The 142,433-nt window shown below is 51.7% G+C and overlaps 2 protein-coding genes across 2 annotated transcripts; one reads left to right on the top strand and one right to left on the bottom strand.

Annotated features, from left to right (window-relative positions):
* Nucleotides 1-4,905: 4,905 nt before the first annotated feature.
* On the top strand, nt 4,906-9,798 carry PHYHIP (phytanoyl-CoA 2-hydroxylase interacting protein). The gene is made up of 4 exons (XM_065399779.1): nt 4,906-5,070; nt 7,136-7,310; nt 8,575-8,692; nt 9,264-9,798. The coding sequence occupies exons 1-4, from the start codon at nt 4,906-4,908 to the stop codon at nt 9,796-9,798; spliced, it is 993 nt and encodes a 330-aa protein (XP_065255851.1).
* Nucleotides 9,799-26,236: 16,438 nt separating this feature from the next.
* Nucleotides 26,237-112,665, bottom strand: BMP1 (bone morphogenetic protein 1). Its single transcript, XM_065397851.1, has 20 exons — nt 112,527-112,665; nt 76,595-76,708; nt 73,754-73,915; nt 71,601-71,718; nt 67,013-67,191; nt 66,683-66,788; nt 57,179-57,303; nt 51,116-51,231; nt 44,938-45,040; nt 43,058-43,174; nt 42,588-42,733; nt 40,191-40,386; nt 39,546-39,671; nt 39,186-39,346; nt 38,206-38,389; nt 29,586-29,711; nt 29,173-29,300; nt 28,453-28,666; nt 27,505-27,755; nt 26,237-26,371 (listed from the first exon to the last, which is right to left on the bottom strand). The coding sequence occupies exons 1-20, from the start codon at nt 112,663-112,665 to the stop codon at nt 26,237-26,239; spliced, it is 2,946 nt and encodes a 981-aa protein (XP_065253923.1).
* Between the last annotated feature and the right edge of the window lie 29,768 nt (nt 112,666-142,433).

Raw genomic sequence — 142,433 nt, 5'->3', positions numbered from 1 at the left:
GTGCTGAGCAGATGGGACCCATGCTGGAGCCGAGCAGGGCTGGAAGGGGGCCAATGAATTGCTCCCTGGAACCTTGCATCAGGCCCTCAGCCACAGTCACAAGACACAGCTCTGTTCATTAAACCAGCCAGCCTGCTGGCAGGTTGGACAGCAGCTGATTTAAAGGACAGTGTTAATGGCCTGGTCAGATCCCCAAGGATCGGTCTCTAAGCAAACAGCACAGCTGAGACCAGCAGCAGCCGCTGGCTATTTATCAGCAGGTGCTTCACACTGATTGGGCTCCCACCCATGTGGAGCTGTGGCTTTCAGAGCTTTCTGCCCATAGCAGGGTGGTTGGCAGGGGAATGCAGCCAATAGAGATTTGGGGTTGGGGATTATCTCCCACTCAGTCACTAACAGCACCATGTCCACAGTAGGCTCAGGATGCCTCTCCTGTCAGGGCCAGCTCCAGGCACCAGTGTAGCAAGCAGGTGCCTGGGGCGGCCAATGAAGAGGGGGGCGGCATGTCTGGCCGTTCGGCGGCGGGGCCGTCACTCCCTCTCGGAGTGAAGGACCTGCCGCCGAATTGCCGCCGTAGAATGAAGCGGCAGTAGAGCTGCCCCCGCTTGCGATCGTGACTTTTTTTTTTTTTTTTGCTGCTTGGGGCGGCAAAAACGCTAGAGCTGGCCCTGTCTCCTGTCACCTGATTGCTTCCACCCATGTGCACGATGGTTTGGTATTAGTGCAGGCACACACTGGGGCTGCTCACCAGGGCTATGCATACTGGCAGGTTATTATTGTAGGGTTGCTCACATGTGCGGTGTATGTTGGTTGGTTGTTATTGTAGATTTGCTCTTGGGCTGTGCACTCTGGTTGGTTGTTACTGTAGGGTTCTTCACAAGTGCTGTGCACACTTGGTTGTTATTGCAGGGTTGCTCATGAGATATGCGTACTGGTTGGTTGTCATTGTAGGGTTCTTCACAAGTGCTGTGCATACTGGTTGGTTGTTATTCTCAAGTTGCTTTGCACACTAGTTGGTTATTATTGTAGGGTTGCTCATATGTGCTAAAGCTGAGGCCTGGATTCATCTCCTCTCCCCCCGATATTAAAAAAGAGTTTGTGGCCGTTTGGTTTTGTTGCATGCAGTTATAAGCAAACAAAAGCGGCCCCACTCGGGTCCTTGTTAACTGTGGCACTGACCCTCTAAAATGTGCATCACCGAGGTAACAGCCTTTCCCCCCTCAGCTAGCGCCTGTTGCTGCGCAACAATAACTCCCGATGGTTGGCTATATTGAGTCATCGCAGGGTTAAATTCTGATGTGCTGAATTCTGAGAAATCGCAACACAACGCGAAGGTGTGGGCTGTTCATGTGGCAGCTATAAATAAAAGCACCTGCTTCCCAAACACAAAGGAACCATGACGGCAGGGGGGAAGAGAAGAAAGACAATTAGGAAAATCTGACACGAAACAAACTGTGATCCTGCTGCAGGAGCCTGTGCCCATGTGAGAGAGTAGGGGGTGGGAAGAGGGGAGAGATGGAGTGGGGGAAGAGAAAAGAGAGACATTTGCAAATCTGTCCTTCTAAAGGTCGTGTAGCATCCCTGGGAGAGTAGATGCTGGTCTTGCTAATGGAAGAAACACCAAGGGATCTTTAATGACCACAGCAGCTTAGTTAGAGCTTGATTTTACATCTCATTGGAAAGCAGCTTTTCAATACTGACTCCAAACATCCTATGCCGACTTGCCAGCACCACTTTTGTCCACTCAGCAGCTCTCCCATCCAAGCACTGACCAGGCCTCAACCTACTTAGCTGGGGAGGGCTCAGCCCCAGGCACTCAGAGCACAGGGAATTAGGCTTTTTAGCTGCTAGTGATTCACCCAGGGAAGCACAGGTGATCAGACCTGTTCTCTCCAGATAAAAGCCTCACCCTTTGAAACTGATTGCACAGTTGTTTCCAAAGAAGCCAGAGCAAAGTGAAGCGAATGTAAAACTCACCAGGGCCAACTCCGTGTGCCCAACCTGCTCAGCCAATAATACCTCTGTCCCCTTTCATCTGAGGAGCAAACTCAAAGCACTTTACAAATATCAGTGGGCAGAGTCTCCATGCCCCCATGAAACAGAGCAGTAGCAACTATTAACAACTGTTCAGATGGGGAAAGTGAGGCACAGAGCGGGATGGGGGAAGTGACTTGCCTAAGATCAAACAATAAATCAGTGGCAGGATAGAATCCAGAATCAAGCCCAGAGGCCTCAGTGCTGGCTGGGCCTTGGGTATAAAAGCAGCTTTCCCTGTAGCACAAAGAGCTGGTGCGGGAGAACATTTACATGTAATTATACGTTCCCCAACTCTAAGTCCTACATTGTTGTTTTTCTCCCGCCCCACATTAAGCAAACATAGTGCCATCCCTTTAAAGAGAAACACCCAGATTATAAAGGTGGCTTCTTGGCAGGGCTCCTTCCCCTCTGCCCAGGGAGCGCTGCAGCGGAAGAGCACCCATGCCTGCCTCTCCAAGTCACATCTCATCTCCCCCTTCCCCCCACCCCCCCCGTGCCAAGTGGATGGAAATGAAATCTCTCCTGATTTACACCTCTGTGTTTGAGCTTAGAGTCTCATGCCTAGCTCCTCCTTATGGAAAAAACTCCTCTTGGGCCTCATAATGCTATAAGGAACTGCAGCTTCAGCCCAGCCCTAGGCTCTCTTGCCTTTTGCTTCTTAAATAATCCCTATATCAAAGCTGCTGGCATCCGTGAAGGTCACAGACTTGGGTTCACTGCAAATGAAAGAGGCGTGGAAGAAATAATGTCGTGCAGCCACTCCAGACACCACACGTTGGCCCAGAGCTCAGCGTGCTGAGCAGATGTTGGCTGCTGGGCTTTTCTGAAAACCGGGCTCCCAGGATCACCATGGGAGCTGCTGGGTGCTGAGTGCATTTGGAAATCTGTTCTGTTTGCACTCATGCTGAATGCTGGGTGAAAGTCTGCCCATGTACCACTCAGGTTCCATGTACACCCCAAAGCTGCCTATTGGCTGCCATCAGAAGCTAGTAATACATAGCAGAACCCACTTTATTAGTGGGTCTCATGCAGGGCTTGTACCCAGAGTGAATCTGCCTATTTACCAATTCACCAGGTGCCCTTTTTACACATGGAGCACACACTTATGTTGTATGAACACACCCATTACATCCATGCCACATGTACCCATGGGTTCTGCCCACTGCACACATATGTAACACATGCAGATGTCATGTGAACCCATTACCTCTGCTCACACACCGTATATACTTTGTATGCGCATGTTACAAACATACCACCTACACAATCAAAACACACCTTACTGACAGTATCTGCACCCAGTTCACACCCATTCTTTGCAAATACATGCACCTTGCACACCCCGCATATGCTGTTCACTTTCCCTTGCCTGATCCATGCACAACACCCTGCATTCGTATGCAATAAACCCCCACTTCCACTGTAACTGCAGTATATGGCTATCTGCCATTCCACCCTGCCCTCTGTACAATGACGGCAATCAAGCTGCTTTAAGCACAGTGCAAAGCAGTGCCTGAAATGACAAAGGGGATGTTAAAACTGGGGGTTACCCAGACACCCCCCCGAACCCACCCCCCCTTGGCATTCTCACATTTTCTCTAGCTCCTGGCATGCACAATCCCCCTCCCCCTTCCCTGCCTGCAATTCCTCTCCTTTCAAAACAAAAAAACCCCTCAAATCCCTCCTCCTTTCGCGCCTGTTGGCCCAGAGCCCCTTCCCTCCCCAGCACCATCTGCTCCGAATCTGTCCCGTTCAAGGCTTGCGATATACTTGCTGGCACCAACACCTGCAAGGTGCCGGCTGCTCTGTCAAACCTCCGTGTGGGCTGACACCCGCTCTTCAGCTGGCGCCATGGATTCAGATGGAATTAATTAGGGCTCCTCTGATGAGAGGGGCACATACATGGGGAGAGGAAGCGAGAGAATGACAGAAGCTGGGGAATTGCTGCCTGAGTTACTGCTCTTTGGGAAGGGCTATTCTCTGTGCTATTATTTGTATTCCAGTAGCTCCAACCAAGATCGTGCTGGGCCCTGCACAGCCACAGGATCAGAGACAGTCCCTGCCCCAAAGAGCTCACACCTTAGATAGAGGAGGCCCGCCAAGGAAGTGTCAGTGGCCCCCTTTTACAGCGGGGGAATTGAAGCACAGAGCGGCGAGGGGTCAGTTTTTCAAGGGCTCACCACCCACAGCTGGGGCCAGATTTTTCCATAGCGCTCAACACAGCATGTGCTGGCCGTCTGGTGCCTATCAGGGGCACACACACAGCACAGTCCTTTTGGAAATCTGACAGTAAGTGACCTATGTAAAGCACCAAGGGAGTCCAGGAATGGAATCCAGGTCCCACCTGAGTCCTGGGCCAGTGCATTGACAACAAGGTCAGCCTTCCTCTATAACTGGGCTGTGCTCAGCCATTCCCAGCATGGCCTCCTAGCCATGTGAGCACCCATGCTTCCCGAGTCCCAGCTCCCCCCCGCTCCCCCTTCATTTAGGGCCAGCATTTTCACTCCCCTTTGGCAGAGCTGTGACCACAGAAGCTGCGTGTGTACCCAGATAGCTGTGTAAACATACACCTCCACAGAGTACTCTCTCTCCAGTGCTGGCAGAGGGGCTGCCTCAGAGCACCCCCAAATTCTCACATCGGGGACGAGAAGCTGCAATGGAGTCCCATGCTGGGGCAGGGGGTTCTGCCCTGGGGCCATGCTGTGGGCTGAAGGCTAAACCCACTCTGGTGAAGGGAAGTCTGTCCATTGACTCTAATGGGCTCCGGATCTGGTCGTGAGGCCAATTGGTTTTATGGCCTCTACCCCTCGGTTGCCCGTCACCATACTGATCCCCTCACTGTGCCGTAGGAGCCAGGCGGGTTGGACCATGGAGCTGCTCTCCACCCCCCGCAGCATCGAGATCAACAACATCACGTGCGACTCGTTCCGGATCTCCTGGGCCATGGACGGGGGAGACCTGGAGAGAGTCACCCACTACTTCATCGACCTCAACAAGAAGGAGAACAAGAACTCCAACAAATTCAAACACAGGGTGAGCAAGGGGCAGGGGGAAACGTGGGTAGCAACTGGATGCTCGTCGCCACCCTCAGCCAACAATTGTTCTCCCGAGTACTCAGCCCAGCGCTGAGTCACTCCCCGTGTAGCCATCGGCTGCCATCTCTTCCTCGCGGCACAGCTGCGTATCTACATCCCAGATGCCTCCAAACTGGGTCCCTTTGCTGGCAGCTCCAGTGAAGGACCCAAGGGGTGCATGTCCTATGGAGCATGGAAGGGGTCCCTTCAGGGTAGGGACTAGGTTCATGGGTGGGGACAGCATGGGGGGGCGCTGTGCCTGGTGCTGTGGGTAACTAGAAGAGTCAGGTTCAAAGCCCGGTCCCACTACTGTCAAAATCCTTCAGTGGGAGAAGGATTTGGATCTGAGCCCCTCAGACTCTCAGCCCACTAGTGTCACCAGCCCGAGATGCCTGAGCCAGGAAAAAGAGCCTCCTTTCCCCACCCAACTGTGCTGTGAAGTTAAGAGGTTTTGCCTGGGGAGATTTGATGCCAGGGGGCCAGAGCAGCAGTGAGCCCTGGGAGACTTGAGGCCTGCTCCCGTGAACCAGTGTGGGGATGGGTGAGGAGGCAGCTGTACCCCTCAAATCAGCATGGAGAGGAGTGCTAAACATACCCTCCAACACATAACCAGAGGAGACGTGGAGTGAATTACTCACTCTTCCTTCTCCCTCTGGAACAGAGTCACTAATTCAGGATCCTTTTAGCAGGATGGTTACCACGGTGATGCTATTTAATGTTAAACATTATTTTTTTCCCCCTCCCCAATAATAAGCTTCTTTTTCCCCCACGTCTCCTGACTCTTCAGCATTTGCCGTTGCCACAGAAACGGCACTGCGCTGCACTGATGCTTTTGTGGCCTACTGACACGGCGATTTATTCCTTAAAACAAAGGTTTTCAGGACACCTCAGAGCTTGTTTGGCTGTTTCCAGGGCTCTGAGAGATTTCTTTGCCCATCTTGCATGCAAGAGGAGTTGGGCACAACTCTTGCTGGGTGGGGTGGGATGTATATTGGCGCCTTAGTGGTGCAACACAGAAGGCACCATCTCAGACATTGCTCAAACAGAAAAAGAATTAGTGTTCCATAGGACTGAATGGATGTTAATGGATACTGCAGCATTCTGCAGTAACAAGTACTACAGTATTCCACAGTGATGAATGCCATGGCAATAATTACTACAGTGTTACGCAGAAATGAATGCCATGGCAATAATGACAACAATGTTCTGCAATATCAAGTACTGCAGTGTTCCACTGCAGTGAGTATCGTGTCAATAGATACTACATATTCTGCAGTAACAGGTACTACAACAGTAAATACCATGGTAATAAATTATTCTGCAATAACAAGTACCAGAGTATTCCACAGATATTAATACCATGCTAATGAATATTATAATACTCTGCAGTAACAGATATGACAGTATTCCACTTCAGTAGATACTATGGCACCAAATACTACAGTAACAGATATTAGTAACAGTACTACTCTGCAGTGTACTACAGTAATGAGTGCTATGGTGATGCTAGAAAGCAGTGGTATTCTATTATAGTGAATTTGGCAGCATTCTCGGTCAGTCTATGCTATATAAGAGCAACATATTAGTAGTGACAGTTGTTTTAGAGTAGTGGCCACTGTAGCAATATACCCAACAGTTTTCCACGCCAGTAGGTCATGCAGCTCCCTGTACAGCAGATTGTGGAGCCATGGTGGTTGTCATTGTAATAGACTAAGATTGTTTTTAAGAAGGGTTTTCCCAAGGTCTCCATGACCTGCCTCTCTGTTCATCATGGGCAGGCACAGGCTCCCTTACAGGCATGCATATCCAGTTCAGGGGAGCTGCTGGAGGGTCTTGCCAGATCAGCCTTGTGCAATGCTCTGAGGCTATGCCTGGATGGGTGCTGTACTTCCCAGGGTACCAGGGCCCGGGTGTCATGCTGCTCGTAGGGGGAGGCTTTGGCGGGGGGAATCACTAGCCACACTGCTTCGATCCCAAGCCTGGTTTATTTTTGCATGTGTGGCATGGCTCTTGCCCTTGAACAGGATGTGCCCACCAAGCTGGTCGCCAAGGCAGTCCCACTGCCCATGACTGTGAGGGGCCACTGGTTCCTGAGCCCCAGGACAGAGTACAGCGTGGCCGTGCAGACAGCGGTGAAGCAGAGTGATGGGGAGTACCTGGTGTCCGGCTGGAGTGAGACCGTGGAGTTCTGCACGGGGGGTGAGTGTGCCCTGATGAATCAGGAGCAATAGCTGGTAGCGGAACCTCAGCCACATGGTCCGTGCCCAGCTGGCACAGACTATGATGAGCCCCCGCGGCCCGTCCTCGGAAGGGAATCTCCAGCCTGCTGCACCACAGAGGGGAATTGGTTCTCAGAGTTGAGCTCACTGTGGAACCACATCCGATCTGCCCTGGGGGGGGGGGGAACCTCTGTCGTGTCATACTGCTTATGCAAGGTCTGGGGAGTTCACGCTGTTTGTGCGAGCCCTGGGGGGAGGGGGGAGGTTCATGCTGCTTGAATATTAAACGAGAACTGAGCTGCCCATGAGTTGCCCCCTGGGGCTCCAGCCTCTTTGTGCAGCCAGCGACTGCTCCCTAATGGGCCTGCTGCCAAGTCTGAGGGGGCTGGCACAGACCGGCTGCCACCAGCACAATGCCCACAAATAGATTTCCTTTCTCCTGCCTTAGCTGGGGTGGGGTCGGGGGGGGGGGATCGTTGCTCCCCTGCTTTGCTTTCAGACAGGTTGGAGCCCCCCCCAATTCCATAGTGACAAGTCGCAGAGGGAGGCTGTGTGTGTGCCCCTGTCCGTCCCCCCTCCCAAATTGGCCAGGGAGCTCTCTGTTCCCCAACAATCCCCGGTCCTCTGAGCCTTGGGGCAATGGTGCTGCTATCCAGGGGCGTCCTGTGCAGTCAAAGACCCCCTGCCCCTGCGGCAGGAGCCTATTTGCAGGCTGTAGGTGTTCTGGGGAAGGGCTGAGGAGAAAGGGGACAGAAGAGGGGGATGGATGCAGGGCAGCCCAAGAGGGGCGGGAGCGTCCTGTGCTCTGAGGCAGAACAGAGGCTGCGGGGGGGAGAGAGCTAGCAGAGCAACAGTGGAAGAGTGGGAGACTTAGGGTGTGGGAGCTAGTCACACCCTGAGGGGGAAGCAAAGGGAGGAGGGAGCTGGCTGCTGCCAGCTAGGGGAAAGGGTAGGAACCGGTTGTAAAGGCAGGGGAAGGAACAAACAAAGGGGTGGGGGGAGCTGGCTGCAGCCATAGGAGAGAGGCAGAAAGATGGGAATGGGGAGGGGGAGCTGTCTGGTTGCCACAGGTGCAAAGGGGGAGCCAGCTGGCTGTGGTGGGGAGGGGGAGCCAGCCTGAGCTGCTGGGGAGCCAGCTGTCTGGAGGGAGTGGGGAGGGGCCCAGCAGGTTGCAGAGGGGTGGGTAGGTGGGGAGCTGGCTGCACTGATGTAGGTAATGGCCAATGTCTCCCTCCCCCTTGCAGACTATGCTAAGGAGCACCTGGCCCAGCTGCAGGAGAAGGCTGAGCTCATTGCGGGCAGGATGCTCAGATTCTCGGTCTTCTATAGGAACCAGCACAAGGAATATTTCCAGCACGTCAGGTAACACCCCCTTACCCTCCCCCCCCCCCCCGCGGCTCCCCTAGCAGGGCCGGAACACACACCCAGCCTAGCAAATGCAGGGGGTCTGGGGGGAAGAAGCACCATCTCCAGGAGATGTTTTCCTTACCTAGAATGAGAGGGCACAAAGAACACAGAGCTGGGACTGCAAGGCTGGGCTCCCCTCTGACCCTGTCCTGTCCCAGACCTATCTGCACCTATCTTTACTCGAAAGTAAAACCAATTTCAAACACACTCCCCGAGTTGGGAATAGAACCCAGAAGTCCTGATGCCTAGTCCCCTGTTTTAACCCATAGACGAAACCCCACCCCTCTCTCAAAGCTGGGAATAGGACCCCGGAGTCCTGGCTCCAATCCCACTCCCTGCTCTAACCACTAGTCCACAAACACTAGCTTGTGGTATACCCACACCAGCAAATAGTATCCGAACCGGGATTTCAGTGGGGGCGTGCTGGGGTAACCCCGAGGAGCAGCTAGTCTCTAGTGCAGCCGATGGAGCACAAGAGCCATACCCCCTCCGCTGGGCTGACACTCTCTCTCCACCTGCCTCTCAGGATGCATTGTGGGAACATGATGAAGCCCTCCCTGAAGGACAACAGCGGGAGCCACGGCTCACCCACCAGCGGCATGCTGCATGGGATCTTCTTCAGCTGCAACACCGAATTCAACACAGGCCAGCCCCCCCAGGACTCGCCCTACGGCCGCTACCGCTTCCAGATCCCCGCCCAGCGCCTCTTCAGCCCCAACACCAACCTCTACTTTGCGGACTTCTACTGCATGTACACCGCCTACCACTACGTCGTCCTGGTGCTGGCCCCCAAGGGCTCCCCGGGAGACCACTTCTGCCGGGAGTGCCTGCCCCAGCTGGACATTTCCTGCAACAAGTTCCTGACCTGCTGCATGGAGGACGGCGAGCTGGTCTATCACCACGCCCAGGACATCATCCTGGAGGTCATATACACCGAGCCCGTCGACCTCAGCCTGGGCGTGCTGGGAGAGATCAGCGGCCACCAACTCATGAGCCTCTCCACCGCTGATGCCAAAAAAGACCCCAGCTGCAAGACGTGCAACATCAGCGTGGGGCGCTAGTGACTTGAGGGGGGAGCTGGAGGGGATGCGTGTGTGGGGAGGCATGCATGAGGCAGGACTGGACTAACCTGAGGCTCTCTGCAATGGACGTGGTCTGGGATGGGGGCAGGGGTAGAAACCGGGACCTGGATGGGAGTTGTGGCCGGAGTGAGTGTGGACTGTGGATTTCCAATCTCTCTGTGCATGCCTCGCTGTCCAATGTCAATATGGACTTGGCAGGATCCCGGCCCTAGTGAGAGAGGACCTCCGGTGCTGCTCAGATGGGATCTTGGCCTCCACTGACTCCTGCAGACAAACCCTGGTCAGTGTGAGAAGGGAAACACCTGAGCTCCTGAGCTGGCTGCTAATCTGATTCACGCCAAGGTGGAAAGACCCGCCCCCTTCCGCACTTGCCCCACTGGGAAGTGGGAGCTCCAGCCCCCTCAGAACCAAGCTGCCCATTCATTGCCATTTTCAAGTTGGAAAGAACAGGAGCTTTGGGTTAATTTGGAAATGTTGTCATCAGGGGAACCCGGAGCGCTTCCCTCTCTGATATGAGCTCCCCTTCTCCTAGGTCTGCCCCTTCAGCCCTCCCTTACCCTGTCAATTCAATGAGCCCCTCCCTTTCCGCTACTCCCCCCAACCCTGCCCTTTGCTAAGCGCTCAGTCAACTCCTACCTTGCCCAGGTGGGCTAGATCCTCACCTGCCACCTGATTCCCACCTGGGGAGCCCTGAAGGGTATGTCCCACTGCAGCTGGGAGCCAGCCTCCTAGCCCAGGGAGATAGATTTGCACTGGGGGCTTGTGAACCCAGCATGCACTTAATCACCTAGCCCAGGTGTGGGTCCTAGCTTAGATGGTCAGCTGTGAAACTAGAGCCTGCTGTTTTCTCCTGGTTGGGACTTTCAGCTATTGGAGGCTTGGCAGGCTCAGGAAAGAGCATGCAGGTACCTCACCCTCAGCTCCCTCCATCCGGGCTCTGTCTCAGCCCCAGGCTGTCCTGGAGCTTCTTGCTTCACAGCCTTTATTTACCTGGTTAAGCGCCGTGTGGGATGGGCGAGTGGCCCCATTGCAGGTCCTGACAGGCCCCGTGGCACTCCTGGGGTGTGTTGGAATTCCCGGGGGTGGCTGCAGCGTGAATGTACCTGCTCCCCTGTCTCAGGTGGAGCCTAGCCCTGCCCAGGAGGCCCCCTCCCGCCCCGGCTGGGCGGGGGAGGAATGCAGCCTCCCTGCTTGTGACTTCAGCCATGTCCTGGAGTGATCTGCCAGCTTCTGGGGTGAGGAACAATTTCAGCCTCTCTTCCTTTTGTCCCCCTTGCCCACTCCCACCTCCAAGCACAGCTCTCCCCTGGCCTCCCGCCACTGTGCACCATGGAACCAGGCTGATCGGAGCGCTGGGTCTCCTTGCTGCTACCATGTCCCTCGGGCATGATCTGCTTGCCATGCTACGGCCACTGACGTGTTGCCCCAAGAGGGGTCTTGAGGGCTGCATTTTTCTCCAGGCGATGGGCGAAGAGAGGCTTGGCTAGATCCCAAGGCATTCACAGCAGAGCCCCATTCTTGCTTCAACCTAACTTGTCCATCACTTGAGGCAGCCTGAGCCTAGCAGAACTTCCTCACGCTCCTGCCCCAGGCCCGCCCTGCTCCCCACACCAGCCACCTCCTCCCAAGGCTGGGCCTCTCTCCCTCCTCTTTATAAATAGTGCTGGGCTTTCTGTGCTATGTGAAAACTTTAGCTTTCCAGGGGAGTCTGCCGGCACCCAGTCTGCTCGAACATGTGGCGTGAGGCGCCCGTCAGCCTTCTAGCCATGCCTGCGAGCTGCCCTTGGCCCCGAGACAGGACAGGATGAGGGGGCATCTCCTAAGTTGGAAGAGAGATGCAGAGTCTGCCCTTTCACCACACCCCGCTGCAGATTGGGGCCAGGGCCTGGAGGACAGAGGCAACAGGGATGTTCTGTGTGGAGAGGTTTTTCGGCATCTGGAAATCAGATAAGACCCACAGAGGAGCTTGTGGGCATCCAAAGCAGCAGGTCCAATCAAATGAACTAAGGACTCTGGTACCAACAGCTGGAAGATGTTCGGCGTCCCAGAATTCTGATTGCCGTCCTCTTCACCAGCAGGGGGGTTGAACCCAGGAACCTTCAGCTTTAAAAGCCTGAGCTGCTACTGTGTGAGTTAAAGGAGCAAGTCCCCCTGCTAGCAGCAGAAGTAGTAGATTCACAAACAGATTTTATGTAGACCAGCCACTAGCAGCGGATAAAGATCCTATAGTTTCCTGGTGAGCAGTCATATTCTATACCCGGCATGTCCCCAGCTGCCCAGAGAAATAGAGCAGGGCGTTTATTATCAAGCAGTCACCCTTAAAAGAGGAGGGAAATGTCAAGCGCTGGCCATTGCTCCGGGAAGGGAGGCCCTGCTCTGGCGAGCACAGTAGTATTTTCGTTCTTAGTGGCATTTGGGGTGCTTGAGCATCCGGCTGTGCAGTGTTTGCTGTGTGCCGTCGCGGTGTTGTGCTGTTAGTGCTGCAGCCAGGAAGCGATAAGGACCTTGGCTTTTTTTACACTAGCTTTTGATTTCCCCTCATACTGCAAAATCCAGCCACGCCAACTGAAAACCCCCCACTCGTCCATTGGGACGTGGCTTGTGCAGAGGCTGCTGATGCCCACAGGCAGTGCATGGTTTCCTGGCTGGTCTCTGGCCTGTGTGCGGATACTGAAATGGAGGTCCCAAAGGCTGCTGCATTCTTGGAAGCTTCTCCAAGCAGTAACGTTGATAGATCACTCCAGCAACGGCCACAGGATTTACAGCACCATGTGACTTATGTTTCATTGCTCGTGGCAATGTGAGAATTGAGGTAATATACTGGAGATGGGTGCAGGCAGGGAGTGGTAGGTGTGACAGTCAGCCTTCCCCGGGGACAGGCGGAGGAGGGTGGTGGTGACTAAGGATGTGTCCACAGTGCGATGAAAGATCCACGGCACAGCTATGGCGGGCCTGGGTCAGCTGCCGCAGGCTCGTGGGGCTCAGGCGGTGGGGTTATAAAATTGCAATATAGACATTCAAGCTCCCCCAAGGTTATGAGGGGGGTGGGTCTCAGAGCCTGGGCTCCAGCCCGAGCCGGAACATCTCCACTGCAATTTTTAGCCCTGCAGCCCGAGCCCAAGTCAGCTGACCTGGGCTCTGAGACCCAATGCCATGGGTTTTTTACTGCAGTGTAGACATACCCGGAGAGTCTTCCCTGGAGACAGAAGGAGGAGGGGGTTGGTGACAATCGGCCTTTCCTAGAGACAGCTGGATGGGGGAGGTGGTGAGTGGGATTGACAGTTTCTCTAGAGACCGGAGGAGGAGGTGTGTGGCACAGCTGACTGTGAACTCATTGAATCAGTGGGCCCAATTCAGAGGTGTTGTGTAAGGGGGTTGTAAGTTGCCCATTGGCCAATGCGTGTGACAGTCGGGGAGTTGAGGCTGATGTAACGCACACTCTGGAGCAGGAGGTTGATTGAACTTAGACTGACGTAGGTGCCCCCATGAGACCAGGAGGGGAGAGTCAGAATCTGGCTGGGAGGGTGTCTACAAGGGGGGAGCGGATTTCTGCTTGGGAGCTTCTTGTTGTCCCTTTAAAGGTGACATAGGCTAGGTTTCCCTTTCCGCAGCATCAGGGTGGGAGCCAGAAGGGGCCGCGTCTGATCTGAGAGACTCCATCTCTCTTTGCCCTCTGCGCCCCACACGTGGCTGACAACCGCAGCATGGCGCTTGTGTGGCAGCGTCCGCACCATCCCTGGCCTGATGTGGTGCTTTTCCAGTCTCTGTGTATGATGCACGCTGTAAAGAAAACCCCTTACAAACCTGTGCTGTGCTGACAGTGTGTATCAATAAACTAACAACCTGTGTGCAGCCCAGCCTGCTGCTTGCATTGGCGTCTCGGGGCAGCTGGGTGTATGTGTGTGTGTGTGTGTGTGGGCGCACCAGGGAGGTGATCCAATTTCAAGGAGAGGGCTTTTATATACAGCTGTACGTGAGGCAGTGAGAAATTTGGGGGTATGGGGGCTGCAGTGGCTGGTCCATTGCTGAAGCTCTCCCAACTGAACAGAGCCTGAAATGTCTTCTAAGTTCAAAAGGAAGAAAAGCTTAAAAACTGATGAGGTTGCAATGATGAACGTAGAGTCCCCACCCCATCCCAGCAACCATGTCCTGTTAAGTAACTCTGCCACTTGACCTCCTGCCTGGCCTCAAGATACCCTCCAGCTCAGTAATCTCTGGGGTTATTGCTGTAGCATTCCCCCATGAAGGCCTCTCTGTACAGCTGGGGTGCTCCTGGGTGGCTAACATGGCTTCCCTGTTTCCTTTGGGGGTCTCTGTACTGAAGGTCTTCCTGAGCAGACTCGTGACAGGCTACCAAATTGGCTTCTCCCTCTCCTACCTGCTGGTGTCTCAAAACATGGGGATCAGTATAGGACTCTGAATGAACAGGCCCCCATAGAACACACCAACTAAGGAGGAATGGCTGCTACCCACCACAATTGCAATGGGATGGATGGATGGATGGAGACTTGAGGGGACATTCATGATCTTGTGAGCCAGATCAGAGCAACCTCCGTCTGACACTAACAGGGCCACGTTTGGGTGATTTTGCTCTGGCTTTGAGCCATGACATTATGGGGTCTTGACACAGCAGGAGTAGCCTGCAGGATGAACTAGGAATTTTACCCTACTTTAAAGAATTGCTACACTATTCCATAGTAATTGATACTGTAGTATACGCCATAGAAACAGACCCAGCAGCGCTGCTCAACAGTATTTAATACTACAGTACTAAAAAAACAGAACAATGGTCAACAGAAATGAATGCTACGCTATTCTACAGTAAACAATATTACAGAATTTCAAAGAGCATATCACTGCTCAGCAGTAATTAATACTACAGTAACAAAACACACAACAGTATCCTGCAGTAATGACCCCAAGCACAATAGGTTACAAAAGAGTTTCTACTAGGCTAAATCCTACAGTCCTTACTCAGTGCTTGACTTTGCCTGAGTAAGGACTGTGGAGTATAGCCCACCCTACTTGGCATTATCACTACAGAAGACTGCAGTATTTCTCCCTGTAAGGGTGGAGAGGATCTTGCAGCCCATGGGTCCATTCCCCTCCTCCCCATCTGCCCTGAGGTGACTCAAATGCTGCTCACAGACTGGCCGCTCACCTTGCAATCAGGTCTGCAGAGTTTGGCTAACGCTCTGTTTTTGGAACTGGGCACAAAGTCCCAGATCCCCAAAGGTATTTAGGCACCTTACTCCCATGGGAATTAGGTGCCTAAGTACCTTTGAGGATCTGTGCACAAAGTGCCTTCAAATCAGAGGAAAAGAATTTGTAATGAACACAAACAAAGCAGGAAGAGGTTTCGGATTCAGAACATAGAAGTCACTACTTCACAGCAGCCCAGAAGTCAGTCTAGTCTGGAATTCTGTCTCCTGCTGCATTGACTAGAACATGGGTGCATCTAGCCTGGTCTCCAACGGCACCTCTATCCGGTCTCGATCTACAGTGAGAGAGCCCAGTGCCCTCTCTCTTGGTCTCCATCTGCATTGAGATAGACCATCCAGCACAGAATCCTGCCTCCAGCTGTACTGGGACTCATTAATGGTCCATCTAGGCTGGTGTCCAGTCTGTTATCAGTAAGAAATGCCAAATGCTTCAGGGGTGGTAACAAAATAAATAAAAGCTTCACTCATCATGCAGAGCATTCCAAGCCGTGACAGTTTCAATGCCTGTGATTTCATAGATGTTACCAGTGAGACATTTTAAATTACTCATCTAAAATGCTGCAAAATTCATCTCCACAAGAGCAAGGCGCTTCAGAAGTTGCCTGGCAATTAATCCAGAATGAGCGAGGCTTGGCATGTCTGCATCACGCACCTGGCCAACTGTGTGGTACAATGCTAGGCAGGGGTGCAGGGTCTCCTCCTGACCCCTGACCAGTGGGCAGCCTGTGCAGGGGAGCATGAGGGTCGATGGCCCATGAAATTTTTATCCCAGCAAGTGTCACTGCAGATGTCATTCTTCTTTATGCCAGAATCTGTTGTTATTAAATTATATATGAAAAGATCCTATTCACACACAAGTTCCCTTTGCAAATTAGGCAAGCTACAGAGAGAGAGAGAGAGAGAGAGCAAGCACTGCTAAAAAAGATACTGACTAACTGGCAATTAGCATGCAATTACCCGTCATGCTTTGCACTATTATCCCACTCGTAATATTAGCATGAAGTACATAAAAAGAAAAGAAAACTTGCCACTTTGCCTGCATATCCCTTCCTCCTGGAGTAGGGGTAAGGACTGGCTGCCTTTTATACTAGGGATCTAGCTGTGACCCTCAGATCGGGCTTTTCTCCCAAAGGATATTCAGCTTTCTTATCTACAATTTGCATCATAAGAGACAAGCCTGGAGATTGTGCACAGAGTAAGTACAGCATGGGCAGAGGCAGGCAGTGCAAGCTTCTCCCTACACTCCTACCCACCACTAATAATATCATCTACCTCTTCTGTAGCATTTTTCATCAGTAGATCTCAAAGTGCTTTATAAAGGAGGTCAGTATAATTAACCCCATTTTACAGATGGGGAAACTGATGCACAAAGATGGGACAGTGGGAAAGCTAGGTAGCACCCTGGTCTCCCTACTCCCAATACCATGCTCTATCCACTAGACCACACTATCCACTTTCCTCTGAATGCCCCATTCAGTCCATGGCCTCTTTGCTGAAGCTACCAACCAAGGGGACTAATTCGTGCCAACTGATCATTGTTTTTGTGATGTTGATGCCTACCGAACTGGGCCAAGACCCAGCAAACTCATTTCACATGGGCCACCTGGCACCCCTCCGACAGAGATAGCTTTTGATCATTACTGTCCAAGGATGGAGTTGGATGGATGCTCATAAGAATGGCCCTACTGGGTCAGACCAAGGGTCCATCTAGCCAGTATCCTGTCTTCCGACAGTAGCCAGTGCCAGGTGCCCCAGAGGGAATAAACAGAACAGGTAATCATCAAGTGATCCATCCCCTGTTGTTCATTCCCAGCTTCTGGCAAACAGAGGCTAGGGACACCATTCCTGCCCATTCTGGCTAATAGCCATTGATGGACCTTCCTCCATGAATTTATCTAGTTCTTTTTTGAACCCTGTTATGGTCTTGGCCTTCACAACATCCTCTGGCAAGGAGTTCCACAGGTTGACTGTGCGTTGTGTGAAGAAATACTTCCTTTTATTTGTTTTAAACCTGCTGCCTATTAATTTCATGTGGTGACCCCCTAGTTCTTGTGTTATGAGAAGTAGTAAACAACACTTCCTTATCTACTTTCTCTACCCCAGTCATGATTTTATAGACCTCAATCATATCTCCCCTTAGCTGTCTCTTTTCCAAGCTGAAAAGTCCCAGTCTTATTAATCTCTTCTCATCCGGAAGCCGTTCCATACCCCTAATCATTTTTGTTGCCCTTTTCTGAACCTTTTCATCTAGTGGTGAAGCTCTGTAACCCACCAGCAAACCCAGGCATATCCAGTCCCACCGCTCCCTTTTCCTGTTTTCATAGCAGAATTGTGTGATTCTGTCCACCTAGACAACCTGGGACCTAGAGGGGAGGCGTGTAGGTTTTAAAGAAGGTCTCTCCAAGGAGCATGGGTGTGTGTGTACACACACACACACACACACACACACAGAGCAATGTCTGCAGCTGCCCTAAAACTGACACTGAAAATTGCAAATTACTTAAAACCATGATCTTTCCCCACCCTCTAAAGAAGAAAAAATATTATTGACCACCGCAGCACCCCTGCAATCAGAGCTCACTGCCACGCCTGCCCGGTAACAGGTGCCCTCGTTATTATGCTCCTTAGCAACAAATACCCTCACAATGCCCCTAGCAACGGGTGCCCTCTCTACTCCATCTCTTCAGCAGCCCCCACTCTCGACCACCCCCACCCCCATTCCCCACTGCTCGCTGCTGCCCCCCACCCCAGAACAGTACAGTGCAGTACACAGACACCACTTGACACTTAGAACAAACCAGCCTCTGAGAAACATTAGGATGGAGGCTATTCCAAGGCTGACAATCCCTCCGCCCCCTGCCCACACCCCCAGCTTAATCCCGTCACTAGCTAGTTTGGTCACAAGGGGGAGCCGCAAAGCTGTCTTGTTTCTGAAATGCAAAGGCACTAAACAAAGTCCAGGGGGAGCGTGGGTGCATAGGGGCATTAGCCTACCTCCCATCCGCTCCTCCCTAGGGGAGTGTGTCTCATTTTAGACTCACCTTTGTTTCCCACGTGGACCTGGGGATATCCCATATCTTAAGTGCTGAAAACGACTGCCAGCGGCCACCACCTGAATGCAGAATCCTGAATCCAGGCTCCCAGGAAACAAGATTTATGCCGAAGAACCGGTTATCTCTGCACCATTTCAATTACCTACCTCTGCTGTGTTCTCTTGGGTGTCAGCCTCACACTATGTCCTGCTCTTTGCCCCCAGCAAGATGACATCTGTGCTTAGGGACATTATACATGGTGCATTGGCAGCTGGGTTCACTCCCCCACCCCAACCCCTCTCCACTGCCTCTGAGACCAGATGTGAACCCCCAGACTGGAGCTGCCTGACAAACAGAAGGGAACTGGAGTGAATGTGTTGAATTACGCATCTCACTGCAAATCACTGCTTACTGGTTATAATCGTTTGTGATCCCCAGCGGAAAGGTGTGGTGAAACAAAACCATGCCAGGATTGTGCTGGATGCCAGGGCTCTGCAGAGCTTCACAATGATACCAGCAGAGAGAGAACTCAGCGCTAGCTACTGTAAAAGCACAGGCCACTGTCATTTGGTTCATGACTTTTGCCGCATTTCTACACAACATGAGACAGGGATGCATTCTCCTCCCACCGCTATTCTGTGTTGAGCGATCGATTGGATACTGGGACTTCCCGCTCCACAGGTCAGAATCAAGGGTGGTGAAGAAGTGTTCACTGATCGAGACTCTGCTGACGACACTGCCTTGCTGGTGGAGAAGTTCAAGTATTTCAGCCTCCCCCCTCCAAGGTCTCCAAGGCGCCGCTCCATTATGGAGTTGAGCTTCTCGTGGCAGAAGATCAAGGGCCAGAACCACAGAGTGGGACCAGCAGGGCCCCCGTTGCAGGCGGGGTCGAGTTCTGTGGAGAGATTGACGAGTTTATCTACCTAGGCTGCAAGCCGCATTCAAAGTCACAGTATTTCTCACTGCCTGCTGCATGATGTCCACGTCTCGCTTATGGATGCCAAAATATCTTTGTGCTGAGACAAAGTTCAGGATCTATCAAACCTGTGTACTACCTGCATTGTTATACTGTCCTACCTTCAGTGGCCATGGAGAACAATGGATCACTATCCTCTTCATAACAGCCCTTAACATATTTGAAGACTGCAGGGCTGGCTTTAGGGCGATTCGGCCGATTCCCCGGAATCGGGCCCCGTGCCCCTAAGAGGACCCTGCAACGTCCCGAAGGAGCTGCCGCCAAAGTCTCGCCACTGTCGTCGTCGTCAGCTCAATCGTTGCCGCTGTCTTCGGCGGCATTTTGGCAGAGGGTCCTTCCTCCGTGGCAGCGACTGAGCTGCCGCCAAAGACAGCAGCGGGACTTCGGCGGCAGCTCCTTCGAATCAGGCCCCGCGGTGCCTAAAGCCGGCCCTGGAGGACTGTTATCAGTTTTCTTTTCTCATGACTAAACATGCCCAGTTTTTTTAACCTTTCCTCATAGATCAGGTTTTCTAAATCTTTTATCATTTTTGTTGCTCTTCTCTGGACTCTCTCTAATTTATCCATGTTCCCTAAAGTGTGGTGCCCAGAACTGGACACAATACTGCACCTGAGTCCTCACCAGTGCTCAGCAGAGAGGGACAAGTATCTCCCATGTCTTATCTACAACACCCTGTTAATACAGCCCAGAATGATATTAGCCTCATTGACGATTCGTATTCAATTTGTGATCCACTATAACCCCCAGTTCCTTTTCATCGGTACTACCGCCTAGCCAGTTATTCCCCATTTGGTAGTTAGGCATTTGATTTTTCCTTCCCAGTGAAGTACTTTGTGCTTATTCTCATTGTATTTCATCTTGTTGATTTCAGACGAATTCTCTTTGCTTATTAAGTTCAAAAGCAGCCTTGCATGCTCTTCGGCCACGTTGCCAGGATGCACAAAAACACCCCAGCACACCATGCTCTCCACAACTCTCCATTGACCCTACCTGGTACCCTTTGCAGGGCCATCCCAGGGATTTGTGGATTTGCAGGATTGAGCCAGATCTGGGAACTTCACTACACAAGGCCTAGTGTGACACCATCAAGCGTAGTCACTCTGGCTGGTGCAGTGGTCCTCAGTAGACTATGCATGTTTGATGATGCTGATGCTACCCATCAAATCTCTATTAGTAGTTATCAATAGTATAACTCATGCCACACAGCTGAGCAGTTCAGATACCATCCAGTAGAGGGCAGTGGTGCACATACACATCGGCCAGCTTAGTTAGCGCAAAATTTCATTAGTCAGCAGAGATGTGCTTCAGGTCTGCTCTCCCCACTCAGTCTCTGCCTAAAAGTTGGCCCAATTAGCACAGGGCTGATCGATAGCTACTGAAAGGACCAGGTTAAAACTGGGACTGGCCTACAAATTATTGCAAATCAGGCTTCACAGGTGACCGGGTGTGCCCTTGATGTCGACCCTGAGATAAGCCCGGGGAGCTGAAAGAAGCTGCATTCTCCGAGTGACAGAACTGTGGCTGCTGAAATGTTAACGGCTGGCTGGGCAATGATACAAAGACAGTGTTAGGGCCAAAAGAGATTGAATCCAGATGCGAGCTGGGCAGATGCAAGGGAGTCAGGGAAAGGGAGAAATGAAGCCAACATTCCCCGCAGCTGGCGGCACCTAAATCAAAGTGCCATCCAGAGGTTCCGAGGAGCAGCAATTGCGTGCCGAGGTTTTCAAAAGCGACTCGTGCATCCAAGTGCCCCACTTGAGAGTGGAGCTGGTCGGGAATTTTCCAACCCAAGGTTTTTTTGGTCAGAAAATGTCAATTTGCTGGGGCTAGAACTGTTTGTGGGGGAGGGTCAGTTCTGATAACTCTCCCCCTTTGAGAAGGGCAAGTTCTGAAATTGTAGAACCATCCCGCTTTGACATTACTGAAACAAACACCTTCGTTTTCCGGTGCAAAGCAACTTTCTGTTCAGACATTTTAGTTAATTTATACTAAAAAAAAAAGCTTTAAAAAATAGAAAAAAAGGTTGAAATGGAAAGGAGATGTTTCAAAGTTATCGAAACAAAACATTTTTCAGATCATCAGGTCACAAACGTTTTTGGGAGTTTTGACTTTTCATCCCAATTCGGGATGGGAAAAAGGTTGGAACTCTCAAAAACGCTGCCAGGATGGAGAACTGTTGTTCCCCACCTAGCTCTTCTTGAGATACCTTAACGGGGGCTAATTTTTAGACAGTGTTTATTACCCACCCAGCTACCTACCCTCCCTCCCTCCCTCTGAAAACCAGGTCCCTATCAGGGGTCTCAAGTTGGGCCCCTAAAATCCAAGGGACTCTCCCAGGATGGGCTGGTCCTTTAAAGGGATTCTGGTTCAGCCCCCAGCCTGTGATTAATTAAGCTGCCTCCAGGCGATGGGGCTGTGGCCAGGGATCAGGTAATCACTTGATCATCCCCATCACCTGGGATGCAGCCTGTGAGGTGCTCAGCAGATGTCGGTGGTGAGGGCCGTATAAGGACCTGATTCAAAGCCTAGTGAAGTCACTGCAAAGACTCCTGTGGCCTTTAAATCAGGTCCTCAAAGCCTAGCTAGCTAGATTCTCCCGCGGCTCACAGCAGGCTACCTGCAAGTGCCCACATCCCACTGTGATGCAGATGGTCCCTGGTTCAGCACTCTAAGCATGCTCACGTTAGGGACCAATGAAACAATAGCAAACAGGAAAGGATCTGGCTGGGAGAGCTAGGACTTTATTATATTTTCCAAATACATTCCGAACGACAGCAGCCAGTTTTGGATCCTTTCCCACCACCCAGAGCTAGTGCATTCCTTGCTGATTTCTGCTGGGACCTCTCCTCCTGTTGGACGAGCCCCATGTTCACAAGAAATCTCCTCAGGAATAGGATCCTTCCTCTCCTCTGGGCTTTCAGCTACAGTCGTAGATGCAGCTGCAGACCACTGCCTGGTCCTGGATTCCCCGTGTCCGCAAGAAGAATCGGTTTGATAGCCATCTGTTGCTACCAGCTCGGTGGTGCAGATGGAAGGGACTTGGACAGCAACACCTTTGTTCCTCCGTTTCTTGCCTGTTTGCCTCTCCTCTCCTTTCACTGCCCGTTGTTCATCCTCCAGGTATATGTTAAATGGTACCTCCAGAAGGAGGTTTATGGGTATTTCTCTGCCTCTTCTCTGGCAGGGCTGCTTTGAAGGCACAAAAGGGACAGCTTTTCTCGCCCTTTGGTATCTCCCACCCCGGGCTCCTTTTCTCCTTTTTACCTTTTGCCTCCTTCTTCCCCTCCTTCCTTTAGAAAATTTTGCTTTTCTAGTAGGAGCCACGTAGCTTCTTCCCCTGCAGGGTCTGGAATAGGATGTGGAGGGGCTTACACCCTTCTTTCTGGACTTGGCCCTGGAATAAGATCTTGAACAGATGTGAAGAGAAGGCACATCAGAGTCACCCATATTCTTGGCTCCCCTCTTCCCCCTGGCATTAGATGTCAACGGAGCATCATAGCCACACATATCCTCCTCCGCTTTCCCCTTTGCTCTGCAGCAAGATGTCAAAGGTGCGTCAGAGTCCGCTAACTCCTGGCCTCGGCCCCTGGTCCTCACATAATACGTGCACTGGGCCTTATACACAGTCACGTTCTGTTTTTTGGGAGTTGGCTGAAGGTGGGTGACACGTTGGCGAGCTTTGGCGTGGTGTGGCCTGCGATAGCTCTGCACTATGAACTGGGCCATGGAGTAGGTGACTCCAATCTTCTTGGAAAGCTGCCGTGGGGTGTAGTGCATTTCCTTCCATTTTTCTTTCTGGAGTCTCATGCTGCTCCCTGTCCGCTCACCTGACCCATCTCCATACCACCTTCACTTAAGAGTATTGTGCCAGGCGCTGGGGTTTCTGTGACATCAGCAGCTGCCCGGGTGATGTCATAAGCATGTTTCATACCTAGGCTGTCATCAGAGACCTTCAAGAGGTGGATTTCAGTTTAATCACTTTCGGGACAAAGTTCAGTGACCGGTTTCATGGAATCCTTAAATTCAAGGGTTCTCCAGCTGGGGGCCATGACCTGGTGCTGGGGGGTCAGGGCCGGCTCCAGGGTTTTGGCCGCCCCAAGCAGCCAAACAAACAAAAAAGCCGCGATCGCGATCTGCGGTGGCAATTCGGCGGGAGGGCCTTCGCTCTGAGCAGGAGTGAGGGACCATCCTCTGAATTGCCGCCGAACAGCTGGACTTGCCGCCCCTCTCCGAAGTGGCCGCCCCAAGCACCTGCTTGGTAAGCTGGTGCCTGGAGCTGGCCCTGTGGGGGGTCATGCCCTCCCTGCCCTTCTCATGTTGTTAAATGAGAGGGGGGGTCCCAGCTAGGCCCTGGCTAGAGGAGTGCAGTTATGGAAAAGGTCGATGATAACAAATCTATCCACCCTATTTACTCTAGGATATCCAACATCACAGTATTTGGGCACCATTCTTTTTCTAGCACCACTGGGCTGAGGAAGGAGCAACAGGCTACAGCTGGCAAAAGAGAAACTTAAGCGTTTGGATGGAGGGGACACTCTGAATGAAGCAGTTTGCTTAGCAAGGTAATTACAGCACACATGCTGAAGCTGATGGAAAGAACAATGCAATTCCCAAGGTCCTGACTCAGGTTTTAGTCCATAGTTGCTCTTTCCTTAATCAAGCAAACTCTGGTTGGAGTTACTGGCAGTTTTGCTGAGTAAGTGCTGCCTAAAAACTGAGTGAGGGTCTGAGGATTTGGCCACGCAGGTCTCTGGTGGTGCTTAGTGCATCTAACCTTTATCCTTCCGAGGGAGATCAGATGAGACCCCGGGCTGTGTCTTTTGGAGCAGGCTGACATCCTGTGTCCTCTGCAAAGACATTAAGATCTTTTGGCACTTGGAGTCGGTGTTTCCGCTGTTGTCCCCCAATCTCCCACAGCCCTGTAGGCTAGCTGTCGACAGAGCTGCCACCCCACCCCAGGGGCAACTGTTTCCCAATGTTGCTAATACCCTGTATGGGGCTCACAAAGTGCCTTGGGAGCCTTCTGGAGGAAAAGCACTGAATTACTCTCAGACCCACAGGAGAGAAGCCATCCAAGCAGCTCATGTAGAGAGAGACACAAGACAGAATGGAAGAGGGACAGGCAGGCTTGGGCAAGGGGATGGAGGCAATATCAAACTTCAGCTTGTTTCTTGGATTATACAGAGGAGGAGTAGGGGGATGAGTTTGGGAGAGCTGAGGATAAATGTTTCCAGGGCGTGGTTTCCCTTCCCATGTGCCTCCCGCACACCCATGACAGAGCTGGTGACTGCTCTGCCCACAGGGACTCTGGAGACTGTTTGGGTTGAGAATGGAGGGTTTGATCCAAGTGTCTGCATTTTGCCCTTGACATGCATTTGACAAGGAGCTCTACAAATCTGTTCCAAGCCTCAGTTAAAGGCTCCTCAGCTTCAGAATGGCTGTTGCAATCAGAGCTGGCCTGGACTGCCCAATTCAGCCCTGGCTCTGAGCTTTCCTGACGCTCTGGAGTTTGGGTCTCTGGTTCAGAGAGACCCACTCACGGCTTCGCACTGCACGTGTGGCGCCTCCTGCAAAATGAGCCAGCGATTGAGCATTTCATATTAGCAAACCTGAGATGCAGCCAGGCCAGGGTTCAGACCCAGGACTCTGCTCCTTGCTGACTGTAAATGCCCGTGTTACCTTATAGGTTTCTCTTGTCTCTCTTAATTGCTCTGTAATATTTTCCTGCTATTTCCCTTACAACATGGGGCGAGGGGAAATGTTATTTGAATATAAAAATGTTTTAAAAGTACTTATTAAATATGATCAATAAAGCCCTTCCTGTCTCCCAAAGGCCCTGAATCAGCAAAGCACTCAAGTACTCGCTTAACTTTAAGCAACTGCTTAATTGTTTTGCTGACTCAAGCCTCAGATAGATAGGACCTTTTTTAGTCTTCTCATTTACCATATAGTGGACACTCTTCATTGAGTCCACTAGAATTCCTCCAGATTAACATGAGTGTGAAAGGAGAATCAGACCCATGGAAGATTAAGAGATACAGAAGGCTGCAGAAAAGGATCCACACAAGAGAGATCATAGCTGGAAACATCTGGAGAGCAGAACACTACCACAGGAGCCCCGAAAGAGACGGCAGAGCTGGAGAGCAGGCACGAGCATAGGATCCAAGAGATTAGGATTGCTCCCAAGAAGGATCCAGCACCACTGGAACCCAATGAGACAATGGCTTCTGCAAAGCAGGACCCCAGAAAGTGACAGCATCGCTGGAAACAACCACCAGATGGCAGAGGATGAAAGAGGATCCAAAAGCGAGTGAGCACAGATGGGAATACCTGGATAGCAGGCGCACACCAGCAAGGACTCCAGGCGGTTTTGTTTGCAACACTTTCCGTTTATTAGATGCAGACTTTCCAAGTGGGGCCGGAGGTAGCGCCTGGCTCCTTCCCGCAATTGCTTTCGGGGCTGTCTCTAGATCAACTGATGTGTCATGAAAGAAGACAACACTCCAACTGGAGATCAGACTTTTAAAAAGAACGAACGTACATTTGGGGAAAAGGACTCTGATACATTAGGTGTCTCTCAGAAGAGCATCACTAAAACAAAACCCCAAACAGACGAGAGTTAAAGAGGCCGATGGCCATCTCCTTACAAGATAGAGTTTTTATTACATCGTTACAACAGATAGCCAGCAGCTTCTGTGTGTTTGCTGGGCTCTTCACTCCTATGGGGTTTGTACATTCAGAGAGCTGAGCTGATACCTGCTTTGTCAAGTTTATAAAGGAAAACATCTGCCATACAGTTGGACTTTCCTGCATTAAGCGATACCTCCCGGAGGGTGGGGGGTTAGGGGAGTTGGGGGATACAATCGATTCATCAACGGTAGTTGCAAAGTGGTTAAGAAGAACATTTGCTGCTGGCTTGGGCGGTCCCCTGCTTCAAAGAACAAAAAGAGGCCCAGGAATGGATATTTAAAGAGATAAGACACCCCCCCCCCCTTCAATCTGGTCGGTGCCAGCAGCTGACTGTGCCTTAGCCTCTGTGTGACTGTGTCTTAGTGCTGAGGTTCACTGTGTGTTTCTCCATCCAGTCTGTCTGGTTCCCCCCACCTCCCCGCGCATGTATTTGTTCTATACAGAAAAGAACCGTCCCTCCAGCGTGGGGTGGCGAGGGCCCTGGTGGCCGTGGGGCCTCATTTCCTTGTGTGCAGAGTGTCCTGGAATTTGGTGCTGGTGTACCGCAGGTGGAAGCCCTTCTTGTTGATGGTGTCGTCCGAGTGGAACTTGATCATCACCGAATCGCCGGCGGAGGACACCTCTTCCGGGGGCTGGGGAGGGAGGCAACGGAGTGGAGAGAGCCAGTCAGGGCACACTGTTTCTCCCTCACAGACCCAGAGGGTGAGAGACTGCAGGGGCCAGAGAGTCAACAGGCTCTCTGGGATGGCTGGGCTCATCTTACCCTTCCTTATAAGTTGCTGCTGAGAGAGGTCAGCAGCAAACCATCAACAGCCCTGGAGCCAGGAGGGAGCAGGGCGAAGGCACCGGGGGGTGACAGCAAGGGCTGAATCCCAGGACAACTCCTGGGGTAGGGCAGCTTACACCCCACCTTGCTTGAGGCGGCGTCTGCTGGCACAGTTGAGCCTAGGCGGCCATTGGGCTAGCAGCATAAGGCTTATCTATGCACCCACCTGAACTGGGTTAGTTCAATGGGTGGACGCTGGGTGGACACTGATTTCGGTTTGGCTTACCTCTTTTTCCTAATGGACCCAAGTTAAACTGAAATATCCCTCCCTAGTCTCAACCACCTCTCCCCCAGCTCTGAAAGCTCAATCGCTTCCCCGCCAGGGGTTAGGTGTTTCCCCCTCTCCTCCAATGGGCTTGCCGTGCTTTGCATTATCGTTGGTTATTCCATTCTCTATAGGTTCTTACACTGTGCCCATCTCTGCAGTAGCTGAGTGCTAGAGCTGGGCCAGTTTTTTTTTTTCAGGGTCTAGTTTATTTGCCAAAAAAGGCATTTTTCAGTCCAGACTCCACCCCCTATCCGGGTTGGAAATCCAGATTGAATTCAGTGAATAGTTTTGTCTCAAAACAAATGAAAAAAAAAAAGTAGAAAAAGTCAAAAGGGTTCGTTTAGACATTTTCAAAACAAACCTTTTTGACTTTTTGTTTAGAAATTTAGCTAGATTTGCTTAAACTTAAAAAAAAAAAAAAAAAAAAAAAGTCTGGAGACCACCACAAACCATAATAAAATCCCTGGGAAAAAATTCATTTTGGGTCAAACAAAAACATTTGGTTTTTCCCCTGGATTTTTCCGTTCAGCCACCAAACCGAACAATCAGTTCTTGGCTCAGAGCGCCATGCGACACATGGTTTCGCTCCGGGATGTGGTGCAGCTCTCCCCTCCTTCTGGGGCCAAGCAGGGTAGGGGTGGGAAGGAAGTGAGCACAGCAAGGGAGCTTACCCCGGATCCGCAGTAGCGCCCCAGGCGTGGCGCTGTCCCGTCATAGCCGTCGAAGAGCTCCATGTAGTCGTACCCGCAGTCGGCCTCCTCCTCGATCTCGAAGGTCTGGAAGATGAGCTCCACCCCGTAGCCCTCCTCCGCTACAATCACCCACTCGCAGTCTGAGCCCCCAGGGTAGTTGTTGTCTCCGAACTGAGCGTGTGAGTACAGGTCCTTAGTTTTCACCTCAGCTCGCATCTGGCCCCCGCAGACTGGAAGTAAGAACACACACATGCGCATAGCAAGGAGGTGAAGAAGGGTGGGCACCTATTGCCAGAGAGGGTCATCTCCTTTCTTCTCTATTTCCTAATGTCTTACCTCTGGCAGCCCCGGGGGGCCTCTCTCTACCCTGGAGCTCAAACACCCACCCCATCTGTGTGTCATGGAAGGAGGGAGAGTGGAGCTCAGTTTCTGGCCCCATCCAGCCTTTGGCCTCTCTGCTTAGTCTGCCAACCTTGGGTGTTTTTTGCACAGGATCTGCTGAGCAGCCGTGAGATAGATGGCCAGAAGGGCCATGCAGAAGTGAATGGCTCCCTGTCCCATCACTGATCTCCTGAGCCATCCTGCCCCCAAAAATTGTGACTTCAAAAAGAAACATGGCAGCTGCTTTGCTTGCGCCTCTCAACGTTGCTTTACTATCAGCCGATGACCCCAATCTCTCTGTTCTTCTCCTCCCCTTGCCTCTCTCCACACATTTAACACCTTATACAAAATACTGAACCACGCCAAGCCTCGGAGTCTTTAAAGCACCACAGTTCCTAGGGAGACACAAGGGTGAAGTGGGATAATATTCCAGCCCCTCTCTTCTGGGACCAGAGCTTCACACCTGGCCTGACATCACCACGACTCTCCGAAGGGTTTAGGGACCTGCCACTGAACCAAACATCAAGTAAACAAAAACCCAGTTACCTGTTGAATAGGTGGCCTGGAAGCCCTTCTTCTGGACGGAGTTATCAGAGAAGAACTTGAGGAACATCTTGTTGCTGGTGGAGATGACGGGGTCCGGTTCCTTAGCCCCACAGAACCTGCCCAGGACTGGAGCCTTGGCATCTTTCCCATTGTAAATCTCCAGGTGGTCATAAGTGCATTCCTGATGACCCTCAATATCCAGCTCTGAGAAGGTCTGGGAGAGGGAAGGAGACGGAGGGAAACAATGACAGTAGGTGGTAAAGCACCGAAGTTCTATGGATCTCAAGTCACGACAGTGATGGGGGGCCATTCCAAGTCCCATACACAGCACATCTCTGGCTATGCTGTTAGGAGCCACATTAGTCTGGACGCAGCCGGCAGTTTCCCTGTGCAGAGGTCACCTTGTCTGCAATCTACTCCCATCCCATTTGACTGCTCTCAAAGCAACATTAACAAGAAATGTCCCCCGGGGATGTTACTGCATAATTGTCCCCTTCTTCCCATGTGTGTCATGGCTCCATTGTCCATTATAGAGGCTATACACCTCCCTGCACAGCATCTGGTACTGGACATAGCTGGAGAGAGGACAATGGACTAGACAGACCATTGGTCTGAAGCGGACTGGAAATTCCTAGATGTCGTATCTTTCACACAGGGACCGGTCGGTCACTATATCACATGTGTGTTTTTCTGCTGCTAGTCCCTTGCTCTATACATTACCAGTTTGACGCGGTGCCCAGGCGTGGTAGTTACTGCCCAGGTGCACTCTTTCTTGCTCGGGTACTTATCGGGCCAGTTAGGGCTGGTGATGGTACCAGTGATGGACGTCACCTTGTGATCACAGCCGGCTGCAGGAAGAGGATCCCAAAGAAGGAATCAGCCAGGGGGCTATCCCCCAAAGGATCATTTCTCCATCCTTCCTCCACCCCCAAAACTCACTCACCCAACACTCCCAAAGGGCCAGCTAAGCTGTTTATCCCCTCGCCAGCCCCTTGTTGCTGGGAAAAATGAAGAGATGGGGAAACCTGTGCACGGTCCAGAGGACACTGGCAGCAAACCCTTCAGAGACCTTGTGCACTGAGAAGCCCAGCAAGCCAACCGAACCTTCCCTGCCATCCTGGGGACACACGTACCTTCTTTGCAATCGTGGTTGTTGTCATGCAGCACAAAGCCGCTGCGGCACTGGCACTGGTAGCTGCCGAAGGTATTTAGGCAGTCGTGCTGGCACCCTCCATTATCCTTTGAACATTCATCTTTGTCTAAGGAGAAGAAAAGAAGCAGTCCTTGGTTTAGCAGGGCCTAGGTATTGTTCCCTGCTGGGTTACGGTGAATCACCAGCATTGCAATGGACGGCCCTTCTCAATGGGGTGAAATCTAGGGCAGCTGAGCCGTTCAGAAAGGGACAGACTCACCCCCAGTGCAGAAGGCTCACTCACAAGGTTCTGTGCATTGCAAAATCTCACTTAAATTCCATGACTGAATTGGTGTCCAGGGCCTCCCTATGACCCTTCTGCACTGGGGTGAACATCAGCTTAAGGGACCTCAATCCGTACCACCGCCTGTTCGAGTGGAAACATCTTCCATGGAGACAAATTGTGCCAACTAGTGCCTAAATCATACCTCACTCACTACTCCCAGACTCTGAGTGCTCTGCTACTGAAAGTCCCCGGACCTGGACTCGAAACGTTCAGCTATCAGTGGAAGGAAACTATCAGACAAGCAAGTTCTTATTTCCAGCAGCAACCAGATCTATGGGCCTGACCCTGGCTCTCACTTCCACCAGAGCGAATGCAGTGATTGAAGCACAAAACTAGTGCAAGCGAGAGGAGAACCAAGCTCCGTGTCTACAAATCTTGCCCTGTGCTAACTCCATATGGAAATCAATTCAATATATATGGGACACAACCATTACCTGCTTACTCTACAGACGGGTAGGTAGAAAAACAGACACAAGGACAACCAAAGATGCAAGAAAGACCAGGACATGGTGTCCTTCTTTACTTAGCAATAGGAAATGTCACAGACACAATAAAAATTGGAAATAAAGGTCAACTGGTCAATGACAAACCAGAGGAGTCTAAAAACAATGGTGAATAAAAAAAAATAAAAAGCCAACAACCAGTTCTGTCAAGCAAGGAATTTGGGGCCTGGGCCACTCTTTGAGCGAGGCTGCGAACTAGGACAGAACGGAAGGACATTGGTTCCCTGTTCCCTGGATCCTTTGGAGGGGCAGTGGTGTTCCTGAGGAACTGAACGAAGGATTGGCCGGGTTCCTTTAGGGCCTCGTATTCTTTTCTGCAGGCGGAACTTCAAGCCGGGTGGGCGAGCTTTCGGGGGCTGCGGCTGCTGCTTCGTTTCTGAAACGACAGAGAGGGAGAGAGAGAGAAAATGAAAACGAATCGGTGCTGTTGTGCCCGGAAGGAGAGTTGGACACCAAGGTAAGGGAGCCAAGTAAAGGGCTGGGGGGCAGTGGGACATGCAGAGAGCGGGGGCCATACTCAGTAGCACGGGTTACAGAGCCGAACAAAAGGGGAAGCACAGACACAGCGACTGCTGCCAAACTACAGGAGAGGCACAGCACAAGGGAAAGGCGTCAAGATCTACCGGAGCCCACTGAGTCACACCCCGCCCTTTCTCTTTGGCTCTTGAAAGCAAACTTTAGCTCCAGCATTAAGTGATGGATGGGCCAGTCGGGAGGAACTTTCTGGTGCAGCACCCCCTAAAGGCACTTGGGGGAGTGTTCCTTTCAGGGCAGAAGCATCTCCTCCTTTCCCATGTTATCCTACATTCGCTGGCCTAACACAGCTTTAGCTCTGCATAGAGGAGAATACAAGGAGGTAGAGGTGGGCTGGCAGACTCCAGAGAGGTTTGAGACAAGGGAGTATTGGGAGCAAATTGGTCCTTTCAAGCTATCAGTCAAATAAAGTCTTCACTAGCTGTCGCCTGCTAAAAGCCAATACAAATTCCACATTGTTCCTGTGGGGGACATGAGCATCGTGGGGGATAGCCCTCCAGATAGATAACTGAGAAGGCACAGGAACTGCCCACAGTTTGCAGAGTGTTAATTTGGAGGAGTTTTGGAAGACCATATTTGAGGGATCGTTGTTTGCACTTTGGGCACCTGGAACGGGACGGTGTGTGGAGATCCTCCCACCTGCCCACTTACCTCTGCTCCGCTGAACCCTGGCTGCAATTGTTATGGGAAGGACCTGCCCCTGCACATGGCAGAACTCCCTGAAAGGCGACGTTGTCTCCAGGCTTTGGAGCATGTGTAGGAAGGCTGGTTACTTAGGGCTCCCCATGGGCTTCCAGCCGGGAAGGTTTGATGATCTTTATGGGCAATTTCTTTGGCTGTAGGACAGGTCAAGAGGCAGCATGGTGACGCAGATAGTGTACTGGACTGGCAGCCAGGAGACCTGGGTTCTATTCACCAGCTCTGCCACTGACCTGTTTGTGTGACCTTGGGCAAGACACTTCCCCTCTCTCGGCCTCTTGTTTCCCCTCCCACCCTTTGTCAGCCTTGTCTAGGTGGTGAGCTCTTTGTGCAAGGACTGTTGCTCACTATGTATATGCACAGCACGGCCCTGATCTCGGTTGTGGTCTTGAGGCACCACTGGAATACAAATAAAAATAACAGGACAGTTAAGACTGGGCCTTTGGAGATTTCCACTTATGGCAGATCCTGACTCTGGGGGCAGACAACCAAGTATTAAGAATAGCAGTAAGTTGGCCCCAGCCCCTGGTCTTGCAGTGAGCTCTTGCGTGCACTGCATGTTCAGACTGTAAGCCCCCGGGGCTGTGGTTCCTTTAGCTCTGTACAGTGCCAAGTGCGCAGTCAGGGGGTTAAACACCAAGAGTGATTGGTCTGCGAGAAGCACCCATTTCTAGTCAACGAGGAATGCAGGAACACTTTGAAAGAGCCTCCTGAATGCAGCCTGTAAGCGGTGTCTCACCTGGAGCCTTGCGCACGGGAGACAACTGGCTTCCGGGGGGCTGTTCTTTTCCCCACAAGACAGCATGAATGCAGGAAAGGTTTGCTGGAGCAAAAGGCTGGTCTTATGGTTAAGCCATCGCACTGGGACTCGTGGGACCCAGGCTCTGTTCCCAGACTCCCCATGCGGCCTTGGGCCAGTCGCTTCACTTCTCTGCCTCAGTTCCTCATCTGTAGAACAGGGGCTTAACAGTCCTTCCTTCGCCTGTTTAAATGGTCAACTCCGCCGGGCAGGGCCAGTCCCTTACTCTGTGCACGTGCAGCGCCTAGCACAATAGGAGCCTGATCTCAGTTAGAGCCTTTAGGTGTGCTACTATGATACAAAGAATAGCAAAATTTGTGTGACCGTGCTGTCTTGTGGGGAAAAGAACACCCCCCAGGAAGGCAGGTGTCTCCCGTGCGCAAGGCTCCAGGTGAGACACCGCTTACAGGCTGCATTCAGGAGGCTCTTTTATTTAGACATGCATGCGGGGCTCTGTTTAGCACGATGCATGGTCCAGTTACTCTTACGAGCCTGGCTGCTGTTAAGAACAGGGGTGACGTGCCATTACAACCCCCATGTGCAACGGTATGTACCCCCTTGTTCTGACCGCCCACTGCTGCAATGGCCAGACCTGTTTCCTGGGGGCTTATAACCAGAAAGCTCAAAGTTCATGATGCGGCAGAGGAGGGGGCTTTGAAAGGCCTAACTGTACAGGCAGCAAACAGAGCAGGGGGGAGAAGCGTGTCAATCAAGACTAGGGGGCTACAAGGGGGACTGTGCGTAATAAACCCCCTTCTGGAGGGACACCTGGGATGGGGAGATAAAAGAAAGAATTTGCATAGGAAAAGAGCCCACTGGAAAGCTGTCTTTAGTAACTGTTTATTCTATCAGTTCGTTCATTGAAAATAAATAATCAGCAATAACGATATCGTCTGACATTTATCCCAAAGCACCTTACAAACTCTGGGCCCAATTCTGCTTTCCATCTGCATCCCACCGCAATCGAGCGATGCAGCATTGGGCCGTATACACCCGTTTGTAGCGACCCCCCCCCCCCGATTCACGAAAGCACACCATTGGCCAAAGCACGTGCTTAAGTCCCACTGACTTCCAATGTTAAGCATGTGCTTAGGTGCTTTCCTGGAGCAGGGCCACATGTAGCGGTGATGAAATGCAGCCACCACTGGGATGGAGGGCAACAACTAGGCAGATAACACTGCACAATAGTAATGAAGGGCCAGAAAGATACCTAAGCCCAAGAGGTAGTGAATCACACAAACATACAGCTGTGAAGCAATGCTCCTGTGTGGAAGGGACATTAGAAGGGGAGCTTACCTGAGCACTGACACTGGCAGCTCCAGTGGAAATGGTTCCTTAAGCGTGGTTAGATAAGCACCAAGACTCTGCAGCACCTGCTAAGGAATAGGACATTCCAGCCAATGTCTTCTGTTCGGGTGGTCAACAGCTGCTGTTCCACCACGGCTCTCTCTCTTGCTGATCTCGTTTACTTGTCTAACTTACGCACCCACATTAACCCATGCCGTTAGTTCTGGTCCCAGCAAGCACTTTCTCAGGTAGAATCCAGAGTGATCTGCCTCCTGCCAGCTGCCTCTGCTTATCCCCAGCTCCCAAAGTAGCGCAGGAGGTGAGGAACATGACTCAGTCACAAAGATGGGAGGGTTCCTTCCTGTGCAACCGGACAGTGGCGGCCAGGCTTTGCTTCCTGCCTGAATCTGGAGCATGAGTGGCCCAAGAACTCCAGAGAGGACCAAGGGTATAAGAATACATTTAGAGAGGAGACCAGCCAGCCAAACAAACATCTGGGAGCTGCTCGTGGTTGGCCCTGCCTGGTGTTGGACTGTAACAATAGAATATTCTGGGAGTAAATAGGGGTGATACACCAAATAGGGAATCCAGTTCTCTTTGTGTCCTCCAGCTTCATCTTGCTGTGACCTGAGTGAAGAGACAGAAGGGATATTTTTATGGCCTCATTAGCAGTGGGCACCTCTGGTAATCCACAGCCTGAGGACGTTCCAGCGAGTAGAGCCCATGGGACAAACTGGGGGCTCCCTGAGAAGTCACCTACGGTTCCCTAGTTGCCACAAAATGCGAACAAGGGTGTGTAGTGGCCATCGCAGTTATAAAGCCACGGATCTGAATTGTTCTGTGGGTGGGTAGGCGCGATTTGGGAAGTCTTTGGGGAATGCTGTGTTTCTACAACGGCAGATGGGGCAGGGGAGCAAACACAAGGCACATCAAAAGGCTGAGAAAGACCTAAATCGGCGCCTGGGATCCTGCAGCCCCTACCCACCCAAGTAGTGCCACTAAACGAACGGGTGAAATCCTGACCCTATTGAAGTCAATGATGAAATTCCCATTGACTTCAGCAGGGCCCCGATTTCACTCACCTAGGTGACTAAAGGATCCAGGAGCAGGCCATTAAGCTAGGAAGTGGAGGAGAATAAGACACTTACCCGGATGCCTCGGCAATCCTGCTGGATGATCAGCTGCTGAAGCTTATCTGAGGTCGTTCTTTGTTGGATGGTGGCAATTCCTGTCGGCTGGGCCAGGCCGGATTACCTTACTTGCCTTGTTTTCATTTAAAAAAATAAAGCAAAAATACCATACCCGCAGCCCGTCCATTGGCTCTTCATTCATTCCAGCCGCTGCAGAAGGCCTTGATTAACAAGCAGCGTGATGGTGCTATAGGAGCTGCAGAAGCCCTGTTGGATGGGTTCTTTGGAACGTCTCCTGTGGCAGCATGGGATGGGGCAGGGCGCTCATCAGGAGCTGTAGGAAATTCTCTGAGCTTTGAGGGCAAAACTGCTCAGGCAGATGGCTTGAAGGGGCCAGGACCTTGAGGAATCCATTGGGGATTCAAGGAGTTTGTCATCATTGCTCTACTTTCTTTGGCCCCGATTCAGGAATGCTCTTAGGCATATGCTTAAATCCATCCCTATTCAAGAAGTATGTGCTTCCCTTTAAACACGTCCTTCAGTCGCTTGGACTTCACTGGGACTTCAGCATGCGCTTAAAGATAACCATGTCCTAAACATGTATGAAATGTATCAAAGACGATTTGCAGCTGCAACGTAATGAAGGGACCTCAGGACAAATCCTGCCCAGACTTAAAACCTGTCCTAAACAAAAATGAATTGGGGTTCTTGAGCCAGCCCCTCAGCTGGTCTTCCATGGAGCTACGCTGATTTACATCAGCTGGAGAGCTCGCCCAGGAGTTGTATTTTTTTTTAAAGAAGCGGATAAAGGATTTCCAGAAGCTAACACTGCTTCCAAGGCATTGGTGTAGGAAAGAAGAGAAAGACACACACCACACAGGAAATAAGCAGGTAATGGTTTTCACTGGAACTGTCCCAACATTCCCTGTCTGCTTGAAAGGAAGGAGACCCAACCCAAGGAGCGTAGGCAGCTGAATGGCTACATGTATCAAAGATGATTCACCGCCACAGCATAATTAAGGGACCTCAGGACAAATCCTGCCTAGACTTAGACCCTGTGCAATGCCTTAGACTTAGACCCAGTGCAATCCCATTGCCGCATAAGGTACAAGCCAGGGATCCAAATGACCCTGCATAGCCAAGACAGTAGGACGGGTCAATATCTCACCGCTGTTACTAGTCGAGGAAAGTAGGGAGAGTTTTTAGTCCATTCTAGATCAGCACACATCCCAGCAAGAGGAGGAAGAGAGGGGACACCCTCAAGCAGAGAAGGAGCACCGATGCTTTGCCACGTTCCCAGCGCGGCCGTAGGAGGGACAACTGGCAAAGGCATTGAGCAGACAGTGCCATCGTCAAAGCAGAGCCAGGGATTGGGATGCACCGCAGGGACAGGCAAAGCGGAGGAGGCGATGCGAGGAGACACCCATAGCCAAGGCGAGAAGTGGCCCACTCGGATAGCTCAAATTCCTTGAAGCTGTTACGATACAATAATGCTAGAGAATGCAGTGCCCTGGGAAGGGAAGGCCAGCACCAAGGGCAGTCAGGGGCTAGGGCAGCTCATTGCTTTCCCAGGAGTCGTCCTGTTAAATGTAGCACAACTAATCAGATGGCAAGCTCTTTGGGGCAGGGCCTCTCTTTGTTCTGTGTTCGTACAGTGCCTAACACAAGAGGTCCATGACTGTGGCTCATAGGTGCTACTGCAATACACATCATTAATAATTCCATATACAAATGACAGCACTTAGATATCTGGGGCCTGATTTGCAGAGGTGCTGAGCACCGGCAGGCCCCATTAACTTCATCTGGCCCTGTGGGAGCTCAGCACCTTTTAAAGTCAGGCAGGCAATGACAACTGGTTCTGGAGCCGTACGCTGGTTCTGTCATTTGCTCTGGCAGTTTTGCACCTGTAATTGACTGCAGGGGCCAAAGGTTTAGAGGCTGACTTCAAGGTCTAGCCTTGCAAATGAAATAAAAAGCATGTGGGCGTGTCTATTCCGAGACCTAGCGCGTGGCAAGCTGGAGTTTCAAGCAGCAAGGTGCCAAAGTGCACTAGGAAAATTTTAGTGCGTGGTAGCAGGGTCCACCCAGCCCCTTAGTGTGCGGCAGGCTGTAGATTCACACCCCAGCTGGCCACGCACTCAGTCTTTGTGTAGACAAGCCCTGTTTGTGTCAATGCCACTAAAAGCTTCCCTAGCTGGGAGTGGACAATGCCTAGGCTTCCTGCGTTGGAGGAATACTCGTGGGGAGTTTGTTTGAAACCAATGAAGACCCATAGGCATGAGCTGGCATACGGCTGTGTTAGCTGGCACGTATCCCTTACTTAGAGCCTGTCATCCCCTGACTGCCATATGGACGTATCCTTAGCCACACGCAGCAGTCAGTGGGAGCTGAGGCCATGTTGCTGACAGCCGAATTTAGCCCAGTGTGTATAACTTACCCCGGTAACAGTGCAGCTTTACATCACTGCTGAACTCGGCGCAGAGGGATCCACTGGGGCTGCCCAGGCTCATCCCAGGGGGTGGCTGGCTGTATCTGACACACACACAAGGCCACATTCTGCTGCCCTCACTCACGGTGAGTCCTGCCTTTGTGCCATTGACTGCACTTGCACACCAGGTGTGAGCGAGGGTGGCAGAATGAGGACCAGAGTAAGCAGTGACGCCCACATCCTCGAAGATAGTCCAGCACCGGACTTGCAGTGTTTTAAACAGGAGTTCAGTGCCTGAATACCTGAGGATCTGGGCCTAAGTACACTGGGCCAGATTCCCACCTCCATGACGCTGGTGCAGACCTGCAGCCACTTCAGCATCTTCTGGATTTACCCCTGTAACGGGGCAGACTGCGAACCGTACACTGTACACACCCCGTAGCATACAGTGACCCACAGGAACTAACTCCAGAGGGACAGAGATTTTGCCTATTAAACGGAGAGTTTTGGAAACAGCCTTAGTTGGGGGTTGGTTTTTTTTTCAATTTCCTTAAACAGGGGCCTGGCTGGGATTTTGGTCCAAATCTTCAGCTGGTGTAAATCAGTGTAGCACCGATGCTGGTTTACACCGGCTGAGGATCTGGCCATTGCTCCTAGTTGGAATGAGCTGCAGAACCTCGAACATGTTTCCCCACTCCTTCCTGGCTCTCCGGTGCAGCTGCAGGTGGAGCAGGGGAAGCATCTGCATAGAACTTCCTGGAGGCAGCAGAGTGTCCTCCAGTGAAAGGGGCTGGGGACTGCACCCTCTAGGCATAGGTAAGCGGCTGGAGCTGGTTAGCGATAGGGTGGGGGTGGAGGGACAGAGGACACCCAGGCCGCAGGCTGGTGGGTCTACCTGAGAAGAAATGGGCTTTGAAGCCCTTCTTGGAGACGGTGTTGTCGGATTTGAACTCGATCCTCATGTTGTTGTACTGGGAAGTGATGACGTCGGGCTTCTCGGCACCGCAGAACTTGCCGTGCAGCTTGGAGTCGGCCGACAGCCCACTGCGCACCTCCACAAAGTCGTATTTGCACACCTGCTGGGGTGAGGGTGGAGGGGACAGACAGAGGAGCCGGGCTGAGATGGGGTGAGGAGAAGCAGCCAGCAGGAGCTGACCAGCGGCTCATCTGGACAAGGGCTTAGAGCACTGAGCTCAGGGCTTGTCTACAGTGGGCTTACCCGCCAGTGTAAATGTGCTGCAGCAGTGCAGAAAGTGACTAGCAACAGGGGGAGGCAGGTCACGATTTACAGCCGTGCACACATGCATACTGAAGCTTTGCACCAATGTATCGGCACTAGCTAGACAGTGGCGGGGAGCTGACGCTAGACAAATTCAGACTGGAAATAAGGGGTACGTTTTCAACAAAGAGAGTAACTAACCATTGAAACAATCTACCAAGGGTCGTGGTGGATTCTCCATCAATTGCAATTTTAAAATCCAGATTGGATGTTTCCCTAAAAGATCTGCTCTGGTTCAAACAGGAATTAATTTCAGAGAAGTTCTCTGATGATCACTGTGATCCCTTCTGGCCTTAGAGTCTATGAATCTAGTGCAACAACCAACCCGATGTAGAAAAGTCCCTCACTTCCTCTGAGAGCTACTACATTGGCTTTGACCCATGCACTTACCAGGACGTAGAAACACCATGAGAAATGAACATCTGACCTCCCTCTGCAGCCACGTTTCCCCCTACCCCCAGACCATGCATGCCGGGGCTTGCAACTTTGCAGGGATCTGCACCTGGAGTTGCAGCAAGCTGGTCTTTTGCAGGTGGCGGTGAGGAGTTTAGAAAGGAGGAGCTCCTCCCATAAGGAGATGGGGCCTTGGTACTCACGTCATTCCCCTCGGTCTCAAAGAATTCGAATTGCAGCGAGATGCGGTACTGGGAAGGCGCCACCAGATGCCAGACGCAGTCCTTGTTGGGCGGATATTCCTTGGGCCAGCCAGGGCTGGTGATGGAGCCGTTGAGTCTGGTGAGGAGGCCTCCGCAGGCGGCTGCAGGGTACAAAGCATGGGAGCATTGGCCAGGCTTCCCTCCTGCGTGACACTTTGACTGTTCTAGGCCAGGCACCGCTCAGAAGCAGATGGGTGTGCTGGAGCAGTGCAGGGCTAGGTGCAGGGGGGAAGAGCAGTTACAGCTCTGGGGTGGTCAGCAGGGTCAAGGGAAGGGTCACGGCCACCCGTAGATACTAACCCTCACACCGGCGCTTGTCCAAAGCTAGCTCGTAGCCAGGGTCACAGGCACACCGGTAGCTGCCCAGGGTGTTCACGCAGCGCTGCTCACACCCGCCATTGTTGGGCTGCGAGCACTCGTCTACCTCTGCGAGGGGACAAAAGCAGAGAAAGGGTTTGGTAGCGGGACACCTGGAACAGGCTGCCAGGGCCACGTCTCAGCGCTGGCCAGCAAGGGGGGCAGTGCCATTCTCAGAGCCCCCCATGGAGGACAGGAACCAAGCAGGGCTGGGGACTGCAGCCCCAATTGAGCACTCAGGAGAAAAACTGGGGAGCAGTGGCCTGAAAAGAGAGAGGCCTCTGAGCAAGCTAAGCTCCCGGCCAGTTGCTAGAGGGTTGGGCCATACCTTGGACTGGGCTGGCTTTTGGTCCCTCTGCTCCTGGAAGCCCAAAGATAAAGGTTGGGATTTTAAAGCCAAAGAGCTTCCCCCAGCTGACATGAGGGAACAGCTCAGCCTGCCCCTTTCCCGCTGGCAAGCAGAGTCCATCCACCCCGGCACGCTGTGCCAAGCCCACCCCATACACCAGGAGGCTCAGAAGAAAGGGTCCATTGCCACATGAGCTCCAGATGCTGCTGGCAGAGGAGAGACGAAGGAGGCTCCGGTACCTTTGAAGAAGTTGACGGCGAAGCCAGCCTTGTTGATGGAGCCGTCTGAGACAAACTTCATCCACAGCTTGTTGGAAGTGCTCTTGATGTCGTCGGGCTTGTCGTAGCCACAGTACCGGCCAATCAGGCTGCTCGACTCGGTGCTGCCGTCCCGGATCTCCAGGTAATCGTAGGCACAGCTGTCGTGCCGCTCGATCTGGGACGGGGGGAGCAGGCAAGACAGCAGTTCACCAGAGGGCTCCCAAGGATCCCTCAGCTGCTCAGGGGCCTGATCAGTCAGATGGCAACTTCACCTGCTGAGGTTAACTCCCAAATCCAGTAGCAATGGCCAAAACCATTGTGCTTTCACTTGGTAGCTCTAGCTCCTTTCAGCTAATGATCCCAAAGCAATTGAACAACAGCCCCAGCAGGCAGGGGCAATACCATAATTTTAAAATTTGGGAAGCTGAGGCACGGAAGGTACTTGCCCAAGGTCACCCAGCAGGTCAGTGGCAGAGAACGGAGTAGGACCTAGTTCAACTGATCCAAAGGAGAAACGTTACAGGTTCAGTTAAGGTGCGAGCAATTTCATACCCCAGTACACAAACTCGACATGCAACCAGGCCTGAGAGGTATAGACCAGGTGTATGAGTGGGGGTCATGGTACTGCAGCTACAAAATGGAAGTTGGGGATGCAGGGTTTGATTCTGCTTTCACTTGAACCACTTCTATACTGGTCTGATCCTAATGCCTTCAGCAGGGACGCCTGATTTACACCACCGAGAAAGCATAAGCAAGCCCACAAGGGGTAGGTAAAGTGCATTTACGGGCATGTCTGTGCTAAGCGTGGGAGGTGTCACTGCAGCACGTGTACCTGGGCTAGCTTTGATTGAGGTAGCTTGCTAAAAACAGTGGTGAAGGCAGGGCCGCACGGGCTAGCAGCCCAAATACAAGCCCTCCTTGGATCCCCGGTATGGACTCACCTGCGCTGTTAAGTCTCCACTGCTATTTTTAGCAAGTTACCTCAATCAAAGCTAGCGCGGGGATGGCACCCCCTGCTGCAATCAGACCTCTCCACTGCAGTGTACATAGACCCTGAAAAGGCAAATGACGCTTGCCTAGGCGGAGCTGTTCCAAGGTGCAGCTGAGGTGCAATTATACAACTCCCTGCCCCATTTGGCTCTGATCTCAAGCCCATGCTGGCTTCCTACCGCTATAGAGCTGAGCTGGGCAGAAATCCTCCAGTGGAACCGTTTGCTGTCGGAAAACATCGATTCAACGGAATCGACACGTTTCGCTATTTTGTCATCAATATTTTGGAAGAAAAATGATCTGCACGTTTTGTTTCGATAAGGGCAAAGCGCTACATTTTGATTAATATCATATCAAGAGTCAAAACGCTTCCTTCAACACCAAGCACTTCGACAAGATCGTTTCGATATTAGCACAAAACCATGTTTTTTGAAATTTAATTTCATGGGAATTTTTGGAAATTTTCACTTGTCAATGTGATTTCGGGCACAAGGAAATTTTGCAATTTCAGGATTTCCCAGGGGATGGATGTTCTGAGTTCTGATGGTCTCTGCAGCGAGCTTGCTGGTAGGTTTCTCATTGCTAAGGAATGCTGTTCTAATGAGAAGAGCCAGCGGGTGACTTCGGATGAGTGCCGATGACTCCGTTTTGTGGCTTTGCTTACGGAGTGGAGGCATATGGTGACTTCTGTGAGCCTGCCTGTTGTTGGGCAAGAGGAGGGGATGGTGAAAAGAGAGGAGTTTGCTGCAGCCCAATGGGAATTGCTGTTAACATGAGTGAGGTGTGATCTAGGGCTCAGATTCTCAGTGCTGCCAAAGGGATTTAGAAGGGGTTTAAACAGAGGATAGGGAATCAAGCATTCTGCGTTATAATCCCAACACTGACCTGCTGAGTGACCTCGGCCAAGTCACTTCCCCTCTCTGTGTCTCAGCTCTACCGTGGGTAAGATAGCAATACCTAACTCTTATATGGGGCTTTTCCGTCAGGAAGCTTAAAGGATCATTACACCCACATGGGGAAACTGAGGACTGGAGAGGGAAAGTGACTTGCCCAAGGTCACCCAGTATGTCACAGCAGAGCCAGAAATAGAACGTTTAAGCCTAGCCCAATGCCCTATCCACTGGGCAATGCTGCCCCCTTGCCCAGCAGCTGCAAGGATTCACCAATTAATGCTTCGGAGGCGCTTTGGAATCTTCAGGCTACCGAAGTGTTGGGTGAAATCCCAAGAGGTGTTGGGCTCCTGCCAGCCTCAACAGGGCCAGAGAGAGTCCCAGAGGCTCAGCATGTCTCAGGATCTGGGCCACGGCAAGCGTCAAGGTTCCATGCCCTGTGCCCATTGCCCTGCACGCACTCACAGTGCAGGCTGGACACTCGTGCTGCCCATACCTCGAACGACTGGAAGGTGAGCCCCACATGGAAGCCCTCGGAGATCGTGATCTTCCAGGTGCACACTTTGTTGGGCCGATATTCATCCGGGTAGTTCGGAGACTGGATGTGGCCGTTATCCTTCTTCATTTCTCCCCCGCAGATGGCTGCAAGAGAAGGTAATGCCAGCCCGGCTGTAAGCAGCGGCCCAGCCAGTGCACAGCAGGGTGATGCTTGCCTGGGGGAGCGGTGGTGTTGCTGCCAGGCTGGCCCTAGCATTCGGGGGCAGCCCCCGGGGAGAAAGTTATCTGGAGGGCCTGGTACCACCCAGCCCATTCCCAGGAGAAGGCTTAGCACCGACAATCCTAATCAGCCCTCCCCAAAGAAAAGTAACCCTTGAGATACTGCGTGGAATCTCTCCCCCCTGGAATCACCTCCCTCCCCGCACCAACACGAACGACTCAGCCAGTCCCAGGGGCAGAGCCCGGTACCTTCATAGACGGCGAAGAACCCTTTGCCAACCCAGTTGCTGCTGCTGCGGAACTCAATCCAGAGGCGGCTGTCGGTGGAGATGATGGGCTCGGGGAGCTTATTCCCGCAGAACCTACCTGGAGAAGGACACGTGCTTTATTGGGTATCTCTCGATGGCATTTACTGCCAGCAGCTCACGCCCTCTGCTCCCTGCATTGCAGTTGTGGAGCAAAGCATTTGGCAAGGCAACATCGCTTCCCGACAATACCTGATTGACACTGGAATGTGGCCAGTTTGGGATGGGAAAATGGCCATTCTATGGCAATCTCACAAACTTCTGATGTTTCCAGGGGTTGTGTGTGTGAGTGTGTGTGTGTGTGTGTGTGAGAGAGAGAGAGAGAGAGAGAGAAGTGGCCCAGAATGTGAGGATGTGGAATTTTGGGGAACATTTATGTCATCATTGTCATAGAGATCAAGTTCTAGGGCTAGAGCAAGTTACCAGGAAGGTCCTCCCCTTTTGCCCCTGGGTAAGGAATTCTGCAGGCCCCTACGCTGGTTGGTTGAAAATGGCTCGTACAGCCGTAAGTCTGAATCAGCCATTTTTAAAAGGCAACGTGGGCTAGTGGTTGAGCCGGGGACTAGCAATCAAGTAACTCCTGGGTTCTGTTCCCAGCATTGACTCACTGTGTGACCCTCGGTGAGTCTTCAAGGGCCAGATTTTTCAAAAGAGTTTCGCTGAGGGAGGGCTGAGATCTTTGGAAAATCTGGCCCATCATGTCTCTCTGTGCCTCTGTTTCCCAGAATGGGGTGACTGACTCGCCTGCCTGCCAGATGGGCCATGCGGATTAGGTTAATCTGCTAATGGTCACATGCAGCGCTCACGCATGCAGAGGTCATTCCACTGAGGTTGACGGAGTTGCACTAGCTTAATTTGCAAAGCACTTGGAAGATGTGGGTGAACATGGGGGAGTGAATCGCCGTCATTGGATGTTTATAAGAACAGGCTAGACAAACACCTGTCTGGGGTGATCTAGGTAGACTTAAACCTGCCTCGGCACTAGGGGATGGACTAGTTACTGTTTCTCAACCTTTTTGATACCAGGGACCAGTTTGCTGCCTTCCTAAACTATGTCAGGGAGATCTCAGGGACTGACGCCAGTCCCCAGACCAGTCGTTTATGAAACACTGGACTAGATGATTCCTTGATGTTTAATAGGCAGCAGGTTTAAAACCAACAAAATGAAGTATTTCGTTACACAACACACAGTCAACCTATGGAACTTCTTGCCAGAGGATGTTATGAAGGCCAAGACTATAACAGGGTTCAAAAAAGAACTAGATAAGTTCATGGAGGATAGGTCCATCAATGGCTATTATTCAGGATGGGCAGGGATGGTGTCCCTAATCTCTGTTTGCCAGAAGCTGGGAATGAGTGACAGGGGATGGATCACTTGATGTTTAGCTGTTCTGTTCATTCCCTCTGGGGCACCTGGTATTGGCCCTGTCGGAAGACAGGATACTGGGCTAGATGGACTTTTGGTCTGGCTCAGTGTGGCCGTTCTTATGTCTCTTCCAGCGTTATATCCCTATGATTCTGTGGGTGAGTTTCTGATCTCACACTCATGTCAATTGGGATTAACCCCATTTAAACCAATGGGGTGAGTGAGAGGAAAACCAGGCCCAAGACACTGGTTATTCTGCCTACTCTGGCTGACGGCATGTGGATCGGTCAGCATCGCTGCGGAAATTTCCTTGCCACAAGCAAATAAAGCAGAGAAGGCAGGGAGGGAGAGCATCATTGGAGCTGGGAGTTAATGGTGGAGGAAGGGGTAATTAGAGGGGCTGACTTCCAGCAGCACAGCATAGCTTGGCCCGCCCGCCCAAGATTCCTGTTGGTTACCTCGCTGTGTGGCCTTTCTCCAGAACCCGTCTCTCACCTCCACGTAATCATACCAGCACAGCCGGCTTCGGTACAGATCCAGGGACGTGAAGTTCAGGATGATCTGAGAGGGAAAACAAGCAGAGATTGAACTCCCCCCATGGAGGGACCCTATGGTAACACACACTGGCCAAGTGAGTGCCTCTTCCCCCTCTGATGGCTAGTCCATGACATGGTGGAACGGTAGTCATGACTGGCGTACAGGTATGGAAGGGTATGTGCTGTTTAGGAATGACTGGAAGAAAGGTAAAGGTGGGGGTGTGGCATTGTATGTGAATAATGAACTAAAATGTAAAGAAATAATAAGTGATGGAATGGATAAGACAGAGACTGTCTGGGCAATGATTACACTGGGTAAAAGAACTACTAGAGCCTCCCCTGAGATACTGCTTGGGGTGTGTTATAGACCGCCGGGATCTAGCCTGGATGCGGACAAAGAACTATTTAATGTTTTTAAGGAAGTAAAAACTAATAAGAGCTGTGTGATCATGGGGGACTTTAACTTCCCGGACATAGATTGGGGAACAAATGCTAGTAACAATAATAGGGCTCAGATGTTCCTAGACGTGCTAGCAGATGAATTCCTTCAGCAAGTAGTAGCTGAACCGACGAGGGGGGATGCCATTTTAGATTTGGTGCTGGTGAGTAGTGAGGACCTAGTTGAGGAAATGATAGTAGGGGACAACCTTGGCTCGAGTGACCATGAGCTGATTCGGTTTAAACTAAATGGAAGGATTAACAGAAATAAAACTGTGACTAAGGTTTACGATTTCAAAAAGGCCAACTTTAATAAATTAAGGCAACTACTTAGGGAAATGGATTGGGCTAACATACTTAGAGAGCTAAAGGCAGATGAGGCCTGGGATTATTTCAAGCTGAAGTTGCACGAGCTGTCCGAGGCCTGGATCCCGAGAAAGGGGAAACGGTTAGTGGGCAGGAGAATTAGACCTAGCTGGATGAGCGGGCGTCTCAAAGGGGCGATTAAGAAAAAACAGAAAGCGTACAAAGAATGGAAGAGGGGGCAGATCGGCAAGGAAACCTACCTTATTGAGGTCAGAGCATGTAGGGATGCGGTGAGAAAGGCCAAAAGCCGTGTAGAGTTGGACCTCGCGAGGGGAATTAAATCCAATAGTAAGAGGTTTTATAGCCATATAAATAGGAAGAAAACAAAGAAAGAGGAAGTGGGACCGCTGAAGCATGTAAATGGAGTGGAGATTAAGGATAATCTAGGCATGGCACAATATCTAAATGAATATTTTGCGTCGGTGTTTAATAAGGCTAATGAAGGGCTTAGGAATAGAGGGAGCGGGACACAGGGGAATAAAGGAGGGGCAATTGACATTACAGTATCAGAGGTGGAAGCCAAACTTGACCAGCTAAATGGGACTAAATCGGGCGGACCGGATGATCTCCATCCTAGAATATTGAAGGAGCTGGCGCGAGAAATTGCAAGCCCCTTGGCGATAATTTTTAATAAATCTGTAAACTCGGGGGTGGTACCGATGGACTGGAAAATAGCTAATGTGGTTCCTATTTTTAAGAAGGGGAAAAAAAGTGACCCGGGTAACTACAGACCTGTTAGTTTAACTTCTGTAGTATGCAAGGTCTTGGAAAAAATTTTGAAGGAAAAAGTAGTTAAGGACCTTGAGGTGAATGGCAATTGGGACAAATTACAACATGGGTTTACGAAAGGCAGATCGTGCCAAACCAACTTGATCTCCTTCTTTGAGAAAGTAACAGACCTTCTAGATAAAGGAAATGCGGTGGATCTAATTTACCTAGATTTTAGTAAAGCGTTTGATACTGTGCCGCACGAGGAATTATTGGTTAAATTGGAAAAGATGGGGATCGATATGAAATTCCAGAGGTGGATAAAAAACTGGTTAAAGGGGAGACTGCAGCGGGTAGTACTGAAAGGTGAACTGTCGGGTTGGACGGAGGTCACCAGTGGGGCTCCTCAAGGTTCGGTTTTGGGTCCGATTTTATTTAATCTATTCGTTACTGACCTCGGAACCGAATGTAGGAGTGGGCTGATAAAGTTTGCGGATGACACAAAATTGGGAGGTATTGCCAATTCGGAGAAGGATCGGGATATTCTGCAGAGAGACTTGGATGACCTTGTAAATTGGAGTAAAAATAATAGGATGAGATTTAATAGTGAGAAGTGTAAGGTGATGCATTTAGGGATGACTAATAAGAATTTTAGTTATAAGTTAGGGACACATAGGTTGGAAGTGACGGAGGAGGAGAAGGACCTCGGAGTCCTGGTTGATCGCAGGATGACTATGAGTCGGCAATGTGACGTGGCTGTGAAAAAAGCTAATGCGATTTTGGGATGCGTTAGGCGAGGTATTTCTAGTAGGGACAGGGAGGTGCTCCTTCCGTTATACAAGGCGCTGGTGAGACCTCATTTGGAATACTGTGTGCAGTTCTGGTCTCCTATGTTTAAAAAGGATGAACTCAAACTGGAACGGGTACAGAGAAGGGCCACTAGGATGATCCGAGGAATGGAAAACCTTTCCTATGAAAGGAGACTCGAGGAGCTCGGTTTGTTTAGCCTAACCAAAAGAAGGCTGAGGGGGGATATGATTGCTATCTTTAAATATATCAAAGGGATTAATACCAAGGAGGGAGAGGAATTATTTCAGCTCAGTAGTAATGTGGACACGAGAACGAATGGATATAAACTGGCCGTGGGGAAGTTTAGGCTTGAAATTAGAAGAAGGTTTCTAACCGTCAGAGGGGTGAAATTTTGGAACAGCCTTCCGAGGGAAACGGTGGGGGCGAAAGACCTTTCTGGCTTCAAGATTAGGCTTGATAAGTTTATGGAGGGAATGGTTTGAAGGGATAACGTGATTACAGTCAATTAGGCATTAACGTGCAATCGCGGGTAAAATGAGGGTCCGGCTGTAGAATCTTGCCTGTATGCTCGGGGTACTGCTGATCGCCATATTTGGGGTCGGGAAGGAATTTTCCTCCAGGGTAGATTGGCAGAGGCCCTGGAGGTTTTTCGCCTTCCTCCGCAGCATAGGGCAGGGGTCGCAGGCTGGAAGATTCTGTTGTGGGTGGGTCAGCTTTTGTGGCCTGCATCATGCGGGAGGTCAGACTAGATGACCATATTGGTCCCTTCTGACCTTAAAGTCTATGAGTCTATGAGTCTATTATAGCCTACTACTGGTGCCAGCTCACAGAGCTACTCCTTTAGCTGATGTGGTATTAGTCTGCGCTGCAGTACTGTAGCTCACAGGTTCAAACCCACCCAAGCGATCATTATGCCATTCCAGCCATCTCCCTCCAACAGGCTTCAGGGGTGGATGCGTGAACCCAAAAGCAGCAGTAGGGCTTTCCACTTGGTGCAGTCATGAACTAATCTCATTCTCTGCTCAACTAAAGTTCTTTCATCCACCTCAGGTATAGGGCTCCGGTAGCCACCGTGTCCAGATGCCACTTTGATCAAAGGCCTGCACATTTCCAGAAGTGACTAGACACCCTACAGGGGGCCCGACTTGCAGAGGGGGATGCTCAGCATTGTCTGAAAATCCCATTCAGGCACTTCAAGTTGGGAAGCTAGCAAGTGAGGTACCCCAAATCACTAGTCACAGGCCCAAACTTCTGAAAGCAGAGCGTTTGCACTGCAGCTAGTCCAAGGCCCATCTGTTATTGTGATCACCCCAGGCAAGTATTGTTGGGCGCTGCAACCGCTGGCTGAGGAAAGATGTCAGTTAACACAGGAAAGTGTTCGCGGGAGGCCATGCACCCTGGGTTTAGCTTTGAACTTCAGGGTGGAATAAATGGCAGAAACTCAAACGGAAGTCCCGCTGAAATAGCAGAGTTTCATTTGATTTTGAGGTGGGAACCACAAGCATCCCAGGGCGTCAGAAAAGCAAAGCACCGGCCCCAGGTTCATGTGAACCTGGCCCAAGCTATGAGTCCGTAACGAAACCCCAACTCAGGCAATCGTGACTTTGCGTAAAGCTCTACTGATTAACTCCTCCAGCTAGAAATGGGCCTAGACTGCAGAGCCTAGCTCCAGATCACAACTCAGTGGGATAGCTCAGTGGTTTGAGCATTGGCCTGCTAAACCCAAGTTTGTGAGTTCAATCCTTGAGGGGGCCACTTAGGGAGCTGGGGCAAAATCAGTACTTGGTCCTGCTAGTGAAGGCAGGGGGCTGGACTTGATGACCTTTCAAGGTCCCTTCCAGTTCTAGGAGATAGGATATCTCCATTAATTTATTTATAACCCAAGTGTGGGCATTGTCAGATCTGGGTCCTTCTCCAAAGTCTTGAAGGGCTCAGGGATGGACAGGTGCTTGCATTGAGATATGGCAGCCAGAGGCACTAAATACGTAAAGCTGCTTAGCTTGGCTAGCTGCTAACTATGGAAAGCCAAGAGAGCCGCCTGCTGGCACGATTCACAGGCAGAAAACAGCAAGGCTGGGGTGGGGGGATGGGGAACTTTAGCATGGTCTGACTAATAGGAATGGGGTAAAGTTGAACAAGAGGAGCAATTAGGGCTTGATCCAACACCCCTTGAACTCGTTGGGAGCCTTCCGAGTGACTTCAGCAGGCTCTGGATTGGGCCTTCAGGCAGATCATCAGGGGGAAAAGCTTCCCAAAGGAGAGATATTTCTGAGTCCCTCTCCAGGCAAGCACTGGGAGCCCCCCTGTGCTTGGGACATTTCCAACAGGCTGGCCAAAGCCCCAGGGAATAGCCCCTGCCTTTGCGCTAACCCCCCTGGGGATGGCCCACAAGGCCTTTTCCATCCCCAGTTGGCATGAACATGAAGCCATCCCATTAGTGGGTAGCACAGCAGGGCGGAATGGGAGGGTTGAACCACCGTGCCTGGCTACACAGGCTGAGGGTAAAGGGGAGAACCAGGCTGTTTGAAGAGTAAGGTCCCCACTGCTTGTGACCCAAGTAGCAGGCTGGCTGGGTCCTGGCTCAAACTGCCCCTGTTCTCTGGTGACTCCCACTCTAGGGAGGAGCGCTCAGACCCCCAAGAGGCACCAGCTGCTGGCTACTGACCTTCCCACTGCCCCTCCCACACAGGCAGGCACAGCCAAAGGCGAAGCAGCACATCAGTGTGATGTCCCGGCTCTGGGGCCTGTACCCTGTCCTTGCAGGGGGATGGGCTCAGTGCTCTAATGATCATTATCTATTTGTATTACAATTGCACCTAGGAGCCCCAGCCATAGACTAGGGCCCCATGGTGCTAGGTGCTGTACAGACACAGAACAAAGTGACAGTCCCTGCCCCAAAGAGTAAATGGCTCTGATGGCTCGAATGCAGTGATTCACACCTTTTGCATTCCCTGACCCCCTGTCTCCAAGCCAGGATCCTGCTGGGATCCCCTCCTATTGGCAGTGTGGGAAGGGGAGGATGGACCCAACCCCCCCCCCGTTGAAGGCACATGCTCTCCTGGCCTTTCCCATCCCTAACTGATCGGAGCCTGGTGACCCTGAAAGCATGAGATGGGAGGAGGGGGTAACGTTCCAATGGGGCGCAGCGAAGGAGCGGTTCCCACTCCTGTTTCTGCGCCCTGCCCTGTGCTCCGTATCGAGACCCTTCCAGTGGATCCTTGGTAATGCGGAGCCGCGCAGTGGAGCTTGGGGAGCGCGCAGTTAAATAGCTGCGGCTGTCAAGACATTTCCCAGCACATGGGATCCCAGCCAGAGTGGGGGTGCTGCCATGAGAAAGCAAACACCACATTGCACACTGGAAGCTGGGGCTGACCTGCCAATGGGGGGGGAGAGAGAGAGAGAGAGAGAGAGAGAGAGAGTGTGTGGCGGAAGGAACCACAACACAAGGGGCACAAAGGAGTGGAAGGAGAGAAGGTGATGATTTGTATGGCATTACATCCAGTGCTCCACCAGGGGGGGCTACTGAGAAGAAGATAAAGGGGGGAGAGGGGAAAAGGGACAGAGAGTGAAAGGCAGGAAGGGAAAAATGGGGAAGAAAGAGGAAGGAGAGCAAGGGGGGGGGGGGAGAGACAGAGAAAGGAAAAGGGAACTAGGAAGAAGGAGGAACAAGAAAGAAAAGCACCACTCAACACCTGGATTTCCCTCATTTAATCCCTTTACCCCCAGCCCTTTGCAACTGTGTGCCCCACCCCAGACACTTCGGGGTGGGCTCTGGTACCTTTTCCCCCGGCGTGACCGATATCCTCCAGACGCAGTGCACGTGTGCAGGGTATCCATTGGGGAACTCTGGGGAGGAGAAATTCCCCTGACTGTCCTGGAGGGTCTCTCCACAGGCTGGGAACAAAACAGGATAGGGCGGAGGGTTAAAAACCCAGCAGCAAAGCCATCCCCAGCACCCAGCCAAATCATTGCGTCCCTCACAAGCAGCCCCACGGCGGATCCCCCTTTCAACAGCAGGTTGGGTCAGACGGAACAAAGGCCGACGGACTGCCACCCACACCCCCATAAATCTGCCAGAGCAGGGAGTGAGAGAGGCAGATGGATAGGGGGCAAGAGACATCCAAATCGGAGAGATGAAAGAATTTTATTCCAGTCTTCCCCAAGTCCAGCACAAGGGTAGGAAGACCCCGGACAGACAACATATCAGAGATCAAACTCTGGATCCAAGCTACTTGCTCCCACGGTTACAAGGGTTAACGTGTCGCTAACAGCTCCCTGCCCTCCCAAAAGCGGTGCCTTGAGTTTTCCATCTGCAACCCTCCCCATGCCAGCTCTGCGAGCGTGAGCAGAAGGTATCCGGGCTGGCTGACTTTAGTGTCTCTCCTGGCTATAGTGGAAACACACAGGGACGTGTTACCGGCATGTATTCTCAAGGTGCACGACGAGCCAAGGCTTCTGAAAGGGTTTGTGACAGGAGGAGCTGTATGGCCAGGTGGGCAAGGGCGCCAGAACAATTTGTATAGTGCCGAGAGACATTGAATCAAACTGTAAACCCTGTATATGATGGAATCCTCTTCAAGCCAAGGGGTGAGGCAGCACCCCCCCAGCGCCTCTAGTTCCAGCACCTATGGGGAGGCTGGGTACCACTAGCAGCAGCAGGTGGAATGAAGTGTCCAGAGCTGCCAGGTTTGTATCAGGGAGGAAGAGCAGCAGTGGGATGAAGGCAGGAGCTGGAGTCTAGGTGCAGGAAGAGCTTCTGAATAATAGCTGGGTGCGAGTGGGGGATGGTCGCAGGGTTGCATGTGGGGCTGTTCCTTGAGAAGGATTATGTGGATTGGGGTAGTGGCGGAGAACTAAAGCTATAGGGAACCTTAGAAACCCCAGGGCCTGCTTGGGGTCTGACTCTGAACTCCCAGCGTTCTGACCAGTCTGTGGTCCTGATGCAAAACCAGGTGAACTTCACACATGCGCCAGGTATACCCCAAAGCTCTTTGCTCTTGCACTGCTGTTCCGGGGACTCCAGCCTCCTTCTGTGGGCCCAGCAGCTCTGAACAGTCTGGGCTCCTGACGCTGTAATGGGACTGGAGGTGCCTTTAGACCCGGAGCCCCATTCCGAGGGAGCACAGATCAAGGGAGGCAAGTGCCCATAGGAAATGGTTCAACGGACCACTAAAGCGCTGAAGGCGTGCTGGGGAGCTGATCCTGGGGACAAGGAGAGGGTGCACTCTGCAGCCCTGGGAAGTGCTCCCACAGGACCGTACGGCACAGCACAACGCGCTCCCAGTTACTGTACAGACAGAGAATTGGGCCAGGCTCGCCCCTCTGGACTCCCAGAGTGCATGCTCTGCCCCTTGGTAGCTCTCACAAACTCCGGCGTCCCATCCAGAGGGAGGTTGCCGCAAGATCTAAATGCAAAGTTCAGGGATGTTTGGATCAGGCTCAACAACCAGTGGCTTTCAAAGATCCCATCCCAAAAACAGACACCACCCCCCACCCCCCAAGGCAGCACATTGCAAAGGGGACAATTTATCCCCCTTAGCCAGGCTGAATCACCTTGGCTGTCATGCATCTGACGAAGTGGGTATTCACCCACGAAAGCTTATGCTCCAATACTTCTCTTAGTCTATAAGGTGCCACAGGACTCTTTGTAGCTTTTTACAGATCCAGACTAACACGGCTACCCCTCTGATACTTGGCTGGGAGTTGGCCCTGCATTCCTGCAGAAGTGCACTTCCAAACCTGATGTTTAACACACACACCCAACCCCTCTGGCTGCATTGCTCCAAGGGAAATCTCCGTCTTTTGTCTCTGGGCTTTGCTTCTTGTCACTCAAATAGCAGCACTGGCCTTTTTAAGATGCATCCCCCTCACCCCCCCAATCAAATCAATAGCCTGGACTGAAGCTCCCAAGTAGCCATGGAAACCCAACCTGGTGCCATGTTGCCACAGCAACAGAAGTCCCAACTTTAAGATGGAAAATTAAACCTTACAAGAGTTTTTGTGTCGCCCCCCCCCCCCCCGCCCCCTCACTCAAGTCTCAGCCTTTCCAGCAGAGCACCATGGATGGAACGCTCTCCTATAAACAATTTCCCCCTGCCTTCCAGCTCCAATAGCCACCAAGCCAGACCCTCAAACCCAGCCAGGGGAGAGCTGCATCCAAGTGCCAATTAAGGCTTTCCAGGAGCTGCATCTGCACTTATGCCCCCGTGGCAGCCCTGCCTCCATCAGGACAGGAATCTCCCCCCCCCACACACACACCCTGCCACGCCATGCCGTGGCCAGCCAGCTAGCTGGGCCCATGACAGGTTTACTACTTAGCACTATCTGGAGCTAGCCCAGCACTACCATCTGGAAGCCACATGATCTAGTTGGCCGTGGCGAAGCTGAGCGACGTTTCAGTACTGCTGTCCACGGGCCAATACATTCTTCCCCGCCCCCCGAGTGTGGAGCCAGCACTGGGGACTGTGTTGATTGAGCAAGATTAAAGGTAAAATGTAAAAGATAATTTCAGAATTGGGGTTTGAGCCTGTCCCTCCCATGGAAAAAGGAGGCTTGCACTCTTTTTAATAATAATTTTCCCTGCTTGGTTTCTAACCGTAGAAATATCAGCAATTTCCACTCTGTTCTGCCCTGAGTTTGCTGGAGAACCTCTAGAAGGTCTCTTGGGTGTTCTCACTGCAAGGGCCAGGCAAAGGTGTTATATGTATAACAAAGACTTCCTTTCTCCAAGAAGCCAATTAGTCACTGGAGTTAAACAGGAACTAATGATAAACAAAGGGCAAAAAATCCATGTAAAAGGACAAAACTCCCACGAAGCCAATGGAGACAATTTGGCACAAAACGTTCTAAGGTCTTTGACTAAAAATCCCTTCTCCACTCAATTGCCCAACTTGTGCTCTCCTTGCCTATGTGATGTCATAGTTCTCCAGTCCTCCATAGAGCCTTCCACCTGAGAGCGGACCCGAATTTCGATTTAAAACAAACAGAAGAAGAGCTGTCACTCCTCCTTACTTATGTGATTAATCAACAAAACAAAAACCAAAATAAAACAAAAACAAACCTCCTTTCAGGCTTCCTTCTCCATTATAAAGAAGCAAAATAAGGCACATGTCTCATTTTATTCCACTGTAAAAATTATCTCTAAGCAGCAGGGATTTCTGCAGGGTCTGCTCCTGTCCTGAGTCAGGGTCCATCTAGATTTCTGGATCTCGGTCTGCTATCTGTAGTGTACTTAGATATCACACACATTTGTAATGCCTTGGTCACCATAGCATCTACCATAGATGCCCTGCAAATACATTACCCATTTCTAGCACCTTCACCTGAGGATCCTAAAGCACTTTGCATACTTTGATGAATTCAACCTTGCACTCCACTCCCCTCTGGCCCAAGGAGCTTGGTATTAACCTCATTTCATAGATGGGGAAACTGAGGCACGGATAAGTGGAATGACTTGCTCAAGCCCAGTCAGTGACAGAGGCAGGAATAGAACCCAGGCGCCCTGGCTCCTACACAGCATTGTTCTTTGGCTCACAGGGCCAGGTTCAGATCTCAGGCTGCACTGGGAGTAACTCCGCTGACTTTCTCTCTCTGTGCCTCAGTTCCCCATCTGTACAACGGGGATCTCAGTTGTTCCTTTGTCTGTCTTGTCCATTTACATTGTGAGCACTTTGAGGCAGGGGCCATCTCTTATTATGTGTATGTACAGCACCGAGCGCAATGAGGCAGCCAATTAGAACTTGTTAGGAGATTCAACATTGTCTCCCCCAGCCGTGGACAACTGTAGCAAAATCGACTCATTCTCACTGACATTGCAGAACAATATTCCGATTACTGACCCCGGATGGGCCACGTGGTCACACCATGCACATCAGGAAAACCAGCTGGAAGATACTCGCTTTGATGCCTGCAGGAAGCCCCAGGGAAGACAGGAGACTGACAGCTGTTGGCCAGCCTGTCTTCTCCATCAACACCCTGTCAGCTGGGAGTGGGGGAAGCTGGTGACAAGGCATGTGTCTCCGGGGCTATTTTTCATGGGTGGCACTGCAGAGCCCCCTTCTGTTTGCCTGACACGTGCTTTGGTTCTTCGTAACATCCTCCATTTGCAGCAACCCACAAGGGGGAAGGTTTATAACAGGGCTTGCCGACCTCTCTCAGGTGAGCTCCAGAGAAAGCAGCAGAAAGGGCCCATCTAGGGCTCGGGAAACTCAGCAGATTTTTATCATCTTTATCTTCATTCTGTTTTGACTGAATTTAGGGGAAATGGAGTGGTCCCCGAAGTGATCAGCACCAGTTAGAGCCAGGCAAAACGAGGGTGGGATGCAAGTTCCCTACACACAACTCTGCCGGAGCACCTCAATCCTGTCCCACTGCACCTGTCGCTATTCCAGCTCTGGGCTACCCACCCCACCTCCGTCAATGCACCTCACTCCTGACCCTGCTATCCGAGCCCCGTGCTCCTCACACACTCAACTCTGCCAGTAGCTCCCCGTCTGCTGCACCACCCCCTATTCCCTGGCACTGACTCATCATTCCCTTCAGAAACGTTCCCACTGAACTCCTTGGTGGAAAAACAAGCCCATTCTGTTTACAAGCCTTTGACCTCTCTGTGAATACAGAGGGTGAGCGAGGCTGGTTGTCTGGGATCTCCCGGCCCGACAAAGACTCAGGAGTCAAATGGGAACCAGAAGTTTCACACACTCCCGGCTCTTCTCTTGACTACTTGTCCCTGCCTTCCTTTCTGACATCTGTTTAATTGCTGGCGCCAGAGCCGGGGATGGCTGGACGATCTCCAAAGCCTTGGTGAAGATGGAAGCTGTCGGTCCAGACTGGGCTCTCAGACCTGGGTTATGTCATGCTATTTCCATTCATAAAGCAGTGAGAAGTGGTCAGATCAGAGCATGTCATCAGAACCCGGGGGACATAACACACAAGGAAGGGGTTGGGACACCAGGCTCAGCTTACTCCAGCTGGTGTTACCAAATCGGAGGCTGTGATTCCATTCCCAGTGGAACTCCCTACGGGTCACTGACTCATTCTCTGCCCTCTAAACTCCCTTCCGAGTCGTCCTTAGCAAAGATTTTACATTCATGCAGCTAGGAGACAAACAAAATAGGTGTGTGGCTCAGCTAGAATAAAAAATACACTACAGACCTATAAAGAATGCATGCTACACTCTGATTGCGCTCACAGCAGTGTGTATTTGAGCTGGGCTTTGTTTTTTTCTAAATTTCTCTCGCACGCGCTATTTTATTTCCCTGGTTTTATTATTTATTTTTCTTAGAAGTTATGTCAAAAAAAAAATTTTTTTTTTAAAAGGTAAAAAATTAGTCATTCCATGGTTGATTGAAAACCAGGGAGAATTGGAGAAAAAAATTGTCAGGTTTTTTTGGTAAAAAATTTGAAATTCTGATGAATTTTTGGGTGGAAATTTCAAAATTTGAACAATTTCAACTGGAAGGGTTATGTGGTTAAGGTTTCCTGGGGTCTAAGGTTCAATTCCTGCCTCTGCAATGGACTCCCTGGGTGACCTCGCTGTGCCTCAGTTTCCCCTCTGTAAAATGGAGATAATCCCCATTTTCCTACTCTTTGTCTGCCTCCTCTATTTAGATTGCAAGCTTTTCAGGGCAGGCACTGTCTCTAACTTATGTGTATGTACAGCACCTAGCACAATAGGGCCCCAAACTCAACTGGGATCTTGGATGCTACTGTAATACCAGTAATAATAATACTGTATCAGGTCAGGCTATGTTGCCCTTTTCCCCTTGATCCCAGCAGGCAGATGCATGTTCTGCACCTACCCTACCCCCACCTTGGATACTGAGTAGCCAGTGGCTCTTACCTGGACATCTGTAAAGCTTGCGTGCCTGGTCTATGTCCCCTTTGCTCAGCCGAGTCCGCTGGCCGATGTGGGGCACCACCCCGTTCACATTGTATTTGGGCTTGATGGTGTCAAGGAAAACCCCCCTGGAACAAGAGCAGAGAGGGGTGAGGGGAATGGATGGCGCCAGCTACTCAGCTCCCCTGGGGCCTCCATAGCAAAGCGGCACCTGCGGCAGAAATTCACATTTCATCGGCTCCATGCAGGGCTCCCCTGCTGCTCAAACTGGCTGCAGAGCAGGGAAGGTTCCTGCCCTCCTCTCTGAGCACGCTGCCTCGGTAGCACGCCCAGGCCCAGTCTGAGAGCCTAAGTGAGGCTCGGTGGGCATGCGAGAGTCCAGGTCCGCTCATGTCTAAGCTGTACGTGGCCACAGCAAACGCCGCTCACTGTGCTTGGAGAGAGGCTGGAGTCAATGGAGTTATCCCAGAGATGAACATGGCCCAGACCCCGACTGGCCACACAGTCAAAGAAGGTGCCACAAAAATTCAACCCAATTATTTCCTGGAATGACTGGCAGAGTGAAGGGGGGAGAAGTACACCAGTGGCCCGCTCAGGAGACAGCGCAGCTTCATTGTGGGAGATTTTAGGACTAAGTGGGTAGAAGAGAAAAGGTGGATGGAGAAGCAGATGGGAAGGAAAAGCACCGACAAAGGCGAGAGGAGCAGAACTCATACCACAGTAACAGCCCCAAAGGCTTCAGGGAAACCACACTAGCACTGTTACTATAGTACTACTAGTAGTGCAGTATTACAAGTAGCATTGCGTATTAGAGCTAGGATTAATTAACATATTAGTATTAGAAACGGTAATGGTAGCATTAATACTCCTATCAATAGCATTGAAAACTATCTTAGAAATGTTAAGTAGTATTACTACATTTGTAGTATTAGTACTAGCAGGAGCATTGGTAGTTGTTTTTCTACAACTATTCTCAGTAGTGTTGCAACTTATCAGTAGTATTCACAGTATTGGCTAAGCAGCAGTTCTGCAGAAAAGGACCCGGGGATTACAGTGGACAAGAAGCTGGATATGAGTCAACAGTGTGCCCTTGCTGCCAAGAAGGCTAACGGCATATTGGGCTGTATTAGTAGGAGCATTGCCAGCAGATCGAGGGACATGATTATTCCCCTCTATTCAGCACTGGTGAGGCCACACCTCGAGTATTGCGTCCAGTTTTGGTCCCCCCACTACAGAAGGGATGTGGACAAATTGGAGAGAGTCCAGCGGAGGGCAACGAAAATGATCAGGGGGCTGGGGCACATGATTTATGAGGAGAGGCTGAGGGAACAGGGGTTATTTAGCCTGCAGAAGAGAAGAGTGAGGGGGATTTGATAGCAGCCTTCAATTATCTGAAGGGGGGTTCCAAAGAGGACGGAGCTCGGCTCTTCTCAGTGGTGGCAGATGACAGAACAAGGAGCAATGGGTCTCAAGTTGCAGTGGGGGAGGTCTAGGTTGGATATTAGGAAACAGTATTTCACTAGGAGGGTGGTGAAGCACTGGAATGGGTTACTTAGGGAGGTGGTGGAATCTCCATCCTTAGAGGTTTTTAAGGTCCGACTTAACAAAGCCCTGGCTGGGATAATTTAGTTGGTGTTGGTCCTGCTTTGAGCAGGGGGTTGGACTAGATGATCTCCTGAGGTCTCTTCCAACCCTAATATTCTATGATTTTATGAATAGCAGTATTAATATTATAGCACCATAGTGCTATACATCCTATTAGCATTGCTACGGTCAGCAGTATCGTCAGTTATCGGTAGCATTAGTACCAGCCATGGCATTGCTACGTTCAGCAGTATCGTCAGTTATCAACCAGAGGGAAGTTTGCTTTGACACCAGCCCTTAATGGAGCTGGGGCAGCAGCTCGGGGGGCAGGAGGGAGACAATTCTGGAGGAGCTGCGCTGCTTTGGGCCAGGCCGACAGGAGACCGTAACAAACACATGGCTTTAAATCAGCCATCCAGGGGTAACAATCCCGAGTGTGTGGGGAAAGGTGCTGAGGGGAGGGGGCTGAAATTGAAGCAGGAGGAGTGCAACGGGCAGCAGCAGCACTCCTAGCTGAGTGCAGCTGGGGGGGGCGGGTCACGACGCTGTCTGTGCCGGGTCTGGCCCAGCTTGTGGGGACCACATCAAGGCAGCTGAGTCCGAACTCTCTAATATGTGAGTTTGCTTCCTCCCCTGGGACTGTGTGTGGGCATCACACACCGCGCCCCAGAAAGGGTGGCACAGCTGTAAAGTTCCAGGCGGAGGTCAGCTCTGTTCTAGGGAAAAAAAGGGGCAAGCTGCTAAAAACAGCTCACACGCCCCTGTAATTAAAGTGCTCCTTGTATATGTGAAGGAAAGTGAGTCAAACAAGCCGGAAGCCCGTAGCAACGGGACAGGGGCAGCTAACTCATCTGCCAGTCAGAGATTGAGACCTGGGGTGCAGTGGGAGCAGTGGGGCTGGGGTGGGGTGGTGCCATCTTCCAATTAGGGTGAGTCTTGTGAGGGGAATGCGGTCTAATGGTTAGAGCAGAGGGGGTTTGGCGCTAGGACTCCTGGGTTCTATCCCTAGCTCTGGGAGGGGGGTGGGGTCTAGTGGTGAGAGCAGAGGGGGTTTGGAGCTAGGACTCCTGGGTTCTATCCCTAGCTCTGGGAGGGGAGTGGGGTCTAGTGGTGAGAGCAGAGGGGGTTTGGAGCTAGGACTCCTGGGTTCTATCCCTAGCTCTGGGAGGGGAGTGGGGTCTAGTGGTGAGAGCAGAGGAGGTCCTGCATTCTAGTTCCATTTCTGACACTGATTACATGAAGTATGTGCCTTTGGAGTGACCCAATGCATAATCCTGACCAGCCAGCAGCAGCTGTACAGAACAGGGCAGCTCCCCATGGCCCTTCGCCATTTCACAAACAAATGTGAAAATACACCAAAATGTAAATAAGGGTGCGGAGCTGTCATGAAACCCAGCAAGCAGGGCAGCCAAGACATGCTGCAAGAACCTCCGGGAGGAGCGGTGGGGGGGAAGCTTTTGTCGTCACCGGAGACCGAAACCACCGGAGGAGTGCCCTGAAGGGAGAGTGGAGAGGGATTGCTCATGGGCCAGGCTGTGGTCTGAGGGCATTATCCCACCTCTGCTCTGAGCTCATCCCACAAACAGGAGCAGGTCAGGGAAGCGGCTTCACTCCCCATCACCAAGGCAGCTGGGAAGCCCCTCGTCTCTCTCACCATCTAATCCAACTGCTCTCCAGGAAGAAGGCAGGATCTTCCCCCAGACACACCATCCCGAAGGGCAAGGCTCCTGCACTCAGCTTTCCTGGAGGGCCACCCCCAGGGCCCAAACCAAAGAGATGAACACCCCCACATTCTGATAAGCCAGTGCACCCAATCCTGGGGCAACAGCAGTTTCCCCAGCAACTTTAACGGGAGCAGGATCGGGCTCAAAGTGTATTGCAGACACAGCATTGGCCCATCCTATGCCCCATGCTTTGGCGTCTATATTTCTTGCCTCTTCTCAGAAGCACCTCAACAGGGAGCAAATTCCATGGTACCCACAGGCTGTGAGGTAGGCTAAAGACAGTCAGAGAGAGAGAGAGAGAGAGAGAGAGAGAGAATAAAACAGGGCAAGGAAAAGGCAGAGAGAAAACGAGTGAGAATGTGTGTGGAAGAGGAACAGAAGACTGGTCTACACAGGGAACTTACACCAGCAAAGCTCCGTCTCTCAGGGATGTGAAAAATCCACACTTCTGAGAGATGTGGCCAGTGTTCCCTCTAATTTTTTATGTCCATGTGCGGGATGAATTTTGTTTTGTGCACCAATATGGAGGTGATGTGTGTCACGACCCTGTGTGACATAGCACCTCCATATTAGTACACACAACAAAATTCATGTGGTGGGGGTGGGGCCGAGGGGTTTGGAGTGTGGGAGGGGGCTCAGGGCTGGGGCAGCAGGTTGGGGTTGGGGCGGGAGGGTGAGGACTCTGGCTGAGGGTGCAGGCTCTGGGGTGGAGCCGGGGATGAGGGGTGCGGGAGGGGGCTCAGGGCTGGGGCAGAGGGTTGGGGAGATGAGGGCTCTGACCGGGGGTGCAGGCTCAGGGCCAGGGATGAGGGGTTTGGGGTGCGGGAGGGGGCTCAGGGCTGGGGCAGAGGGTTGGGGTGCGGGCTCTGGGGTGGGGCCGGGGATGAGGGGTTTGGGCTGCAGGCTGCCCAGGGGCTGCAGTGGGGAGAGAGAACTCCCCTCAGCCCTCCTTCGCCGCAGCAGCTCAGGGCTGGGGGAGAAGTGCCTCTCCCCAGCTGCGGCAGCTCCGACGGGGCTGGGCCAGGCCAAGGGAGGGGCTCCTTTTCCCTGGCTGGGGCTTAACAGGCAGCCACGTGGCCACGCAGCTTAGAGGGAATTTAGGATGTGGCTATACTGACCTAACCCCTGGGGCAGATGGCGTTAGGTTGACGGAAGAATTCTTACGTTTATCTAGCTGCTGCCTCTTAGGGAGCCGGGTTACTGCCACGATGGGGAAACCGCTCCCATCGCTGTCATTAATCCACCTCTCCGAGAAGTCTGCGTAACTCGAGGGTATGGCCTTTTCACACCCCGACCCATGTCGTCGTTAAACCCACCTCCTTTTCCAGTGCAGACCAGGCCTGACGCACTGTGGCAGTGTAGACATACCCCGAGAGAGAGAAAATGAAAGAACGAGAGGAAGAGGGAACGGAGGAAAATGAAAAAGAATGAGAACCAGGCGCTGAGACAGAGAGAGGCTGTGCAAGCAGCTTGGGCTCTCTCCCCCCACAGGTCGGGACTCTGCCATTAATGAACGGAATCTTTCCCTGCTCCTGTTACCATATGGACGTGTTTAAATCTGGAAGGGGAAGCATGCGGGGGGAGGGGGAGCGGGGGCTTTTATTTCTCGATAGTTTCCATCCTGTCATCTTGAGTGATCTGCAGGCATGCTTTCCTGGCCCCGTGGAGTTATTGTTACACGTTTCACCCAGTTGGCAGGGACCCTCATCTGGCAGCCACGGCAAAGACGGGAGAGGCAACGGAATTTAAAAGAGCAGCACAAGGCAAGGCAGATGGGACATTCTCTACCAGCAGCAGCAGCACCACCACCACCATGTGCGGCAAATCATCCCAGAGGATGCTCCATGTCCAGCCTTTTTCCTCCTCAAAAGGCTTTGGCTGGAGATGGAAAATAAGTGATGAAATTTCAGGGCCGGCTCCGCAGTGAGTAACCATGGGGCGAGTTGCCAATGACCCTGGGAATATGAATCATGAGGGAGCAGCCCAAGCGTCTGTCCCATATCGAGCCCCCAGGGCCCAGCTTTCACGAAAATTTTTTTGCCGAGCAACTGTGATTATGCAAAGTTCTTGATGGAGGGCCAGGACCTCTCGGCAATCAAGGCTGCTGTGGCTCTGCAGATGCCACTTCACCCAGTGATGGGCAGATGTCCAGCTTCCCAGATCAGCAGGACACTGTTCAAAAGCCTCCCCTCCTTCGGGGGTGCCTGAAGGCTTGTGTCCAACTGGTGGAGAATTCTGCAGAATTCACCTGGAATTTCCATCCTCTCCTGGTTAAGAGAAGATGGATGCGTGCATCCCCCACTGCCCTGAATTGGAGCTGAGAGTCCTCAACACCTCTGCAAAGAGGGGTCCCAAGTTGGGCACCAAAAGCCAAAGGCACCTCAAATTATTATGGTAGCACCTAGAGATTGGGGCACCATTGAGAGGAGTTTACAACCTAACTCAGAAAAGGAAGGTGAAACAGAGAGGTGAAGTGACTTGCCCAAGGTCACCCAGACCGTCAGTGGCAGAGCTGGGAACAGAACCAAGACCCCTCCCATTGGTTCAGGCTGCCCTAACTAGCGACTTTTGAAAACGTGAGCTGGTAGGACCAAGGTGCTTAGTTAGGACGCTGCAGGCTCTGATTCAGCAGAGCACTTAAGCACCCGCCCAGCTTTATGCACCTGGGTAGTCCTGCTGACGTCAGTGCAACAGACTGGGCACATGCTTCTGCACCTGCTGAATGGGGGCCTGAGCCTGGCTGGTCTCACTGAATCCGCTGACACCCAGCAGAGGAAGGGAGCCCCCATACTAACTCAGGCCTGACTCCGTGTATCTGGACCCCGTCCTGTTATACTCCATGGTAAATAGCTAGAGGGACCTGCCTCCATTACAGATAACAGGTGGTTTGGGTAGGTTTGGTTCATGCCATCTGGGGAACATTGTGTGTCTCTTACGAAAGCAAGACCCAGCAGCATGTCCCAGGCAGCATGGATGAAGCTGGTAATAGTACCGGCTGAAACATGCCAGGCAGCAACACAAACACAGAGCAACGAGAAACTGCACCAGCTGCACCTTCGTAGCCTGCAGTGACACGCGTCTGCAAAGCACGCACCGACGGGCTCGGCCGAAAGGAATTCACAACCTGGGATTCACCTGCCGAGCCAACCTCCCCGGGGAAAAGACTGACAAGCCCAACAGCAGCAACAAAAGGAGGGATAATCTGGAGCCCACAGGCTCAGCAGAGGACATCGTCAGCTCATAGCATGCAAGGACGCAACCCGCTGGGAGGTGGGCTGTGGCGCAGTGCAGTCAGGCTGTGGCAGCAAATCCAGATGTGGTGCTGCTGGCTCGCTCCCAGCGATCCGTGAGATACAGTAATTAGCGATTTGTATTTTCAAAGCCCTTTCCCTGGCTGCGGCTGTGTCAGAAGGCGAACTTCTCCTAAGGGGATTTCTCATGCATTCAATCAGGATTCAAACACGGCTTGCTGCAAGTGAGAATACATTCTGTGCATCTCTCTCTCTCTGCTCCAATGCACCTCAGAGGAGACCCCAGCTTTGTGATCACAGAGGGGGTAGGAGAATCATTCACGGCCATGGGAGATGGGATGAGATACACCTGACCTGCAGAAACTGGGGCTGAAGAGCAGGAAACATTTGGTAATGAGGAAGAGCCTCATGAGTTTGAAACATTGAAACCCAGATGGGACAAAACCCTGGAGAATATATGGCAGGGAACAATCCTGCATTGGCAAGGGCAGAAGACACAGGAGAGGCCTCAATACTACAGCTAAATGGTTATCTTAGAGCTGGGTATCATCATTAAATAGAGCTTTTTGATTTCTCCTTCCTTCCTCTCTCTCTCCCCATGCTAGTACCCAGGCACCCTATTCTATGGCTTTCCATAATGGCTGTGGATGAGGAATTACTGAATCAGGGATGAAGAAGGGAAGTGTGGGAGGCAGGTGTGTGCAGCCTGGGAGAGCATAGCCTTCTCCCCAGGACAATGAGGGGTTTTCCAGGCCCAGCCCTGCACTTCCCCTGCCTTTCTAAGGTAAACACTCAACTCCTACTCCTGACTCCTAGGAGGCAGCCGGCTGTGGCCAGCCCTTGTAAGTGCTGCCAGGACTATTTTGACAGAGTTGTTGTTTGCTTGGGCCTGCCCTGGGATGGGCTTTTACTGGAGTATTAGCTCAGGCTGATTCAGGAGCTCCCTCTGGCACAGCCCCCTGAAGGATGCTGCCTCCACATGGGACCTCGAGCAGGATGTGCCTTGAGATTCTGGAGGAATGTCCCAAAGGCACCGAGCCTCCCTGAAACGATTATTTTTCCTCTCCTCAGTGCCCTTGGCTGCAGGCTTCCCTGCTAGAGGCTGCACCTCCCAACCCATTTCCCCACCTCCTCTGCCATCAGTGGACTTCCTGCCGGGTGACCAAGGTGGCTGCTTCTCTCTCTGGCCGCTCTCCGTCTCCTCTCTGGCCACTGCACGTTGTCAGCAGCCCCGACTGCCTAATCTAGGCCAGGACTTGTGGGAGAGCTTGTGTGGGGACACTGGGCAGCGCCGGCTGGGGAGCAAGAGAGACCTGTAGGGTCTGTCCGTGCCCAGATGCCTTAGGAGAATACCCTCCTGGCTTTCCCTCAGAGGGGGGAGATGGTGAACCTCCCTAGAGCCACAGCCGGCTCATCACCTGGCACACACAGACAAGGGATCCTTCCCTGATGTCAGTGGAGTGATGCCAGTCATGAACTGGGCTTAGGGGTCTAATTCTGCAGCTCCTCAGGAGCTGCTCACCTGCAGAAGCATGAGTCAAGGAATTTTCTCTGCCTCCTCTTGCGAATTCCCTCCCTATTACATGCCCTGGCTTCTTTAACCCCCATCCCCCAAGAGAGGCCTCTGGTCCCCTCAGGCTTCTTCCCAGGGCAGAACGGACAATTATCCTAGCCCGACCTGCCAACAAGCCAGCAGAGAGTGCCCAGCTGGGAATCTCATCCTAGCCTGTATGCCTGATGCAATGGGCAAGGCTCATCCCTGTGGTAGGTCCACAGGGCGTCAAAGAGGGCTCGGGCCCAAGGCGTGGCTTTCACAAAGAAGCTACAGTAGGAGAGGCCAGGCCTAGACAAATTAGAGGAGTGGGCCAAAAGAAATCTGATCAGGTTCAAAAAGGACAAGTGCAGAGTCCTGCACTTAGGACGGAAGAAGCCCATGCACTGTTACAGACTAGAGACCGAATGGCTAGGCGGCAGTTCTGCAGAAAAGGACCTAGGGGTCACAGTGGACGAGAAGCTGGATATGAGTCAACAGTGTGCCCTTGTTGCCAAGAAGGCTAACGGCATTTTGGGCTGTATAAGTAGGGGCATCGCCAGCCGATCGAGGAACGTGATCATTCCCCTCTATTCAACACTGGTGAGGCCTCATCTGGAGTACTGTGTCCAGTTTTGGGCCCTACACTACAAGGAGGATGTGGAAAAATTGGAAAGAGTCCAGCGGAGGACAACAAAAATTATTAGGGGGCTGGAGCACATGACTTATGAGGAGAGGCTGAGGGAACTGGGATTATTTAGTCCTCAGAAGAGAAGAACGAGAGGGGATTTGCCAGCTGCTTTCAACTACCTGAAGGGGGGCTCCAAAGAGGATGGATCTAGACTGTGCTCAGTGGTACCAGCAGGGCCGGCTCCAGGGTTTTGGCCGCCCCAAGCAGCCAAAAAAACAACAACAACAACAACAACAAAAGCCGCGATCGCGATGGCAATTCGGGGGAAGGTCCTTCGCTCCCAGCGGGAGTGAGGGACCGTCCACCGAATTGCCGCGGAATAGCTGGAGGTGCCGCCCCTCTCCCGAGCAGCCGCCCCAAGCACCTGCTTGCCAAGCTGGTGCCTGGAGCCGGCCCTGGGTACCAGATGACAGAACAAGGAGCAATGGTCTCAAGTTGCAGTGGGGGAGGTTTAGATTGGATATTAGGAAAAACTTTTTCACTAGGAGGGTGGTGAAGTACTGGAATGGGTTACCTAGGGAGGTGGTGGAATTTCTATCCTTAGAGGTTTTTAAGGCCCGACTTAACAAAGCCCTGGCTGGGATGATTTAGTTGGTGCTGGTCCTGCTTTGAGCAGGGGGTTGGACTAGATGACCTCCTGAGGTCTCTTCCAACCCTAATATTCTATCATTCTATGTGCACATGGGCTGAGCAAGTGAATGAAGCAACATCTCCTCGGACTCTTACCTGGAGAAGGTGTTCCTGGCATAGTGCATGATGCTGTCGAAATCATATGTCTCGCCCAGGGACTCCACCTCTTCGGGCTCCATCTTCAAGAAGTTATACTCCTGCCCTGTGGAAACCAGGGGAGACAGCGATATGAATAAAACAAGGGAGGCAACAGCAGGTGGGGAAGGGCTTGGGAACCTGAATAAACCATGAGCATGAGCTGATTACTGCCAGCTACTTCCCAGTCCCATCCTCAAGGGTGCCGGGCGTGGGGCAGAAGGGAAGGGGAGGATAGATGAAGAGAGCAGTGGAGAGGAGTGTAGAAGAGAGGAGTGCAGGGGCCTTTACCTGGTTGGATGTTCTCCCGGACGATGGACACGTGGTCATCCCGGTCCGGGCGCGTGTGCTCGTGCCAGAAGCCGATGACGTGACCCAGCTCATGAACCACGATACCGAACTTGTCACAGTTTTTGCCAATGGAGATGGCCTGGGGTCCCCCTCCTCTGTGGCCCACGTAGGAGCAGCACCTGGGGTGGGTGAGGGGGAGGAATAAGAGCCCCATCGAACCCCATGCGTAGCAGGAATGAGATCAGCCAGCCAATCAGCAACTCTCCTTAACTCTTCGATCACTGCCATTTCCTAGGGCAGGGCTCAGGGGGAGGTGCCAATATGCCAGTCTCCAAAGGGTTAATGGCCTTAAAGCTATGAACTTCCCTGGCGCTAAGTGGCCTGGGGTTAGAGTTAGGGTTCTATCCATCATCCTAGGATCCCTAGATGGGCAGGGGTCTGCAATCGCATGATGGAAGGTCGGGAGTAACCTGCGCTCGTGGGGATACCCCACCTCCTCCCCCCATGACTGAGGCACGTCTGGGAGCTGGGTGGAGTAGGGAGCGCCCCGCTCTGACCGTGGGGAAATCATGACCCTTTGAATGGTTTGGAACTCAGCGGGGCCGTAAGTGTTAGCGCTGTAACGTCTCCACAAGAGGCAGCGCATCTGGAAAAGCATTACCCTCTGGAAACTTTGAATGGCCTGCCCAGGTTTTATTTAAATGAAAGCCTGTGTGACTTTAACGCGAGTAGGGTCTAGTCGGAAACTGGGAAGGCTCAGCACGTCCCACAGGGCTGAGAGGCCTGCAGCTGCCTGTGGGATGGAAAAGTGAAAGCTGGAAAAGTGAATGTCACCAGCAAGGGGGGGAAGCTGCCCCAGGTGGGGATGGGGGAACCAGTTTGGATGGAGTAAGACCTGGCCTGGATCTTTGCCTGGGACCAGTTCAGGGTTAACTCCTAATAGCAATTGCCTTTCCTTTCTGCAGCTCTGCGCTCTGGCCGGGACTGGAACTAGAAGAGCCAAAATACCACCAGGAAGGCTCCTTGGCCAGACTCCAGAGGCTCCGAGAGCTCTGACGAGGTCTGCAGGAGCATCCGTGCTGCTGGTTGCTGCTCTGAACCGAACCCCAGGATGCACCCGCCACTTGGGGCCAGCAAGGAGAACTCTGCACTCAGTGGGCCAGACTGCTCCACCTCCCCTGAAGTCATTGGACGCACCCTGGTCAATACTCCCATTAAAGTCAATGGGGAGATACTCACTGGCTTCAGCGGGAGTTGGCCAGTTCCCAATGGGATCAGAATCTGGCCCCGTGGCTCAGGATGCATGGACATTTCCTGGGTGATGGTTCTAACACCTTGCACTTTGTGACATGTCTCTCTCTCCCCTGCGATTAGAGGTGGGTCCTCGGGGAATGCCCTATGTTTGTCTACTCCTCTCCTTAAAGATTTGTGGAGTCAGCCAAAGCCACACCGGGCTGACTAGCCACAGAGAGGCGCTTTCTCCTTTTGGAGGCCTGAATGTGCTGCCAGCAAATCAAGGTAAAATGTATACTTTAGGGCCTGATCCGGTGAGGTACTGGGCAACTCCTCTCAGCTGCTCAGTGCTCTCAGCTCAGCATGCAGGCTTCTAGCGAATCCAGCTGTCTCATTCAATAGCACACCTTATTCTATGGCTATGCATGCCTGAGGTGGAAGAGGAAGAACTGGATCTGAACAAAGCAAGCGACCAAGAAGCTGAACCCACTGTCACTTAACGAAGGGGTGAACGAATCCTAGGACCTTGAGAGAGCCATGCTTTGGCATTGCTACTTATGCTGGCCAATAGGGGCTGCTCCGGAGCACGACCAAGTTCATCACTCCTGCTCCTCCACCTCTGCAGTGCACCAAGTCCCTGCTGGTTTCCCACCAAGAGGCTTCATTCCTGGGTAATGAGCAGGGCTCCTGGCTGTTACTGTCTGGCTGTGGGAGGAGGGTGGTTTCATTGCTCCGCCGTGGATTGACTCTGCTCAACCAAATATTATGCCCCAGAGGATTAATTAATAACCGTGCTTTATTGCATTTGTACCACACGCAGGTACGGGGAGGAGAAGGCGGCATTCACGCAGCTCCAGCACTTGGGCTGGGGAGCTCCAAGCAAAAGCTGCCTCCCCAGCTCACCACATCTGCTGAGCACAAGCAGCACCTGCCATGCCGGGGAGCAGCCCTCCTTCCAGCTAGAGTTGCCTTCTGCCTTGATGTGGAGATGGAACAAAGCAGGTTGGCCCCATCCTGTCTACCCAGCCTGGCCAGCCCAGGATTGATCCATGCACTAGGCTAGCTGAAGGCCTGCAGAATCCAGCACTTCCCCTGGGGAGGCTGTTCCACAGCCTGATACATCTCCCTGTCAGGAAACATTTGCTGAGAGCCAGTCTTCATTTTCCCTTGCTTAATTTCATCTTATTTCAGCGCCCACCCCAAAGACTCTCCTCCTTTCTCGCTGACTATGCAGACAGCTATCACATCCCCCACCTACTTTTCACTGCTGCTTCACCAGAACAATCAGACTGGGTTGTTTGAATCCATCCTCATTGTTCTACCATATTTTCCAATTTGCAGGCATATGCACACTGTGTACAAACGGGTCTGTGAATCACAGGAACATAGGGACCACCTAACTGGGTCAAAGCAGAGCTCCACCTAACCAAGAGCGTGGTCTCCAGCAGTGACCAGCACCAGGTGTTTCAGAGGATGGTGCATGAAACTCTGCAAAAGGCCAATGTGGGATAACCTGCCCTCCAAGAAAAGTTTCTTCCTGACCTTCATTAGTTAGAGGTTGGTACATGCCCCGAAGCATGAAGATTTCTCTCTCTTCTCAAGCTCTTGTTTTATTTTTTTCTTACTACTAGGACTCTGATTATTATCCATATAAAAATCTCCAATCCTTTTTTCAACCTGCTAAACTCTTGGCCTCAAATATATCATGTGGCAATGAGTTCCACAGCGTAACTGTGTGGCAATGTGTTTCCTTTTATCCTGCCAGGAGGGCCAACTTGGGCAACCCCAATTTGTATTGCTGTATTGAAAGGATCTTTGCACCCAGCTCCTTAAAAAAGAAATTCCCAAATCAGGCACAAAGGGCTAAATCCTCAAAGTAATGTAGGTGCCTAAGTTCCATTTATTTCAATGGGAGTTAGGTGCCTAAATACCCTTTGAGGATCAGGACCAAAATTTCTACTGAGCTAGGGCAGAGCAAACTCTGCTAGGCAGCGTTTCAATGCCAAGATACCTAACTGGGTCTAATTAGCGCTCCCACAAGCCACCACTCTGTTCACCGGCAGCTGAGTGTCATCGCACAGGGGAGGAGTCCATCCCTACCTCTGACAAATGGATCCCTGCCACATCTGGCCCCAGAGCCTGACCTCCCCCAACCTGGCACTAGAGCAGAGCACTGACACACTCTGCCTCTGGAAAGGATCGCTGCGTACCAGCTGAACGATCACAAGCAGTGACCCCAACAGACGGGACTGCACCAGAATGGCACATGTGGTCTGCTTCTAGCACTGGGCCTGGGCCTGACAGGAAGACCTGTTAACTTTAATGAGACCATCTGGGTAGGCAAGGGCTGCAGGATTGGACCCCATAGCATGCAATGGTATATTATGGACCTGCTCTTTCAAATGAGGGAGAGTCAGATAAGCAGCATAGTCTAGTGGTTAAGGTACTAGAGTTGGACTCCAGAGATCTGTGTCCTATCCCTGGCTCTGCCACTGCGCTGCTGGCTGACCTTGGACAAGTCACTGCCCTGCTCTATGCCTCAGTTTCCCCTCCTACTTTTTGTCTAGTCCTGTCTTTTCCGATTGTAAGCTCTTGGGGGCAGGGACTGACTCTCACCATGTGCATGTACAGCACCTAGCACAGTGGGGCCCCAACACAGATTGGGGCTTCTAGGCCTTGCTGTAATGAAAAGAATAAAATTTCCACTGGCTGCCTGCAACTTGGAGGCCTGATTCTCGCCTCACTTTTACACTACGTAGCTACTTGACTTCAGCAGAGTTACACCAGTGTGAGAGGAGAGTCAGGCCCTTTGTATGCACTGCCAAGCCAGGCACCCACATTTCAAACTTGGTTCATAATTTTCTGCCACCTTTCCTCTGAATTCCGATTTGCCAATGTCTTTTATAATTAAAATCATGATTCTTAATCCAAGGCCCTCCTTTTGCCCCTTCCATTGGAGGATCTCAAAGCACTTGACAGAACGAGTCCTCCCAGTCCCCTGCGGGGGCAGGCCCACACTGTCATCACCACTGGGCAGATGTGGAAACTGAGGTCCCGGGTGGCAAAGTGATGTGCCCAAGGCCACCCAGCAAGTCAGAAGCGGATTAGAGCACAGGTGCTTTAATCACTAGGCAATGCTGCCCTACTTGTTAGGCTGGGGTTTCCAAAGGGGTCCTATGGGAGCTCAGCTTCTATTGAATTTCAAAGTGAAGTAGGTACCTAACTCCCCTGGACTACTTTGAAAATCTCAGCCTCAGTTTCCAGTTTGGGCAATTCTGTCCAGCGCACAATGTCCCCCTGGGCTCTAGCGAACGAGAACCACCTCCCGCCCGGCAGCGGCCTCAGCCCCACTCACCCACATGGCCTGTGCGTGAACACTATGTAGCTCTCCTCAGCATTGCGCTCCAAGAACGTGACGCAGGTGTGCTTCTCCCAGTGGCGCATGGCCTGCCGGAAAATTGCCCGCTGGCTGCCTGCAAGAGAGGCAGGAGGAGACCAGGAGTTCAGCTCCTTACACTCTAAGCCCCATGGGCTTTTTGTTCTCTGTTTGTACAGCACCTAGCACCAGGGGGCCCTGGGCTGTAACTAGAGCTCCCAGGTGCTACAATAATAAATAATCACAATAGGCCCTGCTGAGGTGGGTGAGGAGCAGCACAGGAATACGTCTGAGCCGGACCTGTCGCAGGGGTCCTACAGCACCTGACAGAGCAACGCGCTGGATTTTCAAAGGAGCCCAGCACCCAGCAGTTCCTGTTGTTCTCAGTGGAAGCAGTTGCATGCACAATCCACAGGTCTCTTACCAAGGGAGGTAAGAGTCATCATTAGGGCTTTACCAAATTCACGACCGTGAAAAATGCGTCACAGACCATGAAATCTGGTCTTTTGTGTACAGTAACTTCCCACTTAACGTCCTCTCGCTTAACGTTGTTTCGATCTTACGTCCCTGGTCAATTACAGAACACGCTCCATTTAAAATTGTGCAATACTTCACTATAACGTCGTTTGGCTGCCTGCTTTGTCCACAGCTGGCAGCCCCCCTATCAGCTCCCCTATGCCCCCCCCCCCCAGCACCTCCCACCCGCCGGCAGACCCCACGGATCAGCGCCTTCCCCTTCCTCCCCCTGCCTCCTGCCCGCGGCAATCAGCTGGCTTGCGGCGTTCAGGAGGGAGGGGGGAGGAGCGAGGACTCGACGCGCAGGCTCCCCCTCCCTCCCCTGCCTCCTGAACACCGCAAGCCAGCTGATTGCCGCGGGCAGGAGGCAGGGGAGGGAGGGGGGAGGAGTGAGGACACGGCATGCGGAGTTAAGGGGGAGGAGGGGGGGAGAAGAGGCAGGTTAAGGGTGGGGGCTTGGGGGAAGGGGTGGCGAGGGCAGGCTGAGGGTTGAGCCCCCCACCCCTGGTGCTTGCAGAGTAGGGGAAGCTGCCGCTGCTGCTGCGCAACGTGCTTCTCTTAGCCTACAGCACCTTCAGCCTCCTTGCCTGCCTCACTGTCTCCAGTGCCAGTGGGCTGTGCCTGTGTGGGGTAAGGCGGGGGCACCTCCCAACTATAGTACTGTACTGTACTCTATGGCAAAAAAAAAAATTCCCTGGAACCTAACCCCTCCCCCCCCCATTTACATTCATTCTTATGGGGAAATTGGATTCGCTTAACATCGTTTCACTGAAAGTCGCATTTTTCAGGAACATAACTACAACGTTAAGTGAGGAGTTACTGTACTTTTACCCTACACCATACAGATTTCACCAGCATTTCTCAAACTGGGAGTCCCGACCCAAAAGGAGGTCACGGGGGGGGGGGCGGGGAGGGGGTTTACAAGGTTATTGTAGGGGGTCGTGATATTGCCTGCCTTACTTCACTGCTGCTTTCAGAGCTAGGTGGCCGGAGAGCGGCGGCTTCTGGCCAGGTGCTCAGCTCTGAAGGCAGTCCCCGCCAGCAGCAGCACAGAAGTAAGGGTGGCAATACCATACCATGCCATCCTTACTGCTGCTGGTGGCAGCACTGCCTTCAGAGCCAGGCTCCTGGCCACCCAGCTCTGAAGGCAGCGGCGCCGCCAGCAGCATAGCAGAAGTAAGGATGGCAATACCGCAACCCCCCTACAATAACCTTGTTACCCCTCTCACCCCTTTTGGGTCAGGACCCCTACAGTTACAACACTGTGAAATATTTAAGTATCTGAAATCATGACATTTTTAAAATCCTATGACTGTGAAATTGACAGGGCCCTAGTCATCATCACCCCCATTTTAACAGACTGGGAAACTGACGCACATGGAGGGGAAGCCACTCATATAAAGTCCCATAGCAAGTTGAGGGCAGAGCTGGGAATAGAACCCAGGTGTCCTGATGCCCAATCCCCTGCTCTAACCACTGGACCGCACTGCTGCCATGTCAGAGCCCTTCTCTCCTCAGCAATAGAGGGTGAGAAAGGAAAACAGCCTGGCAAGGAAATGTGCGCTCCTGGCGTACTGAGCCGGGGGGCCCAGCACGTGCCGATCGCCCCCACTCACCACTGAAGTTCCCGCTGATCACGTAGGGAATGACCCCATCCGGCCACACCCTCTCATGACGGGAAGTGGCGGCACGGCGGCTTCGAGACCGCACCTGGCCCCGCCTCCATTGCCTCTTCTGCTGCCTCCTGAACTTCAGGCTGGTGCTGTTGGTGCTGATTCCTGGGGGCATGAGAGCAGCGAAGGCAGGGGGTGTGACCATGGAAGCATCTCATTTAGTCCTGGTGACCTGACTGTCCCCAGGCCAAATTCCTCCCTGGTGTAACACCACTGACTTCAGTGACGCCAGCGATGGACCTGGCCCAACGAACCCAACACACCAGACCGATCGATAATCCCTGCTCCATTACATCTGTTCTGGGGTGATGAATCCAAGGCCCAGTTTGAGGGTCATGAGAACAGGGACTACGATGAGACCACCGAACTCATTTCAGGAATGAGTCTACATCACACTTCACAGTGGAAAGCCAGGATGTGACCACCCCGCTAGCCCAGATTATAGGCAGGATGGACTAATTACTCGTCTAGCATGGCCTTCGCCAAAGCCACCAGTTCTCTACAGCGCCGAGGAGACAGCGGCTTTGGTCCCTCTTGAGCTGGATCGGGACGGGGCAGAGTAGAGGCCAGCTAGTGCCCCCGGGATCTCAAGCGACGTGTGCTTGGCTTGGGAATCACAGCCGTTCCAAAATTTTGCCTGTCTCTGTAAGAAAATGAAATAAAAGCAGCTGGGGCGCACCAAGTTCTTTGCCTCCAAATAGTCTGGAATGCTGCCATCAAAGGGCTCATGGAAGATGCTACCTGTCGGGATGGCCCAGGGTTGCGATGGGACATGGCGTGGCCAAGGCCGCACAGACGGGCCCCCTGGCAAGGAGACAGTGCACGGGGCTTGCTGATTTCGCGACGGACAGAATCCAGGACAGGAGTCAAAGGAGAGCGAGTTGCCACAAACCCGCCCCCACGTCTGTGGGAAGGGCATAGGCACTGGGGTTATGCTGTGTCCTTAGCTCTGCCCTGGGACCAGGGCCGGCTCCAGGCACCAGTGTAGCAAGCAGGTGCTTGGGGCAGCCAATTCAAAGGGGCAGCACTCCGTCCGGTATCGGGGCAGCACGCCCAGTTCTTCAGCGGAAATTTGGCGGCAGGTCCCTCACTCCCTCTCTTCCTCTTTGAGCTGCCGCCAAATTGCTGCCGAAGAGGAAGAGAGGGAGGACCCACCGCCGAACTGCCGCAGAAGAAGCGCCACGGTTGAGCTGTCGCTGAAGTGCTGCCGCTAGTTTTTTTTGTTTTTTTTTTTGCCGCTTGGGGCGGCAGAAAAGCCGGAGCCGGCCCTGCCTGGGACCCCCGACTGGTTCATAGGAAGAGATTTTTCAGAGTGACTTTGGATGCCCAATTCAAGATGCTGTAAAGGGGCCATGTCACCAGAGGGCGGGGGCTCAACACTGTCTGAAAGTCAGGCCCCTTTGGATGGTCTCAGGCCGAGCACCTAAGAACAGAGGTATCCCAAGGACTAATCACTTTACAGAATCTCAGCCAGAACGGACCCTGGGGCCCACTTTGTGCATGAGGTAGGAGAAACTACAGATGGAGAAAACCTGTTAGCTCCCGACTGGTCCATTGCCCCCGGGGCCCATGGCAGGACTGCCCCCTCTATTTCCCAGCGCTTTGCCTAGCCCAGCTATTACAGTTCCAAGCAATGGGGCATCTGCTCTTCTCTTTGGGGAGAGTCTCCTCACAGCCTAATAGATCCTACTGCCAGGGAGACAACAAGACTCGAGGATAGATCCCCAGGAACTCCAGGGGAATGTGAATGGTTAAACAGCTTCCCTGAGGTGCCTATGGGAATTGGCCCTGGTGAGCTGGGGTACCTTTGTCTTATCCCAAACGGACGTGCAGCCTGCAAATATTATCAGTGGAGCCACGCCAGAGGTGGTGGCTCCCTTTTCAATCTGTCTCAGGACTAGCAGCTGAGCTAACAGTGGAGCAGCTTGCAGGGTAATGACCCCTGCCTCTCAGCAGGACGGGTGGTAGGGTCTATGCAATCCTTCAGCCCTGGCCAGGCTGTTCTGTTTATCTTCGGTGCGGGGCGGGGAGGATGAAAGAAAGGCAGGAGAACAGGGCTGGGGAGCCCAGCCGTTAGGGTTGCACCAAATGGCTCCTGTGCACAAGTCACTAGTTAAAGGGCTGTGGTGAACAGAGCTAGAACAGGAGGGTCTGTGATTTGTATGTGACACAGAAAGAGAATCCTGGAGACGGGGACGTGTCCTTCCTACCTGTGGCTCTCAGGGCTAAACCAGCGAGCTCTTTGGGGGCAGGGATTATCCCTTTGTTCTGCGTTCGTACATTGCCCAGCACAATGGGTCTTGGTCCAGGGCCTGGGCTCCTAGGTGCTATGGATACTACAAATAATCATGATATCAAGCATCTGAAGATGAGGGGGGGAGGAATTAAATCTCTTCTACAGCTTGCTCCTTTTAAGAGAGCTACAAGATAGGCCCCACCAGAGGCAACCAGGACATGAATAATAAGCCTCTGTGCTTCCTATCACTCGAGCTCAAAGCACTGTGTCAAGACGGGCCAGTGTTGCAATGTCCGTTTCCAGACTGAGTCACACAGGTGACATGACTCACCCAACATCACGCAGTATAGCAGTGGCAGAGCCGGGAACTTGGGGCTGGAGGGCACTTAGTTAATCCTACCAAATAACGATAACTGCGAAAGACTTTGGCAACCCCCCTCTTCTCCAACCCCCGTGTGTGGTGCATCTAAAGGAAGCACCAGGAAGGGACCAGAGCAAAGAACTCTGTCAGCTGAGCATTCACTACCGCTCTGAAGGTGCTACTGTACCTGAGGTGTTGGTGGCTGTTTTCTTGACGGTGCGGCGTTTGAGGTCCACGAGTCGGTCCACTTGGAATAACCTGAGATCCTCCTCGTCCAATGCTATGTCTCCCAGAAAGGCAGCTGGAAAACGGAAAAGGGGACAGGCCGGTTATGGGGCAGAAGTCATCGGGGTTTTAATTCTGCTGCCCTCCGAGGGTAGGCGTTTTATAAGGGGAACGCTGGAGTTTGCGGTCATGGGATATTATTCAAGCTGACCGGTTGGGAAGGATCAAGAAAAAGATCAGATACTCAGGCCTGGGTTTTCAAGTGTCCTGCAGCCACTGCTGGGCCAGATTTTCAAAAGAGCTCAGCTCCCATTGCAATGCTTACGGGTGAAATGTCCCAGCACGTGGCCTTTTGCAGCACGTATGTCCCACTGAAGGTAGAAAACTGGGACTTTCAGGGTTTCAGTGATGCACAGGGTTTGTTCTGGCCCTCTGTCACCAGGAAGGCTAAGACCAGCACCTAGCTGCCAGAGCAATCAATGCTCTAGAAACGGGGCTTTGGGGTCTTGGTTCCAGGGTCCCGTATGGTACCATAATCATAGCCCAAGTAGAAGGGGCAGGAAAGTGACGGACAACTGGTGATGACTTGTAGGCATCACAAGACTGCTCTTGTGATTCTGTCACAGAGTCTCGCTATATTTGGTGTGTTTCTCAAGGCACTTTCTGACCACAGATGAACATGGTTAGGTGAGAATCTCCACTTTCATTAAAAAATAAAAATAAAAAAAAAGGAGGAAGTTTCTAGCACTTATGGTTGCAGAGAAAAGCTTGAAAACAGGACCCGAATACACTCTAAAGGCCCAGACGTAAAGAGGTAAAGAAAAAGAACTCAACAGTTGCTGGGTTTTTTCCCTCCAAATCTCATGATTTGTAAACCAGTCCCATGATTTTTGGGACACAACTCATGATTTATAAAGGCTTGACATTAGCGATACTGCCAGCATATATTTATTCTCCAGGATTATTAGTTCAGAACATTCCACTGGACCCTTCTGAAAAGAACAAAGAGGCAGGGGGCAAAAGACTGGAGACCCGATTCTCCGTTGCCCCGTGCAGCCATATTTACTCCAGCACAACAGGGTGTCAAACGCTACCCTTCGGAACTGGCATCTTACAGCCACTTGGCACTGGTGCAAATGACTGCACAAAGTGGACAATGCAGGATCAGGCCCCTGGACGTGCAGCTCAGAGGGTGCCTCATGGAGACAGAGATTCCAGGGCCAGATGGGAACACTGTGATAAATCACAGGGCAGAGAATTCCACCCAGTAGCTCGGTGAGTTAGGAGCCCAGTGCACACGCTCTAGTCTGTTGGGTTCTCATTGCTGCCAGTAAACCGAGCTCAGATCAACCGTATTTCCTTAGCCGCACAGCAGCTGCAGACTGCCCTGCAGGTTTATCAGCTCACGAGGGACACTGATAACCATTGTAAACGATGCGGGGGGGAGAGGCAGTATTTGGTGTCCCATGACCTGCCCATGGATTCTCTTGTGCACAGGCACCCAGCCCATGTCACAATCCCAGATAACCGACCTCAGAAAACACAGCACCGGGGCAAAATGCAGTTCCAGTCCAGGGATAACTAAGCCAGATCTCTCTCCGTTTCTCCTCCTGCCCAGCCTCTCCTGAGTCCCAGGACAGGAAAGGTGAGGAGTTAATCTTCACCTCAAATGCACCTCTGAAAGAATGCAGCAGGCTTTTCCTCTCCTTCTCCCCCCCCCCCCCTTATAAAATGAAAACACAGTGCGTGCAGGGAACGCAGCAACAAAGACGACTGATGGAGATGGAGCACCCACTGGTGCTCTGTGCCCCACTAATGTGTCCATTCACCAGCTCTGCTGGCAGCAGTGATGCTCAGACATCTGGTTTGGATACAACAGGTCTCGGGACTTTTTTATTAATTATTATTACACAAATTGTTTTAACCTGGAGCTTCTTTTGCAAGTTCCCTCTTTGCACCCTCCTTTTTCTTTGTGTCTCCACACACACGCCAGTCTACAGCCAAGGGATACTCAAATAACCTCGGCTTCCTCTGCCAAAGAGAATAGAAACCATATGGTACAACAACTGAGAGATCTCTGGTGCAAACACGGCCTCTGCCTCCCTCCTTCCCCACAGCGAGCCTGATGGACACTGCGGACAGCAGCACCAGAGTCACAATGGAGGCCCTCAGAGGCTGGGGTGGGGGCCCTGTGCCTGATTTGCCAGCCTGGGGGGAGAGGCAGTGGGGCTCCAACATTCACAGGGTAGATGGGGCCCAAGCTGCAAAGTCTGGATTCAGATTTTAAACACATTTTCAGTTTGGATCTAAGTTTGGGGCTGTCCTGGTATAAAGATTAGTGGCCCAAGTGCATTGTTCAGATCTGGGAACTGATCCAGTGGTTTGGTTCGGGTCCATCAGGAGCTGCGAGCCAACCCCTGAGCTCACGGCGCAGCCCCCATTCAGGCAAATCTCACTACAACCACTGGGAGTCTCGCCTGGGTAAGGAAGACCCAGAAGATTTGTCCCCATGTGTAGAATGAAATTCACCCCTGAGCAGAGAACCCACAAGGCTAGGCACCACTTTAGTCCTACTTAAGCCCTCAAAATTGGGCCTTGCCTCGTACATAGGCCTAGTCCTGGCCCAGTGCACAGTGGGTGTGGGGAATTTTACCCCCAGAGAAGATGCAATATCCGGCCTCCTGACTACAAGGGCAATTCTACGGTAGCAAGCTCTCCAAGCATCGCAGTAGAGCTCTGGGTGGTTAAGAACCGCACTGCACCATGCAAGCAGATAATGCCAGTCAATCCTCTGTGTAGAACACACCTAGAATGGAAGTCACAGCTATGTGATGGAACAGTCCCAATACGTGACAGCAGAGTTCGGGATGCACAGAATGGGGACACCTATTGCATGTGGTAGGAGAAAAGAGACGAGGGAATCCCAGTATCCAGCTTCTGAAATCCATTATTACTATTTATCATGTTTATTACAGTAGCGTCTAGGGACCAACCAAGAATGGGGCCCCATTGTGCTGGGCACGGTCAAACACAGAGTACCAGGAAGTCCTTTTCCCAGAGCAGCCTACAATTTAAATAGACCCAGAGCCAGTTCAGAATGATCCTTCTTGTGTTTAAAACCCTTGTTCCCGCTGTTATCACACACCTGGTCTCTCTCTCTGCTCCTCTCCCTCCCCTTGCCCAGCTCGTACCCTGGGCCTGCACTTCTGCACTAGTGAAGCTACCCCAGTGACTGGCTTCTGATAGCTGGAATCGCCAGGGTAGACAAAGCCTGCGCTGTATGCTGCATACAGGGGGACCCTGGGAGCAACCTAATCTTGAAAGGATATAACTTTGCATTGCCACAGGGGGAAAAAACAGTGCTAAAAGAAACAGGATGGTTTCTGGCCAAAGGAGGCTGAGAAAGAATCCCCCAGACTTAACAATTGGCTTGGCAGATGGCTTTTTCCTCCTCCCTCCGTTTCCTTCCCCTGGAAAAGCCATCTAGGCTCTCCTCTTTGCTGCATAGATGGAATCCACATACAAACCCTGGGGGGCTGCATCTCAGAGAGACACCATCAACACTCAGCCAGCCAGCCCTGGGATGGTGATTCAGCTCAGTTATAGGAATTTGGCACAACCGTCTGCCTTGGGGGCCAGACTTTCACTGAAACACCCTGAGCAGGTCTGGGGTTTAGGTCATTTACCTTGTTCCTATAAGAGCCCAGTGTCGAAAGATGGATGTAGATTGCAAGCTCTTTGGGGCAGGGACCATCCATCTCTGTGCTCTGTGTTTGCACAGTGCCTGGCACAATGGGGCTGGTCCATGAACAGGGAGCTGCAGACTGCATGAGGCAGTGTCTTGCCCTTCCCTCTACAATGCAATCAATGGGCAGCCACAGTCCATGTTAGAATCATTGAACAGGAAAGCAGCCAGCGCAGTGGAATGAGGAGGACAGAATCATAGGATTTAGGGAAATAAGCCACCTCCTCCTGCATTTCTAGCTTACCAAGATTTTCTGGCTCCAAGGAAAAGGTGGAGGAGAGAGTAATAAAAATGAAAAGGAAGGTGACAGGATCAGTTAACGCGTAAGGAAAGGTGATGCCCAGTCCCTGCTTTGATGCAATTAACATCTTTAATTATGTCTTTAATTATGAAAATGAGGCCGGACAATTAGGGTAACTCAAGAAAACCAAAAAGCCTTCTGAATACTGGGCTCGAATCAGATTCCAACCCAGAGATGAACGTGGTACCTGCCCCCTTTTACGATGGCTGAACCAAACCCCCAGCTCTGAACAAAACTGGGAGACCTTTGGCTCTGGACTTCGTGGTTCAGGCCTGTCTCTAGTGATCACAGCTTTAATCAGGTACAGAACAATGATGTTCTACACTACCACGTCTCCACTACCACTTATGTCAGCAAAACTTATGCTGCTCAGGGGTGTGAAAAAACACACACACACACACCCCGAGTGACACACGTTTCGCTGGCATAAGTGGCAGTGTGGACAGCGCCATGTCGGAGAGAGAGCTTCTCCCGCTGACGTAGCTACCGCTGCTCACTGGGGTGGTTTAATTATGTCAACAGGAGAGCTCTCTCCCATCGGCATAGAGCGGCTACACGAGAGATCTTACCGTGGCGCAGGTGCTGTAAAGTCTCTAGTATCTCAACACACTTCCCCCAGAAGGGTAGTTTTCTCCCTATTTTACAGCAGAGCAGAACAAGACACACAAGGAGTGACTTGCCAGAGTCACAGAGCAGGCCTGGGGTGAAACTGGGTGAAGAACTCAGGTGTCTGAGTGCCCAGTCTGGCACTTGTCACACTGCCTCATGCAACTAGAAAAAGGAACCCGGCTACGAATTGTGCAATATTTGGAATGACTATCCATTTATGTGGGCCAGGAGGCAACAGAGTAATGCAGTAATAATAATAATAATAATAATTACAACATAATAAAAAATAAAGCTTCTAGGGAACATGTCAGAACCTGCAACATCTGCAGGGGAAGATTAGGGATTGCAGGAGTTCTGACTCTCAAATAGATTAATGGACAATACCCTCGCTTAGGTAGTGCCAAGAACAGTACAGAAAGGCAAGGGAAAGTAAACTCGCTGAAGGAGGCGCAAGGCTATGAATGCAGGTATGCAGCCAAGAGATATAAATTAAGAGAATGTCTAGAAGCCACATGGGGAGACTTACTGTACGTGCAAGACCTGGGTAACAAAACTGCAACTATTTAGAGCCAGATTCTCAGCCTCATTCCACTGTCTCCAATAATTGACAAATAAACGCATCTCCTCTGAAAAGTGGCTGATGCTTTCAACCGAGCAATGCTGATTTATCGCGGCTAAGGATCTGGCTCATTGAAGCTGGGTGTATCCCTAAATGAAGGTGGCTTTATGTGTTTTTAAGAGGCAATGCATTTTAATAGCCACGTGGGTGGAGAACACAATTCTCTGCAGCAAAGGGATCGCTGGCGAAGGGAATCAACACAGACAAACTGCACACTTAGGATTTGGAAAAGTTCCACCCCCCACCCCACCCCCCGCGGCAGCAACAAAACAAAACAAAAACAGAACATATTGGCCACTGCAACAAGGTGGCAACAATGCCCATCAGAGGAATAGGCACAGTCTAAAATCTGCCCTCTTGACCAAGCTCCCAAGGGCTCCAGCAGGAAATGGGAAACCAATAATTATTACTATATTTTTTAAACATTCAGCAAAAGCAAGGCAGCAAAGTATCACTTGCGAGCTCCTGCCATCAGCACTTTCAAAGCGCTCAGCTACACATGTACCAACACGACTGCAATGCACCATGGGTGACTTGTTCGGGAGGATCACTGTAAGTCAGGGAATGTGTCAGGGAATGCTGGGGAAAACAATTTTAGCTCTACGTAGGCTAGCCTTTCCCCCCCATTATCACCAGATCAGCTCCAGCTGTCAGTGTTTTTACTGGCATGTTGTCTAACCCTGTTCAGAGCAAGCCTAAGTGACGTGGGGGTTAAAACGTCTGTAGTCATTGGCACCACTAGCAGAGCTGAAAGGATACTGGGTCCATACAGTGTGTGTATGGACCCAAAGATGCAGAAGTATTTAGACCAAGGAACTAGGAAATCAGGACTCCTGGGTTCTATCCCTGGCTCTGAGAGGGGACTGTGGTCTTGTGCCTAGAGCAGCTAAGTGGGAATCAGGACACCTGGGTTCCTTTGGCTGAGAACAAGTGGTGTTTACAGAGGTACAGGAGGCGACTGGGTGTCAGGACTCCTGGGCTCTACTCCCAGCCATTGACTTGCTGAGTACCCTTGGGCTAGGGCCAAAGCCTGCTCCTGTTAAAGCCAATGAGCAGGGTGGATAAACAAAAAAAATCGGATTTTTTTTTTATTTAAATTGGATTTTTGTGGGAAAAAATCTATCTAAAGATAGTTTTAATTAAGGTACATTATAGCTCAGATATCTCATCATGGAATAGGGATTATAAATTCTAATTCGATAGTATGAGACAATATATTCCTGTAATGTTTAAGAAAAGTTTTGTAAATGAGTTCCAACAGTTCATGGATTAGGGACCCAATTTTATGGGGTTCCATGGGCTTCTGTATAGATTATTTAGGTTCTGTATAGATTATTTAGGTTAAGCTTTCTATCTACCCAATGGGACTCAGTGCTCAGTCTAGAAGATACCATCAGAGATGCTTAGTTTTGCAGTTTTCAAACTGTGGATTTGTGTCTCCAGAGATAACATGCTTGTTAACAGCAAAACATGTTTTTAAATAAATAAATAATATATAGAGGTGAGAAATAACAGACCTCAACCCTATTGTCCCTCTGCAAATTTGTGTACACAGAGTCAATCCCTTACCTCTCTCTAAAAGTGCAAAATTTCAAAAAGTTCAATGAATAGAAGATTGTTGGGGACGGAATAGAGCTGGACAAGGAGAAGAAATCTGGAGATAAAGTGAGATGTGAGGGACATATGCTTGTTTGGTTAAAATATTATATGTTTGCTGTTGAAGAAAAAAATCCAGAATACATAATGTTGTTGTTTTAGTTAAATAAAGCAATTTAAATGTCTGTCTGGTGATGTTCTCCTCCTAATACAGCCTGGCAAGAAAATCCTCCAAATATTAATGATTAACCTGTTGAATTAGAGATAGTTCACCTCCCAATGACTTCATAAATATCTGCTTCAATTATCTTTGGTAAATGAAATAACCAAACAATCATTCATTTTCTGATATAGCTGTAAAACTAATCTGAAAAGTTTTCAAAATAAATCACTGTTTAAAAATGTATAGTGTGTACCTTCTAAAAATGAAACCTACATCTATCTCTGAGTTGTGAAGAATATGTATTAAGGTTATAACAACCAACAAGAATGCACTTTTATGTAGAAATCCATGATTAAATAGAGTCTTCCTGACTAGTGATTTAAATCAAATCCACCCTGCCAATGAGAGTTTTACCATTGTCTCAACGGGCGAAGGATAAACATCCCAACTCACTTACTTCCCTGTGCCATCTCTTTCCTTCATCTGCAAAGTGGGTTATGATGATATCATCTATCCTGCAGAGGGTTGTGGGACTGAATTAATCACTGTTTGCAAAGTGCTTTGAGATGGGTAGAGGGGTACTGTCACACAGGGCTAAAAGGGTATTAGAAGCTAACAGAGCTGGTCAGATAATGGCAAAGATTTTCCAAGAAAAATTTCATAACAAAATAAAACATTTTTTTTAAATTTCATGAATGTTTTTCAGCTTTTAATTGTTTCAATGTCCAATATATATAATTTTTTCATTGAGAAAATGTCACAAAAAACAAATCTTTTTTCTATTTTTAAAAAAGGCAATTTTCATCAAAAATCTTTTTTCAAGCAAAAGATTTCAACAAATGCCATAAAATGATCCACTGGAGTTTCCCCAGCCACCTCACAGATAATGGAGTGAAGGAGCTAAAGGAGTGTTCAACCCATTTGCAAAGATTCCCAAGACACTTTTAATTTCTCTTAGAGCATTGGCTATAATTGATACAATGTTGTTGTGACTTGTTTATCCTCAATTAGCATAATGGCTGGTGCTGTCTGATGTTTGCAGTTCACAGGTGATAGCAGATTAGCAAGCAGACTGCTCCGTGTAAATTACCCTCTCTGCAATGCAAGGGGGAAGCGGGGAATTTTAACAGCCTTCAACCAGCACTGGACCCCAACCAAAGCTCAGGCAGATGGCGGGACATGGCAGTACAGACTGTGGGGTCACAAGCAAGAGCTGCCAGAAGGGAAGGGAAAACTGGTCTCTGGGCGAGCTCCTCCTCTCATCCTGCTGTCAGATGGAGGAAACTGGCTTAGCGGACAGGTTGCAAGTTTCTGCGGGGCTTCAAGTAGCGACTTGTGTCTGAACAAACAGGGAATGGGCTTCAGCCAATTATCCAATGTCCCAGTATGCTGTTGATGGGGCCAAACTCACAATTTTCTCATGAGCCTTGTGACATTTGGTGGGTTTTTTTGAGCCCCAGCTCCTGGAGTCATGTGAATACCTGAGAATGGCAGTTTCCATTGTTTTTTTTTTTTTTTTTTAATAAGTTTCCAGCCATCATGATTGTGGAAATGAGCTTGAGAATGTGACACTCCCCCTCCCCCAAAGACTCAAAAGCCAGAAGGCAAATAAAAAAAGAGCCCCAAATTCATAAAAATCTCATGATTTTTAAAGCCAATCTCCTGATTTGTGGGGGCCGCCACTGACTCCTGAGTTTTTAAGGTTTAGGGCTGGCAACACTGCTTTTGCAGTCACTCAGAGGCCACACTCTGTGCTAGGCACTGTACAAACACATATGAAAACAAGGGACCTGATCCATTATTGCCCTGCGCCGTTTGGAGGCGTTGTATGAATGATGCTAACATGTGCAGCAGAAAGGAGAGGCGGTGTGGTCTAGTGGGTAGAGCACTAGCTGGTGAATTAGGAGCCCAGAGGTCTATCCCTGATTCTGCTTCTGACTTGCTGCATGACCTTGGGCAACTCCTCTCACCTTTCACCCTTTGTCTGTCTTGTGAATTTAGACTATAAACTCTTCTGGGTGAGGCTGTCTCTCACCAGGTGTTTGTACAGCGCCCAGGGCCGGCTACAGCTTTTTTGCCACCCCAAGCGGCGAAGAAAAAAAAAACCCGATTGAGCTGCCGCCGAAGAGGAAGAGACGGAGTGAAGGACCTGTCGCTGAATTGCCGCCCAAGACTAAAGCAGAGTGCTTGAGCTGTCGCCGCCGTGCCGCCGAAGACCCGAACGTGCAGCCCCTTTCTATTGGCCGCCCCAGGCACCTGCTTCCTTCGCTGGTGCCTGGAGCCGGTCCTGACAGCGCCTAGCACAATGGTGCCCTGATCTTGGTTGTGGCCTCTAGACCAGAGTAGTCAATTATTTTTGTCTAGGTCCAAATTTCTTGGTCAAGGTATAGTCAAGGTCCAGAATCCAGAGAAAATAATAAAAAGCAACAACAATAATGATAATACTAATAATGAGTAAATAAAAAGATTTCGGGGTCCATTCAAAAGCGTCTGATGATTTGGATTTTGCCAACGGTTCGCTTATTGACCAACCTTGCTCTAGATGCTACTGCTATATTAATAATCTATTTTAGGGTTTTATACTGCCACCCAACACCACAGTATCTGAGCACAAGGAATAATAATGGCAGCACATTGCAGTCACTTTGCACTCGAGTACATGACACCACAAGATGCAAGGCACAGGTGGATCAGACCCACAGCCCCTGCCCGGAAGAGTTTACAATATCATTCATAACCATACGCTCAGCCACTGACAATGAACCATGTTGTTTTACACACTGATGTGACCCCATGTGAACCAGTGGAGCTATTTCAAGACAGACAAGCTGAGACAGGCCTGGGTTGAACCATTCCTGGACAGCTTTGGGAATGGCCTGCATATTTCTCCAAATTGATCTTACATGGACATGTTGATTTGTTGTTTTTTTGTCAGGTGACAAAGTTCCTCCATATGCTGAGTATACACCGTAAACCACAACAGCTGGGCTGCCTTATATTTGCTAGAAGTCTCTGAGGCGGCTTATAAAAGTCAGGTGTGCAGGAGATGCCTGGCTATGAACAGAAGAGGTTGCTCACATTTTTGCAGGAAGATGGTAGACAGACGGTTATGTGAATGGCAGCCTTGGGAGATGCAACACTTTAATTTTAAGCACCATGCACTCAAATACACATATTAGTCTGGCAAGGAAGTGGGGTAGATGTCTCAGGGGAATGGGAATCACATGTGGGGGATTTTAACCTCTAGGACACACGCAGCTCAGACCAATAGTCACTGAAAGTTATCACTGTGGTCAGATGTTTGGTTGCAGGTGTGTGTTCTCCCTGTGTGCTGTCCCCAGCTCTGCACAGACAGTTGGCACAGCAGACCTCGATCAAACTGCCCAATGACCACAAGATCTGTTAAGGGATGAAGGCACCCATCAGGTTTATTGTCGATGAAGCACGGTAATAGCACCTGGCAGACTCTACGAGGATACTAAGACATGGATGCCCATGACAATGGACGCAGCTCAGTCAGTGGCAGGACTTTCCACTGCCCCCTACTCTGATCAAAGATACTCCCTCTGAGATACATCTTGTACCCCGATACAAACACGTTAGTACCAACCTTCTAACATAGTTACTGCACCCTGATGTGGCTAGTTATCACCCATCACCTTCTACATATTGGTTCGAAAAACATTTTTATTACATACTGTCATCCTGACCTTAGCTTTTAGGAGGGGTCAGTGTGTTTCTGTTATGCTTGGGGAATGTTTTTGTACCATCCTTGATATTGGGATAGGTTTGCGTGAGTACTCTGACTAGCACTTCTTAGGAATGTGTATTTCTGCAATATCAGCCCTGTTCTTGCCAGATTCTGTGAGCAGGTCCTGCCTCATACCAGTCTTCTTGATATAAGGGTTTATGTCTCAGGCTCTCTTCCTACTACAACCACCATCCTCCTCAGTGACCAATGGACTGAGACTTGCCCTCCTTTGAAAAGGGCCAGGGAGGTGAGATATTGGATGTCCAGCTTGAAGGCATCCTAAAGAGGCCTGTTTTCAAATGGCGGGTCCCCAGCACTGTCTGAAAATCAGACCTTTTTAAGGGGCCTAAAGCCGGCCAGCCACAAGCTGAGCACCTCCAAGTCACCAGGCACTTTTGAACCACTTGGCCGAAAAGTGCTACCTGTGCAGAAGTGCAAAATGTGGCTATTACCATATGAAAGGTGCTGGGTGGGAGGTCTCAGTCCAGTTCCCCAAACAATTGCCTACATCACAAATAAACGCCCCTGCAGGTTAGCAATTAACAACATAGTGGGGAAGTCCCAGCTCACAGGCCAAGGACCAGCTGGATCAGCCAGACTGAAATCCCTTCTCACGGATGCACCTTGGCGGGACAGCGTGGCAGGGAAGGTGGCCCTGATGCTGCCCATGCTGTACCTGCTCGATCAAGAATTAAAGGCACTCATTCGCCATGACTGTCAGCCTGGTACCTATCAAGAGCACTGAATACACAAGACAAAATAAAGAAGTAGGTGAGCCAACTAACTTGGGTTGGAGACCAATGCTCCGGCCACCATTCAGCATGGCACTTAACCGCGTGCCTGCTGCCTGTCTCCATACAGATGTTGTAGCAGCATAACAACGTCCATTAGGCCTGGTCTCCGTGTTTTACCAGTAAAACTTGCCTTATTTGCATGTGTCCACACAATTTTTCATTCTGTCGGTAAAACCCTGACTTTCTGTGTCTCATGGTAAGCCAACTCCATAGACAACACAAGCCATCTCAGAGCCCTATCGCAGAGGTACCATCACTGAGTAGATGCTGCATTCGCTGTTCTGCTGTCAACAGTCCTCCAGCAACAGTCCCACAATTGCCCTGTCCCTGCAACAGCGACAGCTCTGGCACAATTCTGAACTCTACTGCCCAGGAGTTGCAGGGACCGGACATCTGCCCATCACCTTTAAAACCTCTACCGTGTTTTCGAAATGCCTCTCTTCCTGCTAGTCCACCTTGGCGAGCACGCAGGTATGGCTCCATGTAAAGCTCCAGATGAACCTAGTTTGACTGCCTGGTCCAGGAAAGAAGCCTTGGATTTCCTCAGCCTGTGGGGAGGAGGACTAGCGGAAGCCCAGCTACAGAACAACTGCAGAAATGTCTATTCGGACATTGGAGGGGAGATACAGTTATTCCATTAAAAATGCTTTTTACCAGGATAGTTTATTCCCCTTTCCATAGAGCAATAGCTGTACCAGTATAAGCACCTTTATACCAGTGGAATTGCATCCACACTAATCCCTAGCTATACCTGGACAGCAGAGTGCTACAACTTGTGTGTGCAGACAAGGTCTGACTTTGAGCAGTAGTCCCATTGATGGCAACACACGTGCTTAAGCACCTTGCTGAATCGGGCCTCTCTCTTCACAGGAATTACAGCGTCGTCTTCGAAGGCTCTTTCCAAGCGCCAAAGCGTGACATTGTCTGCCTGTGCAGTCTCTTCTCAGAGTCTTTAGGAATGAGCTTCAGTCAAGCACGTGATTAAGAGACTCAAATCCCAGGACAGAGGGGTTCTGGTTTTGGTATCGCCCGCCCGCAATGGGCTCCCTCGAATCCTTCTCAATGCTTTGATGTTTTCTTGCTCCTGTTCTGTGTTTCCAACCCAAGGTCTAAAAAATAACGCAGCAAAATGGTAAAAGTGAGCCCTGGCTAATTAGGGATATATATAGTGAGCTGATGGGATAGAAAACAAACTGTTATTCCCAGGGCTGGTGCCTCCTCCTGACTGTGGTCTGACATGCACTGTGTTCTCCAGAAACTCCCAGGGGCCTCTGCCCAGCCCTGCATTCACTGTTATTCAGAATCCACTGGGGCTCCTGCCAAACCCAGAGTCACATTCACTGTTACCCAAAGACCCCGGGGGCTCCTGCCCAGCCCCAGACATGCATTTGATTGAAGTCCCTGGGGTCGCTCCTCAGACCCTGTGCTGTGTTCTCTCTTATCCTCTTAGGCCAGGTCTACACCCAGCCGCTAGTTCGGCGGCTGGGAATCGAAGTTCTGGGTTCGATTTATCGCGTCTGGTCTGGACGCGATAAATCGATCCCGGAAGCGCTCGCCGTCGACTGCGGTACTCCAGCTCGGCGAGAGGAGTACCGCGGAGTCGACGGGGAGCCTGCCTGCTGCGTGTGGACCGCGTCTGAACCGCGGTAAGTTCGAACTAAGGTATGTTGACTTCAGCTACGTTATTCACGTAGCTGAAGTTGCGTACCTTAGTTCGAATTTGGGGGTTAGTGTAGACCAGGCCTTAGTGACCCTCCGAATACTACAGCCTAGGCCAGGGGTAGGCAGGGAAGGCGGCCCGCGAGCTGATTTTCAGTGGAACTCACACTGCCCGGGCTCTGCATTTTAATTTAATTTTGAATGAAGCTTCTTAAACATTTTAAAAACCTTATTTACTTTACATACAACAATAGCTTAATTATATATTATAGACTTACAGAAAGAGACCTTCTAAAAACGTTAAAATGTATGACTGGCACACGAAACCTTAAATCAGAGTGAATAAATGAAGACTCGGCACACCACTTCCGAAAGGTTGCCGACCCCTGGCCTAGGCCCTGCTCTCCATCACATCAAAGATGTCACTACCTGGTCACGGTCCCTATAACCACTAAGCCCTGGATTGGGTGAGCAGAGATCACTACTCTTCAGCTGCCGAGCCGTCCTCCCCCAGTGGCTGCACAAGGGTCTTCTGTTCCCACAAAGCAAGAGACACGTGGACTGTGATTTGAACCCTGGCCTCACACTAAAGGTCTCAGAGCAATAAGCCAGAAGGCCAGGGCTTGGCATAATCCGTTATGTCCTTTTGTACCTTTTCCTCAGGGAAAAGTCCTGTAGGATTTAACAGAGATGAAAGCAACAGGGTTCTATTACAATGACCTATCGGGCCAGATCTTCAGCTGGTATAAAAAGCGTCACTGAGGAGGTCAAGGAGACCATGAGCTAAGGATCTGGTCCATGGAATGCAACAAAGGGACTGGGCGAGGTTGCACTCTATAGCAGGGATACAATTCTCTACTCAGTTCTACAGGGTGGTGCAAAGACCCTGCAGAGAGGTTATGAGCCTTTGTGAAAGGAGCAGAGCTTTTCTGTAAGGGCGGGGACGTGTATTAGCGCTGCTTCCCTCGGGGCTGCCCGTCTGCTTAACCAGCTGGGCTAGTCCGCACAGAGCTTAGAAAAATCCCTTGCTTAAGTTTCCGACTGATTTTTGTTACTGTAAATTCCAGCGCTGCAAAGGGGAGAGACGCCGGGGAAGGGGAGGAGTGGGAGGGTTACTGGGGCAGAGGGACAGACAGCTCAGCCTCGCCGCCCGGGGTTTCGCTGTGCAGTGGCCTGTCTACACTTGGGGAAGCAGGGGTTGCAGGTTGGGTGTCACTGGGCATCAGAAAACTGCTGAGCAAGCAGCCTTAGGGGTCTGCGTGCTGAACTGAGCAGGGAGCAGGAGCTGGCTTGCTGTGGAAAGCTCAAACACAGAGGCCTCAGGCAAGGCCAGGGAGGGGTACGGACACCAAAGCACTTAGCAATAGTCACAAGGGCGCCAGGAAAACTAGGAGCTGTAGGGCAGTCAACCCTGTCCCAGTTACGTGTCTGGAGCATCCCAGACAGTCACAGCCATTACTAATGTGCTCCTACTCTCTGCCCCAGGATGCAATCTGCATTGGGAGTACCAGGGGTCTTTTCCTTTGGCTATCACAGGTCCCAAATTGCTTCACACAAGCTCTATATATGCAGCCCCATGGCAATGCAGCCACCTCTGGGGAGGAGAGCAGCCACCTCTGGGGAGGAGAGCAGCAGACAGATACACAGCACCATGCAAATCAGTGTGAAGGGGGAAATTTTGGTCAAGGGCCTCAGGACAAAGCCCTGCTCTCATGTCAGTGATGTTGGATCTGTAACATTCACACATAGCAGACTGGAAGCAAGTTTACCAAGGTCTCGGCTCTGACAGTGGGGCACTCTGGGGAGGCCTTTGCCTTGGAGGGAGAGAGTGAGCGCTGGGTTCCCTCGGCAGCACGGAGAACAGCTGACTGTGTCAATGCCATCAGCCTTTCCAGTGAGCTGACGCAAAATACAGATGGGCCCCAAGTGTCCCGGAATCCTGCCAGCCATCAACAGAAACTGCCCATTTTCCTCGCTGGAAAAAGAGAAGTCCCTCAGGGTTTCAGAGGGATCTTTGCCCTTTAATCCCACTCCCCTCCTGACACTCCATTTCATTCACAAGGGAGCTGGATGCCTCAGTCCAGGTTTATCTCCGCTTGGCTCTGTTTTGTCTTTTTCAGAAACAGGGCCTTATCTGGGTGAGACGGGGTTCGACCCAAGCGAGTGCGTGGAGGGCAGAACACACACAGGTAGACAAAATAACAGCTCAGCAGATCAGGCCTGGGCTGCAGCCAGAGGAGGGAAAGAACACAGCAATCTTGAGCAGGTGCAAGTTCAAGGGCAGCTGCTCAGTGCTGATGTGTTTTCCCCTTCGACCTAGTTCCCATCTCCAGTCGCTGAGCGGGGAGGCAGAAAAGGAAAGAAATTGTGAAAAAGATGGGGAATGCGAAGCGGAAAAGAGCCTTTTCGAACAGCACAGCAATGAGCTCTCTAGCTGCTTCGCAAGCACTCCCTGCTTCCAGCGTAGTGATCGGCACAAGGGGCTTTCATCTTGATTAACTGAGAGCCCCTCTCTCCCCATGCTGTACCATGGCAGCTGAGCTCCTCCCTCAGCAGTACTGGAGTTAATGCTCTGATCACCCGGGGCACAGGATGCAGGGCATCCCTAGTGAAGGGACTATGCAATTTGATTCCTCTACTGGCTCGTCAAAGCCAAAATGGCGCATCAACTTCTGTGCCAGCTTGCCCTCCCGGGCTATTGCTAGGGTGGGAGGGGACCCGGGAGTGGGAATCTAGGGCAGGGGTAGGCAACCTATGGCATGTGTGCCAAAGGCAGCACGCGAGCTGATTTTCAGTGGCACTCACACTGCCCGGGTCCTGGCCACCGGTCCGGGGGGCTCTGCATTTTAATTTAATTTTAAATGAAGCTTCTTAAACATTTTAAAAACCTTATTTACTTTACATACAACAATCGTTTAGTTCTATATTATAGACTTCTAGAAAGAGACCTTCTAAAAACATTCAAATGTATGACTGGCACACGAAACCTTAAATTAGAGTGAATAAATGAAGACTTGGCACACCGCTTCTGAAAGGTTGCCAACCCCTGATCTAGGGGTTCAGGATGGATCTTACATTGGACCTAATCATTGCTGACAGTAATACAATAACCTAGAGATGACAGATTGATACTCTAGGCCTGACATCCAGAGCTCCCATTGACTTCAATTGGAATGGTGAGGGCTCAGTACCTCTGACAATCAGGCCTTCTATCTGGGGGTAGACAGATCATGGGAATGGGTCGTATAGAAACCCAACTGAGAGATAACTCTGAGTGGGAGCTATTTGGGGCAGGATCTTTTTATTGTTCATCTGTACAGTACCAAGCACAATGAAGCCCTAGTCCCTGACTAGGGCCTGTTGGTGCTACCCTGATACAACTACAGTAGAACCTCAGAGTTACAAACACCAGTTATAAACTGACCAGTGAACCACACACCTCGCTTGGAACCGGAAGTACGCAATCAGGTAGCAGCAGAGACAAAAAACAAAACAACAACAACAAAAGCAAACACAGTACAGTACTGTGCTAAACATAAACTATTAAAAAAACAAAAACAAAGGGAAAGCAGCGTTTTTCTTCAGCATAGTAAAGTTTCAAAGCTGTATGAAGTCAATGCTCAGTTGTAAACTTTTGAAAGAACAATCATAACATTTTGTTCAGAGTTATGAACATTCCAGAGTTACTAAGAACCTCCATTCCCGGGGTGTTTGTAACTCTGCGGTTCTACTGTAAATGATAGACAGATAGGGATTTTTTTTAGAATAGTTGTAGATGGACTCAGAGCATTGGATGGGCTCATTTTTACAAGCTGAAAACAAAACAAAAACAAACAAACAATTGGGAGTGGCCATGAAGAATCCAATGAGTTGCACATTCTTCCTTAATTCATAACGAAATCACACACATAAAAAGAGTCTGTTATCTTGTTCACTGTCGCATATTCTCAGTCTCTGAAAATCAGACCCACGTCTCAGGTCAGGCATCTAACATACACCCAAAGTAGTGGCTACTTTTGAATATTTTGTCTTTAAACCCTCTGTGCCTCAGTTTCCCCATCAGTAATTCTGGGATAATACTTACCTCCACCCCCCTCCACCCCCGAATGAATTAAATCAGTTCCTATTTCTGAAAGGCTTAGGGTACAATTCTCCTCTGGGCAGAGGGCCAGCTCAAAGTCTATGCCCTCATTAAGCCCTACTCAGACTGAAGGACAAGGTCTTTGTGCTTAAACTCAGGTGAGATTTGAGTGGTGCATGGGCCATGTGCATGAGCTCCTCGTGGGGAAGGTACTAGAGAGCTGCTAAGTATCAGCATTATTGTGAATGGGTCACACTGAGGTGCTGCTGTGTCAGAAGTGCTGGGAATTCTCACTGGAGCAAAAGAACTTAGCTGACCGGATTTTTCCAATGGCTGGAAGATAACTTAATACTCAGCTGTTTGACGTTGTCTCGCTCTCTCTTTTGCTTCTTGGAACGCTGATGTAATCCCAGGGCTGAGCTTTGTACAAACAAGGTTCTTATTGTGACACAAGCCAGTCCCTGGAGTATCCAGTCCCTGAACTGCAAGAGGCACGCTCCTTTAATAAACAGAAAGCTCATTCCCTCTCTCTGTCACCCTTTCTAATCCCCCACTCCCTACCTCAGCACCCCACCATGTTAAAATATCTCCAGCAGCCCCAGACGGCTTGTTTTGGCAAACCAAAGAGTCTGGTAGCTCGGTAGCCTTCCAGTAGCTCCTCAAAGCTGGAAATATCCTGCAGGGCATGATAAAACTGCACTGTTCTGTCAAAAGAATATTCTTTCCAAATCATTTGCAGCAGTCACTTCAGGATGAGTTAGACCCCCACATCCACACTGGCTGGGCTGGCGGAACAGCAGGAGAACGGGGAGGAGCAATGGGGCTGCGAGCAGGGTCACGCACACAAAAAGTGAACAGTGTTCTTGTGAGCAAGCAAGAGCAAACATGGACTAGGGGGAATGATAGTGGCAAAGGAGGGTCATGCAGATAAACAGAAGCAGATCACATCTCAACTCAACCTGGGTGAATTGAACCTCTGTGCAGAACCGGATCAAGTCCTTTGCACCACTTCAGTCCCACTTAAGCTCTCAAAATAGTATCCATTTGCAACACACTCTGGGTAGACGCCCCAAGAGAATACGGCCCCTATTCCAAATTAGGGTGTCAAACGATTTAAAAAAATTAATCATGATTAATCACATTTTTAAATTAAATTTAAATTGATTTACAGTTAATCACAATAAATTTAATACCAATTTAAATTTATTATAAATATTTTGGATGTTTTTCTACATTTGCAAATATATTGATTTCAATTACAACGCAGAATACAAAGTGTTGAGTGCTCACTTTATATTATTTTTAATTACAAATATTTGCACTGTAAAAAAGATAAAAGAGTGCAATCTACAAGTCAAAGCATGAAGGGGCATACAAATATTTAGCATATCTGGCACGTAAATATCTTGCAATGCTCACTACAACAGTGCCACGTGAATGCCTATTCTCACTTTCAGGTGACATTGCAAACAAGTAGCGGGCAGCATTATCTCCTGTAAATGTAAACAAACTTCTTTGTCTTAGCCATTGGCTGAACAAGAAGTAGGACTGAGTGGACTTGTAGGCTTGAAAGTTTTACATTGTTTTGTTTTTGAGGGCAGTTATGTAAAAAAAAAAATTCTCCATTTGTAAGTTACACTTCCATGATAAAGAGATTGCCCTACAGTACTTGCGTGAAGTGAAGTGAAAAATACTATTACTTTGATCTTTTCTACAGTGCAAATATTTGTAATTAAAAAATAATTATATAAAGTGAGCACATGACACTTTGTATTCTGCATTGTAATTGAAATCAATATATTTAAAAATGTAGAAAAACATGCAAAAATATTTATCATAAATTTAAATTGGTATTCTATTATTGTTTAACAGTGTGATTAAAACTGCGATTAGTCGTGATTAATTTTTTTAATTGAGTTCATTTGTTTTGAGTTAACTATGATTAATTGACAGCCCCATTCCAAATGTATTTTCAATACCAGTGAATTGCAGTTTAAGAATGAAAAGGGGGTGACAGAATCAAAACATGGTCACAAGATGCAAGAACGACTCGGGGGCATTCTCTTGCCCATGCTATACACGAGGTCAGACTAGATCGGGGTGAGCAAACTACGGCCCGGCGGCCACATCCGGCCCTCCAGATGTTTTAATCTGGCCCCCGAGCTCCCGCCAGGGAACAGGGTCCGGGTCTTGCCCCACTCTGCGTGGCTCCCAGAAGCAGCGGCATGTCCCGCCTCCAGCTCCTACACGTAGGGGCAGCCAGGGGGCTCCACACCCAGGAACCGCACCCAATGGGAGCTGCAGGGCGGCGCTTGCGGACAGGGCAGTGCACAGAGCCGCCTGGCCGCGCTTCCGCATAGAAGCCACAGCGGGGACATACTGCTGCTTCTGGGAGCTGCTTGAGGTAATCACCGCCCGGAGCCTACACCCCTAACCCCCTCCTGCGCCCCTGCCCCTGCCCCAGCCCTGATCCCTCTCCCGCCCTCTGAACATCTCAGTCCCAGCCTGGAGCACCCTCCTGCACCCCCAACCCCTCATCCCCAGCCCCACCCCAGAGCCTGCACCCCCAGCTGGAGCCCTCACCCCCTCCCGCACCCCAACCCCCAATTTCTTGAACATTCATGGCCCGCCATACAATTTCCATACCCAGATGTAGCCCTCGGGCCAAAAAGTTTGCTCACCCCTGGACTAGGTGATCACAATGGTTCTTTCTGGCCTTAAACTCTCCAGACAAGGACAAAAGGAAAGAAAAACAAAGAAGAAACCACAATGGGCATTTTCTCCAGAGGACCAAACCTGCGGGAGAGAGAGAGAGAGCAAACAGAACCCCCAGGCCAACTCTCCAGATACTTAAAACTGCAGGACGCCACACAGGAGAGACTTTTACTATCCAGACGTCTGTGGGATAATAAACACAGCTGGGCACATACCACCAAAGAGATTCCCAGGGAATGGAGAGGAGACAGTTTTATGCTCTAGAAAGTCTTAGCCAGAGGAAAAGCTATCTCTGATCGACTGCCAATGTAACACCATGACGCTGGGTGAGTTGTTGGTATCAGGGATTGAACCGGGGCCCTTTGGCTTTATGTGCACAAACCTCTACTGCCTGAGCTAAAAGACGCAGCCCTGCAGCATCAATTGACAGAGGACTGGCTTATGTTACCACGTAAGTTAATGTAACTTACGTCGATTAGGGATGTGAAAACAACACCCTCCCGAGCAACTTAAGTTACATCGACTTAAAGTGCTGTCCAGACGCTCTCCTGCCAATATAGCTTCTAGACAGACGCGCTACATGGGGAGGTTTCAAACAAGTCCTGAAAAAACTCTAGAAAACAAAGAGTAAGGAAAACTGCAAGAAAGCTTCGGCTGACATGGGGTGGGGCAGATTGTGTCACCACTGACAATTGTGTGGCTTCTTGCACCTTCCTCTGAAGCATCTTGAGTTGGTCACTATTGGAGACAGGACTAGTTGGACTATGGGTCTGATCCAGTGTGGGAAGTCTCATATTCCAAAATCTCTGGGGGTGGACTGGATGGGATCTAAAAGATCTTTTCCAAATCTCAAACTGGATTCCTGTGCCCACCTGGAATGGACTTGATGTGCAGCCCCTAGGAAGACAAAACCCTGACTGCATTCCTGCACCACCGGAAGGGATTGTGGGTTTACCCAGAACAGGAAGGCAGCTCAGTGGAAGGAGGAGATCTGTTTAAAAATGTAGATCCCGGACAAGTGCTGATCTGGCAAATAATACAGTCTCAGCGTCAATAGCTCAGCATCCTACTTCCATCCCAAAGTTGTTAAATATGTCAGGAATGTTCCCCCCTCCCCCTTGCCAGTCTGGCTGCTGCACACAGAACATGCTATGCTCCCAGCAAAAACAGACACCAAGCTGCAAAGAGCAGAATTCAGCCAGTTCCAGGTTCTCCCCCTGAAATACTGGAGCTCCATGACACAGTGGAGGATGGCAGGGCTGCAGGAGGGAGCTCAATCCTGCACTGCCAGCACTGGCCAAGTAAAAAAAAAAAAAAAAAAAGAATCCAAAAAACAAACTTGATAATTTCCCAGTATGACCAAAGAACCTGCGGGCTTCCTTCTCTGGGAGTGAATTTAGCCCTGGTGAAAGCCACTGGCCCTTAATGCCTCTGCTTGTACACAGAGGACATCAGAACTAAAAGTGATTTGAAACCAAGGCACTTTTTACACCAGAGGGGTTTTGCCCCAGTGTAATTAACAACTGGGTGTGGACCAGCCCCTGCCTTCCTCTGAGAGCTCCTGCATTGGCTTTGCCCTGAGGGACCAGGATGTAACATGGGGGGAGAGGGGGGAAGAGGCAGGGGGGGTCAGGCCTCATGCGCCACGAAAGCTTATGCTCAAATAAATTTGTTAGTCTCTAAGGTACCACAAGTACTCCTGTTCTTTTTGTGAATACAGACTAACACGGCTGCAACTCTGAAACCTGTCAATCCCTACTGTTGCTCTTTATCCTTAGGGACTTGTATGGCCCCCATCATCCCAGTAGCAGTGAGGCAGAGCAGTGCTATTAGTGCTATCACAGCTGGGAAACCTAAAGGCCTTACCCAAAGTCATACAGAAGGTCTGTGATGGGGCAAAGAATTGAACCCAGAGATCCAGGCTAGCACTCTAACCACTGGGTCATGCTTCCTCTCTGCCAGGTCAATAATCGTTCTCATTGATTTGCCCTGTGGACACGTTCCTGCTAGGAACTGAAGTTCATTTCACAACCCCATGAACCCGCAGTTCTATGTAGCCTTGCTGTGTACCCTGTCAGCTGAGCGGGGCGTGCAGAGAGCACACGCTAGCTTGAATGGTCAGTAACGTGTCCCCATTGCATCTGGACAGGGCCAGCATGCGCTCCCCCCGCCCCCCATGTCCTTCCTGTGTTTAACCTCACAGGGTGGGAGTGTTTATCTGGCCTTGGGCAATCACTCAGCTCAGAGGCAGGCGGTCATTCCACAATGCTTAGCATTTGCTAAGCTTGGCCAGAGCCAGGCAGGGCATTCATGTTAGACCAGCCATGGAGCCCAGGCACCATGCAGGGAGTCCTATGAGCGCACACCGGAGTGGGGATATATCCCAGTGTATGTGCTGCAGACGGTGTGACCCCCTGAACTAACCCTCTGCCTCCACAGTCCTGATCCGAGTCCTGCAGCTTGAGCCCCCTCATTTGTCATGGGGGGGGAGAAGGAATAAAACCCTCCCTCAAAAGTCTCCTGCCTAGCAGCAGTCAGAGATTCCTTGGGGTGAAGTGGACAGTTACCTGGCACCAGCCTTGCTCGCTGGTGAAGCTTCTGTTCCTCTGCCGGGCCTGCAGCGCACCTCCTGATTGCTGCAGTGTTTGAACAAGCAGGCTCCGGGATGTTTGCCTGGCAGCAGCCTCAGCTGTGCAAAGAGATTCCAAGAACAGCAGCAAGGGATGGAGACAAACCAGAAAAGCAAGGGAGGCCCTCTGTGAGATTCCTCCCAGATGCACCACTCTGCAGCCCCCTGGCAGTGCCCCTCACTACCAACAAGGGAGGGGGAGCAAACAGCCGGAGAACACTGGCTAGGGATATTTGCTTTCCCATAGCACCTTCCTTCTGATCCAGACGCATGTCTGTCACACACATATAAGAAATTCAGCTTCACAACCTGTGCTGTGGAGCAGGTCATTCTCACTGACACTGTTTTAACAGACACTGAGGCACTGGGCAGGGAAGTGGCTGGCCAGGGAGTGAGCCAGTATCAGAGCTGGGGATAGAACCCAGGGACCCTCTCCTGGCATGTGCCCTCTCCGAGCCAGGTAGGTCTTACTATAGTTTACTGGTGTCTGCTAGCAGTGAGTGAACAGTTGGTACAGCTGTGCAGGTTAGAGGACTTGGTTTAACTGAGGTCGAGAAAAATTCCCCTTTGTGCTGAGACCAGGCTAACATCAGTGTTCGGGACATATCTCCTGCATGACAAAAAACGTCATGCCAGAACGCAGCAGAGCCGGCGGCTTTGAGGTAACGGTCCGGCGCTGGGGAAGGGATGGAGCCCTGGGGCATTCTGGGGAACAGGGAATATGGTGCAGGGGCTGGGTAAAGGCTCTGGGGGATTCTGGGATGGAGCATGAAGGGTTCTTTCTTCAGCGTGCATCCTCCTCAGTGCACCATTGTATCCCTGCTCCTGGGCCTGGAGTCAGTGTGCTTTCCGCTCCTGCAGCAAGTCCCTCGCAGTATCCCTCAAGCTCTGCTACATGTCTGTTGCTGGGCCCCTACTTCCGAGTGGATCCCCAGCTGCTCGTCACCTTAACCGCTCTGCCTCCTCCCCCTTGGCTCACACGGCGAGTGTGTAATTACAGACTTGGCGAGCGCCGAATCCCTGCTAATCACAGCCCGACCAGCCGCCAGGGCTGTCAGTACCACAGGCTGCATCTGTGCGAACTGAGCGCAAAGGCAGAGCGCATCCTGGGCTTGCTGGCCGAGGGGAAGCACGGCGAAAACGCTATGCACTGAGGCACACATAGGATGGAAACAGCAGATGGTGCATGGACAGGGGAGAGCAAGACACAGAGAATTCAGGCATAAGTGGGTTATAAAAAGAACTAGATGAGTTCATGGAGAATAGATCCATCAATGGGTATTAGCCAAATTTGTCAGGGATGCAACCCCATGCTATGGGTGCACATAGCCTCTAACTGCCAGTTGCTGGGACTGAACAGTAGGGGATGGATCACTTGATAATTGCCTTGTTCTTTTCATTCCCTCTGAAGCATCTGGTATTGGCCAGGTGAGAAAACAGGATCCTAGGCTAGATGGACCCTTGGTCTGACCCAGGATGGCCGCTCTTATGTTCTTTAACTGTTGGTGGAGGGAATCAGAAAAGGGAGGGAGCCAGCATCCTTGGGAATAGAAAATGGGGGTGTTGGTGGTTCAGATATGAGGAACAGAGGAATCTGGAAGGGGATAAGGAGGAAAGGGACTTTTTATACCAGGGCATTAGGCAAGCGGGATGGATTGTTGGGAGAGCAGATGGGAAATGTGGGACCTGTTGTGTGACCTTCAGAAAGTCTCTGCCTCTCTGTCGGCCTCAGTTTCCCCTCCTGCCCTTTGTCTGTGCTGAGGAGTCTAGATACTAAATAGACAAGACAGATAAAGGTAGAGGACAGGAAGTATTATTCTTCCCTTTTTTACAGATGGGGAAACTGAGGTGCAGGACAGTGACTTGCCCAAGGTCACACAGAGCTGGGACTAGAATCCAGGTCTCCTGAGTCCCAGTCTAGAACACTGGCCCTGCCCCTCCTGTTTTGTAGCAAGCTCAGCATTTTTGCCCTCTCCCCCCTTTGTCCACAACTTCTCTTGTTCAGGACTCAAGGCCTTGCCCAGCTCTATTCTCTGCCTTCATTTCTCTGCCTTCAAATCCGGGCAGAGTTCCTCTGGGCGGCGTCCACTAGCTCCCTTGACGCCTTCGAGGAGCAGTGGGTGCTGTCCGGGGTTCTCTGCTCGGTGTCCCCGTCTGGTTCGCTTCGTTTGACCCTTTGACCTCACTCCTGTCCCTGTTCTTTTATTAGTTGTCCCCCGTAATTTTTTTGGTCTCCAGGTCCTGTGGACCCCCCCTTAGGCTGGGGGGGATCCTTTAGCAGTCCCGAAGCCCGCCCACTTCCTGGATCCCAATAGGTCTATTCTCTGCCTTCATTTCTCCCCTTGCCTCCTTCACCCTACTACTGCAGCCCAGGCTATTGCAGGCGAACGGCTGCCCAAAGCAGGAGACACTGGGGCAATCGGGCTCACTGACATTAGTGCCGTTAGCCCGATTCACCCACAGGCTACTTTGGGGTTGGGTAGAGAAGTTAGCCATGTCCGTGGGGAAGCTGCAGAGACTGTGGAATGAGGAGGCTGTTTAGGAAGGGTCTCAGGGATGGGATAATGCCTGGGTGGCTTTGGGTCTTGTTTTGTAAATCTCCGAGGCTGGCACGCCCATTACATCTGCATCCCACAAAGCTGGAAAAATGCTTCTGACTTGGGTACCTCTGAGCTTAATCAGAGCCCACTCAACAACGAAAGGAGCTCAGCTGAGCTCTCTGGGATTCTCAGGCCAGGAGGGACCATTGTGAGCATCTAGTCTGACCTCCTGCATAGCAATACATTGTTTCCAGCTAACGCACGCTCAGAGATGGGTCACGAAGAGGAGATGGTCTGGTCGCCCCAAAGGAAGGAGGGAGGGGAACTCTCCTTACGGGGGTGGGATTCATCTTCCTACTGATCCTGCTCCATTACTCCGAACAGAACAGATGCTTCCCAGCTGCCAGGTAAGGACGCAGGGCGAGGAATCAAACCCAACACCCGTCAAAGCCTCTCTGGAAGCAAGCGAAAAAGGAAGGATATTTATTAAACAAAGAATGCTGCAAGGGGGCACTGGGGGGACTTGACACACATACACACACACTCTCCCTCCGCCTCGAGTTTGGATTCAATCTGTAAATTCAAGTCAACTATGAAAACAGAACTGGAGCCAGCAGAGTTAGTCACTTACTGAAAGAAGAGCTGCTGGAAAGAAAAATATTTGGACTCTATTCAGCGGGGGTACCAGATATTTTTTTTTTAATCCTTCCCCAGTTCTTCATGATCAAGGTCATCTGCGTGGAAACAGGATCTTCAGAGGTTTTTCAGGAGGAAGAACAGTGTTTGTGGTTCATGGACAGGACTGGGAGCAAGGACTGCTGGGATCAGTTCCTGGCTTTGCATGACTGTAGGGTTGATAACACTGACTAACTCCCATTGTGCAGATGGGGAAATTGAGGCACAGAGAGGTGGGGTGGCCTGTCTCATGTCACACAGCCAGTCATTGGCAGAGAAAGGAATACAACCTGCAAGTCATGTCTCCTGAGCCTTCCTCCTCTTATTGGAAAGTTGGGAAAGAACCCAGGAGTCCTGACTTCCAACCCACCCCTCCCCCACAGTGCTCTAATTATGAGACAACACTCCCTCCAAACCTGGGAATAGAACCCAGGAGTCCTGACTCCCAAGTCCTCTGTTCTAACCACTAGGGAACCATTTGCCAGCACAGCTTTGCTGGTCACGGATCACACCGCATCACACACCTGACCAACGTAGCTAAGATAGGAAGTATGGCAAAAGACCACCCTGGCTTAACCAGGAGATCTTCAATGATCTAAAAATCAAAAATGTGTCCTACAAAAAGTGGAAACTAGGTCAAATTACAAAGGATGAATATAAACAAATAACACAAGTATGTAGGGACAAAATTAGAAAGGCCAAGGCACAAAACGAGATCAAACTAGCTAGAGACATAAAGGGTAACAAGAAAACATTCTACAAATACATTAGAAGCAAGAGGAAGACCAGGAACAGGGTAGGCCCGTTATTCAATGAGGGGGAAAAAATAACAAAGAAAACGTGGAAATGGCCGAGGTGCTTAATGACTTTTGTTTCGGTTTTCACCAAGAAGGTTGGTGGTGATTGGATGTCTAACGTAGTGATTGCCAGTGAAAATGAGGTAGGATCAGAAGAGGCTAAAATAGAGAAAGAACAAGTTAAAAATTACTTGGACAAATTAGAAGTCTTCAAGTCACCAGGGCTTGATGAAATGCATCCTAGAATACTCAAGGAGCTGACGGAGGAAATATCTGAGCCATTAGCGATTATCTTTAAGAAGTCACGGAAGATGGGAGAGATTCCAGAAGACTGGAAAAGAGCAAATATAGTGCCCATCTATAAAAAGGGAAATAAGGACAACCCTGGGAATTACAGACCAGTCAGCTTAACTTCTGTACCCGGAAAGATAATGGAGCAAATAATTAAGCATTCAATTTGCAAACATCTAGAAGATAATGAGGTGATAAGTAACAGTCAGCGTGGATTTATCAAAAACAAATTGTGTCAAACCAACCTAATAGTTTTCTTTGACAGAGTAACAAGCCTTGTGGATGGGGGGAAAGCGGTAGACGTGGTATATTTTGATTTTAGTAAAGCTTTTGATACTGTCCTGCATGACCTTCTCATAAACACACTAGGGAAATGCAACCTAGATGGAGCTACTATAAGGTGGGTGCAAAACTGGTTAGAAAACCGTTCCCAGAGAGTAGTTATCAGTGGTTCACAGTCAGGGCTGGCTCCAGGCACCAGCGCAGCAAGTAGGTGCTTGGGGCAGCCAAACTCTTCGGCGGCAAGTCCCTCAGTCCTTCTCGGAGGGAAGGACCTGCCGCCGAAGAATGAAGCAGCGCGGTAGAGCTGCCGCCAAAGTGCCGCCGTTTGCGACTTTTTCTTCCTCCCCCCCCCGCCGCTTGGGGCGGCAAAAATGCTGGAGCCGGCCCTGTTCACAGTCATGCTGGAAGGGCATAACGAGTGGGGTCCTGCAGGGATCGGTTCTGTTCAATATCTTCAGCAATCATTTAGATAACGGCATAGAGATTACACTTATAAAGTTTGCTGACGATACCAAGCTGGGAGGGGTTGCAAGTGCTTTGTAGGATAGGATTAAAATTCAAAATGATCTGGACAAACTGGAGAAATGGTCTGAAGTAAATAGGATGAAATTCAATAAGGACAAATGCAAAGTACTCCACTTAGGAAGGAACAATCAGTTGCACACATACAAAATGGGAAATGACTGCCTGGGAAGGAGTACTGCAGAAAGGGATCTGGGGGTCATAGTGGGTCACAAGCTAAATATGAGTCAACAGCGTAACGCTGTTGCAAAAAAAGTGAACATCATTCTGGGATGTATAGGCAGGAGTGTGGTAAGCAAGACACGAGAAGTAATTCTTCTGCGCTGATTAGGTCTCAACTGGAGTATTGTTTCCAGTTCTGGGCGCCACATTTCAGGAAGGATGTGGACAAATTGGAGAGAGTCCAGAGAAGAGCAACAAAAATGACTAAAGGTCTAGATAACATGACCTATGAGGGAAGATTGAAAAAATTGGGTTTGTTTAGTCTGGAAAAGAGAAGACTGAGAGGGGACGTGATAACAGTTTTCAAGTATGTAAAAGGTTGTTAGAAGGAGGAGGAAGAAAAATTGTTTTTCTTAACCTCTGAGGATAGGACAAGAAGCAATGGGCTTAAATTGCAGCAAGGGAGGTTTAGGTTGGACATTAGGAAAAACTTCCTAACTGTCAGGGTGGTTAAGCACCGGCATAAGTTGCCTGGGGAGATTGTGGAATCTCCATCATTGGAGATTTTTAAGAGCAGGTGAGACAAACACCTGTCAGGAATGGTCTAGATAATTAGTCCTGCCACGAGTGCAGGGGACTGGACTAGATGACCTCTCGAGGTCCCTTCCAGTTCTATGATTCTATGCCAGGAAAACTTTTAAATGTCGACCAGGCCTGAGTCTCTTGATGCCTCAGTTCCCCCCATCTGTGAAATGGGGAGAAGAGCAATTGCCTGCCTTGCAGGGGTGTTGTGTCACAGTTACCAGGCTAACTGTACCTCGGACCCCTTCTGGCCTCTCCAAGGGCATCACCTCGCAGGCCTCTTTGGATGGAATCACACAATTCTCTCACCCTCAGACTGGACCCTGGACTGCAGCCCCAGATACTAATTGTGATTGCCTCATCAGGCTTGACTTATGTTCAGTGCCCTCTGTTCTGTTCCCTCTGGTAGGCAGTGACCAAACAGCCTTCTTAAAGCAACATATTGTTTATTTACGCATGTCTAGTTTACCAGGTGTCCGTCTACCTTCCACATCTGGTAGATCTAAACTTCCTACAGACACTTCAAGACCTCTAGAGTCTGGGTGGTATACTCTGTTCTCTCAACTCACCAGGCAGTTTTCCCTGCCTGCTTCAGAGAGTGTGCCTTTAAATCCTGCTCTATCTTTTGATCAACCCCTTCCCAGGGATCAAGTCATTTTTTAACTGCCTATAGCCCTTTGATGTGTTACCTCCCAGTCCTGGCAAAAGAAACCTTGCAACTGCCTTGGAGACAGGCTGTAGGATCCTCCAAGCTAATAGCTTTCCCCACTGTCAACTGTGTGCTGGGATGTTCTTATCTGGGAGCTAGTGTCTTCTTTCGGCTACAGCCCCCACTGAATTAACACAATACCCGTGTATAATAAACATTCCACTATCTGAATACAGTAGTTACACAGTCTCGCTCAATAACTAGGTTCACATATGCAGTCCGATTGTTATTACAGATGCTTCTCGTCTTTAGGACCTGCTAGATCCTTGCCATTGAGGCAATGTCCCAAGCAGCATCCGCTCGCAGCAGTGCAGGAACTATCAGACCCCAGGTAGCCCCAGCTTGGAAATCTGAAGCCACTGGGAAATGGAGCTATGAGGCCCAGGGGGGTTGTGCAAACAGGGATTTCCTCTCTGTGGGGAAGGACACATGCCGGAGTTACTGTCAGTCTCAGGCACCAGCCCAGGTTCAGGGAAAGAGGACATTTTCTTTTCTTCCCCAAGTGCCTCCTTCTTCCAGCCTATGATGCTGCCTGCTCTCAGGCCTTCCTCTCCCAGCCGGAAACTGTTTGCGTGTGGCTGACCCCAGGAGACCTCATAATGAGTCAGTGCTGTCCAAGGCCTCTCAAGACATTCGCTCACTAGTCAGGGAGGTGCTGCGGCCCTGTCTCAAGCTGGGATAGTATCACATCTTCAAAGGGTCAGGCTGGGTCACTGCTTGGACTGGAAACCTCCAGGAAGTACACAGGGCTGCTGATAGACCAGGAGGAGGCATTCTCTCCTCCCAAGCAATGCCTAGTATGATTCTAGGTGCTGCCTTAAAGATAAAAGCAGGTAAGAAATGCAGTCCTCAGGCAGATCAACCCCTGGAAATAACTGGTCCTTTCCTCTTCCATTCAAACAGTTCTTTCACCCACAAATTAAACCCCCTTCAAATCTTTCCAATCTAGTTTCTCTTGCCGATCTCTCCCCTTCTGCTTGTGCTGCCTGCTGGATGCTTTGTTCTCTCCTTTCCCTCCTCTGCCAGAGAGGAGAGAGTAATCTGCAGGGAGTCTCTGTCCCATTCTGTCTCTAGCAGGCTAAAGCATCCTTCCTGCTCAAGTGCGCTGCATGTGCTCCCTGTTCCTGCACAGCAGCAGTGCTAGTTGATAAGCGCCGGGAAGTCCTGCCTCCCTTCTGACATGACCCGATGGCATGAATCAACAGCAGGAGGATTTCCCAAGCTGCTGGCAGCGCGTACAGAAGGGCAGATGGGAGGTATAGCCAAGCCAGGCACGCAGCCCTGTGCTTCGCCATGGGAAATCCCGCCAGCTCGCCCCAGGATTAAAACCCCAGTGATCAAAATTCAGCACGCAACTAAAGCTTACCTATTATTAGCCACACTGCCACCACCATGCCCTCCCAAAGCTGCAGGATGAGAGCTGACCTCTCCCCAGTTCAGTTTATTATAGAATCATAGCAATGTAAGGCTGGAAGAGACCTCACAAGGTCTCCCCCCCCCCAAACCCACACTGAGGCAGGAGTAAGTCCAAGACCAAGACCATCCCTGACCAGTGTCTAGTCAGAGGACGCTGCAGTGTGAAATGAGCTACGCTCATGCACTAAAACAAAATCCAAATGTCATGGTGTGAAATTCACAAGGTCTATGCACCACTTTAAATCTGCAAACAATGCACTGATAGAGGAGATCCAAATGTCAAGCTGTGAAATTCACAAGGCCTATGCAGCACTTTAAATCTCCAAACAAAAGCCTCACACTGGCTTCTGCTCAGTGGGCACACTTCACCCTGGATGAATAAATGACAACAGTTGGAATAGGTCTGTGCATCATGATGAGAAATACAACTGTAACAAGTGACTTCAGTTGACTCTACATGGAAACTGGAATTTAGGTCAAACCCTGCTCCCCTGCAACCAGGTGTGTATGGCCGAGATACCCAAGGTCTGATCTGGGAAGTTCTTGCATAAGCAGATGGTGGAGTTCGCTAACTATCGCAGTTATTCGGGGGATAATCCCTATCTTATTCCTGGTGATCAAGTATCCCAAACACTTTGCTATCCTGGATGCTCAGAGATCCAGAAATCAGGGCCCATGAAATGTCATCACACCCTGTCATATTGGAAGGACATTTTGACCAGCAAAGGGTCCAGACTAAACTCCTGAAACAGAACGCCACTACACTTCAGAATGGGAAGATTCAAATCAGCCCTAACTCTGGGAAGGGGGGGAGGGGTCCAAAATCTGGATCCACATTTTCCAGCTTTGCCCCCCGCGTCACATTACAGAGGCAGGGTTACTACAGCAGCACAACCGGCTGATAGGAACTAGTGACTCACACAGGGCCAAACCCATAGCTGCTGTCCCTCTCTAATGGCTCAGGAGACACCCGGGAGTTTGTTTTTATTGCTGAAGAGCTCAACAACTGTATATTAATCTCCCAAGGACAATGCAAGCACAAACACTAGCTGTACGTGTTTGATTAGCACTCAATAGGGCGTTGTGTGTTCAAAGCTCTGTTGCAAATGTTAACGCAGCCATGTTCACAATAAACCAGTAAGGTCAGTCAGTATCAATATCCCAATTTCACAGCTGGGGAAACTGAGGCACATAGCTGCAAAGGGGTTTGCCCATGGCTGCACACAGCAAGTCAGTAGCAGAACGGGGAGCAGAATCCAGACCCCTATGCTCTAGCCATTAGACCACACTTCCCTCCCAGGGATAGCACCCAAGAGTCCTGACTGCCAGTCCCGCCCACTCATTCCAGCCACAAGTTCACACTTCCATCCCAGACTTGGAAAGAGAACCCAGGAGTCCTGACTGCCGAACTCCTGCTTATTCCGCTAGCCCACCGTGTTCAACAGGAAACAAAGCGATATTGAGTTGATTTATAAACGGACTCTGTCACAAAAGATTGACTTGGTGGCAGCAGATGGGCCCCCCACAGGACTTGCTAACCCCACGGGCAAGCCACCCTCTAAATACAGCAATTGTACAGAGCAGCATGTAGAGATACACAAAAATTAAACAAAGCCCTACTAAAACAAGCCACTTCACTGCACAAACACGACACTGCACACTGCCCCAGGGGAGGGAACAACCCACATGTGAGGATGTCGCTTAGTGCCCGGCTGGAAGGTACTTCAGATAGGACAGTGTTGAGGATGGTATGAGAACCTATACACAGTAAAAAAGAATAGATGGACACTGTTCTCCCGGCCCAACAGGGAGAGTGAATGCTACAGCTAAAGGCTCCTCCCCTAGAGTTGCCAGCCCCAGGAGTTGAAATCGAGGGGGTGTTAGTCCGAGTGCTGCAGGGGATCCCAGTGCTTAGGACAGAACCCACAGCAGTTCACTGGTCCTGGCAAATTACCAAGGGGCCCCTCAGCGCTGTGGAGTCTGGACTGCTAACTGACTGAATTGGCCTGGTCAACACTGGTTCTCCACTTGTAAGGTAACTCCCCTCTCTTCAGGTGCCAGTATATTTATGACATGCATCCGACGAAGTGGGTATTCACCCACAAAAGCTCATGTTCCAATACATCTGTTGGTCTATAACAGGGGTCGGCAACGTTTGGCACGCGGCTCGCCAGGGTAAGCACCCTGGCGGGTAAGCAATGGGGGCGGCGGGAAGCGGCGCGGGCGAGCGATGTGCTGGCCGCGGCTTCTCGCCGCCCCCATTGGCCCAGGACGGCGAACCGCGACCAGCGGGGGCCGCGATCGGCCGAACCTGCCGCGTCAGCAGGTAAATAAACTGGCCCGGCCCGCCAGGGTGCTTACCCTGGCGAGCTGCGTGCCAAACGTTGCCGACCCCTGGTCTATAAGGTGCCACAGGACTCTTTGATGCCTGTATCTGTAATTTTCACTCCATGCATCTGAAGAAATGGGGGTTTTACCCACGAAAGCTTCTGCCCAAATAAATCTGTTAGTCTTTAAGGTGCCACCGGACTCCTCGTTGTTTCTGTGGATACAGACTGACACGGCTACCCCTCTGATACTGGACAGCTAAGGAAGCAGCAGCTGCTGTGGCTTTGGATCAGAGCCGGGGAGGTTTATTTTGACAGGAGGTAAGGAGATGGACTGCAGGACCGGGGCCACTGTTTCCATCTAGGGACCGGGCACAGCTGTGATGTGGGAGCTTTGATGCCAAAGCTGGCAGGACCACAAGCCTGGCTGCATTTCTCAGGAAAATGCCTATTGGCACTACAGCAGGGTCTGGGCCAGTACCACCCTGGGGTGGGGGTGGGGGAAAGTTCTGCAGCGGGGAGAGATGGCAAGGGGAACGTTAGGGAGGCTGTGAGCTGCGGCGAGTGATCCCTGGTGGGTGGGTGGCCTCAGGATACCTGTGGCATGAGCTGTGCAGTGAAAACCAAATCCATTTCTTGACTATTCCCACTGCTCCTTCTCCATGTGGAATTTAAGGGAGCCACGGAATAATTCCAAGTGCCAAGGAGTCAGCTGTTTCCGGCTGCTCTTAAAGTCCTAGGAAACTTACTGCAGCTGATGCCTTGAAAAAAAAACAAAAAACCACCACACAAACACATGCACTCTCCCAGAGCCTTGTGGGATATGTAGTTGGCCAGGCCAATCTTAGCAGAGGAACTGCTTCCCTGTCCTGTAGGAAGCAATGGGCAAGCTCCCATCTGACCCCCGATCCTGAGTTACACTTGAAGCTAATCGAGTGATAAAGAACTCTTCAGGATAGGGCCTGTGTTTGTACAGTGTCTAATAGAGCCTGATTCAGACTGGGGCCTCCGGACACAGCCACCATACAAATGGCAATAACTGAATTAGTCACATATGGATCCAATAAAGGTGGGGGGCAGGGCTCCAGCATGCCACTCTGCATGTCTCTCACCACACAATGGACCAGCAAGCACAATCAGAAGGAACTCCTCTGGACCTACCTCTTGTCTGGACTGACCTCCACTAATTTAATCAACAATTAAACCCCCCCCCTCTCCTACACACATGCACAAGGTGATGAAGTGGAGGCTAAACAGAGCAGATTTAAAGGGACAACGGGTTCCTATGTCCAGAGCACAAGGTTAGGCTCTGCAAGACCTGACCTACTGTGTGACCTTGGGCAATTCATGTCTGCTCTCTGGGCCTCAGTTTCCCCTCCTGCCTTTCATCACTCTTGTCTATTTCAATTGCAGGCTCTTTAGGGGCAGGGAGCGTCTCTCATTCAATATAGCACCTGGCACAAAGGAGCCCTGATCTCAGCTGGGGCCTGTAGGTGCTGCTGTAATTTAAATACCAACCCCTTAGCCATCTCCTGGCCTGGCTTGCTCAAGGAAGATAATAAACATCATTCTAATATAATAATAACCACACTTAGAGGGTGCTTTGTATGATCACAGTGCTACACACACAAATTCAGGCCCTACTCCCACAATCCAATCTGCCCCAGGGGACCCCAGCACCCATAAGGATCCCAATGCAGGTTTAGATTTTAAACTCCCTCTCTGTTGGTTGGTAAAGCATCATGCTAGACTGATAAAAATAATAAACAGTGAGATAATATTACAGTGAGATAATATTACTACTGAGGCTTTGCAGGGCTCTTTTCCTCAGCAGATCTCAAAGCACTTTACAAAAGACAGTCCTCATTATCCCCATTTTACATATGGGGAAACTGAGGCACCGAGCAGTGAAGTGACATACCCAAGAACAGGCACCAGGCTCGTGGCAGAGCCAGGAACAGAGCTAAGTCTCTGATCAAATAACATGTCATAATCACTAACGGAGATAACACTCCTCCCACCCAAAATCCCTCTTTATCAATCTTAATCCAATCCCCACCCTTATCACCACCAGGTTTTTCTGTTGTTGTTTCGCAACTGGGAGAAAGAAAGAACAAAAAGTTTTTGCAAACTCTTTGCGTCCCGATTCTCCTCTCGCTTACGGCCCGATCCTGCCCCACTGGGTTCTGGAGCAGGATTCCCCCCTTCACACCGGAGTGAGACAGGAGTGAAACCGGTGTACGAGAGGAGACTTCCAGAGAGCCCTTAGCCACAAAGCCTTAGCTGCTAGTGGGCCAGCTGTGCCGGGGACGTGGGGGCGATCCGGGCTGGAGGAGTTCGCCTGCTTTGACAGCTCCTCCTGGGAAGCGGGAGAGCTCCCCCCCCCCCCCCCCCGAGCCTCTTCCACGTCCGAAGTATAAACAGATGGATGGATGGATTCCCCCAGCGTAACCTCGTGGCAACTTCCTTCCCAGTCTCCCTTACAGGAGGTATCTCAGCCCCCCCACCCCGCCAGACCCAAGCCCTCCCCACAAAGAAACCCAAAACTCCCGGGGAGAGAGGGGGAGGAAAAACTCCCGGGGTGGGGGGAGATTCATTTCCTGCAGCACAAAGGGGGGAGGGAGGAGGGCAAAACAACCCAGAAAACTCAAGTCTCCGGCCCCGGAGCTTTTCCCTGCCCGAGGCTGTGTCTGCCCGGGCTCAGCTCCCTCCCAGCCCCGGCAGCAGCAACTTTGAAAGTGTCCCTGAAACACCCCCCACGTCCCCTTTCTTTTGTCTGCAGCTGCCCTGCCAGCCAGGCAGTCTGCATGACCCAGGCTCACCCAGCCCCTGTCCTGCCGTGGCCTCGCTGCCCCCACACGACCCCCCCACCAAAGGACGCATTTGCACAGGGGGGAGGCTTGGGGGCAGGGGATCCCTTTGGCCCTACCAGCTTTGCAAGGATCCTTATAGTCAATGGGCTCAGTGTCTTCCTCGTCCTCCAGCTCATAGGTGTAATCGGGGAAGTCCAGGGCTCGTCCCAGCACCGCGAAGGACAGGAGCAGCCAGCACGCCCTGGCCCCGGACATGCTGGCTGGCGAGTCCCGGGCAGACGCGCCTCGGGACCGAAGGGAAAAGCGGAGCGGGAAGGAGGGGGAAGGAGAGAAGTGGAAGGAGATGGGAGGGTTTCCCCCCCTCGCTCTCGCTCTTTTTTTTTTTTTTTTAGGGCAATGAGAGCTGGTGGGGGCGGGTTCAGGCCGGGAGCTCAGCCCCTCCAGCCAGCAGAGTTTGCTCGCAGCCCTGCTGGGAACGGAGCCAGCCCGGGGTGGGAGAAAAGCGGCTCCCGGAGATGCTCTTGCATCGCCGCTCACCGGCCAGGGAGCGCCCTCCGCGGGGCCTCCGGGCCACCCTCGCCGCTGGGATCCCCGCCTGCCCGGGGCTGGGAACGCCCGGCATCCCGCGGCGCGGCGTGGGGCCGTCACACTCCGCCCCCGCGTGGGCACCGAGGGCTGGACCCGGGAGCACCCGCGGGGAGCTGGTGCTGTGCGCTGCCCCCTTGAAGTGGCAGGTTTCTATAGGGCGGCAGCGGGGGGGGGGGGGCGTTTCAGACCCCCCCGCTCTGAGCTGATCTCTGAGCTGCGGGGCCCCGGGGAGCCCCCTGCCATGGTCCAGTCCCCTCGCCCACCCCTTTGGATGCGGCTTCTTTCAGCTAAGCCCAGAGAAAAGGGCAACCCCAGGCTGCAGGGCTCCCAGCTGCCTGGGGAGCGATGAGGACAGCTAGGAAATGCTGCCCCGTCTCTGCTCCGGCCCTTGGTATGTTTCTTGGGGAGGGAGAAGGACTGGGAGAGTCATCCCCTGCTGTGATCCCGGGGCTGGTCCATGAGTGGCAGGGCTTGAGTGCCGGGATAGACCCTAAAGCAGCTGCTTGCTGAGAAGGAAACTGGGAAGCGGTCTGTTGGTTGCTTTTAATAGGGGATTGCAATTAGCATCCACATTGGGGTCTCCACAGACAGGCCTGAACCAAAACCCTCGGTCCAGCCATTCCCAGGAGCCGAGCATCACGAGGGATGCTCCCCCTGCCTCCGGCTTCATGCAAAGAGGTGCAAAATGCTGCTGGTGGTGCAAGGGGCAGTTCTGGTGGGCTGGAGTCTCACACTCACTTTTCACAGGTGTAAATGGCTACCGAACTGGGCTGGCATCTAGCCCCCCAGGCTGGGAAGGGGACAGCATGCTTCCCCAGTGTCAGAGGAAATACAGGGAGGAGTGCTGTGCCCCTGTGAGTTCTCCATCTAGGAATCTAGCCATCCCTCCCCCCCTGCAGGGGGAAGTCCCTCAGATGCCTGGTACTCATTTCAGTAGGTGCACTGAGCATGGGAAGCACAGTCTCTGTCCCGTCAATCTGTGTCACTTTGGGGTCCTGGTCTGGAATGGGACTGGAGAGTTCATAAGAGTCTGATTTGGACTGTGTGAACCCTCGGCCGGGAGCAGCTGGGGGCTGCACCCTTTTGCACGTCTGGCCCTGCTCATAGTTTTCTAGCAGCCCTTCTCACAAGGTGAGTTTCATGCTGGTGAGATGTGCTGGCCTGACAGCCCTGGAGCGGGACACCCTCTATCCCTGGAGCTAGCACAGAGCTGGGGCAAGCATCCCCTATACACACACTGGGCCCCGCCAATGCTCTCAGCCCCGGAGTTCTCCTCAGCCCACTCGCTCCTGGAGCCACCCAGGCTAAGCAGTGCCAGCTGCAGCAGGGGTTTCACCTGCACACGTGTGAGGTAGACACTCGGCCCCATAAGAACCCACCAGCTCATTCTGGCACAAGGCCAGTACCTTCAACATGCTTCTCCACACGGGACGGATGCACAGGGACGGACTCTGCCCACTGGAGAGGGTGTCTGAGCAGCCAGGGGTGCTGCTGAGCCCCAGTGTTCAGCCAGGTTAACAGCAGGGAAATCACCGTAGGGTGACTGGTGTGCTGGGGGGAGGGTGACTGTATTGTGCAGAGGGAGCAGGGCAGGGGAATTGCTGGGTGGTGCTATTAGCTATGTGTGTAGGGATAAAGCCAGGCCATGGCAGCGGCCCCAGCAAGGAGAGATGAACAGCCTTTACATGTGCAGGGAGCTCCCCACATGGGAAGTTGGGCCCAGCACCCCTGGACCCGAGGTCTGTGGGCGACACCTACAGGTCAAGCCCTGTCACTTCAGGCCTCTCTTGTGGCTGGCAGCTGCTGGCTGGCTTGCAGGATGACCCTGAGACCTCCTGTTGTCAGAAGCCCACCCAGCCTGTGCTTTTCTTAACCCTTTGGAAGCTGAGCCCTGGGGAGCAAGCTGGCTGCAAACAGAAGGCCTAAGGAAGTGGGTACCAGGATAGCAGAGCACTATTAGGCAGAGGGTTCAGCAAACGTTCCCTGTCCTACTCCCGGATTGGGACTAGCCCCCTTGACTTGGCTGAGGCTTGGATCTCCCCAGGTTGTGCCCAATCTGCAGAACAGCAGTGGGGTTGTGCTTGTAGGTTATTCTCCACCCCAAGGGCAGCTATGACCAGAGGCAGCACATCTCCCACTTTGAACAGATCCTCACCTTTCCTTCCTGCCTCTAGGACTTCCTTGGCTGCATAATGAGTCTGGCAAGACGCGCCATGCGTCTCAATACACTAGCAACTGCTGGAGTAGTAGAAACCATTAGCTGCTATAATGGAGCTTGTGCAGACACTTTTGTAACCCAGTTCATGTGACTGGGGCTAGGCCATAAACTGCATCCCAGCAGCCCTGGATATCACACCTTAGATAGGGTGAGTATGTGCATGTGTAGGCTGTGTGTATATGGGTGGGAGCAGTGGTTTTGCTTATTAAAGTGTGTGGGAGGATACTGTGTTTTATATATATATATGAGTGTGTGCATCAGAGAGAGTACATAGTGTTTATGATGTTTGTGTGTAGGTATGAGCAGTGTCCATACCTTTGCATTCACTTACTGCCCTTGTCTCCTTTACCTGCAGAACACAACCCTGGCTGCACAGCAGACAGAGAAAGCAGAGTTACCTCTGTGAAGATGAGACGTTGTGGGGGTTTCTTCCCTGCAGTTCTCAGTGGAATTTCTACTGCATGCTCCTCTGAGAAGGACTAGATCTCTGCCTGTATCAAACACTGAACACCTGCCCACAGAGCAGCTGGTGGTGCTGATGGGAGAGGGATGCTTTTCCCTCTCACAACTATGCTGTCTTGTTCCCGGTCTTCCTTTAGCATCTATCCTCCCCCCCCACACACACACATACACACACCCTCCTTCTCATTGCAGTCTCTTCCTCCCTCCCCTCCACTGGACGCAGAACACCATGTTTCCCATCCCATGCCAAACCCAGCTGAGCCCAAAGGGTTAAGGGAGACCTAGGTCTGGGAGCGAACTCAGGCAGCACTGGGGGCTAGCTCAGCCACAGGGGGGAACTGCTGCAATGCTGTGCAAGGCCATGATTTGTGAGGGTTGGCCACTGGCCAGCACTGGGATCAGCCCAAGCAGTGGCCACTAGGTAGAGCTCCAAGCTCGCTGTTGTCTGTCAAGGGCAGTGCACATGCAGGGCTGAATTGTTACTAATTTGTATCACCATAAGTGCCTGGGAGTCTGAGTCCTGGACCAGGCCCCCATGGTGCTCAGCACTGTACAAACAGAACAGAGGGCTGGTCCCTGCCCCAAAGAGTTTACAAAACCCATACAACCCCCTTAAAATCAATGGGCATGATGTGCATCCCCATGTTTTGATGGGGTAGGATAGACCAGGGATTCTCAACTTTTTCTTTCTGAGGCTCACCCCAATATGCTATAAAAATTCCATGGCCCACCGGTGCCACCACAATTGGTTGTCTGCATATAAAAGCCAGGGCCAGTGTTAGGGGGTAGCAAGGAGGGCAATTGCCTGGGGCCTCAAGGCCCATCGCCCCCCTCCCCCCCATGAAGCTACGTTGCTTACCCTTTGGCTTCAGCCCTGGGTGGCAGGACTCGGGGCACTGGACTTCAGCCCCATGCAATGGGGCTTTGGCTTTCCGTCCAGGGTTAGATTCTCTGCCTGCTGTCCTGGCTGGGGTCGGTGGCCTGGGCTACACAGGAGGTCAGACTAGGTGATTTAGTGGTCCCTTCGGGCCTTACACTCTGTGTGCTGTGATGCACTATGCAGCATACAACATTCCAATTTGCTAAGGACTTTAAATGCACTGTGAACTGCTCTTGGCCCTTTTGCATGACTAGCCCCACAGCCGTGCACAGTGGAATCACAGGGGCTTGGCTTAGCTGCCTGAACTCGTCAGGTTCACTGGCCACTGCTTCTGCTCTCACGTCCCTGAGGTGATGCTCCTATAGGACCCAATCCTGCTCCCGTTGAAATCGATGGCCGATCTCGCAGCGGGACGAGGATTGTCCCCAACTTGCAAGTACAAACGGTTTGGAAGGGAAGTGTATTTAAAGTGGTTAATATTGTTATTTAGATTATGGGAACACACACAGGCCCCCACTGAGCTCAGAGCCCCATTGCGCCAGGAGCTACCCACACAGAGAGAGACAGTCCCTCTCCCAAAGAGCTTGTGCTGTAAATAAGAGAGGAATCAGAAATGGAGGGACTTGCCCAAGGACACCCAGTAGATGAGTGGCAGAGCCAGGTCTAGAAACCAGTTCTGTTGACTCCCAGTCCAGGGTCCTGGGCATTAGGTAATGCTGCCTCTCCGTTAAACAGTCAGGTTAATATTTTGCCCATTTGTGTGACAGTCTCAAACTCCTTTGCAAACATTAACATTCACTGCAGATCAGTTTCGTTAGTCACAATACAGAGACTAGGACAGAGAGGGCAGGGCCAGCCTCATTTTCAGCAGGCTGAGCACCCTCAGCTCCCCCCGATGCCAGCTGGAGTTGCATGTGCTCGACTCCTCTAAAAATCAGGCTAGAGGTATCTCAATTTGGGTGCCAAAAATCTGAGGCCACTTTTGGACAAAGTGCCTGACGTTCCATAGTGAGTCAGCGGCAATGAAGAAGATAGAACCCAGGAATCCGGGGTCCCAGATTCCTGCTCTGGGTACTAGCTAAAACTTTCTTCCAGAGATGGGAATCGAACCCAGGAATTCCAGCTCCCCCTTCCTTTTCCTATCTGCTAAATAATATTCCTTGTCTCCTGTTTTCAGTAACTGCTAAATTCAGAATTCCTCTCATTCCAATTCCTTACTCAAACATCACTGCTGAGGGGGAAAGCCTGTCTCTTTAATAAATCACCTTTGATGCATTCCCCCTTTATTTCCCCCCAGGGTAAATAATGTCAGGATATACTTCAATTACACAAAAGCACAGGTTAATTTTAGACCCAACATTTAGATTTTTGTAAAAACAAGATTTTAAAGCTACTAAGTGCAATTAAAAAAAGTTTCCATTCAACAAAGAACCCTTTGAAAACAGTGTTTTTTTGTTTCCCCCCCTTTCATGGTGTGCAACCCACACACTACAACATTGGGCTCGTGCATGAGAACACAAAAGGGCAAGAGGCAAATCCAGTGTCATTGTCTGTGTAGTCTCGAGAGGAGACAAACAGTGAAACGTTTAAAATGTAAAAGCTGAATGTCTCAAACACTTTCCATTTTGATAACTTCAGGCTCTGTTAGGATTACAGGAAAAGATGTTTGGTTTTTGGAAGCTATTGGGCCAAATCCTCAGCTGGTGTAAATCAGCCTCCACCTATTGATTTCAATGCTGATTTACACCCGCTAAGAAGCTGGAGGCTAATCTGGGTATTTTTCCCCTTTAAGTTGTAGCATGTTGGAAAACCCTGTGCTATGGTGAATTTCTTTCACATCTCTTTCCACACCTGTTCGTAAGTGGCCTGGTCTCGCATTCTGATTGCCACTTAGGAGAACTGGAAATCTCATTGATCCTTGTCCTGGAATTTCATTCAAAAGGCTTAATTATATTCTTTTAGCAAGAGGTGCTCCAATGTACAGAAGTGCCCTTTAACAAGTCCATTCCTTAATTCTTTCAAGTGGGCTTGCTGGAAGCTGGATGTTCTGTACCCTCAACAGGACAAAAATGAGAACCCCACTGGCATTATTTAGTGTGGCATCATAGGCCTTGGGGAGGTTAGGTTGACCTCACATGTTCTCTTTAAGAACCGGAAAGCTAAAATCTGGGAAGTTCTTGACAGCCAGTCACTGGGCGGAATGTACTTTCCCCTGACGTATCCATTTATTTATTTATTTATTTAAGCTGTGGAATAAACAAGTAAACCTCCCAGCCGAACGTCCCGAGTTAGCAGCCAATTCTCCTCCATCCTGCAGCCGACTATCAAATAAAATAATTCATGTGTTTCTGTCCATTTTGGATAAGCCTCTACGGATCCCCAGGCACTGCTGCTATTACGCGCTGCCGAATGGTGCAGTGAGGTAAGAGGCTATGCTTTCTATCAAGAGAAAATTTTACATGGGGGGGAAACTTTGGAAGATAGCTGGAGATATCAGCCAAGAGCTGAACCTGGAGACAGGTTCAGCTCTTGGCTGGGTTTTGTTCTTGGCTGGCCACTTTGCTAATTCCTAAAGGTGTTTGCATGTAAACAAGGTTCTCTTTCGCTTTGATCCTTCAGTGAAGTTACGGTGTTGAATCGACAAAGTGACTGTTGTGCTGTCAAAATAGAGGTAGGATGGTCTAGCAGTTAGGGCAAGAGGCTGGGAGTCAGGACTCCTGGGTTCTATTTCCAGCTCTGGCTGGGAATGGTCTAGTGGTTAGACCAGGGACTAGGCGCCAGGACGCCTGGGTTCTATTCTCAACTGAATCTTAACCTCTCTGTACATCAGTTTTCCTATCTTTTAAATGGGGCTTTTTAAAGAAGCTACTTAACCACCTTGGGAAAGCATGTTGAGATTCTCAGCTGAAAGATGCTACATAAGATGCTGTAGCCCACGAAAGCTTATGCTCTAATAAATTTGTTAGTCTCTAAGGTGCCACAAGTACTCCTGTTCTTTTTGCGGATACAGACTAACACGGCTGCTACTCTGACACCTATATAAATTCAAAGCGTTATTAGTATTATTTATTAACTCACTGCAACCAGGGCCGGCTCCAGCTTTTCTGCTGCCCCAAGAGGCAAAAATAAATAAATAAATAAAATTTAAAAAAAAAAAAAAAAAAGCGCCGATTGGCGGCAGCTCAATCGCACCGCTTGATTCTTCAGCGGCAGTTCGGTGGTTGGTTCTTCACTCCCTCTCTTCCTCTTCGGCAGCACTTCGGCGGCAGCTCAAAGAGGAAGAGAGGGACTGAGGGACCCGCCGCCGAAGTCCCGCCGAAGACCAGGAGGTGCCGTCCCTTTGTATTGGCCGTCCCAAGCACCTGTTTCCTTAGCTGGTGCCTGGAGCTGGCCCTGACTGCAACATTGAAGCAAAAGACATATGTGGGCTGTGAGCTAGTGAAGGGTTGCATTTGCATCCATACAGCTTGAGAAAGGACCAAGAAACATGAGATGTATATGGAAAAGTCATTTTTGTACACTCACATACATTTCAGATATCATTTGGGGTAAATCTCCCCATACTCAGTGTCCCCTCCCTTCAGACCACAGCATCAAATCCATTGCACAATAATGGGGAACTGACACCCATTAGCAGAGGAATAAAATGCACCCAAATGTGATTCTGCAAACAGCAAAACAGACAGACAAGAAAGGATGGGGTCAGGATCTGCTCTTGCAGCCAGGGCTGGAGGAAGCCAAAATCAGCTTCTCAGCTGGGCTGGGCTCTGTTTGTTTTTCATGAGCAATGATGGAGAGTAGGAAGTGGTGCCAGACCCAAAGCCCTGACCCCAGTTCACAAGGCAGGTGCTTGATTATTATTATTGCTATTCGTTATTTATATTACAGTGGAGTCTCCAGGCCACAACGGAGATCAGAGCCCCACTGCTCTAGGCCAGCGGTTCTCAAACTGTGGGTCGGGACCCCAAAGTGGGTCACGATCCCATTTTGATGGGGTCACCAGGGCTGGCTTAGACTTGCTGGGGCCCTCTTAAGACCCACACTAAGGGGTGAATCCTGCTCTTCCCATGACTGCAGAGGGCCCCCAGCAGTAGAACAGGTCTGGTGGGATGGGGGAGGGGCTCTGCAGGGATGCTTGGAACCGTGTCCTATGGGAGTTCCATGCATGTGGTGGGGCCCGGGAAGCCAAGGCCCTAGGCTCCCCAGTGCTCATCCCCATGGGAAGCATGCATAAGGGCTGGTGCAATGAATCACCTCCAAGAGATGGCGCTGCAGGATACCTCCCCATGTCCACTGTGGATCTGCCCAGGACCCAGTTTGACTGGTAGCTGGACTATCAGGGTGAATGTGAGGCTCTTCCCTGGGTGAGTTTGTAGACCGTCTGAGGGCCAAGAGCTCCGGGAAGGTGATCCCTGTGCTTTCCCCACATAGACAGGCTGCAGCATCCCCGTGGTCCCCCCTCCACCCCTGCCCATCCAGCCCAGAACCTGCCTGCAAGGATGCAGGGGATGGTGCTGTTCAAACGCTGGCTCGCTCTGTTTCTGCTCGCTGTCGGAGCTGGAGGGGCTCGGAGTCAGGACACCGGTAAGTGGGGACTGCTTCCGGAGGGGCGTTTATTCCAATACACTGCCTAGGGCAATCCCAATCCCTACAGGTAGGTGCTGATGACTCCCAGGGTGTACCCCAATGAAGACCCCAGGCCCTACTCTCTATGCACAAGGAGGGGCAGGGACTGGTGAGGGGACCCACAAAGTGAGACCCCAGGCCTTGCTGTCCATGTACACACATGTGGAGGGGACTCCCAGGGCTGTACCCCCTATTGGGACCCCAAGCCCCATTTCATGTGTAAAGACAGAGGGCCAGATCCCCAGCTGGTGTAAATCAGGGGCGCTCTATTGACTTCAGTAGAGCTACCCCAGATTTACATCTGCCATGGATCTGGCCCGCAGGGTGGATTCTTTGGGAGGATGCGGGGGTGGGGCGAAGGGCCCTGGCTCCTGAGAGTTCCTTAGTATTTTGGAACAGCCGTGAAAAGTGAGCGGGGAGGGCATCATTTAGGGGATGTTTGCACCGCAGCTGGGAAGCCTGGGCTGACAGACTGAGTCACCGGGGTACGCCTGCTCTACATGGCCGTGGCTAGCCTGGGTCAGCTGACTCAGGCTCACGGGTCGGCTGCAGGGCTATGACATTGCAATGCAGACCTCCAGGCGAGCCCACCAGCGGGAGGGTCTCAGAGCGTAGCCCTGCAGGGCGAGCCTGAGTCAACTGACCCAGGCTCTGAGACTCAGCACCATGGGGTTTTTTATCACAATGAAGACACAGAGCTTAAGGCCAGAAGGGACCATTCTCTAGTCCAACCTCCTATATAGCACAGATCACAGGTCCATGCTTCCTCCACACTGAGCCCAACAACCAGAATCAGACGAAAGCACCACAGCCCCCAGTAGACCAGACGATTACAGGACACAGGCAGAGAACGGGAGGGACCGAGGTGCGCCTCCCTTACCTGCTACCTCCAAGCTCAGCTGGCTAGCTGAGCCTCTGTTGGTGCGGCAGCGTCCACACTGCTATTTGTAGCCCGAGTCTGTCTGCCCAGGCAGGAGACGCGCTCCCAGCTGCAGCGCAGACATCCCGGAAAGGTCCCGAAGTAGGGCTGAGTCCTGAGAAGCTGTTGACCACCATGGTCAGGTGGGCGAGACCTTGGCACACGAGTCCCCAGGCAAGTGTGGGAGGGAGACGGACTCCTCACCCCTTGGGCTGCTGTGGAGATGTGGAGGGGGCGGTGGTGAGTGAGAGGAGGCCGGGAGCTGGCTGGGTCTCCATGTTCTGCCCTGCAGGAATATGCCCCCTGCACCTGCTCGTCAGCCTGGACGTCACTGATTACCAACAGTCCAGCCTGCACCAGTACCTGGAGGGCATCATCTGGGAGCTGTTCTCCCTGACCAGGGTCAGCTGCGCCCAGCTCAACGTCACCCTGAGCATCCAGAGCGTGGACCAGGGCGGCGGGGTCCTCTTCCAAGCCCGCCTCGCCAAGTACCAGCACGACGTCTTGCAGCAGCTGCGTGTGGTGCACGCCTTCAGGCGCACCTACCTGAACCAGCCCTCCCTGCACAGACTGCTGGAGATGAGCCGAGGCCTGCCAGAGAGTAACAAGGTAGAGCCTTAGCTGACCCAAGAGCTCCGCATGGGCACATCCTGCAGGGCAAGGACACCCGCTCAGCGGGCTCCCTTCCTCGGCTAGCTCTAGCCATTTAACCCCCTTGCTGCCAGTTCCCTGCTCAGCTCCCATTGTTCCACCGCTTTTTCACAGAGGAAGGCTCCTAGGAGCTCAGCAGAGGGTTCACCTGGCTGCCAAGGTCAGCACAGCAGGTGCATCTGGCTTGGGCAGAATACCTGCTACATCGGGCAGAATCAGAGCTGCGTTGCTGCTGCTGGGGAGTGTTGTGTGGTCCCAGGCTGGGGGACACCAGCTGTCTCTGCCCTGGATCCTGCTTCCTCCAGGTTGATGTGCCCCAAATGTGTCTGTGCCCCAGGTGCTGCTCCTGTTTACGGATGGGTTGGACGATGATGTGAGGAAGCTGGAGGAGATGTCAGCCGCTCTGCGGGTGCAAGGTATGTGGCTGGATCACACAACTTCCTGGCGACCAGTGGTTAGATCTGGAGGGGAAGAGGTCTTCAGAAAGTTAGACTTGGGCACAGTCAGACCTCAGGAGGGGATTGGGCGCAGGGACATTGATGGAATGTGGGGATCTCAGGACGGATTGAGCATGGTGTCTCTGTTCCCCTCTTATCCCAGGGACTGTAGTCCTTCACTACGTTGCGTCTGGTTCCATGATGCCACGTTTTACCATTGCCCCATGGTGCTGATCTGCCCTGGCACCATCCACCCCTTCCCTCTGAGGATCGCAAAGCACTTTACAAACATTTACTAATCTTTATCCGCCCTGTGCGGCGGGACAGTGTTATTGCCTGCATCCTATGGATGGGGAAACCGAGGCATGGAGATGTTGAGAGACAGAGTCAGATAAAAAGAACAGGAGTACTTGTGTGACGGGTTGGATCACAGAAACCCCCTTGGGAGCTGCCACCCAATGTGCCAAGACTACCCCTGCTTCCGTTTTCCCTGCCAGCTCAGGATTCCAGCACCCTGTCTTGCTGAGCCAGACACTCCAGTCTGCTCTAACAAAGACTCAGGGTCTGAATCACTTGTCCCAAAGCTGCAAGTTTACCTGAAAACCAGCTCACAGGAGTGTGCTTGTCTTTAGCACTCAGATGCCCAACTCCCAATGGGGTCTAAACCCAGATAAATCCGTTTTACCCTGCATAAAGCTTATGCAGGGCAAACTCATAAATTGTTCACCCTCTATAACACTGATAGAGAGATATGCACAGTTGTTTGCTCCCCCAGGTATTAATACATACTCTGAGTAAATTACTAAATAAAAAGTGATTTTATTAAATACAGACAGTAGGATTTAAGTGGTTCAAAGTAGTAACAGACAGAACAAAGTAAGTCACAAGCAAAATAAAATAAAATGCGCAAATCTATGCCTAATCAAACTAAATACAGATAATCTCACCCTCAGAGATGCTTCAGTAAGTTTTTCTCAGACTGGACACCTTCCAGGCCTGGGCACAATTCTTTCCCCTGGTACAGCTTTTGTTCCAGCTTAGGTGTTATCTAGGGGATTCTCCATGATGGCTCCTCTCCCCCTCTGTTCTCTCCCACCCCTTTATATATCTTTTGCATAAGGCGGGAACCCTTTGTTCCTCTGGGTTCCCACCCCCTCCCCTCACTGGAAAAGCACCAGGTTAAAGATGGATTCCAGTTCAGGTGACATGATCACATGTCACTGCAAGACTTCATTACTCACTTGCCAGCACACACATATACAGGGAGACTCACAGGTAAACAGCCATCTGCAGACAATGGGAGTCATCAAGATTCCAAACCATCATTAATGGCCCACACTTTACATAATTACAATAGGCCCTCAGAGTTACATTTTATATTTCTAGTTTTAGATACAAGAGTGGTACATTTCTACAAATAGGATGATCACACTCAGTAGATTATGAGCTTTGTAATGATACCTTACAAGAGACCTTTTGCACAAAGCATATCCCATTTGCATTATAGTCACTTATTATCAAATTTTTTATAAAACCATGTAGACTGCACAACGTCACACCCTCCTCCTGAACTTACTGCCACTGACCATGGCGGAGGCAGTATACCTAAAATTCGTTTTTGGGCTCCCCTATGGGGCAGACACTCCTGTGTCCCCCAAAAGGGAAAGAGACCCTGACCCAGCTGTAGGCTCACAGCTACCAGCTATGAGGGACCTTTCGCTGGCCAGCAAAATCCCCCCCCTTTCACTCAGGTTGGGTTTGCTTCCAGCTAGAGTCCTTGGGGTTTGTTCCCACCGCAGCAGTCACCAGGACCCCAACTTCCAGCTCCAGGATACATGTCTCTGTGCACCTCTTCCACTCCATTACAGCCAGGTCATGCTTCTGGGTCTTAATTGCTTTGTCTCTTAAGTCCAGGTTGGTGGGCAGCCTTTTCTTTTTCCAGGTCAGCCTTTTCCCAGGCAAATTGTACATCAGTTTCGATTTGTCTTCCCTTGAGACCACCACTCGATGAGCTGGGATACCACAGAGAACACCCTCCTGCCAGAACAGGCACCCCTCCCCTCCTGTCTTGCTAGGTTAGACACTCCAGTCAGCTTCAGCACAGACAGAGGTTGGGCCACACCCATCTGCAGTTCACTGAAACTGAGATGTACTCAGCTCAGGGGCTTCTTAGTTAACAGAGACATTTCCAGCGCCCATTGTTCAGTCTTTCTGGGCAATTTGCAACTTGTGTAGTTTTAGCTTCTTTTGATCTTCATTCTTACTTATTTTGCTTCCTTTTCTGTCCCTAATTTCCTTTCCCGAAATAAGCAAACAGAAAATAACAAACCAGTAACCACTTTGTCTGTTCTCCAGCCACCACACTTAAAACTCACTTAAAATCACTACCAGTATCTCAAAGCAATCAGCTGTGCACAGATCCTGCCGACTACGCCACTGTGACGGGTTGGATCACAGAAACCCCCTTGGGAGCTGCCACCCAATGTGCCAAGACTACCCCTGCTTCTGTTTTCCCTGCCAGCTCAGGATTCCAGCACCCTGTCTTGCTGAGCCAGACACTCCAGTCTGCTCTAACAAAGACTCAGGGTCTGAATCACTTGTCCCAAAGCTGCAAGTTTACCTGAAAACCAGCTCACAGGAGTGTGCTTGTCTTTAGCACTCAGATGCCCAACTCCCAATGGGGTCTAAACCCAGATAAATCCGTTTTACCCTGCATAAAGCTTATGCAGGGCAAACTCATAAATTGTTCGCCCTCTATAACACTGATAGAGAGATATGCACAGTTGTTTGCTCCCCCAGGTATTAATACATACTCTGAGTAAATTACTAAATAAAAAGTGATTTTATTAAATACAGACAGTAGGATTTAAGTGGTTCAAAGTAGTAACAGACAGAACAAAGTAAGTCACAAGCAAAATAAAATAAAATGCGCAAATCTATGCCTAATCAAACTAAATACAGATAATCTCACCCTCAGAGATGCTTCAGTAAGTTTTTCTCAGACTGGACACCTTCCAGGCCTGGGCACAATTCTTTCCCCTGGTACAGCTTTTGTTCCAGCTTAGGTGTTATCTAGGGGATTCTCCATGATGGCTCCTCTCCCCCTCTGTTCTCTCCCACCCCTTTATATATCTTTTGCATAAGGCGGGAACCCTTTGTTCCTCTGGGTTCCCACCCCCTCCCCTCACTGGAAAAGCACCAGGTTAAAGATGGATTCCAGTTCAGGTGACATGATCACATGTCACTGCAAGACTTCATTACTCACTTGCCAGCACACACATATACAGGGAGACTCACAGGTAAACAGCCATCTGCAGACAATGGGAGTCATCAAGATTCCAAACCATCATTAATGGCCCACACTTTACATAATTACAATAGGCCCTCAGAGTTACATTTTATATTTCTAGTTTTAGATACAAGAGTGGTACATTTCTACAAATAGGATGATCACACTCAGTAGCTTATGAGCTTTGTAATGATACCTTACAAGAGACCTTTTGCATGAAGCATATCCCAGTTACGTTACATTCACTTATTACCGTATTTTCTCTAAAACTATCCCAGTTACATTATATTGACTTATTATCAAGTTTTTATAAAACCATATAGACTGCACAACGTCACAGAGATGTTGAGAGACAGAGTCAGATAAAAAGAACAGGAGTACTTGTGGCACCTTAGAGACTAACAAAGAGTCAGATAGGGAGTCAGGTGCCAAGTCACCTAACCCACACCCCGCTGCAGTCAGCAACCTGTGTCTCCCCCTGCTCCGTATGCCACGCTGACCCCAGCTCTGGCCTCATTTCTATCCTAGGCCAGCTCGACGCACTAGTGACTATCGCAATGAACAATGCTACCAACCTGGAAGAGCTGCAGCTCATTGAGTTTGGGCGAAGGTTCAGGTACAGCCAGCAGCTGAGCATGGAAAGCCCCGAGATTGGCAGCGTTTTGGCTCAAGAGCTGGTAAGGGAGGGCCCCTTCCCAGCAGGTTGGCTTGTGGGCCCAGGGGTCTGACCCCTTCTAGCAGAGGGCAGAGATACTTGACAAGTATCAAGTGGTGGGTCTATCCTTTGGGGTCCATCCCTGGCCCAGCTGTCTGGCTTGCACGGAAGCTCCTCTGCTCTGAGTGAAGGAAGCCTGATGAAAAGGCTTGTCTTCCTAGCAGTGGTCAGTCACTTGCTCTGTGTCAGCCTGCAGCTCCCCTGCGCCTCGCACGAGACCCCAGGGGATTCGCTCTCCGGGCCATGGGGCAGAGGTCCCCATCCTGGCTGTGACGCTGACGCTCTCTGTCCCGCTGCAGCTGGCTGTGTCAGAGAGGAAGTGCTGCCACCCGTGCCCCTGCACCTGCATTGGATTGCCAGGCTCGCCAGGCCCCTTGGGCGTTCCAGGGCGCAAGGTAAAGCGCTTGCCGCGGGTCGCCGGTCCTGGTGCTGCATGCAGGGCTGTCACATGCAGCCTCTGCTTGGGGGGGGGGGGGCAGGGGGCTGTGCTGTTTCCTTCCAGTGCTTTGGATCAGACTCTAGCAGGAGTGTGAGGCTGTGTGTCTCACAGCCTGCACCCCCCCACTCTGCATGGAGGTGACGAAGCAGGAGTTGTACTCTCGGTTCCTTTACACTGGTGCAAAGCTCCACTATCCACGTCCTGCACCAGTGTAAATAGTGACTCCTGCAGATGAGGCTCCAAACTATGCTTGGGAACAAACTGCTCTGCACGGCTTTGCAGCATATCTGCACTGGTGGTGTGACACCAGCAGAGCTGCCAGTGCAAAAACACCCTGTGCAGACGAGCCCTAGGAAAGCGCTTGTTCCCAGCTACATGCCTTTTGCACTTACTCACTGGTCTGAGAAGTCAGGATGAGGCGAGATGTTTGCACATCTGGATCTGCAGAGCAATGGGGAATGATAAAAAGGCACAAGGGGATTTTTGTTTTCTATGTTTCTGAGAAGAGTTTATAATGTTCTCTTTCCCTTCCAGTTGGGATAAATCTCCTGGTGTCTCCAACTTCCATTCCTATTGGCCTTGCTGGGCCTATGTTGTCTGACCCAGCTGGCTGGTCCCTACACAGCTGGGACCTTGTCAGCTTGGCCTCTATGTTGCCTGAGGTCTATCATCTGATGTTGCGTCAACTGGATTCACCAGACATTGAAGCTGGTCTTAACCACTTAGTCATAGTGATTAATTCTTAGCTCTTCCATACTGAGTGCTTTCCTCTGGAGATCTCAAAGCACTTTACAAACATGATTGTTTTACTAGTGGAGAAACTGAGGCACAGAGGTAAAATGATTTGCCCAAGGCCACTAGACTGCACTCCATCCCAGGGTTGGAGAACCTAGGCATCCTGAATCACAGTACCTTGCTCTAACCAGAGCTGAGGATAGAAACCAGGAGCCTTGGCTCCCACAGCCTCTGCTCTAGCCACAAGAGAACTCCCTCCCCGAGTCAAGACTAGAACTCTGGGGCTCTGACTCTCAAACTCCTGCACAGAGCTGGGAAGAGAACCCACATAGTCCTGATTCCTAAGCCCCTTGCTCTATGCATGAGACAACACTCCCCTGCTGTGCCTAGACCCCAAGACTCCTGGCTCCCAGCCCTGTACTCAATCCACTAGGCCACTACTGTCCCTTTAGTTGAATCCCCAATTAGGCAGCTGCACACAGCACAGCCGTTACTCAACCCAGACCCCAACCCCTCCCAGTTCTTAGGCTGCGGCACCACCATGTGAGCCAAAGAGATTGCTCTGAGCAAGTTGGTAGGAGCTGTGCAGAGCTTGTCCTCAGGCGCTTGCCTTAATTCTGCACTGATGCTCCCCTGTGTTGTCTGGGGCTCACAGGCTGGGACTTTATGTCCTGCCGGGTCCTAGCATTCTGGGCACTGGGAGGGGAGTGAGCCCAGAGCTGATGCCGCTGACTGTTCTCCTCTGGAGTGCTCAAACTGGAAGCTAGTGCGTGGCGCAGGCTGTGTCCCAGGGGAGCTGACTTCAAATGTTCTGCTGTCTTGGCTCTAGGGGAGGAAAGGAGCAAAGGGGCTGGTTGGAGACCACGGGCACTATGGACACAGCGTGAGTAGAACTGTTGTCTGTTTCTGAAATCTCCAGTGGAGGGGTGGCTGCTGCTGGGCTCCTTGACCCCAGGGTGGGGCCCACTTTGTAGAAATGGGGTGTGTGGGATGTACCCCACAAACATAGATCAGGGCCGATAACCTCTTTCAAGGACAGAGATGCTGGGCATAGGGTGGGAAGGTCGCTGGGCATGGCCCTTGGCGTGTACTGGTGAGCAGAGCGCTGGCCATAAAGACCCGATCCCCTCCCTGCATCTTCAATCGGAACAGCATGGGGTGGGAGCTCTGGCATAGCTTTGCCACACCTGGTGTGGACACTGGAGTTTGCACACCTTGTTTAGAGCTTGGTGGCAACAGGGCAGCTCGGAAACCAGAGCAATCATAAAGCCTGGGGATAGTGCTGGAGCCGACACTTGTAAGTATCCCATTGGCTGAAGACAGCCCTCTCACCAGCTGCCTCTGGCATCCCCTGGGCAGTGCAGGCTAGAGTCCCAGGTGCCAGAGGTGGAACAGATCAATCAGAGCCCATCTAATTCTGTCCCTCATGGGCCAGTGCAGGACTGTGCCCTGGAGATTCATCTACTCTGCTTCTGAAGTCCATGTCATGGGCTCCCACTGCTTTCCATGCTCACACTGGCCCATGAGTCCACAGCCCAATGGCACTAGGGAGCGTTTCCTGATACCCAGCCTGGATTCTCCTTAGCTCAGCGTTCTCCCATTGCAACTCCTGCTTATACTCCCTAGACAATTCCCCTAGCTAGACAAAGCCGGCTCTGGGGGACTTCCAGCCACTTGCCTCCGTAGGGATGTATGTGTTGCTTATCTCTGAAGCCTCCTTTTTCACTGGAGTGCTTGAAGGTCTCTCCTTTCTAATCCCAATTTCAGGGGGAGCAGGGACTGCGGGGGCTCCAAGGGAGCTGGGGAACCCAGGGATGCCCAGGCCAGTGTGGACCCAAGGTAAGATGCCAGACCCAGCCTTGGCAGCTGCTTTCCCTTTGGTTCAGAGATTCCTCCATCTCACTGACTTTCTCTCTCTGTCTTGCTTCAGGGACTGATGGGATACCCTGGAGAGCAGGTACAGAGGCCTTACTGTTTGGTGTGCGTGTAGAATCTAACAGGCAAATACCATGTACATCGTAGAGCGAACCTTAAGATGAGCGTGGCAGGACTCAGCTTCGTGGCTCATCTCCACAATAGCCAGGCCTGCTAGTCACGCTCTCTCCCTAAACATCTCCCAGCACGTGGCACTCCAGGAGCACTCCTCTGGGGCCAGGCAGTGCAGGTATGTGCAGGTGTGCCAGGGAATCTGCGCCATCCCGGGCAGATGGAAGGCCAACACCCTGAGCCGTACTGTTTGCCAGCCTCCAAATATCCACCTGCAAAACTGGTAGGAGCAGCGGGCCCCTCAATGCCTGGTGTTTCCCTGGCACTCCTGGCTGCGCAGCGGTGAATGGCAGGGGAGGAGGGGCTGGACAATGAAGAGCAGAAGGGGAGGTGTCTCGAATGGGAGGGGAGGTGTCCACAAGGCATCCTCTCTGCTAAGATGCAAAATGTTGAGAAGGCCTGGCCCTAACGGATGTGGCCAGGAAGGACATGAGCTGCTCCTGGGCCTGCTGCAGAGCGCCTGTTTATTCAGACAGGTCCCAGGTAGCATCCAGGACTAAGACAACTAAAAATCTCTTTCCAGGGAGCTCCTGGGGAAGCTGGATACGATGGCATCCCTGGGGAGAAGGTGAGCTGCGCAATTGCATGTCCTGCAGCAGAGCTGGGCAGCCCCAGGTCCCTGCGCCGACCCCTTTGGGCCGCGCTCGCTGTGTGTCCCCTAAAACAATCCACCCTATTAAGCTCCACAGCTCCTGGAGAAATGACAGTCCTCAGCCAGAGTCGAACCAAGGCTTTCAGGGGCGAATGACACCAGTCTCCACTGCTGGAGCTAAAACTCTAACCCAGAACCTGTGAAATTCATGGCCAGGCTCTCAGTGAGCTCTGGCTCGTGCCCTCTGTCCTCTTGCTGGCGTCTCCTGGCCTCTGTGGGACAGGCACCGAGGGGAAGATGCAGCACGCAGTGAGCACTTGGTCTGGAGCTTCCCCTGTCAGGAGGCAGAGGATCGGCCCTTAGAGCCCAACTATCAATCGTTGGAGCTCCAGGGAGACTAGAGGGCATCAGCAATGACTAAAGCACCCTTTCCTGAATTCTCTCATTCCCAGGGGGAAGCCGGTCCGTTTGGGAATCCTGGGACAAGAGGATCCCACGGGAGGCAGGTAAGTGGGCAGCAAGGCTAAGCGGGTAAAGAAGCCCAGGGAGGAGGAGAAGGTCCCGTGCCCACGTCCCCCGGCCCTATAGCATCGTGACCTCAGACCCCTGATCCAAGCATCACCCCACTCTGTGTGGCCCTACTCCCATTGTGATGCTGCTTCCCAGACAGCCACTCACCTTCAAGCGGGTGCCCCTGGCAATGCGGACTCAGCAATAGCCTCCTGCACTTCCCCACGTTCACCCCTGCCGGCTCCGTGCTGCTAATCCCTTCCTCCTGCCTTGATCCAGGGGCGGAAAGGCTCCCGGGGTCTCCGTGGCGATGCAGGGCCTCCAGGATCCCCCGGCGATGCTGTAAGTGTGGGGGAGAATTGGGGGGAGTTAGTTCTTGCAGTGCAGACCCTGTGAGCGTTGACTTCTGTCTGCTCACTGGCCCCGGTGCGCAATGAGTTGGGTGGGTCTCAGTCTAAGCCCCTGAAATCACCGTGGCATTTGGCACTCATTGGCCCACTGGTCAGTAGCCTCAGTGGAGAGGCCAAGGGCTGGCTGGGCCACAGAGGAAATGGGGTGGTTTTGAGAGTCGTGCTGGGGCGCGTTGGTGGAGCCGTGTAGGGGGGAGTTTGCCCTACTGTTGCCTATGCCTTGTGAATACATACACAGACCTTCTCCCCCCCTCACCCCTCCCCGCACCTCAGGCAGGGAATCTGGCCCCTTCCACCAGCGCTCAATTCGCCCAAGCTGTCTTACCCAGCAGAAAAGCAAAGGGCGAGGGAGGGCTGCAGAGTGCACAGCTGGGGTCCCTGGTGGGCAAAGGGAACATGTTAATCCCAAATGCCCAGCTTCAGAGACAGCATCCCCTGTGCCATTCCAGAGAGGCACTGACCAGGGCCAAGTGGGCATGTCCCCCGTGCTGGCCACCCTGCCACTTGCAGCTGGATCTTGCTCTAGGCAGCAAGTCTGGCTTCAGAGCCTAAGGGGAGAAATGAATGCTGAGTTCACTGGCAAGGAAGGGGCTAGGAGGAGGATGGGACAGCATGTGGGCTCACCCCCTCTGATTCCGTGCTCCACAGGGAAATCCTGGGAGAAGCAGCACAGAGCGTGGAGCCCCCGGAAGCAAGGGAGAAAGAGGCACCCAGGTAATGGCAATGAATCCGTCCCAACTCTCTGAGCCATTAACGACGCCAGAGAGACGCTCCTAGACAGCCCTGTTTACTGCAAGTCCAGGTAAACAAAAGGTGGCAGCTGTAGTACCCTGGGCCATGCTCCGTTCAGAGCTCGCAAGCTGAACAGAACCAGACCTGGGCAGTACTTGGCTGGGAAACCTGTAAAGAAAATGCAGGCTGGTGCACTGGCGATTCAATAGGGAGGGTCTGACGAGAGTGACCGTTGGCAGTAATTTCTGCAGGATCAGATGTTTCAGTGTTGCCAAGCAGCCAGTGGAAAGGGGTACAGGCTGGAACAGGAGCAGGCACCAGGGCAGTGTGTTAACCCAACTAGCAATGGGAATGCACCCAGTCATTGAGCAAACAGGAGCCTGCTTCCAATACCTGCCTTGGGATCACCTGGGTGGGTTCTTGCCTGTGGATTGGCTGAACCCTGGTTGAATGGCTTGGAGCGTATCACAAGACCAGCAGGTAATTGCCTCTGATTCATCACACGTGCTGGCCCAGAGATGACTCATCAGGCTGAAGCAGGCTCAGAAGTATCACAGATGTAAGCCAGAGATCCTGCCTGCTAGTGGTTGGTCATAGGAAGCCTCCTGGAGCTTTTGGTGATAGTAGAAATGTTTATGCTGCCTGAGCCCCTGGGTTGGAAATTGCTCCTCACAAGTTCCCTGGTGCAGGGCATTCATCTTCCCTTCCTGGCCCTCACCCGGTGTATTGCGTTGCTGCCACATTGTGTTTGATGGCCGGTGAATGGATTTTTCTCTGGGGAGGCAGCACAGTCTGTTGGTAGATTTGCAAAGGTGCAAGGTGGGCAGCTAGGGGAGATCAGTGCTGTTTGCGGAGAAGGGGAGTTCCCTGGATGATAATGGCTAGGTATTTGCTCCCCTAGGCTGCTCCATCCAGAGGCTGGAGGTGCTCCGGGGAAGGCGTGCGCAGGGCCTGTTGAACGGTGCAGTGGGGTCGGAGAGCCCACTGGAGAGCAGGGGAGCCAGTTCTCCCCTTCGGCACCATCCACACCAGAGCACGGTGCTGATTTTGCATGATGTAAATGGCAGCACAGGCAGCGCAATGGAGAATCGGGCTCCTGGTGAGGGGCTGGGAGAGGGAGCTCGCTGGGGACATCGCCCTGTGCCTAACGAAGGAAGAGACCCAGGGGCTGCGCAGGCAAGGTGGCAGTGCGGGACCCCTGTCCAGTCTGCAGCCCACCCTACTTGGGGTCTGGAGGAGGTGGTGAGCTGGCTCTGTGGCCCTGCTGCAATCAGACCAGAAGCTGGACACACTTATCCCAGGCCGTTTCTCACAGCTTTGTTCTGCTTCTTTTTCTGTTCCCTTCCCCGAACAGGGGGACTCTGGACCAGAGGGCAGTCCTGGGCCACCTGGGTCACAGGGGCCAACTGCAGATCCGGTACGTTTCGCTCTCATCCTGTGCGGGATGTCCAGTGCCTGTCCTAAGCCCCTTGTGCCCTGAACTTCCCCCAGCACCCAATACCCCCCAAACCCTGACCGTTAGCAGGTCACTGAGACCTCCGCCCACCCCTAGCCAGGTGAAGGTGGGGAAAGCAGCTGGCCCCTTCCCTAGCATGTGTGTTTGATGTCAAGGCCCATCTGCCCAGCTCCTTGTTCTGTTTCCATGGGGCAGGGGAGGCTGGGAGGCACTTATCTGTAGCTTGTACAATAAAGCCATGAAGGTCCTGGAAGATCTGAGCTGCCATCAGCTTCTGGAGCCTGCTTCCTGTCTGCTGGGAGCTGGTATAATTGCAGGCAGGGTCCCCTCTTGGAGAGCCCCTCCCTGTCTTTACTTATACCATGCATCCTCCTGCCCCATGGAGGTCTGTCATCCCAGAGCTGGGCAGAATCTCCACTGAACCCTAGATTTCAAAGTGGGGTCAGGGTTGGGCTGTGCAAATGGCACCCCAGGAGCTGGGTGAGAGCTCCCCCAGGCACCCAGCCCCCAAAGTCTGGCCCTGGGATCAGAACTGGCTGTTGAAACTGTCTCTGTCTCTCTCAGTATCCCAGTGTTTGCCCAAGGCCACTGGGCTGAGCAGCGAGGGCGGGGGCAGTTTTGGCCTCCAGCATAGTATGAGCCTGGCTGGGTTGTGTAGTAAAGAATCAATGTCTGTCTTCTTCCCAGAGCATGTGCCTGAAGGGGCAGAAAGGAGCCCAGGTGAGAACTGATGAGTCCCCCCCCCCCCCCGGAGGGAAATATCCTTATCCCCAGTTTGCCGATGGGGAAACAGGCCCAGAGGGGTCCCAGTTCTCCTCCTCTCACCCACACAGCCACACTTCTTCCCAGAGAGAACCCAGGAGTCCTGACTCCAGCCCCCCTTCTCATTCTGGAATCTCTCTCTACTAGCTTTTGTTGTTTGGTGGAATTGTTTCCCACATGTCTCTCCTCTCCCCCACCTCCCCTGGTCCAGTGTTTCCACCTGCTCCTGTTGGTGAGGCCAGTGTGCACCAGTAGCAAGTCCCCCCCCCCCAACTGCACCCCCACAGCAGGTGGTAATGATCCACTTTGCAGGTCCCTGGAGGAGTTTTCATCCCTTCCAAAGAACACATTCTAGCAGAGTCAGTGAGTTGTTTTCCACCACAGGGCAGGTTAGATTGGCCGGCTTTAGGGGTGGGGAATGCCCCGACAGAGTCCAGGCTCAATGCCTGAGCTGCATGGCAGACCCAGTCCCTCTGGATCCCGGTGGGTGGAGTAGCCCAACAAAGGCCATCCTGGCCTGTTCAGAACCAGTTGCCCGCCTTTGGGACTCTCTGACCTGGTGCATCCTGGCTGCAGGGTGTCCCCAGAGGGAGGGGTGAGACATCTCACTCTGGTCCTTTGGATGCATCCAGACTGACCCTTCCTGGTCTCTCCGTAGGGCAGGAGGGGCATCGCAGGTGCCCCAGGCGCTGCTGGGGAGAAGGGCTACCAAGGTGCACAGGTGAGGCCAGCTGGATCCGCCTGCGGGTGCCTGCCTCGGGCAGTCTTCCTGGGCTTGCGCTTGGAGCATCTAAATTTTCCCTCTGCTGCTTCTGTTCCAGGGGCTGCGAGGTCTCAGAGGGACAAAGGGCGTCGTGGGTCACCCGGGGTGCCGTGGAGCTCAGGTGCCTGCTCTCAACTCCCCCAACTTTACAGCTGGCCAGAGATGAGGACGGTGAAATGGGGGAGTGGTGCTTCTGCTCAGTCCCTCCGGTGCTGGAATCCATCCATTCATCCCCCAGCCCCAGCAGGGACCCAGTGGTGTTAGAGGGCAGAGTGTGTTCTCTGTGGTTTAAATGGTTCCCTTACATTGTTCATGTTTCCCCGGGGACACACGGGTGTTTGCTGCAGGCTACAGGGCATCTGCTCTGCCAGTGATGAGCCTCCTCACCACAGGGCCCTGTCTCTGCTGGAAAATGGTCCTAAGGACTGCCCTGTCCACACCTGCTGCAGCTCTAGTGACACGCACGTCCAGGCAGCCCTGCTCTGCCTATGCCTCCTACTGGCGGGTCCTCCTTGCATCTCCCAGCCTATCACCCCAGCAGGTGGAGTGAGTTGAGCTAGTTGCCGGGCATTGCCTCAGGGTGTTTTATCTAGTTCCTCTTACGCCAGGGGGCTGGATGGTCCTGGCACCAGAGCCGTTTTCAGAGTTACCTTTGTCTTTTGCCTAGGGGCGTTCTGGAGATGTGGGCTCCCCAGGAAACACCGGCCCCACTGGTCTCCAGGGTGAGAAGGTCAGTGAGATCAAGGTGTATTGTGTAACAAGGCCATGCTGCAGATATCTCCCCACAGGTTCTCTTGACTATTGGGTGCGGCTGTTTGTAAGAGCCCTGCAGAGCCCTTCCCTGGTGGCTAAGAATGTTACCCCTGGCCCAACGACTGTGTGTGTGTGTATGGGGGTGGGGTGCATTAATTAGATCTGGGTTCAGGGGGGGATCTCCTGGATTTCTCATCACCACCCCTGAAAGTTTGCCAGGGCACAGCATCCCCTTTCCAGCCCTGTTGGTCCAGTAGCACTTCCCCTGAGCTGGCAGGCTTCTTTCTCTTCCAGGGGCAGGCCGGAGGAAGAGGCGAAAAAGGGAACGCAGGGTCTCTGGGGCCCAAGGGGGCACTGGTAAGTTGAGTGCGAGGAACGTTGGCATTGCTCTGGAACAGGTATATTTCTCATGGTGCTGGACTTGGTCAGCCAAGCATCCGAGAACGGGAGCTCCTGGCCAGAGTCCACTGCAGATGGGAGCTAAGTTTCCCACCCCTCCTTTTCAGGACCCAGCTGTTCCCCCTTTTGAGACCCACATGACTTGTGGGATCTCCAGTGGGAGTCCCCTCCCAAATGCATTGCAGCCACCCAGCACCAGTGCAGAGGGACCTAGGACCTGGGTGTTGGGTGAAGATGCTCCTGGTATGGCTCCGGCTGTCCCTTAACGAGGGGATGCACGAGAAAGAAAAGTCACCTCCATTCCTGGTCCGGGGTGCCTGGGAGAGGATCTCCAGAGCGCTTTGCGATATGTTCCCATCCTGCCAACTTGATTGTCCCCAAGCAGACCCCCAGCAAACTGGGGAAATTCACAGGACAGGCTGGCACTTTCAGGCTGGGCTGGGACAGAGGTATTGTGCATGTGCAGGTCCTACAGTAATTATGTGTGTTTTCTAGGGGGACAATGGATGTGATAAACGAGGATCTCCAGGGAGGAAGGGCCCAAAGGTAATCGCTGATGCCGACAAACCAGCAGCATTAACCCCGCATGGGCAGAGTCTATTCTCCTCTCCCCACCCCCTTGGCCTCCGCACTTCCCTTATTGAGCCTGATTCTGGTCTCACCGACACTGGTGTAAATGAGCAGTTGCTCCACTGCAATCATGAAACCAGCCTCGGGCCTGGAATTCTTCACTTTGCCCTAAACTGTTGTTGTGCGCTGTAGAGCTGGCTGCATTTCAGCGCTGGGGGAAGCTGTTCCTGAGTGTGGAGTGTAAGGAGCTTTAGGATCCTACCCGCCGAAGGTCACTGTGTGGGCATAAGGTGCTTATTCCAAAGGCTTGGGCTGGTGATTGAGGGATTCACGGAGGAGCCCCATTCCTCGTGGCATTTTGACTGCAGATGGGAGCCTCCATCCCTATACACCGCTGAGTTCCAGCCTCTCCATTGTGACTCCATGCAGCATGAGCGTTGCCTGCTGCCCTGTGGTCCAAGGGCCCCGCTTAGCTTCGCTTCCTGCTGGGATCCATTCCCTGGGTGCATTCACCTCTCTCCTGCTTTCTTGTGTAGGGTTCCCGCGGAGGCCATGGAGACCCTGGTGCTCAGGTGAGTGGAGAGCCAGCGGTGCCCTCTTTGCTCAAGAGCTGCTGCCGTCAGCCTGTGGCTAGTGGGAAGGCGGCTGCTTAGCATTGTCGTTTCATGGTGACTGTCGGGACTAGGGATAACTACCCAGGGTCCGGCAGCGCTTCCGTGTTACCTGCCAGCTGCAACTCTCTGTCGCTCAGCACGGGCCGTGGAGGCAAGGTTCGCATGGAGGGCATAGGGGACAGGAGGGGTGGGGACCAGTGGGGTTGCTATGCAGGATCTCTATAAGTGGGGTGTGAGGGATGTCCCTAAGGGACAGGCAGTGCATTCCTCTCACCCAGTGCTGGTGCCTAACCCTGCCTGTCTATTGCCTTCTATTCTCAGGGTGAAAGAGGCGACAAAGGTGCCTGGGGGGACAAAGGTTGGAAAGGTCTGCGTGGATCCAGGGTGAGTACGGTGCTGCCATGGCCTCCAATCCGAGTCAGGCTTCCTTCTCAGGATGGATCCAGAACATACCCAGTCTGCCATGCCACAAAAATGCCCATCTCTTCCCCCAGTGCCAACCCACACCCTATGCCTAATGCCCGCCTGCTGTCTTCTTCAAAGCAAGATTTGCTGTGCAATCCCAGCTGGTCATATGTGAGCAGCCAGCTCCCCACAGGAAAGCATCTCTGATCCACCTCTGCTAAACACCCCACTCTCCTGCTCCCAAGTACAGACCTAGGGAGAGGGGCCCTTTGCCCTGGACTGTAGGTGCTAACACAGCAGCCTAGGCTCTGGAGTAGGGGGATGGGGAGGAATAGCACCTCCCTGCTGACTGAGTTTAGCTGGTGGATCTCATTTGTTCCTGCCTCTGAAGAACGGGGCTATCCCCAGGGGCTGTTTCTCCTGTAGGCTGTTTTTTGCTGACCTGCAGGTTTGTGTTCTCTAAAACTGCCCCCAATCTTTCAGGGGCTTCTTGGGAGAAAGGGAGACCAAGGGCTGCGTGGAAGCGTGGGACCTCCAGGAAAGATGGTAGGGTCTCGATGCGTGGACTTCTTGGTGGGACTGCATTTGGAGGGGTGGGGAAGTGGGTCTGGGGGCACAATCAGCCGGTGGCTGTGTCTGGGCTTATAAAAGGTCTGGATGATTTATTTTGGCTATTAATATCCCAGCTCTTCATGCCGAGATAAGGGTCACCAAACCTCATGCTTCAGTGCATAAACAGATTACCTGCCACGGTCAGGAAGAAACCCATGTCCAGCATGGCCCTGATTGGTCAGGTGTATCAGAGGTATGTTCCTCTGAGGAACTAGATATAGGCCCTTGCTAGAGGCAGGAGACTGGCCCTGGTGGAAAAATGCTCCCACTCAGTAGGACGAATCTTATTTGCCTAAGTGGGTGCTTGGTGTGTGTGAGAGAAAGTGTGTGTGGTGACTTCACTGCTCTGAGTCCTCTGGTGCTTTCTCAGTAAGGTTTCTCACTGCCTTTTCATTCTCTATTTTTCCTTTCTGCTTCAAGGGTCTGAGAGGTTTACCTGGAGTTCCCCTCTTTACGGTAAGGGGTTCTTCTGTTATGCAGTGTCTCGCTAGCTTGGCTGTGTGCTCATTGGGTGGGTCAGGAAGGGTGTGTGATGGCTTGGGGGGAGTGCTGTTGCAGCCATGTACAGTATCCTCTTGTCTCTGGTGCTCCCTGCCATAAGAGTTACTATTCACCCTTTAAATTCACACCAGCTACTCCTGACTCTCACCCCCATGCTGGGTGCAGCTGGCTTGCCTTCTGAGCTGTTGCATCTCTCTGAAGGCCCATGAGACATCCCAGCAGGAGGAGAAGTTGTAGACATGACCGTCCTTTGAGAGACAGGATGGGGCAGGACTTAGCAGAGATACTCCAGCACAGGCAGTTGTGTGCTGGGTGTTTGTGTCCGCATGAGCTCCTCCACACCTGGGGGAGCTGTTTGTGGGGTGGATGGAACCCAAGAATTGCCCTGCACACAATATGGGTGGATCTAAGTCTGAAGAGGCAGCAGACCGTACAAGGTCATAGTTTGAATGATCACATGCAGGCGGAGCTTGGTTTATGGGCAGAATTTGGGTAAGTACCACCCAGAAAGTTGCTCTCTGGTGGAAATACCCCAAGGATACAAGATCGTATGTTAGTTCAGTCCTGTGAATGACTCCCATCCCTTTGACAGAAGGAGCTTGCAAAAGACCTAAACACACAGAGAACCCTGGGTCTAGTTGGGTCTATTGCATCACAGCCTCTGGGGTCAGCTCCGACTGGCCCACAGGTCTCCCTCCCTGTGTCACTTGGGAGAGCTGGGGAGGCAGAGGGGGAACCCCATTGGCCTGGAAAGAAAAGGCAAGGAACAAAACTAGAACTGACCCGGCTTCCCACTCTCCCTTCCAGCCCTGTGAACTAATTGCCTCTATCCGAGAGAGATGCGGTAAGTGTTCAGCTCTGCCTGCTTTGTGAGGAACTGGCAGAACTGGGGATGGGAGGTCTGCTCTAGTGAGAAGCACAGTGAAACCAGCAGCATGAACTAGGACCTGAGAGACGTAGTTTGCTGTGACAGACAGAGGTGCTGGGAGTTTCGGAGTGACAGATGGACATGTTGGATGGACGGACAGACGGATGTGACAGGGACCGTGGGACATGCTGGGTGGGTGAATGGACAGACAGACAGGTGGGTGGATGGATGGATGTGGCAGGAACAGAGGGACATGGTGGGTGGGTGAACATGCCAGGGACAGACGGATGTGCTGGGTGGGTGGATGTGGCAGGGACATTATAAGATGTAATGGCTGGTTCATCCTGCCCTCTGCCTGGCTAGTGGTAGTAACTGGCTCACTCTCTGAATGGGTAGCGCTGCCCTCTGAGGAGGAGGGCTCTGTGCTGCTCCAATGCACAGCCCCAGGGACAGCCGCCATGGGGTCTTTACTTTTTCCTTCTCTGTGCAGACCCCGACTCCCTGGCCTGCCCGCTCTTCCCCACTGAGCTGGCCTTGGTGGTGGAGAGGTCCGCCAATGTCACTCCCGCTGAGTTCGGCCGCATGAAAGACGCCCTGGCCTTCCTGCTCCGGGACCTGCGCATCTCCCAGGGCAACTGCCCCGCCGGGGCCCGTGTGGCCCTGCTGTCCTATGCCTCCACCCCCACCTACCTGCTGCGCTTCACCGACATGCAGACGAAGGGGCTGCTCCTGCGGCGGGTGGGGGACCTGTCCTATGTGCACTCTACCCAGAGGGGCCGCCTGGCTGCCGCCATGAGGTTCGTGGGCCGCAATACCTTCAAAAGGGTGAGGCCAGCCTTGCTGGGCAGGAAGGTGGCGGTGTTCCTGACCAGCGGCCGGGGCCAGGCCCAGGAGGGCATTGGCAAGGTCGCCCTGGAGTATGTGGCCCTTGGCATCGTCCCAGTGGTGGTAACCTTCAGCTCCCTGCCGGTAGTGGAGCAGGCATTCCAGGTGAGCAGGCTGGGCCAGGGTACAAGACTGGTACCTCCCTTGTAGGGGGCCAGCCGTACATTACAGAATGCTGGGGTGTTTTTTTTTTTTAGTGATTTCCCACCCACTCACCCCCTTGTATCATGAAACAAACACACTGTCATGTGAAATGAAGGACCCATCCACCCCCTACTGCATAATGTAACTTATGGACAGCCCCTACCCACACCGTGCAGAGGGGACTCGGCGTGAAGTGCTGGCACAGTCCATGCTGAGCCCTCTCTGGTGGCTGGTCCATGGCAGGACAACAACCTACTAGAGCTACCAGCTCTTTAGCTCAAGTGGAAGAGTACTGCACTGTGGTGCTGGAGGTCCTGGGTTCCTGCTGGCAGTCCATGAAGATGGGGGATTTTCAGGGTTGTCGCCTCTAAAACACTGTCCTCTGGGGTAAGCTGGCTGCCTCCCCTTGTGCCAATGGCTTTTGGCCACGTTGTGATGCGCCGGCTTTGCACATCTCCATGGATGTTTGGGGATATGTTCACGGCCTGATCTCTCAGGAACGTCCCCCAGGCTTGTGCCCTGGTAAATAACCGCTTGGCTAGGGGTTGCAGGCAGCCCGGCGAGAGCCATCGCTTGCACCTCTCCTGATTGACATGTGCAAAGTCTCACATGCGGCTGTTGGCAAAAGCCAAGACGCCTGTAAACAAACAGGAGGCCCCTGTGGCCAGGCTGTAGGACTGGATGAGCGGTTCCTTGGCTCTTCCCTGCTGCCCGACGGGGTCTGCTCTGTGAGTGGGGAGGAAGAATCTGCTCTCCCAGGCTGGGCGGTAGCTCTGTTTCCATCACGGCCACTGGGCCAAATCACCCTCATTTACACCCTGTCCGTCTACCTCTCCTGCCAGATGGACGAGACGTTCAGAGTGGTCCAGCTGCCGGCTGCGGACTCGTCCCAGGATGTGGAGGCTCTTAAGGAAGCTGTGTTCCTCTGCACGCTCTGCTTTGGTAAGACACTTTGCTGCTCCATGGGACTCTTGGCTTGAAGAACCTAAGAATCAGTCTATACGGCAACGAAAGACCCATGGCTCAGCCGCAGCTGACTTGG

Source organism: Emys orbicularis, chromosome 2 (assembly GCF_028017835.1).
Source record: "Emys orbicularis isolate rEmyOrb1 chromosome 2, rEmyOrb1.hap1, whole genome shotgun sequence".
Classification (NCBI taxonomy): Eukaryota; Metazoa; Chordata; order Testudines; family Emydidae; genus Emys; species Emys orbicularis.
Note: the sequence above shows the minus strand (reverse complement) of the source record. Positions and strands in the feature narration are given on the sequence as shown.

Bases quoted from the DNA above. Each gene is read 5' to 3' on its own strand.
- PHYHIP (XM_065399779.1), top strand. From the start codon at position 4,906: ATGGAGCTGCTCTCCACCCCCCGCAGCATCGAGATCAACAACATCACG. The intron at 5,071-7,135 runs GTGAGCAAGGGG...GCCCTTGAACAG, and splicing joins CCAACAAATTCAAACACAGG to GATGTGCCCACCAAGCTGGT. The intron at 8,693-9,263 runs GTAACACCCCCT...CCTGCCTCTCAG, and splicing joins GAATATTTCCAGCACGTCAG to GATGCATTGTGGGAACATGA.
- BMP1 (XM_065397851.1), bottom strand. From the start codon at position 112,665: ATGTCCGGGGCCAGGGCGTGCTGGCTGCTCCTGTCCTTCGCGGTGCTG. The intron at 43,175-44,937 runs GTAACCAACAGG...GTCCTTCTCCAG, and splicing joins GAGAAAGGCCACACAGCGAG to GTAGGTTCTGCGGGAATAAG. The intron at 27,756-28,452 runs GTAACTGGGTTT...TCTTACTTCCAG, and splicing joins CCAGGCCACCTATTCAACAG to TCTGCGGGGGCCAGATGCGA.